Source organism: Nuphar pumila, chromosome 10 (genome assembly GCF_984573655.1).
Source record: "Nuphar pumila chromosome 10, dmNupPumi1.hap1.1, whole genome shotgun sequence".
In the NCBI taxonomy this organism is placed as follows: domain Eukaryota; kingdom Viridiplantae; phylum Streptophyta; class Magnoliopsida; order Nymphaeales; family Nymphaeaceae; genus Nuphar; species Nuphar pumila.
The window spans coordinates 117,170,763-117,314,941 of NC_143258.1; the positions used below are offsets into that span (position 1 = coordinate 117,170,763).

The 144,179-nt window shown below is 36.6% G+C and overlaps 2 protein-coding genes across 9 annotated transcripts in view; both read right to left on the reverse strand.

Annotated features, from left to right (window-relative positions):
* Positions 1 to 16,055: 16,055 nt before the first annotated feature.
* Positions 16,056 to 97,863, reverse strand: SDG25 (SET domain protein 25). 8 transcript variants are annotated; one of them, XM_090019834.1, is made up of 20 exons: positions 97,529 to 97,863; positions 88,059 to 88,294; positions 87,126 to 87,867; positions 86,819 to 86,935; positions 66,078 to 66,401; positions 65,628 to 65,972; positions 65,222 to 65,539; positions 64,593 to 64,913; positions 63,802 to 64,432; positions 63,281 to 63,699; positions 63,086 to 63,208; positions 62,843 to 62,923; positions 54,709 to 54,825; positions 53,639 to 53,790; positions 43,547 to 43,587; positions 43,404 to 43,461; positions 20,562 to 20,733; positions 19,762 to 19,866; positions 18,806 to 18,849; positions 16,056 to 18,588 (listed from the first exon to the last, which is right to left on the reverse strand). In XM_090019834.1, the coding sequence occupies exons 1-15, from the start codon at positions 97,577 to 97,579 to the stop codon at positions 43,566 to 43,568; spliced, it is 3,999 nt and encodes a 1,332-aa protein (XP_089875960.1). In that variant the 5' UTR covers positions 97,580 to 97,863; the 3' UTR covers positions 16,056 to 18,588; positions 18,806 to 18,849; positions 19,762 to 19,866; positions 20,562 to 20,733; positions 43,404 to 43,461; positions 43,547 to 43,565. The 8 variants fall into 8 exon arrangements, with proteins under 8 accessions (XP_089875960.1, XP_089875959.1, XP_089875958.1 ...); XM_090019833.1 differs by having other exon boundaries at positions 16,056 to 16,608; positions 18,069 to 18,849; XM_090019832.1 differs by having other exon boundaries at positions 16,056 to 18,849.
* Positions 97,864 to 134,969: 37,106 nt separating this feature from the next.
* Positions 134,970 to 144,179, reverse strand: part of LOC149828051 (secondary thiamine-phosphate synthase enzyme) — a 17,030-nt gene continuing 7,820 nt past the window's right edge. Inside the window, exons 5-7 of the mRNA XM_090019840.1 lie at positions 136,081 to 136,135; positions 135,737 to 135,779; positions 134,970 to 135,143 (exon numbers count right to left, since the gene is read on the reverse strand). Coding sequence (XP_089875966.1) covers positions 135,072 to 135,143; positions 135,737 to 135,779; positions 136,081 to 136,135 — 170 coding nt within the window. The 3' untranslated portion in view covers positions 134,970 to 135,071. The remainder of the gene's footprint in view (positions 135,144 to 135,736; positions 135,780 to 136,080; positions 136,136 to 144,179) is intronic.

Here is a 144,179-nt window from a genome sequence, read left to right on the forward strand (position 1 = left end):
CCGACTGGGACTCTGGGGACAGAGTCCTAATTTGACTAGAACTCTAGAATTTTGCTATTTTTGAAAAATGAATAAAGGAGTTTTTAAAAGGTTTTCTCATAATTTGATAAAACCAGCTGAAAAACGAAGTTAGGGTCAGAGTCTTAGTTCAACTGAAACTCTTGAAATAGAGTCCTAAGTTGACTGAAACTCTACAAAATTTGATTTTTTCGAAAAACAGGTGAAAAGATTTTAAAAACGAGTGAAAATGAGAGTTAAAACAAAAATCAGAACAAAGTCCTGATCTGATCAGGACTCAGACAGAATCTAATTCGACTAAAACTCTAAAAATTTTGATTTTTTTGAAAACAGACAAGAAGATTTTGAGTGTTTTTTACGAATATAAGTGAAAACAAGATGAAAAGTGAAATCAGAACTAGTGTCCTAATCCAACTGGAACTCTGGGATAGAGTCCTAATTCGACAAAAACTCTCAGAATTTTGAACAAAAAGGAGGTTTTAGAAGTTTTTTCATAAAAATAGATGAAAACAAGGTAAAGATTGAAATCAGAATTAGAGTTCTGATCCAACCGAGACTCTGGGGCATAGTCCTAATTCGACTAAAACTCTTAAGATTTAGGGTTTTCTAGAAAACAAATGAGAGGGTTTTAGAAGACAAGTGAAAATAAGATAGAAATTGAAGTCAGATTCAGAGTCCTGATTCGACTGGAACTCTGGAGAAGAGTCCTAATTCGACTAGAACTTTAAGAATTTTTGGTTTTCTGAGAAGCAAACGATGAGATTTAAAAAAAGACTTTTAAAAATATGTGAAAATAAAATAAAAAATGAAATCAGGATAGAGTCTTGATTCGATTAGGACTCTGAGGCAGAGTTCTTAATTGATTGAAACTCTAAAATTTTGGTTAAAATAAAAGGTTTTGAAAGATTTTCTCAAAATAATTTATAAAAATAGAGGTGAAAAGTAGAGTCCTGATCTGACTGAAACTCTAGAAAAGAGTCCTAATTCGACTGAAACTCTGAGATTTTGGCCAAAATGATAAGAATGGACAAGGGATAAGACTACCTCTGATTTAAAACTAAAATGGAATTTTGAAAAAGGTAAAAAGATAGAGTCCTGATCCGACTATGACTGAAAATTTGAGAAATTTGAAGAATGAAGGAATCCAGAAGCGACATCACCTAGATGGGTCTCATCTAAGAACTAAAATCAGTTAAAAATTGTTTTTGAAATGAATCTAGATTATCTTGTAAAAAAAATATTTTGAAATAAGATCCTGGGGATTAACAAATGACAAAATATTGATTTAAAACCCAGGTATTTTAGATTGATTTCGAATAAAAAGTTTTAAAACTCAAATCTGGACTGAAAGATTTTGAAAAATAGGAGTGCTGGATCTCGAAAATGAGATGCAATGACATGCAATGCCATGAAAAGATATGATATGGTATGAGATGATATGCCAAATGCAAACAGTAATATGCAATGACACATGAAATGTAAACCCTGGATGGGAAACTTGAAATCCCGAACCCCTGGCAGACACAAAAGATTGAAAATTCTCATATGAGGATGAGAACTGATAATTATGATTGAGCCAAAATGAGGATTGAATATTGATTGTAGGATAAAATATTGATTTTTTTGTAAAATTTGGGCTATTAACAACCTTAGCTCAGATATCGACCAACTGGTTCTCTGAAGGCTGCGGAGAGTGGGTCCCAGCGGCAAGAGGAAAGGGTTTATGAGCAAAGGTTGAAAATTCAGAGTGTTTACAGTATCGATGTTTCGTGAGCAACGAACAGAAAAACTGATGTTTCAGTTAACCACCGTCGTCGCAAAAACTGTATCGATGTCGAAGAAGGACGATGCGATTTAGTCGACCATCCATAAAAAAAGGTACCTTTGATTCCTTTAACTTGCTTCATTTTTTTTATGTCGTTTATAGTTCGCTTACTAAATATAATGCAGTAGTTTCTTTACTGAATATTTAGCTAATTTCAGTGCAACATCTACAAAACATGGTGCCAGGAAACTCAGCAAAGTGCTCAAAGACAACATCGACCGGATGCGAGATGAATTTATTGAAGGACACACTATCAATAATTTTGTATGTATGAAACCACTATCAGTTATACATTTACGTATGCCGTGGTCATGTTTATTAACAAATGCATATTCATTGTAAACAGACTATAGACGATTTCGTTATGTATATTCAAAGCAAGGGATTAACCATGCCGATCTGCATCGTCACCCTTTATTTTATGGTATATCAGTTATCTTATATGTTTATTTCCTTTTTTAATTTACTAATGTACCTGCGTATTTTAAACTTACTATTATTACTGTTTCGTTCAACAGAGTATCGTCCGCCGAATGCCACATACGACTAAATTTGTAGATGGACTACAATACTGGGGTGACGATGACCAAATGGCAGACTTTTCGTCAAGTGAAAAGGTTTGTGACCATATCAATTTGTAAGATGTTAAATCTATTTAAGATCTTGTTTTGATTTTTAATATCGATTTTTAAGCTATCAATAGGAATTTGCATATGGATTTAATATATTGTTTCGATTCTTAATATTGATTTCTATGCTGATTCTAAATATCGATTTAAGATGTTGTTTTGATTCTTAATATCGATTTAAGATATTGTTTTGATTCTAAATATCGATTTTTTAAGATATCAATACAAATTTCCAAATCAATTTAAGATATTGTTCTGAATCTTAATATCAATTTCTATGCTGATTCTTGATATCGATTTAAGATATTGCTTTGATTCTTAATATCGATTTCTATGTTGATTCTTAGTATCTATTTTAAGCTATCAATATGAATTTCAATATCGATTTAAGATATTGTTCTGATTCTTAATATCGATTTATATGTTGATCCCTAATATCGATTTAAGATATTGTTTTGATTCTTAATATCGATTTATATGCTGATTCTTAATATCAATTTTGAGATATTGATTCCTACATCGTGGAAATCAGAAAAGCATTGGGTCTTATACTTGTTGGATGTACAAAAACAAAAAATATGGTTATACAACTCCTTGGACCATAACATTGGTGTAGATCGTGACATTGTGCATTTGGTAATTTTCTATTTATAAGATTACCGTATCTTCTATCGTGGCCTGAAATTTACTTGCTTTTGCATAAACCACAGGTTAGATTTTTCAGAGACATGTTGGGTGTCGACATTGGTCCGAGGAGGCTTCACGTCGCAGAGGATACTCCTTACAAAATAATGTCGTCGATTGTGATATCTTTGTAATAAAGTATATTGAAGCAATATACTATGGACGAGTACCAGAATTCACCGTTGTATGCTGTACACTTAAACATGTGTTATTATTCTATATTTTTGCTGACTACATTTCTATATTGGTTTGACTTTCATTTTTTTTAGGATGATATTCTTGGATTCCGCACAGAACTATGCAAAAAATTAATAGATTTTCTAATTATGAAAGATACAAAACCCTAGACTGCAAGATTACCTAGAAAGCAACGAAGGGTGCGAGGCCCCCAGGAGTAAGAGGAAGCCGTTTTAAATATCTACCTGTTCTCAAGGATAACGTGAAGAGGGTTACGTTCTACCGCTGAGACAGAGAGAGATAGCAATTTTTGGTTCAACATTCAATTTCCCGAATATGACAAAATTTTTTGTGTACAAACATTTGTAACATATTTTGTAGACCGTGTATACAAATTTTGTAAGACTGTGTACAAAAATCGTATTGACCCATAAACCAAAATTACACACCAAGCCAAAGAGAAGTGAAAATTCTTACCAACTTTCTTAGAAATGGGAACTTCAGGGTCATTAATTGATGAAATAGGGAAAGGTCCATCAGCGGGTTCAATCTTTGGCTTCTTAATGTCAGTCTGATTACTGTTTTTGTCAGCACACCCTCTCTTTTCTCGAGCAAATGAATGAGGCGAAACCGCCTCTGTAACCCACTTTTTTGAGATTGAAGCTTCCCGATATGGCAAGCACAAAAGAGAGGGTTTGACCTCTTCTACTATTATGTTGAATTGTCGTATATCGATTTGTAACATATTATGTGTTTTCTAGTGACAATTTTTGAGATATTATTTTGGTTGTTAATATCGATTTGTAATATATTATGCTGAATTGCCGTATATCGATTTGTAAGATGTTATGTGTTTTCTAGTGTCAATTTGTGAGATATTGTTTTGTTTGTTAATATCAATTTGTAATATACTATGCTGAATTGTTGTATAACGATTTGTAAGATATTATGTGTTTTCTAGTGTCGATTTGTGAGATATTGTTTTGTTTATTAATATCGATTTGTAATATATAATGCTGAATTATCGTATATTGATTTGTAAGATGTTACGTGTTTTCTAGAGTCAATTTGTGAGGTATTGTTTTGTTTGTTAATATCGATTTGTAATATATTATGTTGAATTACCGTATCTCGATTTGTAAGATGTGTTTTCTAGTGTCAATTTGTGAGATATTGTTTTGTTTGCCATATATCGATTTGTAATATATTATGCTGAATTGTCGTATATCGATTTGTAAGATGTTATGCTGAATTGTCGTATATCGATTTATAAGATATTATGTATTTTCTAGTGTCAATTTGTGAGATATTGTAACTTCATAAATCATAAAAACACATGGTTACATGAAACTCACCGAGACGACAAATCATATATTACGTGTTTTCTCGGAACAAGCAGGTTTGTGAGATATTATTTTGTTTGTTAATATCGATTTGTAATATATTATGCTGAATTGTTATATATCCATTTGTAACATATTATGTGTTTTCTAGTATCGATTTATGAGATATTGTTTTGTTTGTTAATATTGATTTTTAATTTATTATGCTGAATTGCCGTATATAGATTTGTAAGATATTAAGTGTTTTCCAGTGTCAATTTTTGTGAAATATTGTTTTGTTTGTTAATATCAATTTGTAAGCTATTATGTTGAATTGCCGTATATCAATTTGTAATATATTATGCTCAATTGTTGTATATCGATTTGTAAGATATTATGTGTTTTATAATATCAAGTTTTATGATATTTGTAGTATAATTTCTATTGTAGAATTACAACAAAAAATTATAATATTACAACAAAGAATTATAGATTTACAACAAAGAATTATAGAATTACAACAAAAAATTATCGATTTACAACAAAGAATTTGTTATCATCGCAAAATTTTACTTTTGCAAGTCAAATTGACCTTTGATTTTTTTTTTGAAAATAACTCGCATCCGTTTTAAAATGCGGGATAATTCCAAAGAATGAAACTCGCCTATCGGTACGAGGTTCAACCGTTATTGGCGCCTTTACCAGAGGTAATTGAACCAAGGATCAAAAGTGTGCTTAACTTTGCACAACTTGTCTAGATCATGTTCTATTTTCTAAATGCACAAAGAATCAAGCATGTGCTATAAATTTTCTGAAAATGCAGATTTGAAAACATGATGTTTGCTTCTGAGATTTGAAATACTTAAAAAATTCTTGGAAAAGATGTCACTTGGAAAATCGTGAATCATGGTGAAAGAATATTTCTGAGGAAAATGAAAATCGATTTCTGAAGAATCCAAGTGTTTTGTGAAAATGGATTTCTGAGGAGTTTCAAGTAACTTTGAAAAACTGGTTTTTTTCTGAATTCAAACTTTGAAATTGAATATATAACTTAAAAAATTGAATTTTGAACTTTGAAAAATACTTAAAATACCATTTGAAAGCTCAGAGTTTTGAGAGAATCAATTTCTGAGTAAGACTTAAAAAATTTTGAGAAAATCGATTTCTCTGAATTGGAATTGGGATTTGCAAATTGAATGAAATGAATGAATATGGATTTGAAAGATATTTCTTTGAGGAATTGAGAAAATTCTTTTGAGTTTTAAGAAATGCAGTGTATTTTAAAGTTAGCCTAAGAGTGTAGGATGAATGTGGCTAATACGAAGATCACAAATCTGGGTCTCATTCATATTCTGACTATGGCCATAAATACGAATTCCGCCGAGTTTGTCAACTCCCTAAGAGCTAGTGCACATGCCACTCGTGTAGACCATGGTGGATTTGTAGAAATATGCACATGAATGACAAGCATAACAATTATATATCAAAGTTCAAACTATATGCAATGCAAATCCTAATCTAAGCAAGAATTGAAATTCTTATTCCAAATTTAACCATAATTTACATCACTAATTGAATTTAAATAACTGAAAATAAAGTCTTCAATATCTAGACAAAACTAGCAACTTGTTAGTGAAGAAATGTCAGTTTTTCTAGATTTATCCAGTAATATCTGGAAATTACTGGATTTTGCTAGCTATAAGCCTTTTTCTATGATTTCCTGAGATAAACATAATTAAATATGAAATAAAATTGAAAAAATATGAAAATGAGTTTTGAAAATTCGAAATTAGGTTCAAAGTGACCAAAATACCCCTGATAGCAAGACTATGGCCTTGAAATCAGGTTTTTTTCAAAAAGATATTTTGTAAAATGAGGTTTTAAAATTCAAATGAAAATAAATCAAACATAAGATAATGTGGTATGATTGTAAATAAGAAAATCCAAGTTAGGAATTTCGAAATAAGGTAAAATGACCAAAATGCCCCCGATAGCAAGACTATGGCCTTGAAATTAGGGTTTTCAAAAAATATTTTGGTAAAAACTTTGGGTTTAGGATTTAAATAAAATCAAATAATAAGCAAATAAACCATGAAGTGTCATAACATGATTTTAAACATGCAAAAACCGTAAAAACATAAACTTATATACAAAAATTCAGAAATATCATGAAAATCATGATTTTGGCAGGGTTTCGGCATCATGCGAGCACCTTGTTTTGCAATTTTGCTCATCCAAGCATCAAATAGGTTCCAAAATTGATAAAAATCGTCCTCTGCACTTGTTATTACACTAAAATTAAATTGGAATCAGAAAAATATATTTTTGAAATTATTTCAATTCGAAAATTGCATCAAAACCCTAAAATATGTTATTTTTACCCACGATCACGTACCATTTTCAGTGCCAAACCTGAATTATCGGTCAATTCACCATGTAAATTCCTGAAATTTTACAGAGACAAACTAGACAGAAAAACACAGAATTTCCCTTTTACATATCAGAAAAATCATCTTTGATTAGGGAAATATTGTTCCAACAGTCTGGACTTAAATTTAACGAATATAAAATTGATTAAATTGGGCCCTTCCGATTGCAAATACAGGTAAAAATAACATACTTCAGAAGTGAATAGTAGACAAAAAAATAATCAACTTCTCTTTTTACAGATCATGAATCGGATTTACGGTTAAGGATCTATGATCAACACAAGTTGAATTAGGGTTTTAGTAAATCATAACGAGTTTTAAAACATGGATCTAACTTTCTGACAAAGGAAAAATATCAAATAGTGACAAAAAATTATGAAAATTTTACATTAAATAGCTGACATTAACACAAACCCACTGCACTTTACAGATCTCAAATCGAATATCGGATGAAAGAAATAACGCATCTACAAGTTATGCTTGAATTTGAACAATGATTTTAATCAATAGAAATCCCGATTTGACTTTGTATTTTATTAGCAGAGTTTCTGAATCCCAAAACCTCTAATTTTTTTACAGAAGCTTACTTACATATTCGTGTATCACATATAAAAAAATCAGAAATTTATAATTAATATTTCAATACGAACCAACATACTTTCTATGGATCTAAAATTAAAATATACAGAAATCTAAGAAACACTAAAAAAACATGATTTAATCAATAAGAAACCATAAAAAATATCTAAACAGTAAAACAAAATTGATTTCAATGCTGGAACACATGTAATAAATATTAATATGCTAAAAAATAAAAATAAAACAGGGAATTCATGGCTGGAATTAATTTTTACCTTTGAAATCCTGGATTTAATCCATTTAACGGATAAATCTCATGTTTTCTTGGTTAAAAATATGAAAAACGACAATGTAAATGATTCCAATGGATTGGAATCTCAAAATACAACATTGAACAAGGTTAGATCATCTTCTTGGACTGATCTTGAGGTTCTTGATGGTGATTCCATGGTTTAAACCATGAAAGAGGGTTTCTTAGGTGAAATCTATAAAAAAATTCATAAAAAACTAATAAAAAATAATATTAAATAACTCACCTTGAGGCTACAGCTGCAATGGAGTAAGGTGGAGGTGCTGGAGAGGAGAGAGAGGCTACGAAATTGGGAGAGAAAAAGACCCCCCTTTAACCCTTCTAAAGACCCCTTTTTATAGATTTTTGAAAATCCATGTAATTAGGACTAATTAATACCTAACTTTGACTTTTTCAAACTCTATCTAAAACCACCAAGGGAGGATGATTTTTTTGTAGTTTTCTAACCATAAAGGGACCCTAACTAACCCCAATTAAACTTCTAAATGTTTTAGGGAACTTCCCAAATGTGGCGCCACTTGGCATTTTTCAAAAACCCTAATTTAAAACTTTAAAATCAAGGTTAAAATTTAAAGTAAAAAAATATGATTTTTAAAATCAAGTTTGGACTCTCATAGATTCCTAACCTCTAAACTAACTAGAACTATGACTAACTTTAGTCTAACCCTGACTTTTGCAAATGCGGCGCCACCCAGAGTGGGCCCCACTTGAATTTTCAAAAAACGATTTTAAAACTTGAAAATGAGAGTTTTTTTCAAAAGATATTCAAAGTAGATTTTGAGATTGAAAGTTTTGAAATGGTACAGTGTCTTGACTGAGTCAGAACTCCTCTAGATATGACGCCAACTAGGTGGGCCCCACATCGAAGTTTTGAAAATTTGAAATAAAAACTGAAAATAACTTTGAAAAGGGGTTAAAATCAATAAATAAAATTTAAAGGCTTGAAAATAGAGTTCTAAGCGAACTAAAACTCTAAGCTAGAGTCCTGAAACTTTAGGACTCTGAGATTTTGGGATTTTAAAAGCCAAATGAAGAAGTTTTTGAAAGATTTTATCGAAACTAAGTACTTCTAAATCAAATTTAGATCCAAATTTAAATATCAAATCTAAATCCACACTTAATTAAGTCCAAAATTCGAATCCATGCTTAATTAAATGCAAATTCTAATTTGCATGAAATTAAATTCAAATCTCAAATAGATTTAATTAAAATTGACATTCACTTTAGATTTATATTCAATTTAATGTATACATTAAATGCACACTAAAATATAATTAAATCCATAATTGAAATATAAAATTTATCTTTATTAATTTTAACAAATTCTGAAAATTTTTGCGGGTATTACATCCTTCCCCCTTAAAAATAAATTTGTTATTGAAATTCGATACAAATATTACTCAAACAGATGGGGGTATTTTTTTCATATACCAGTCTCTGGTTCTCAAGTACATTCTTCTATACCATGATGTTGACAATGTATTTTTACAAGAGGAATGGTCTTCGTTCTCAACGCCTATTTTTTTCAATATAAAATCTCTATTGGCCTCTCCACTACTGTCAAGTATTTTTCGAATATCTACATCCTCATATTGTATGACATGTGATATATCATAAATATACTTTTTCAACATGGATACATGAAAGACGTTATGGATTTAAGCATACTAAGAAGGTAGCGTTATGCTGCTTCGCCAATCCACTCAAGAATCTCGAAGGGACCAACGTATCTCAGGCTCAACTTCTCTTTCTTTCCAAATCGAAAGACACTCTTGGTAGAAAATACTCCAACAAAAACAAAATCTCTCACAACAAAAGTATCCACATAGCTCTTCTGCCGACTCTGAGCTATATGCAACCTATCTCAAATCATCTGCACCTTCTGTGTGTAGTGCTACAATACGATCAATAAATCTACAATTCTCTCATCAACCTCATCCCAATACACAGGTGATCGACAAGGTCTTTCGTAAATATCCTCGAAAGGTGTCATCCTGATGCTAGCATGGTAGCTATTGTTGTATGCAAACTTGACCAGTACCACGTGCATGTTCCAATCATCTTTCTAGTCCAAAACACATGCTCACAACATGTCATTAATGGGTAAGTTTCCTTACCATCTCTTCTAGATAACTTTCTAGTTTTATATTTATTATTTATCTTATTATTATTATTATTATTTTATTAAGTCTATTAAGATAAAGAAGGTGGGGACGCCCCACCTCCTTAAGAAACTCCTCTCATTATGATGTCCATTCCATATAGACTCCCATCTGCCTAGGTGGGGCCCACTTAGGGGCGTCCCACCATAGAGTCCAAATCTAGCAAAAAAAAGAAATTATAACTCCCAATTAATGAGCCTACCATTTAATTAGAAAACTAATGACTTTTAATCTAATATAGACTCCTCACTAATTTAGAACTTTAGAAGGTAGAATTCCAGACAAGTAGAATAGGCCCGCCTAGAGAGGGTGTCCACTCTCTTGGGTTTCCTAGTTGATTAATTATACTAATTAATTTACTAAATTAAATCCATCTCAATTTCTATTTTGGATTTCAAATCAAATTCTAAATACTTTTAAGTTTAGATCCAATATCCAATCCAAAACCAAAATACTTCTAATCAAATTTAAATGCCAAATACATACTTAATTAAATCCAAAATTTGAATCCATCCTTATTTAAATCCAAATTTTAATTTGGTGAAATTAAATTCAAATTTCAAACTAGATTCAATTAAAATTCATATTCACTTGAGACTTATATTCAATTTAATGTAGATATTAAATGCACATTCAAATATAATTAAATCCATAATTGAGACATAAAATTTATCTTTATTAATTTTAATAAATGCCAAAAAAATTATAGTTATTACTGTAATATCTCATAATTTTCCATAATTTTTAAGCTTAAAAATATAATTTTAAATTAAATATTTATATTTAACATGATAAAATCATAAAAATATTTAAATATGAGATGACGTCAACTTGGGTCCGGACTTGGTCCAAAGCCTATTAACAAGATCTAAATATGTTAAGAAAAATCTATGAATTTATTTGTTTTTAACCTTTAAATTCAAGCAAAATCGGAATCGATTACGATTGGTTTAAAAAATGCATTTTTCTAAATTGACCGGCCTCAATTTTTTAGTCTTTTTTTATTTGGACCGGACTCGACCTGCTTTATTTGACCAATGTTAATCTGGATCTGGATCCAATCTAGGATCCATATTAACTAAGAACCAGTCTAGGTTTTTATCCAATTGAATTGGATAAGGATTTGGATCATGGATCCAACATTGATCTATAATCTATCCATGCCATTTTAAAACCAAAATAAATTTAAAGTTTTAAAATCAGACACTTGATTTTAAAGACTAAGGATGAGGCACCCCATTTGGTTTTTAGAAGGAGCCCCCCCCCCCCCCCTAGAATATTCCATATGATATATAATATACAAAAAATATATAAAATTTAAAAGAGATAAGGTTGTTAGAGGTAGAACTCTACCCCTAAAGGGGTCTAGAAGGGGGTGTTACCCCCTCCAGAGGTTTTATTAAATTATAAAAAGGGTTGAGAACCCTCTCTCTAGAAATTATTTTCTAGAGAGAGAGAAAGAGAGAGAGGTGAGAAAGAAAGAAAGAATAGAAAAAGAGAAAATCATGAACTAAGTGGAGAGAAGAAAAGAGAGAAAAGAAAGAAAGAAGAGAGAAGAAGAAGAGCTTCATCAAATTTTTATCCTTCCTCTACCTTTTTGTAAACTAAAAAATCAAGGTGCGGGTTTTTCTATAAATCTGAATGGGAAGGGAGTTAGTGTAAATTGATTCGAGCATGGGTTTAGAGGAAAAACAAGAATTTGGTCATAAGTATATATATAGTTTTCTGTTTTCCAATTCTGCGCATGAATATGATCATATACATATTGATTTTTCTGTCAGCAGATTCATGTGCATAAATCTGATCAGATATCCATGTATTTTTCAATTTGTTGATTCTTGAATTTGATTAATATATATATTTCAGTTATGCCGATTCATGTACAAGAATTTGATATATATGAGTCTAACGATTCATGTATATGAATCTGATCAGATATGTTTATTATTCAGTCTACCGATTTTATGAATCTGATATATATATATATATATTATATTTTAGATCATGTGTTGGAATCTGATTATGTGTATCCTTGCACTTAGTTGATTATGTACCTGAATCTGATTCATAACATTTGTATTTTACTGTTTATCGATCATGTGTATGAATCTATTCATAACATTTGTATTTCGATGTTCAACGATTATGTGCATGAACTTAATGCATACATATGTATTTTTCTGTTCACTGATGCAAGCACCTGAGCATATAAATGTATTTTTAGTTAGCTTATCATGCACATGAATCTGAGCACATATATGTAGTTTTAGTTAGCTGATCGTGCGCATGAACCTGAGCTTGAATATGTATATTCTTTTTCTTCAGTTAGTTGAACATGTACCTGAATTTGACCTTGAGAAGCTGGCTTTCCTGTCAGCTGATCAGGTACATGAATCTGATCATGGATAACTGAATTTATGTCAGTCGATCATGTACATGGAGTTGATCATATGCATGTTTGTATTGTACATGAATCTGATGATAATATATATATTTCTGTCAGCTGATCATGTACATGAATCTGATTAGAATATGTATATATTTCAGTTGGCCGATCAAGTACATGAATTTGATCATGGGTAGCTGAAATTCTTTTAGTTGATCAAGTACATGAATTTGATCATAAACAGATCAGTTTATAGTTTAATATCATATGAATGAATTTGATTATAAATAGATGTTTGCATGACAGTTGATCATATGCATAAATCTGATATCGAGTAGATCGTTTGTGTGTTTGCTGATCATATGCATAAATTTGATCATATATTGATAGGTCTACAAGCCTTTTATATGTATATGTATGTGCTTGATGAAATGCACATTCTTTTTGTGTTGTGAATGTGCATTATAAACATAGATTTATGAAACTGCGTGTGTTTTATGTTCACTAAAATTTTGCAATGGTATGAATCACTTTTTGAGATTATGTTAGTGGTTGTGTTAACCATTGTGGGCCAACAACATGTGTTGCTCATGTGCTACTGAGTTGTTTATGCATAGCAAAATGATTTATAAAAATTATTGGTCTTTCAAAATTAATTATAGTGTTAAATTTTGAGAGCAAGGGCCCAGAATTGTTATTGCATGCATAAATATCCTTGTATAAAGATCTTGAAATTAATTTAAATGGTAAAAGACACCAAAACAATATAATAATACTCTTCCTTGATGTCCCTTCTATAGTGTGAGAATCTTGGATGACGATTATAGGAGATCGTGAGAATACTAAAACTCTGTGTGCAATTGAGTAACCAAGAACCCGATGCAAGGTTTATGTTGCTAGCCACGGTTTTAGGAAGCTTTCAGTCACTTTGTCTGGAGTGGTGGTGGTATTGACTCAGCTATAGTTATTGGTATACCAAGAAAGTGGCATCAATGGTTGAAATTTTTTATTAATGTCTTAGCATTAGGTGATTATTCCTAATGTTTCGATGGAAGGTGATGATTCCTGATATCAGTCGAGAAATAAGTGTGAAATCCAGTAATTAAATTACAAATTATATTTTAAGTTATAACTAAGAATTACCTTGAACATCGAGAATTTCGCCTGTTTTGAGTATCTGCGAGTTTTAAGATTTTTTTTTTAAATTTATGTGCATTTAATAGAGACATGAATGAAAAAATAACTACGATAAATAACTTAAGAAGTTATTCATGTATGTGCATTGAATCATGCATAATTTACTGTTCAACATTAGTTATATGCATTTCTAAATATTGAATTTGGCATGATATTGTTGAATGGTAAGTTAATTTTGGTAAACTATTGCTTGTGCTTTTCTCTTAAATTTATGCATGATTTAATTTATGCTATTTCTTTTACCGTTGGATTTTTAGAAGAATTCGTACTAGAACTTCGGTCTTTATTCATTTTCTAAAACTGTTTTATAGGCCCAGAGGCTCAATGATGTGTAGGACTGGCTGGCTGGAATACTCGAGTCTTGTGACTTGGTGGCTTGGCATCTGACCTGTATGCAGAATTTAGATGAAGTCAATTTTAGTTTGTTTGTTTTTTTACTTTTTGACTTATTTATTAATTATTTGAAGTTCAATTTATTATTTTCAATTGACTCTATGCACAAAATGGTTTGTAGAATTGATATATTAAGTTTGTGATGTAACCCGGGTCCTTGAGAAGTTTTCTGTAATTGTTTAAAAAAAAATTCACTGTTTTTTTAGGGTCAGTTTGGGTCATTATAATTACACATCCAAAAAACGAGTAGATGACTCATTCTCCACTTTGCAAATGCTAAACACTTCAATTTGTTTTTAGCCCCAAAATATCCCTTTCCGCCATATCTAGATTGGCAACCAGAAGCTCTTATTTTGAAAGTATTTATCTCTATAAACTCAGCCCACTAAGAGTCTCCAAAATAAATAACAAGAGCCAATTTAGCCAAGCAAGCAACATTTATCTTTTCTACTCTTCTAAGGCCTATGCCTTCCTCAATCTTGGGTTTGCACAACACCTACTTAGCAACCAAACGTGGCCTCTTCCCAGAATCATAATCTTGCCATAAGTTCCTGAATAACGTCTCCAATTAAGCAACTAACTTTTTTTTTCAGAATTTTGAACGACATCAACCAATAGGCAGGAATACTAGAAAGCATGCTCTGAATGAGAGTAATTCTCCCTTCATACGATAATAATTTGGCCTTCCAAGACTCAATTCGTTGCTGAACTTAGCAAAAAAAGGTTAGCGCATAGATGTGTTCAAATTTTCAGCACATAACGGCAACCCCAAATATTTAATGGGTAATTTTTCCAGCTGCCAGTCCACAAGGGCAGACAATCGACTAGTCTCATCATGGTCTAAATTTAAGGAAACCATAACAAATTTAGAGTTATTAATCTGATACCTTCAGCATCCTCAAATTCCTTTAAGTATTTTTTAGAATACAAATATGCCTTAGATCCGGCTTAGCAAAAAACAACACATCATCGGCAAAGAACAAGTGAGAAACTTGTAGACCGGTGAAGGGAATTTGGATAGATTCAAATTGATTTTGCCCGGGGAGATGGGATCTCCCTGCCGAATACCTCTTAAGCTAGAAAATTTCTTACTCGAGCTACCATTCACAAGTACCCGAAGGGAGGCCATCTTCACGCAAACCATAATTAAGTGCACCCACCAAGGATCAAAGCCAAAGCGTAAAGGGGAGTTCTCCAAAAAATCCCAGTATACACTCATACTTTAGATAAGAAATTTTCTTCTTATAGAGTCGATGATTTCGTGAGAAAGCAATAAACTCTCACGGATATCTTTCGCCCTTAAAGAACACCCCTTGGTTCCTTGAGATCAAACATGACAGTATACTTCTCAACCTATTGACCATCACCTTAGAAATAATTTTGAATATAAAATTGCAAAGAAATATTGGCGAAAACTCCTTGAGATGGACCGCACCTAAAGCTTTAGGAATGAGAGAGGAGTAAAATTAACATTCTTAACAATTTTCCCTTCCATAAAAAATCTCACCTCAAAACCAAGTTGGATCTTTTAATTATGTTTTTAAGATGAAAAAAAAATTCATATGCCTATGTGTCTGAATTTACCTTGTGTGTGCGAATGTGATCTTTTTTTTACGTGAAAATTTATACATTCTCACAAGTTATTGATGATAAAATACACAATTATTTGCTTACTTTTCATTTTATTATATAATTACATGTTTTCTTATCTTGTGCTTCTCATTGTTGTGATACTTGCTCTTCAACGCCTAGCTTCACTGAAGCTGTAACGCTTCACCTCACCTTGACACTTTTAACATTGCAATGTACATCTCTCTCTGTCTCAGTTGGAGAGGAAAGTGTAGATTTTTTTTATTTTTTACTAAGAGGCGACAAAGAAAAGGAAATAATAAAGAAAAAGCACAAGCAGAAATTTGTCACCCCATAAGTTGACATTCCCACTTATGACAGCCCTGAAATTAGCCTTAATTAATGAAATGATATTCTTCATTTACATTTAACATATTACAATGACAAAAAAGAAAGAAAAAAAGAAAACTAGATACACATCGAAATTTCATTTGATCTTTTTTTTTTTATAATCCAAGGGGAAACCCCCCATCACTGACCTTACATTGGCTGGCCTCCAGCTGGTAAAACCCTTGAAGTCTCTCCTGCCCAAAGCTTCCACCTTGTGGCAAGGAAGGTCACCCACGAGTTTCGAACTTGTGACATCCTGTCAACTTGGTGACATTCACAAGTTACCCATATCAGATGAGCGGAGCCCTTGTAGGCAAATTCCATTTCATCCTTGAGATGCCATGATGTAGGAAAACTACTCAACCTGAAATCTTGTATGGGATATATGCACATTTGCATGCATATGAAATCCAGTTTTTCTAACTCTCAGCACATAAATCCACACACGTGGAAATGTGCTGTGCTGCTGCCATTGCCATTCGGTACTGATTATAACCAGTACTATCGCCAAGCCCTCTCACAACCAACAAAACATACTCTACCTCCAAAAATGCCATTAGTAACAAAATAATCTACCAGAACAGTCAGTAATGGTAATACTAACAACAAAGATAAAGGTAAAAGGAAGGCTTAAAGCAGTTTCCATCTGTAGTTTTAAGAATCATTTTGATATGATAGAAGTTGGTACTTCAAATAAAAATACAACTACCACTACATATTTTATAAACATGACGCTTTTCAAATGTCACTTGAGCAGCTGTTTGTCCAAGTCCTGCAAGTTTCATAAGGCTTAGGGTCCACAATATTTGCAAGATCAGATGAGGCTAGGGATCTGATCAGACAAACTATCATTCAAATGGCTCTAGTGGTTTTAAAAATAGCATACAATATTTAGAAAATTAAATGTATTGAACAACCATGAATGGTTAAGCATCGGCTATGTCCAAGCTACGAGGACAGTGCTACTTCCTGAATCAGACGTCCAGAGGTCAGTCGGAGTGTGTATAGTATTTACCTTATAGAACAATATATGGATCGAGGGAGGAGCATGTAGCCAAATATGCTCTTTTATTTTTGGATTTTTTATTTTAAATTATATATTTTTTATTTTAAATTATAAAAGTTCATCCAACGCCTTCCAGACATCTTGATCTGATGAGAGTGAGATTTACAATCAATACATGTTTTATTTCAAAATAGATGGTATTTTTAGGAGATAAAAGACGAACTAAAAAGGCTAGATCACTTGGTGTTGTACACTGAAACATGGGGCTTCCCCGGCCAAAGGGGATCACAAACACACTCAACCCTAAGCATAACCAGATATAATCACAAACTGACTCGTTAGAAACTTACAGTAGATTGCAAGCTGATTGCAAGCCGTAACAGCCCACCCACCAAAGACGAGGAAGTGCTAAAGTTTTAGCTGACTACGTGAAGCTGTCAACATTAAGTAGCAAGCAAGGAACATGAACAGTAGAGACTGTCAGCTGCACCAGCCAGCCCTTGAACTCAAAAACTTTAGCATGTCTCGTGTCAAGAGTGACAAATGTACCATGATTTTCCCTCTTGTGAATATCGTTACCATTCGTCACATCGTCCTAGCATTCCTAAGCGCAGAGAAATATGATGGGATTGGCAGCCATTGCATCAGCTCCAAACAAGTCATAATCATATATCCTTCTCATATCCTTCTTACAGTATAGGGGGCAGATTTCAAAACCAATTGTTGTACATTGGAAAAAACCATTTGCTGAAAGCTATAATGAAAATTTACCAAGTTCCCTGTGGTGATTCCGTCTTATTGCAAGAGGAAAGCATATTCCCCGTAGAACATGTTTTTAACAAAACAAGTAAAAAGACTCAAGTCTGTGAGTGCGAGAAGAAATTTTAGAATCAGATTTCGTCAATAAGAAATGAGATTTGCAAACCTCATCTTAGTATGAAAACTTGGAGGTTAACCGTGAGACGAGATGCGCTTGAATAACTATGAAGTACCTGCTTTTGAAGTCATATCAGCAACACGGGCTTCTCACAAACGGGATCACGGCAGGTTGTGAGTCCCCATCACGCCCTCAAGACTTTTTGAATTCAGTGAAGAATGGATTTGATAGGAATACACCTCAACCAACATTGTAAAAAAGAAAATGCTTTTGTTCTGATGGAACAGGGGTAACAAACAATTCTTCATCAAATTCTCCAAGCTCCAAGATAGAACAGGGAATAGCGATACCAGTTGGTAAACTAATTCAGATTGCCCCAACACCACGAATCCAAAGATAACTATTCTGTGCATGGATCAAAACCCACAACCAGGCGCTACACCTTCAAAACCGATAACGGAAATGCAAGGAGCAATTCATTCTTTGTGAAAGAGTGGTTTATTTACTTCTTTTTTTTTTCATTTTTCCCTTTTCTAGGCACCAAGGCTTTAGCCGCCTCCGAACGGTTATCATCTCATCTTAAATGGGCCAGAATTATGATGTCATGAACTGGAATGCTGTGAATTTCAGAGGCACTGCAAGCCCGAATGGTTATTTTTAACATGATAACCCAATTCCCAACTGACGCTGATGGCAACTAGGTTGCACAGACGCTAGACGTCATTTGTCCTTATCCCCAATGTCATTTATGTTCAGTATATGCATGGGAACTACTCGATCGTGGTAAACAAGAAGAAAAATGAAGTAAACAAAAAGCAAGCACAAGATGAAGAGAAGCAATGAAGCACATACCCATACGCCCATGTATCTTGTACAAACTGAGCTTCCTATAGTTCCTGCATACAAGAAATCTAACATAAATACAAATTCTGGAGCACCGTACAATGCAATTTTTGGGCACTACGTTCATGAAATAAGAGACTGATGGCCATGTTGGAATTTCAAGTAATTTAGTAATTATGACAATTAAAAACAAATGCCAATACTGCTCCTTGATAATTCACTTCCTCTAACAACGTAACATAGGAAACATCTGTTCAGAGAACGGTAGTGAACCAACAAAATCTTACAAGACTTAAAAAGCGTGATACTTCAGTATGATCCAATATTATGGACAATTATTCCATATAACACACAAGATTCAAGTTCCTTAGAGAACGCAATTTGGTAAATGATTCACCACCTAACTAGTATATTCTTCCAGGCAGCTTTGGACTAGAGATACGGTACTGGTAAACAAATTAGTGTAAACATAAAAAAATGGTTTTAAAGGTCCAACTACGGGAAATCATGAGAAAAAATCCAATCAATCAACAGAGGTAAGCTGCTCATGATATGCATCACTGACTTTGGAATTTCTTTTCATATTAATGCCCAAAATTGATAACCAAGTTTACCGAGCTATAAATTATGTGTGTGACACTGAAATATATGATATCGAAACATTATAATAAGAGTTTTATGCAAAGTTTAATGCAATATTTTTTTATTGTAAAGATTAATACAATAGAGAACCATGTGATGGCTTTTGGACTACAAAGCAGAAGCCCTCCGCAGACAATAAAATGGGATTAGTTCCCTTTATTTTAGAATTGAAGGTTAACACGTTTCATACAAAGATTGTTTTTTCTCATTTTGCTTTACAAGCCAAATACTGTGGAGAAGCAGGAGTCGTTGACAAACATAGCCTTCCATGGTAATGAATGACTCCAAACTTCCGACCCACCAGGAAAGAACACTTAAATTACCATTCAAAATCTCCAAAGTGTAAGCAATGGATATGTCCAAACTTGATGTAGAGATTCAACAATCTCAATTAAGTAACCAACAATCTCCAACTCTGAACTTCATCCCTGGAAAAATATGATATGTTAACCTCCCATGCATAGACTGTACAAATGTTGGAAACCCAAACAAAATCTATTAGAGAGAAAAATATTGGTGAAGCTAGATCCAAGGGGATGACATAACTTGGAATAGATGCCTTCAGTCGGATGTGACCTTGCTAAACCAAGTTATCAAGTCACCAGATTTAAGCACGATTGGCCAGTTCAAAGGCTCTAATGGAGATACACTATTGCAAAAAAAGAAAAGAAAAAAAAACAGGAATTTAAGAGGATATAGTTCATGATAACGAATGTCATGTTATCTTTAGAAAGTGGTGACTCGATTATATACCAATTAAAGCAATTAAAGAAAGACAGCTAGTAGTCTAGGTTGCACTACATGGTGTTCGAACATATATTTATTGAAAATTTTCACACGTTAGTTTCAACCAAAATCTGAAAAAAAATATGGACACCATCATGTTTGATTTGAAATTCCTTCCATTAATATTTGGATGGTGGCTACCTATTTATGAAAAACTTTCTCGGCCTTATACAAGGTGAATGCCATGAAAGTTTTACAGGATTTTGAACTGATATCTTAAGAGAGGCCAATTCACCAAAATCGGTAAACATCTTTATGTTGATAATAGAAAACCCAAATTTCGGACTTCTTAATGTTACTTTACACTGAAATAATATTAAGTGACTAAGTTACATACAAAGAGGTCCATACAGCCATGATGAAGGAACAGATTGGGCTGAGGCTGTCTTTCTCCACAACAATGAAAATTGTCCATGAATAAACGTTGTATAGCATGCTAAAGAGAACCGCCTCGAAGGATATGGCACAGGCTACAAGTGTCCCCACACTTTCCTTGTTAGAGCAACCAGCTACAAAAATCATAACAATAAGAATGTTAGCCTTGTTTTGCCATGAATATAAAAAAGAGTCATGTCACTACATTTCCATTTTAATGTCTGTTTTCCATTTTTCTCCCACCCTTTACATTGATGTAATGCACCACTCTTAAATCAATAAATCAAGCTCCAGAGCACAATAATTGTCACTAAACATGTATAAAAAGTAAGCCACACAAACTTGCTAACTATTAATTGGTCACCAGTAATTGGTCATAACTTCTGCACACTGACGTCCAATTAATTTTGCATGTTTACGAAAGCAAAATAATTAAGCCACTTTTGGAGTCAGGCTGAATAAACTTGTGTAAGTTCTCTATTGACCTAATGTACACTTGTACTTTTAAGAAGCCATCTCTATCTTCACTAGGGTGTCAACTGGTCAGAGCCAGGTAGAACCAGACCTGGCCCCATTTTCGGGTATGGTATCAGGTCCAGACCCAAGTCTAATCGGACCCACCATAAGAAAAATCATACCTGGACCCGATAAGAATTACATGAACCAGACCGGGTCATACCCGGTAAAACAATATTTTTATCATTTTTACATTGAAAATTTGTGGATCTTAATTGGAAATCAGGTCGGGCCCGGGTCTGGTATAAAATTTCACAAACTATACCCGGATCCATGTATTAATCGGACCTTCGGGTCTGGACCCAAGTCTTAATCGGGTCTTCATATTTATCACCATACCCGGACCCTATATAGGGTTTGGTTCGGGTGGGTTCAGGTAAACCCGACCCGTTGAAAGCCCTAATCTTCACATTGATTCTATGACTGCCTCTCAACCGCACATATCATAATTCATTTTCATTTTTATGACAGCATAAAGTTGCTAATTAGTAATTAGTCATAAGCAGTTTCAGTACATTAGCACTCAATTAATCAGCATGTTTACAAAAGGAAAATGGAGTGATGCTCAAAAGCGTTACATAAATTCTCTATTGACTCATGTATAGTTGTACTTTCACAGAAGTCACCTCAAACATCACATTGATTCCATAACTGCCTCTTAACATTGTAAAGAAAGTATATATACAATACTTCAAAGCATTAAGGCACACAAGCACAAAGTATATATACAATACTTCAAAGAATCAAAACAAGACAAGAATATAAAAATATACTCTTTATTGAGTAGAATGGTTAGGAAAAGCATTGGAAACAAATGGGGTTTTTTACCCCTATTTATACACAACAGGTGGTCTCAATAGAGCTGTCCAACGGTTCCTCTTGAACTGTTCCAACAGCTTTATTGACTAGTCAACTCTATGTTGACTAGTCCAAAAAGAACCTAACTAAAGAGCTCCTCAAAACCAAGGCAATTACAAAAAAATATAAAAAACAAAAATAAATACAAAACTGTCCCTATAAGACAGACCTATATATAAAAAGTAAAAAGACTAAAAATGTCCCTGATGAACATTATTTATTACAATAATAATAATAAATATATATATATATATATATATATATATATATATATATATATATATATATATTAACACCCCCTCAAACTTACGGTGTAAACACCAAAAGTTTGAAAATACAAAAAGAAAATAATGATCCAAGTTTTCAATAATAATCTTTTTTAAATGCATGATTCATCAAAGATATATTTCTTTCTCAACCCATAACATCCTTAAAAACATGCAGAGAGAACAAAACAAAGGTTCTAACTCAGGAGCGGAGCCAAAAATCCACACACACACACACACACACACACACACACACACACATATATATATATATATATATATATATATAGAGAGAGAGAGAGAGAGAGAGAGAGAGGGAAGCGCACAACATTCGGGTCAGAGAAAGCACTATCCACCCTGACCCTAACCCCAATCCCTTTATTGGGGATTTCTAGGGTGGGCACTACCCCGGCCAGTATGTAGCTCTGCCCCTGTTCCAACTACACAAAGAAATATATTTTAAACCTATGTGGTCAAAAGCACTAGGCGGTGCCTAGTCTGTAGATCCCCAAAAAGACTAGTCGAGGACTAGTCGGTACCCCAATTAAAATATAAAAAAATACACAAAATATACATAAAAATATGTTTAATTCTTTCACTAATGAGATGTTTTCATTACACAACTACCAAATTACACATGATTTCACAAAATACATTAATATACATAACTAGAATATACATATATATATATATATATATAATTGTACACAAACAATATATATATATTCAATTATTCATAACATATTCAGTATAATCAACAAAATATAATTTCAACCTTTCATAGAAGCACAATAACACATACATATATAATTAACATGTTACATAATTCATAATACTAAACATGCTTTCAGGATTTTATAGAAAAATTCATCAGAAACAAAGCAACACACATAAAAAAACATAATCAATTAAAATTAACTGTGAATGCTTTCAATGTTTCACAAAAACTCTCAAAAGCAAAGTATCACACACACACACACACACACACACACACACACACACACACACACACACACACACACACACACATATATATAAAGCATGTTTTCATAATTTCACAGAACAAATCACACAAACATGCACAAAAATATATAATTATATATACAAAAAATAAAAATATATATAGGAATAATAAATGACTAAACTGCCATCTTGCCAAGGCGGAGGCAGCTTAGTCACCGACTAGGCACCTTAGTCAGTGCCTAGTCGGCAAAATTGGTACCTTTAAAGGTACTCACCTAGGAATTGCAAAGCCTTGGCATTTTACTTATGCCTAGACCAACTAGGCGGACTAGTCGGGGCTTTTGACTACATAGTTCTTACTAAATTGTTATTAAACGAAAAATATTTTTAACCCAACTGTTTAAAAACTAGATATAAAATGCATGTATTTAGATTCAAAACAAATATATATATTTTGAACAAGAATAACTCTTATTAATTCATATATATGAAACGAGGATGGTTAAGTTCCTCAACAAAACATAGAGATACTATAAACTTGAACAATTTTAAAAATGAATAAGATATGCACCTTCAGCAATAATTTTAAGATTTTAGAAACATTAATAACAATTCAAGCAAGGTGCAATAGCCATCAAGGAAAACACAAGGAAAAAACTTCAAAATCAATTTTTAAGAATTTCTTGTTTAGACCATTATAACCATAAAAACAACATATTTTTCACAAATTCTGATCATAGTAGAATTTTGATCACTAAAAATTAAAGAAACAAGTACATATTAGAAACACAAGAGAGTGTTTTAAAGGCTACAATGGGATACAAAAGCAAAGTGGTCACTTATGGAGCAAGAACACCCTCACGAAGATACACAACTCACTAAGAGTCACAACCACAAAATATAAAATGTTCTCCTTAACAAAATGCTTAGAAAAACGCATAAGATATAAACAATTTTGCAATAATGTTTCAAAGGCTTGGGTAAACATTTCAAATAAGATATCACTCATAAATTATACTAAGCAAAACACGACATGTATATCAAATGTAAGAACTCAAAGGAGTTTATAATAAACGAGAAATTAATTAAATTCATACAAAACATGAAATTAAAGCATATTCAATGCATATAATAATGCATGAAATTTTTTCAATGAATAACCATTTTCCATACAACAAAAAAATGAGCTGCAGATAGAATTAGAAAGTTCATGGAGAGATTTTCAAAAATCGCATTTTTAAAAATCTCACATAACAAAAGGAATGATATTTGCAAATCTCAACACCAATTTGCTCACCACAAGCAACCCTCTCTTTAACCTCAAACTCAAAATCCTCAAAATTCAAGTGTATCAGCGCATAGGACAAGAGATCAAACACAAATGTCAGCAATAACCATGTCAGTGACCATGCACCAATACTGGCTATTTGACAATACAAACCAGCTACAATCACAAGAGGTGCACATCTCTCACTTCATAAATGATTGTAAAGCTGAAAACAACACCAGTTTCAATGGGTAAAACTGTAAAAAACATCAAGTTTCAATGGGGTACACAACTCATCACACTGATAAAACAAAAACTCTTATAAAAAAAAATTACTCAAATAAGAAGAGAGTGGAGAAAGCTAGAAAGATAATAATACTGTAATGAAGGCAAACTGATGTTAATAAGCAAGAAGATTTGAAAAACAATATTTAAATCAAAGCAATAACTTTTGCAATCATATGAGATTTAATCCATAAGAACCAAAATGGTCATAAGCAAATAACAATAGTTATCACTAAAAAAAAATCGATACGAGCATCCAATAAACAACAAAGGCCAAAAAGACAAATGAGTGATACAACTCACTCATAGAACCAAAGGTCAATAAACTATTAGTCATAGCCAAAACATTGACAATCTACACTAATAAGAAGACAGATATGTACACATAACTCACATCAACAACTAATTTTAGCTTCACAACAACCGAGATGCACAAAACAGTCGAGTGATACAACTCACTCATAGAATCAGAGGTCAATCAACTATCAGTCGGAGCCAAAACATTGGCAATCTATACTAACAAGAAGATAGAGGTGACCATATAACTCACCTCAACAACTAACTTTGGCTCCACAACACAGAAGTGCATATAACACACCTCGATAAGTCCAAGCAAATGATAATGGATGTATTGAAAGAGTGATGGACCAAGCCATATACAGAAATAAAAAGGCAAACCTTGAAAGACACATTCCAAAGAACAAGAACCAATTTAAGTGAAACCCTCAAATAAATTTAGAAAAAAACATGCAAAAAATGCAATCATATGAAAAGATAAAATGTCCACCAATGAGTCTTTAGCATGAATGTCCATCAGTAGATACAAAATGAACAAGAACAAAAGTGAACTATGAAGGGTACAATTACAAAACCCACAAAGGGAAAACACAGGAAAAGTTCTTAAAAAATCACAAATTTTATTAATACAAGTAAAGAACAAAAAAGCCTTCAATCACGAACCAAAATGTCCAAGAAACACACTAACAAAAACCCAAAAAGGGGTATACACAAGAAAGCTCAATATATAAAAAATAATATTTTATTGAATATCACAAGCATGCAAGAAGCATAATACTTAAAACTCATGTGAGGTAACATGAAAAAACATGTAAGATAATGTTTATTAACGAGTCATGAGTAAGAAATATCACAATCACAAGGTACAAACCATTCAAGTGCAATAAAACTACCATCCAAATGGGCACAGTCACAAGGGCCAACAAGAGAACATACAATAACATACATATTTTTAATAATTTTAAAAGGCACACTTAAAAAGCATTCATAAACCTCATCGAGGAGTTCAACATAAATGAATGCATAATTCCCACAAAAGAACAAGTTTTGCATGAAGAAATCATGCTCAATTCCTTATGCACGAATAGACAAACTCATTCATCAATATGTATGTAAGACAATTACAAGTGCACAAGGATCATATATCAATATGAAAAAATCATTTATTCAAATTTCAAAATAATAAGATATCCATGACCACTAAGACCCTAACCATATATAATGTTTAATACTATATAAAAGTATTCTATGTTTCACATAAGAATAAATCAAAGAGAAAATAAACAAATTCAAACACAAGTTAAGCAAAATCTCATAAAATCATACTTGTGAATGACACAAAACCATTTTAAAATAAATATTTCAAATCATTTAAAAATATTTAACAATATTAAAAAAAATAAACAAAGTCCAACAAAAAACACAATAAATTTGAAGTCATACACAAAAACATGTTTTGGCATTTATAACCATGAAGTGCTCGAATAAAACATTTAAGTGCCAAAAAACACATGCTCAAGAATACTAGATAATATACATATATATTAAATAAAGAAAGTTAAAAAACCCTATCTCATAAAAGCATACACATATATAAATATCATTTCACAAAACCAAATAAATATTATAAACCTTACAAAATATTTAATAAAAATAAATCCAACAATAAATTTGGAAAGTATTTAAAGATATAGTTTTAACAAAAATAACAAATAATTTTCAAAAACTCCGCCTGTGTAGTTATACACTGCCGGTCCCAAGCCCGGATAAAGGAGGAGGGTTGCGGTAGGCCTGTGACAGCCAGCATAAAAACTTTGTCATATCCTATGAAAATGAACCAATATGAGAATTTCGTTGGGGCGTTCCCTACTGAGCGACGCGCTATACTCTCTAGGCCCGGAGGCAGTGATAAATGTGCAAGGGTTGCTAGGTCGTCGCCCAGAAGCGACGCGTCACACCGGCGCCCGGGTGTGGTGTCAAATAGGCAAGGGTTCCCTCACTTTGTTGGACGGGTGGGGGTAAAGAAGTTAGTCCAAGACCATAAAATTAGGTTAGCCACTTGGAACATAGGGTCTTTAACTAGTAAGTTGGTAGAGTTAGTAGATGTTATGTGTAGGAGAAAGATTGATATTTTATGTCTTCAAGAGACCAAATGGGTAGGTGAGAAAGCTAAAGTGATAGAACCTTGGGGATATAAGATTTGGTATACAGGAATAAATAGGAATAAGAATGGAGTAGGGATTGTTATGAGTCGTCAGTTTATAGATAATGTAGTTGAGGTCCGTAGGAAGGGTGATAGAATTTTACTTATTAAATTAGTATTAGGTACGGATATTATTAATATTATTAGTGTTTATGCACCTCAAGTAGGTTTAGATGATTCCATTAAGCATCAATTTTGGGAAGATTTAGATGGAGTAGTACAAGAGACATCCTATGGAGAAAAGCTTTTCATCGGCGGTGACCTTAATGGACATGTAGGCATTAGTAGGGATGGATTTGAGAATATCCATGGAGGCTATGGTATAGGAGAAAGAAATGAAAGTGGAGAAAGGATTTTAGATTTTTGTTTGTCCTATGATATGATCTTAGCAAACACTTGGTTTAGGAAGATGGAGTCTCACCTAGTAACATTTAAAAGTGGGGTTAATACGAGTCAGATAGATTTTTTCCTACTTAGAAAGAGAGATAGGGGTTGTTGCATCGATTGTAAGGTTATACCAGGAGAAAGTGTAGCTACACAACATAGAGTCTTAATTTTAGATCTTAGAATTAGACAATGCCGCAAAAGGGATAGACATAGGATAGATCCTAGAATTAAGTGGTGGGCACTGAAAGGAGCTAAACAAGGAATGTTTGTAGAGCAGGTAGTTAAGGAAGTTGATTGTTGTCTCGAGGAGGATTCAGAATCAATGTGGAATAAGATAGCGGGTGGTATGAGAAAAGTAGCTAAGGAGGTATTGGGTGAGTCTAAAGGCGGTGCACCACTAGGTAAGGATACATCATGGTGGAACGAGGATGTCAAATTAGCTATTAAGGTTAAAAGAGAGTGTTATAGAAATCTAAGTAAGAGTCGTGATAATGAGAATTTGGAGAAGTATATGATAGCAAAGAAGGAAGCTAAAAAAGTTGTTCGAAACGCGAGGGCTAAGGTATATAAGGAGGTTTATGACAAGTTGGATACCAAAGAAGGCGAGAAGGATATTTATAGGCTTGCAAAGATGAGAGATAGGAAATCGAAGGATTTGGGTATGGTTAGATGTATCAAAGATGAAACGCAAAGGGTTTTAGTCAAAGATGAGGAGATTAAGGAGAGATGGAAAGATTATTTTGATAAGCTATTTAATGATAGTCATGCTCAAGATCTTGGAGACTTCTCCATTCCTTTTCATGAGATAAATCGTGACTTCATGCGCAAGATTCAAAAGAAAGAAATTGCAGAGGCTTTGAAGAAAATGAAATCAAGAAGGGCAGTTGGCCCAGATGGTATACCTATCGAGGCTTGGAAATGCTTGGGAGAGAAAGGTTTAGAATGGTTGACAAATCTTTTTAACTTGATTTGACGAACAAATAAGATGCCTAATGAGTGGAGGAAGAGTACTTTGGTGCCTTTATATAAGAATAAGGGTGATATACAAGATTGCACAAACTATCGTGGTATAAAACTCATGAGTCATACTATGAAACTTTGGGAGAGGGTGATTGAGTCTAGGTTGAGGAAGGTTGTCATGATATCGGAGAATCAATTTGGTTTTATGCCTGGAAGATCAACTATGGAAGCTATACATCTTCTTAGACAACTTATTGAAAGATATAGAGAGAGAAACAAAGATTTGCATATGGTTTTTATTGATTTAGAGAAGGCATACGATAGAGTACCTAGGGACGTTCTCTGGTGGACAATGATGAAGAAAGGTGTTTCTCTCAAGTACATTAGTATAATTAAAGATATGTATGAAGGAGTAGTAACCAATGTCCGCACTTGTGGAGGGGTGACAACCAATTTTCCGATAACGGTTGGGTTACATCAAGGATCTGCTTTAAGCCCTTTCCTATTTGCGATAGTGATGGATGAGCTTACGAGATCAATTCAAGAAAATGTACCGTGGTGTATGTTGTTTGCTGATGACATTGTTTTGATTGATGAGTCTAGAGCTGGGGTTAATGCTAAGTTAGAATTATGGAGACAGACATTGGAAGCTAGAGGTTTTAAGTTGAGTAAGAGTAAGACTGAATATATGGAATGTCGGTTTAGTAAGCAACGAAGTAGGGATGGGAGTGTAGTGAAGCTTGGTGAGCAAGATATACCGGTGAATGATTATTTCAAATATTTGGGATCCATCATTCAAAAGTATGGAGAAATTGATGGAGATGTAAATCATAGGATAAAGGTTGGGTGGATGAAATGGAAAAGTGCTACTGGAGTGTTGTGCGATCGTAGAATGCCATTGCGGTTGAAGGGAAAGTTTTATAGGACGACTATTAGACCCGCTTTACTATATGGTACGGAATGTTGGGCTGCCAAGAGACATCATATTCAAAAAATGAGTGTAGCTGAGATGCGGATGCTTAGATGGATGTGTGGAAATACAATAAAAGATAAGATTCGGAACGAAGAGATACGTAAGAAGGTAGGTGTTGCACCCATTGAAAATAAGATGCGAGAGAATCGTTTACGGTGGTTTGGACATATTCGGCGAAGGCCTAATGATGCTCCAGTTAGAAGGTTGGAGAAATGGGAAAATATATTAGTTAAAAGAGGTCGGGGTAGGCCTAGGAAGACTTGGATGGAGATGATAGGAAAGGATATGAATGCTTTGAACCTCACCGAGGACATGGCGTTGGATAGAAATGATTGGAGGAAAAGGATTCATGTGGAAGACCCAAAATGAATTTCTTTTTTGGTTCATATCGCTGACCCCAATTGTTTTGGGATGAAGGTAGTTGTTGTTGTTGTTGTTGTAACAAATAATTTTCAAAGATAAGAGAAATGAATGTTTTCTCATGCAAAATGCATGAAATAGACAACTCAAGTAAAAATAAGATTTAAGATACATACCGGGTCAAGATCTCCCTTGAATCCAAATCATACATCGATCATGATTCCTTCATGAAGCACAAACTCGAACCAAAGAATCTCAAGACCCAAAAAGGCAAAATACCAAGAAAAAGTTCTTCGCTCCGATATCATGTAATAAAATATGCAAAAAAAAGGTACAAAGTGCACAAGCACTATTACAAGTCCAATAAAGAACGTTACAAAAGTACTAAGGTACTACACAAGCACAAAGTGCATATACAAGACTTCAAATAGTCAAAACAATAAGACGAACATAAAAAATATAATCTTCATTAAGTAGAACGCTTAGGAAAAGCATTGGAAACAAATGGGTTTTTTTACCCCAATTTATACACAAGAGGTAGTCTCAATAGAGTTGTTGGAACCAAGGTTGTCTATATCGTACGATACATATTGTAACTATGAAGGAAAACAATATGATACACACTTATATCACGATACGAGTGTGTATCGTACATATATCGTATGTATCGTACAATATAGGTTTGTATCATACCGTATTGTACAACATGGGGTGTATTATATGATACAGGCTCGATACACTTAAAAAGGGCCAAAAAGTAATTTTTCATTTTTTCATTTTAAAGACCTCTTGAGGGCCTACTCCCTCATTTGTTTAAATGCCATTAGAGAGGTATCAACACACCCTAAGACTCGTAAGAGTGATTTGGGGGGCGATCTGTGTGCAAGGGAAAGGGCTTTTGCAATTTCATCAAGAGTGCATTTCCACCATTTTTTTACTAAGGAATTGGGTTAAGGTAAAAAAAACCTTATTATTTCATTTTTTGAGAAAGATGGCATCAAATGATTCAGCATGGCAATGGGGCACTCGAATAATAAGTGAAAACCGGTTGAAAATGAGTGCAACTATTGCCATACTGTTATTTTGGGTGGTATCTCTCAGTTGAAGCATCATTTAGCTGGGACCAGTGTTATTAAAAATGCGCCTCAAGGCGCAAAAAGCATGCCTCGCCTCAAGGCAAGGGCCTTTGTGCCTTAAGGCGTAGGTATAAAGCGCAAAAGCCCCGAGGCGTGTGCCTCATACACCTTGAGGCGTACGCATCGAGGTGAGGCGTATACGCCTCTAAATTTTGGTCAAATGAGGGTCAAAGCCCCCATTTGACCAAAAATTAGGGTTTAAAAAACAGGGCCCCGACCCTAATTTAGGGTCGGGGGCCCTAATGTTTTATTTTCTCTCACACGCAATCTCTCTCTCTCTCTCGTCTCTCACTCATCACTCTCTTGTCTCTCACTCGCCCTTCAAAAGAAGAAGAAGAAGAACGATCTCACTGTTAAATTATGTAATCAACCATGTAATCTAATATCTATATTTTATGTATATAAGGTAATACATATACATATATTATATATATGTATATGTATCTACTTATTATATATATAATATATATTTTCCTATTGATTAGTCGTAGGGGTAGTTTAGTCTTTTTACAACATATTCTTTTTTAATATGTTTTATAATTATTTTTCTTTTTCTTTTTCATTTTATTTTATTCTTTTTTGTAAAAGGTAGTGTGTACCTTGGAGGGGTTCACCATCTAGTCGTTGGGCCCCTTCCAACTTTTAGTGCCTTTTAGTGCATTTGTGAGATTGATTTGTGCTTTTGTGCACAAGTGTTCTAAATGTTCTTATTGTACATGTGTGCACGCATTTGTTATCAAGAATATTAAGGTCTTGATCTTAGTATCTTGTTGAAGATACTTTCATATGGTATCAGAGAAGGGGAATCGTGCATCAAGCTATTGGAGTTTGAAGTAGATCATCTTCTTCGAGCAATATTTTAGAAGCCTCTTTTGTCAAAAAAGACTTTAAAATCTTTTGAGGTACGTATTATTTTTCAACTTCTATCCTCTCTAATGGGCAAAAAGGACTCCCACTTCTCCCTTGGGGTTTAAACTTAATGGTTTAAATTATCATGTTTGGGCCGGTATTATAGAAGCCCATATTAAAGAAAAGGGGCTTTGGGAGTATGTTTAAGGTTCGATACCGGAACCCGAACCAAAAATTACAATCGTTGAAAAGGGAGATATTAAGATCCTTGAAGGGAAAGAAAGACAAAGGGCTCTTGAAGAGTATTCAAGAAAGCATGACGAATGAGAAATGAAAAACTTCAAGATCTTGTCTTGGATTTTTTCATCCGTTGAAACCAAGATAAACGCCAACATCATTAAGTTCAAAAAAGCTTCCGAAGCTTGGTTATATCTTGAGAAAATGTATACTTCAAGAAATTTGTTACACAAATACTATTTCCAAGAAAAGGCATTGACCCTCTAACAAAATGAGATGACTATTCAGGAATACTTTGCCGAATTATCTTCTATTTGGTACGAGCTAGCTATGCTTGAACCAAATCGGAGTGGAGAAGCGATCGAATTAAGACACAAACAACTAGAGGAAGATCGGTTCTTCAATTTTCTAAATGGACTTAGACACGAATTTGAACAAATTCGGTCCTCCCTTCTCTCCACCTTCACATCTCCCTCAATTGAAGATGTAATCACTAAGTTAAGCGGTGAGAAAACCCGTATGGGGATTAGTAAGAATAATCCTAGCATTCTTGCTACCTCTTCTACTCAAGAAGATTGTGAAGGGGTAAATGTCATGTCAAGATCGGGGAATAATGTGAAGGCCTACAAACCTCCTCACTTCAAGAATCAAGGTCGAGGAAACGATCGATATGGCAAAAGAGACTATAGCAAATTAAATTGCCATTTTTGTAAAGAACCGGGACATATCAAACTCATTTTCCTTACAACAACAACAACAACTATGCCTTCATCCCAAAACAATTGGGGTCAGCGATATGAACCAACAAAGAAAATCATTCTGGGAAAACTCATTTTCCTTAAATGGAAAAAATAATTGCGATGGCTATGACATCCCAATCGGAGGAACGACCATCATCATCAAATGGGTCTCTTTCTCTTCAACAAATAGTGGAAGCTTTATAACCTCTTCTCAAGGGAGGCATTTCCGAAGCCGCTATGTCAACTTCTTCTCCTCCCGGTCAGACATCTTGGCTTTTGGATTTCGATGCATCTTTCCACATGACTCCAAGTGCTTGTTGTCTTTCCGATTTTTCTAAAAATACTCTTTCATCTTTTGTCTCAACGGCTAATAAAACACCTCTTGAAATTAAAGGAATAGGCAATTTTGAAAAACAAGATTTCTTTGTTCCAAAAATTAGTCTTATACCAAAAATTAAATTTAAATTTACTTTCAATCTCTCAACTCTCGAACCATGTATAAAATTCTCGTCTAATAAATGTTGGATACAGGATCGCCGGTCCGAGAGGTTGATTGGGGAAAACTCTAGGAGAGGAGACCTCTACTACATTGATTTTCTCCAAGTTTTCAAGAATCAATTTTGTAATGTTGTTCAAAACAAAGATATTCATGTATGGCATAAGAGATTGAGACGTCCCAACATTGTTAAAATCTCTTGCCTTTTATTAAACATCTTTGTAAAGGAGATTTTTTATGTAATGAATGTAATCTTGAGAAGATGAAAAGTCTACCTTTTACTCAAAGATCCATGTTTACGACAAAACCCTTTGAAATTGTTCATTCCGATGTATGGGGTCCGGCTCCTGTGATATCTAAAAGAGGATTATCATATTATGTGATTTTCGTGAACAATTACACTAGGTTTTGTTGGATATACTTTCTTAAACATAAACATGAAATTTTTTCAACATTTAAAATTTTTCATATGATGGTTTTAAATCAATTCAATGAAAGTTTAAAAATTCTTAGGTCTAACTCTGGAGGTGCCTTTCAAATGAATTCAAGAGTTATCTTGAAAGTTTTGGTATTCTCCATAAAAAAATCTTGTACAAAAACTCCTCAACAAAATGAGTTAGCTGAACGAAAGCATAGACATATTATTGAAACAACTAGAACCTTGCTCATTTCGCAAAATATTCCAAAGAAACTTTGGGCTGAGGTAGCTCTTACTTCAGTCTATCTCATAAATAGACTTCCATCAAAAAATTTAAATAAGATTTTCCCATTTGAAAAATTATATGAAAAAGAACCTGATTATAGCAGGTTAAGGGTTTTTGGATGTAAATGTTTGGTCCTTACTGATAAAAATGACAAACTTTCTCCAAAGGCCATTCCTTGTGCATTTCTTGGTTATTCTGAAACCCAAAAGAGTTTCCGTTGTTATGATGTTAAGAATGACAAATTGTATGTTTCCAGAAATGTGAGTTTTTTGAAAAATTTTAGTGGCTTCAAAAGTCTTGAATCTCATGATGAGAATGTAGATTATTCCTTTCTATTTGATCTACTAGATAAAGACGATGATACTAGTGATGATGAGTCAAATCAGAACGACTCAAGTGATATTGAAACCGAGGAAATCATTCCTTTGATCTCCCCATCTCATCAATATATTGATGAAGGACCACCTAGAGATCCCATCACCTATATTCATAGAGATAGAAACACCTTTAGAAGTGCTCTTGAAAGATATGATGATGCTAGTAGGATTATTCCTCAAAGTGAGGAGAACCTTCGTAGAACCGAAAGAAGTAGAAAAGCTCCCTCTAGGTTCATCTCATATAACTCTTTTTCACCTAAATATAAAGTTGTCTTAGTGTCATTTATTCTTATATAAAACCTAAAAACTTTGAGGAAGCACGTAAGTGCCCTGAATGGATAGTAGCAATGGAAAATGAACTCGGAGCTCTGAGAAGAGCCAAAACGTGAGAATTTCAAGACCTTCCTAAAGGTAAGAAAACAATAAGGTGTAGATGGGTATTTAAGGTTAAGACTAGGAGTGATGGATCTCGTGAGAGATATAAAGCTCGATTGGTTGCAAAAGGATATAGTCAAGAATATGGGATTGACTATGAGGAAACCTTTGCTCCTATAGCTCGAATGGTCATTGTTCGATGTCTTATAACTGTTGTCTCAATCAACAAGAAAAACATCTATCAAATGGATGTTAAAAATGTCTTTCTAAATGGAGATCTAAATGAAGAAGTTTATATGGATGCTCCACCAGGAATGGAGACTCCTAAAGGGAAAGTGCTTCGTCTTTGAAAAACACTTTATGGTTTAAAACAAGCCCCCAAGGCTTGGTATGATAGGTTTAATTCTATAATGATAGAAAATGGCTTTTCTTCCTGTTTTGCTGACGATGCTTTGTTTGTTAGAAAATCCAATATAGGGATTGTGATCTTACTATTGTATGTGGATGATATGCTCATCACTGGTAGTGATTCTAACGAGGTTAAGAGTATAAAATCAGTTTTGAAAAATAAATTTGAAATGTCTGATTTGGGTTTTCTAACTTATTTTTTGGGTATTGAAGTAGCATACTCTCATAGAGGATATTTCTTATCTCAAACTAAGCTTGCTTCTGAGATTATTGGCAGGTCAGGTATTACAAATGAAAAGGTTTGTGAAACTCCTGCTATAGTAGGAGCTAAAATGAAGATTGATGATGGTGTTCTTCTTTCAGAATCTACTTCCTACAGACAGCTTGTACGATCATTGATGTATCTGAGTATTACCAGACCAGATACCTCTCATGCAGTCCATACTACAAGCCAGTTTCAGCATGCACCAACATCAGTCTAGTGTCATCTTGCGAGTCGTAAGATACATAAAGGGTACTCTAAATAAGGGAGTTTTTCTGTCATCTTCTTCTGATTTAAAATTAATTGCTTATACTGACTCTGATTGTGGAGGTGACACAAATAACCGTCACTCCACCACTGGTTTTTGTGTATTCTTAAGAGACTCACTGATTTCGTGGAGATGTAAGAAGCAACAAAAAGTTTCTCTATCCTCGACTGAAATCGAATATCGTGCCATAACGACCACTATCATGAAAATTGTATGGATCCATCAATTGCTAGAAGACATGGGGATCACAATAGAAGGACCTACTAAGTTGTGCTGTGACAACAAAAGTGCAATTTATATTGCGAAAAATCACACTTTTCATGAGCGGACTAAACACATAGAAATGGACTTTCACTATGTTTGTGAGGCGTATCTCAAAGGAGTCATTGACCTTCCATATGTCACGTCAGAATATCAGTTGGCAGATTTCTTCACTAAAGTTGTGTGTTTCGCGCTTCAACTTCCTCCTTAGCAAACTCTCGGTCATCCTGCCCTAAGTTTGAGGGGGGGGGGGTGTTAAATTATGTAATCAACCATGTAATCTAATATATATATATATATATTTTTCTATTGATTAGCCATAGGGGTAGTTTAGTCTTTTTACAACATATTCTTTTTTTAATATGTTTTGTAATTATTTTTCTTTTTCTTTTTCATTTTATTTTATTCTTTTTTGTAAAAGGTAGTGTGTACCTTGGAGGGGGCCACCATCTAGTCGTTGGGCCCCTTCCAACGGTCACATTTGTGACCGTTGGAGGGGCTCCAACGACTAGAAGTAGAGCCCCTCCAAGGCCTCCACTTCCTCTATTTAAAGGGGCTCTCCCCTTGTGTATTTTTATGGCTTTGGGTCAAAGCCCAAGCATTCAATAAAGCCTTTTATTCTTTTAGTGCATTTGTGAGATTGATTTGTGCTTTTGTGCACAAAGTGTTCTTATTGTGCACGTGTGCACATATTTGTTATCAAGAATATTAAGGTCTTGATCTTAGTATCTTGTTGAAGATACTTTCACAAACAAAGTCTCTTGTTCCACTGTTCCCTTTTGTTGCGTTGACTTTTCCCATTATGCTCTTGTGTATCATCTTTATTGAACTTATCTGGTCCATCTTTTCATTGAGATGTATCTGTTTATTTTCTTTTGCTGATAGATTTTTCCCAGTGCTTTGTTTTCATGTGTTAATGTTTGTTAAACTGATTAGAATTATCATTCTGCTTTATATATCCTACTTCATTTGTTTGGACCATAATAATGAGTAGGCAAGTTTTAATTGTAATCCATCTTTAATATAATGATGAAAATGTCAATTATATGTTCTTATCCTTCATAATTTTCAATGTACTTGCTACCTAGATGTGGGCTATTATCCTTCCGTGACACTCATGGCTGCACTATGGTGCTGCCACAGGACACTAAACTGCAAAAGTCGTTATTAATTATCTCTAGCTAGTTTTGAGATTCAATATGATTATCTAAGGTATGCATTTTTTCTTTAAATTTTAAAGTAGCTAGTTGTAGCTTCATCAATAAAGCATTTTTTATTTATTTATAATTTTAGATATTTTTTATAGTTTTTTTTTAAAAATTGAGGCTTACGCTTTACGCCTTGCCTCAGATTTTGGTGGAGCACCTCGCTACGTATCAATGCTTTTCACAACACTGGCTGAGACACATCTCAATGTTGCGGCCTGCACATCAAGAAAATTGTCGAATGACATAAAATGACAATGCCAACAATTACCTACTGGTTTGAGAGAAAAAATGTTGAGTGAGACAAAAATGGGGTATGCGGAGCCTTGCGAGGACAAAGACGAACTCTTTACTTCTGATCCTAAAACCCCTATCGTAGCATTAGAAGTAGGAAGTTTTACAGCGAAAAAGAAAGGTATAGATGATGCTAGTAGTAGTTTCGCGGACACAAAAAGAAGAGCAGGAGAAAGAGGAGTAGAAGGGAGTTATTCGAAAGGAAGTAGAGCTAGAGGCTCTATTATGAGTTTTTTCCTTCGTAAGACTGCCTCAGGAGGCAACCCGACATTCGCACTGCTATGACTCCTCAACATTTAGTCGAGCAGGCTAATGTCGCGGTTAGGAGATGATTCTATAATGCATGTATTCCTTTTATTGCGGCAAATTTCTTACATTTCCAGATTATGGCAAATGTCATAACCAATATTGGACATGAATACAAGATGCCTTCATATCATGCTTTGAGAGGAAAAGTTTTAGATACTAATGTGTAAGAATGGCAGATAGGTGGAGAGACAGAAAGTCAAGAACCTTGATAAATTTTCTTGTTTATTGCCCCAAAAAAACTATGTTTTTAAAGTCATTTGAACTGTCCGATACGCCCAAGACAATAGATGTATTGCTCAGAGTTTTTGATCAGGTTGTACAGGAGGTTGAACCTCAAAATCTTGTGCAATTTATTATTGATAATGCAACAAATTATAAGGCAACAGGTAAATAATTGACAAAAAATTTTGGGTCATTATTTTAGACCCGTTGTGTTGCCCGTTGCACAGACCTCATGCTTGAGGACATCAACAACATGGATGAGGTCCAACGGACAGTTAAATGTTGCCAAAAAATTACTAAATTTATTTATAATTATGAATGAGTTTTGAGCCTAATGAGAAAGTACAATGGTGGTGCTGAGTTGATTTATAGTGCAGTTACTAAATTTGCTACGAATTTTTTAACCGTGCAAAGTCTAGTAAAGAATAGAGCTCCACTAAAAAATGTTTTCATCAGATGAGTGGAATGCATATCCCTATGCACAACAAATAAAGCTCAACAAAAATATAGATATTGTATTCAGAAGTGAATTCTGAGATTCATGCGTGAAGTTGTTGAGAATAAATATACCTTTGAAAGGTAATTCGATTAGTTAACAGTGAAAACATACCTGGATTATCTCTATGACGCCATGGATAAGACAAAAGATGTCATTATTGAAAGGGAAGAAAAAATTGTGCATACCTATATAGAACATCATTGATCATAGGTAGATTGAACAACTTCATCAATCTCTTCATACTGCAACATATTATTTAAATTCTGCATTTAGATACTCCCTTATATTTATTCAAAGGAAATTAAAACTTATGATAATGCATTGTCTGATATAGGGAGACCTGCAGCAATGTAAAACCGTGGCACAATGGGTCTTGGTAATTTATTTTTCCTATTTCGATTTTAATTTTATATTGTTATTTAGTTATGATGTTTTGTATGATTGTATATCTGTTATTGTCTTATTGATTTCTCGTTTTCTTGCTTTTTTATTTAGACATGTGGTGGGACAGGTTTGAAAGTAAAATTCCAAATTTGAGAGCGTTTGTCTTTCACATTCGTGCAAGTGAATACGAGAGAAACTAGAATGTCTTTGAGTAAATTCATACTAAAACAAGAAATAGATTGGAGCACAAAAAGCTCAATGGCCTCGTCTACGTTCTCTACAACTTACGATTGAGGTAGAGGTATATAAAATTATAAAGTTTATTTGTTTTTTTCATTCAAAATCCAACTAATTATAATTTTTTCATGTCATTTTTTTAGGCTAATCAAAAAATTATCAGCAAGGAGGCACAAAGAGCAATTTGATCCCATCAGATTAGAACATTATGATGAATTGGATGCATAAGTTGAAGAAGAAGCAAACTCTTTTGAACGAAGAAGACATTCAGTGGATTAACAATAGAAGGAGCATAAGAGGTAGAAGACGAAGACCCCACGTATCTTGGAGACGATGTGCATGTCGAAGCAGGAGAAGAGGATAATGATTATGATTATTGAGATTTTATGTAATATGTTTTAAAAAAACGGTTATTTAACACTTAATTGTTCATAAACTTGGTTATTTTGTTTTTCTTCATGTAATATGAAAGTATGAGTCATGTGCGATGTTCTTAATTGCAAGATATTTAATATTTTGTTCTTGTGAGATATGTATGCAATATTATCCATGATTCTATATTAGTTGATGTTTGATGATGTCCTATGCGACTCATAAAGACATAAATGTTTCGTATGTGATTTTACGGTTGCATTTGTGCAATTCATCATTGTTTTATGTGATATGATTTTTTTAAATTTTTTGCTATTTTTTTTGTTTTTGAAAAATTTACAATACGTTTACGATACAATATGGTGTAATTATGGGCCTGACCGATGCAAGTTACGATACAATACATTCAACCTTGGTTGGAACAGTCCAACAACTAGAAATAGAGTTGTTGGATTGTTCCAAAAGCACTAATGACTAGTCAACTCCATGTTGACTGGTCCAAAAATAACCTAACTAAAAGAGACCCTCAAAACCAAGGCAATTACAAAAAATATACAAAACAAAAATAAATACAAAACTGTCCCTATAGAACAGACCTATATACAAAAGTAAAAGACTAAAATGCCCCTGATGGACATTACTTATTATAACAAATATATATATATATATATACATATTTTAACACATCATAATTCTTTGCCTTGATTTTTACACATCTGTGAACTACTCCATGAAAAGTGTATCGTGGTCAGACCAGAAGACAACAGCTTGAAGTTCGCCAGGGTAACAAGACTGAAATGATATACAGGAGAACAAATATATTCTCAGATAGTATAAAGTTGGAAACAGAACATGTAATAATTGGATTAGAAGAGTCGCACTAGCTTCACAAAGAGGTTTCATGAGCTTGCCTATTAAAAGAAAAAGGCCATAAAATCTCTGATTTCTGTTTTTCATCAAGTTCTTGATCAACTTGCTTCAAGTAACTAATCGACAATGACTAAGGTATAGAGTGCAGATTGCCCATGCACAGCCCTGAAAAAAAAAGTCACAGTACATTGGTCGGAACTGACAGAAGGCTAGAAGCACAAAAACAGCCTGAGTAGGGTGGAAGCAAAACCTGGCAGATCTGCAGGAGGTTAATAGACATTAGCAGGTTTACAGAACATCAAGAATTCTGAATTTCACTATCCCTGGCACAAAAAGGCCACTAGCTTCCAAGTATCCCAATTGATGATACTGCTCAGTTTCTACTGATATGCTTAACAAAAACATCCATATGATTTTCGTCAGCTGGAATTCTTTCTTGCAGAGACAGCATGATAACATTCCATCAAAGGATAGCGGATAAACATTGTCATTGATACATATGCAATATCTAGAAGCCCACCTTTTCTGCATGAGTTTAGGAATTGATCTTGGGAAAGTTCCCTGTTAAGCCTTTGGAAAGGGTAGCCTTCAAAGGATTTCTTCAAGTCCGTCCTTTCTAATTCATAGATTGACAGAGATGAAGGCAGGACAGATGCCTTCCAATACCAACAATTGCATGGGATAGCAAAATGGGTAGTTAAACTCGCACTTTTTTTCTAAGGCAACTCATGGATAATAGGTAAATTTTCAAAATCTTAATGCTGCTAAAGTGTCATACATGAACTAGATTACTAAGGCTAGTAGTAAAATAGGCCCCAATCTTAAACTCCAAACCTTGAAAATATAACGCATGTATCACTCAGAACCAGCATGCAGTTGAAATGTAGGAAGGAAAAACTAGGATAGTCTCCAATTCTTGAATTCCAAAACTTTCAAACATAAAAGTGTGCAGGTATGATTCAGCATAAAAATGCAGCTGGGACATAGGCAGAAGGACAAGCCCATCCATGTATCCAAGGATAAGAGACATGATATAGATTTGCAGTCAACATCTGTACATCAATGACCTGAATAATATGCCCACCGAATTTATATCTCCAGTAGATCAACTTAGCCAAAAAGGCTGTGCTTCATGATTCCATGATAAAAAAAAATTGGAACATAAACTTTTCTACCCATTAAAAAATTTATAATAAGGAAATTAATTTACTTAAGTATAATAAATTTTCCAATATTCCATGTTACTGCAACATTTTTTATCATTGAATATAGGGTTGTTATCATATATTGATCAATGTGTTTTACATCTATGCCCTCAGCAATAGATATTCATAATATTGATTGCCAGATATTGAAGCTCTGATCATCTCAACAAAAGCATTTATCTTGGTCAAGGGATATCCACTAAAGGACACCAACAAACAAGCAGGTGAAGCTACAGTAGATAGCTTCTTGGAATGTCAATAGACTGGGAAGAATAGCACTCAATACAGATGGATTTGATCTTGTGATTTTCCATACTGGCTTCTTTAGCTTCTCTTAGAAGTCTTTGTTGTATAAATAAGCATTTCCTTGGTCAAGGACTTGATTTTCAATGGCAAAGACCATTCTCTATAAGCTCCAAGAGCAAGGCTAGAATGCTAGACTATTGACGTTTTAGTTTCACATATTAGAATTAAATTCTAGAGATCACAAAGTTTGTGATCAATAAAGGCTATGCTTTTCTCATGTCAGAATCTTATAAAAGGCCGCTGATTCCAAAATCTCTACTTAAAAAGCACAGGTAAGCTATCCTTCCAATATTTCTCTCCACACGTTCAAGTCTCCATCTCCATGAATAGTCAAAGCCACCATATTTTGTGAAAATAAAATGTTTTATGGACGTGTACACAAGGAGGCCAATCAAATCTACAAGTATAGGCGCCATATGCTAAAATAAGTGGATGTTTTACATGAGTTATGACTTGAATAAATTTGCAGCATTTAAACTAGAAACATTCCCATTACTTGCCAAGTAAACACATGGCTAAGCATATGCATAGCATGCATGATACATGTACACAAATCAATGATAATTGTGAAGTGCAGAAAACGTCTCAAGCAAACTTCATAAATCAGCATGACTGATACAAGCACGCTGTGCATGTACGGTTGTCAGCATGTGTCTGTGTGTGTGTGTGACTATGAACACAAGAACACACACATGCATATGAGAGAGAGAGAGAGATCCCATGCACTGCACAATAGAATGCAGCACACTCCATTCATGCACCTAAGCAGGTTGACAACATCAGTAACGAACAGGACAGATCCAGATGGTTCCTGATTCTTCTAGAACCAGAAGTACCACCAGGGACCAAACCACAACCTAAAACCCTACTCCCTCTTCGCTGTTACAGGTTTCTGACCAGGGTGATGGACCGTGCAAAGTTCTTAACATCTAATTGTAAAAACATTATTTGAGGTATTGCATGCTTAAAAATCAGTAGAACAAACATGATTTAGTAGATTAAGACCATGTAAATTATATATAAGAAGGTTCACGTGTACAGATTCTCCAGATTATATAACACATGAACATATTTAAATTTGACTAAGTAATATTTAATAACATAGAAAAGTGAAAAAGAACCCATCCCTTAAATATTATGTAAGAGAAACATGATCAGGATTTGTAAACGACTAGCATCATGGCTGTTTCAACATCAGACAAGCATATCGAAAACAAACCCAGAATATAAGGCTGCAGTTATTATGAACTGGATTATGAAGCTAAAGACCAAGTCTGACCACAACAGAAGGCGAAGAAAAGGTAAACCAAGATTCACATACTCCATTGCAATTAACAACTATAATTGCTACGTCAAGTATTTGCAGCAAATAGTCAGATGAGCTGTATACAATTGAGATTTACATGAATTCAACTGAAAGAATAGAAAAAAGCACTTATCATTAAGCACATACCACTGCAGTCAACAATTTGGCATGATAGTAGCCATGGGCAAGCATTGTCCTGGGACATCTGATAACAGTATGAGAGAACAAAATAAATGACTGATCCAAAGCAGTGAGAAACTATACCAGACATGAAAATACATGATTCATACCACATGATTTATTTGCATGTTAATTCAATGATCTGCGACACCTGTACCAAATGAACAATTAGAAAACAGATAAAAGTCACAGTGGAAAAGAAAAGGCAAAATATCATCAATACAATGTCTTAACAGAAAAACTACAAAGGGAAAACTTCATTACATAGCTTCAGCAGATAAGATGGGTATTGCAGTAATTTCAATCAAGAAGTTGACTGTGCCAATTAAAGCAAAGAAAATTACTGAAAACATGCTTCACAATCTAAAGTGAACATAAAACTGTGCCAAAGCTGTTAAAGTTAGGAACATACAAAGCTTAATACACGGTTGTACTAGTTGATTACTACCACATACTTGGTACTGTAATTGACAAGTATTTCCTATTCAACAGGTAAGCACAGTCACCAGTACTGTTCTTGGCAAATTTTCACTGAGGGTTTTCCCAGAGTTCTTTTTTTTTCAAGTGATTGTTCTAAAAAAAATCATGGGAAAAATCTAAAGATTCTAAAATTTAAAATATAAAGAATAATAAAAAAGAACAATTTACAAAAACACACCTATCTTTTCATTTATACATGCCTAACTTTTGTGAGATTATATTTAACCGACTAAGTTAAGAAAGTTCACTTCAAATTACTGCTTGGCTAAAATCAAGCAATGGAAAGCGGCTTACATTATGTAAAATTACATTTATAGCCTTCCATGACAAAAATGTCCAATGTTCCTTTTGTTTTGTGTTTTACTGAAACAAGAATTTCTTCTCCCTCAGTTTGTTATCATCGTTTTTGTTGCCATTCTCATTGTTCTTCAATTTGTTGTTTCATTGATGCTACGATTTGGGTTTTCTCTTTAAAGTCTAAATTTGATTTGTGGGCATCTTTTACTGGTGATATATAAATTATATTTTCTTTTCTTTGTGGGATTTTGTTTATTTTGGCATTGGGGTTAGGCAGACACCCACCAGTTATTATTCAATGTACCACTGGGGTTTGAACCTGCAACGTCCCACCACAAGAAGACATGCATTGACAGCTCCTACCAACCCGGCGGAGCCCCCATTGGTAAAAGATGAAGAACTTTGAGGGAATGATAAATGAGATGTTCAGCACCTTGTGCCCTTGTCATATGACCAAAATTTCTGCTGGAGAGACAAGAATAAGTTGTTTGGCACCATAGCCCATTCAATTGATTGTCAGATTCTTTCTTCTCAATGGCATATAATCAGCAAATGGGTTACCAGGAAGTTTGGTTTTTCCTACTGTGTAGTTTAACTCATCTGTATTTGTTGAGTCAGTCATCAGATTCTTCCTTTCCCCAGCAGTTGAAGAGGAGAGAGAGGGTCAAAGGAATAAGTTGGTTGAGAAGGGTAAAACTATGTTCTGATACAGTTAACTTTCATTTAACTACGGTTAAGTTGATGGAGTTGGTCTGACGGTTGAATGTAATTTAGCAAAGCTTAGGCATGTTTTTGGAAATTATTCTAAAAAAAATAAAAATAAAGATTTTGTATTAATTTTTCTTGTTAAAATATAAAGAAACAAATAGAAAAGTTCTTAAAATACAAAAGAAAGAAAAAAGAATATAAAATAAGAAAAATTTAAAAAATCTCATGAAAAAATTGCAATATATATTTTTGGGTGATATTTTAAAATTATCATAATATTTTACTGATATTATAGGCATACATAGAAAAACTGATAGTATTACTATGTTGTCAATATATCATAGATACCGGTCATTATGGTTGATAGCTATGGACTCCTGTTTGTCTTTGCTTTACAGTTGATAACTTACTGCTGATACTATTGAGTTTTTTTTTCCCGAATAGACCATTGATAAAAGGATACTCTATAAATGGTTGATGATGTTGATGGTTTGTGTGATTAAGACTTTTTATCTAATTTAATTTTCTTATTATCCTTTTCAAAAAATCCTAATACATGTTCTTACCATCTTAGTTACTGATAAAAAATGGAAAATTAGATAAATTAAAAATCCATAATCATTATTTTTCTCTGATAGTTGAAAAGAGAGAAACCTTATTAATGCAAAAAGGCGAGGGTGACAAGCTAAGCAACAGGGACACGGCTAACCACCACACGTACCCATGTCAGCACGCCTGGGTACGGGTACCAGACGTGGCATGGGTACGGGTGGGTCGAGTCTGAACTAACACAGACCCGATATATATATATATATATATATATATATATATATATGTGTGTGTGTGTGTGTGTGTGTGCGTGTGTGTGTGTGTGCTTATTTGACTTGGGTCAAAGGGCCTTGAACCGATAAACCCACTTGAGCCCTCCCTTGGAGAGAGAGAGAGAGAGAGAGAGGCCCAAAGAGAAAGAAAGAAAGAGAGAGACAGAGAGAGGTACCTCTTCTATATTCTCCTCAATTTCTCCTTCTTTGGTTTCAGACTTCTCTCTTTCTCCGTCTTCTTCAGTTTCAAACCCAGAGAGAGAGAGAGAGAGAGAGGTGGTGGGGCAAATGGTTTTGACCCCCGCCTCTCCCTCTTCCTTTTTTTCTACCCACCTTTTTTACCCCTTCTTTTATCAAAAATATCAGCTTACCGCTCACATTTATTAAAAACATCAATAAAATCAACTTTTTATATTTACAAACATGGATTTTGGACTGAAACCCATAAAACCATCTCTCTCTCTCTCTCTCTCTCTCTCTCTCTCTCTCTCACACACACACACACACACACACATATATATATATATATATATACACATCCCCGTACCCACATTTTTTTAAAGTGCCGCGTCGTATCCTTCATACCCATACCCATGTGACAAGGTGTTTGTTCATACAAGCAAAATAGCATAAAGAAATTAGGCGAGTTGATTAATGGGGGAAAACCATTCCCACATGGTAAGTTCCAAACCAAGAATAATACACTCCTAGTTATCGAATGCTGGTCCAAGCATGCTTCTAGTGTTGTGAAAAGTGTTGAGGCGTAGCGAGGCACTCCACCAAAATCTGAGGCGAGGCGTAAGCCTCAAAAAAAAATTTTAACTTAAAAAAACTATAAAAATTATTTAAAATTATAAATAAATAAGAAATGCTTTATTGATGAAGCAACAACCAACACGAAATAAAAAATCTCAAATAAATACGGAAAAAATATGAGATTAACATGTAAAAGTAACATTAATGCAACAACTTGATCTATGTAAGTATCTAAGAAATAAAATATGAACATTCATTCAATAAAAAACTAACATTAACAACAAAATGCATATTAGCACTAACAACATTACGTTGTTATCAAGCATCTTTTTTTATTTTTGTTTTTATTTTTTTATACGAAAACATGGTCCAGATTGATCATGGATTCACTTCCACCTGAATCAAACTCCAAAACCTCCATTTCATAAAAAAGGTTAGGCACAATTGAAAGAGGTTGGAAACAATCTTTATCGGACGCATGTATGGCTGCAGTGCACTTTCTTAAAGAGTAACTCAATAGTTTCTTTTTCTGTTTAATGGCCTACAACACCGTGCTACTGCTCGTAGCAAAACCTCAATATCTGGAATTTGGCTTGGCAGCTAAATCACTGAAACAGTAAGCCAACCGAAAAAATCTACACGTGAATGGCAATTGGACATAACAATTTTTGGGTTGAAAAACCATCCGCGCAGCTGGCTCAAATACTCACTGTCTATCCATGCACGTGAATCGCTTGGTCCATACATAGTTGCAAGCATCAAGAGGACCAAATCAGTGTTTTTGCATCAGTAATCATTCACACTACATTTCCAACTTTTAAACATTTAAGCTTGTTCTTTTTTTGTCTATGCTGTTGATCAGCACTATCCAAAAGAAAGGTCGTAGTAACAGCCAAGGATGAATGAAGGGGGTCAGGGTTACCTGGTGTCTGGCAAGGGTTGCCGGCATCACAGCTACTTCCGGTGAGAAGGAGAAGGCGGGGAAGCGAGAAAGTGTGAGAGACGAGAGAGAGAGAGAGAGAGAGAGAGAGAGAGAGACGATAGGGAGAGAGGGGCTGCGAGAGGGAGACAGGGGCTACGAGAGACGAGAGGGAGAGAGGGGTTGCGAGAGAGGAGATTAGGGAAATTAGGGCTCCCGACCCTTATTAGGGTCGGGGGTGAGATGTTATTGTTGGTCAAATGAAAGATTTGACCCTCATTTGACCAACAAAATAAGGTGTGTGCGCCTCACGCTGAGGCGCGCCTCGCCTCAAGGTGTACACCTCAAGGCGTACGCCTCAAGGTACAAGAGGTGTACGCCTACATGGGTTTACGCTTTTTAACTGCACCTCAAGGCACAAAGGTCCTCGTCTTGAGGTGAGGCACGCTTTTTGCGCCTTGAGGCGCGTTTTTAACAACACTGCATGCTTCTCTCACTAGATGTCTGTGTGAATAGAAATGCTGCCTTTAAATTATGCTCTACTTGTTCACCAAAATCTATCCTTACTCAAGCTTCTATTCGATATATTTTATTTTCAACAAGCAACAGAGTGGACTCCAATAAAACTTTGCTTAATTCATATCTCAAAGTTACTCTAATTTTCCAAGCTGGACTTGGACCTGGACAATATATATATATATATAGAGAGAGAGAGAGAGAGAGAGAAAGAGAGAGAGAATGAGAGAAATGGGTAGGTGCTAAATGATAATGCTAAATGGGTTTTTCTACTCTTCTGGTGTTTTTTTCGCAATTCTGACCCCATAAATGTGTTGGGCATGGTCGATTTACGAGGAATCCACACCTGGATCATGTGTTTTCAATAAAAAAATTATATTTGGAGCCTCGAAATTTTACAAAGATTTTAGCCCGTTGATTTTTCAAACCTTATAAAAACTCACCCATGTGTCAGAATCGAACAATTCAAGAGTTGATCCCTAAACAATCAAGTACATAGATCACATCCGTACGGTCAGAATTTAGAAATAAAATGAAAAAACCCTAAAAAACTCATTTATCACGTATCATTTAGCACCTACCCATTACTCTCTCTCTCTCTCTCTCTCTCTCTCTCTCTATATATATATATATATATATATATATATATATATATATGAAACATACAAATGTGAAGACAATGTTTTTGCTTAATTTGTCTAAAAAAGAGCAATTTACATGCGATAAGAAGCAAAGGACTAGAGTAAGCTAAACCAAAAATTCAAATATGAAATTTCTTGGAGAAAGAACAGAGCTCAGATATCCCAAAACACTTGAATCAAATAAATGAAAACATAAAGGTGTAACGACCCCAACCGACCCTCGAAAATAGTAGATTTTTTTTAAAGCATTTGCGAAAAACCTCCTAAGGACCCGGGGTACATCAAAGATTTAATATAACCAAACCACAAACCATTCCATGCATTGAATCAACTTTAAGTAATAAATGAACTTTATTAATTAAATAAAAAAGTTGAAAAGTCTAAGAATATCAAAATCGACTATATGAAAATCACGTCATTTGGTCATAACCCAAACACCATCACAAATCTCGTATTCTCCAACTAGTCAGTCCAAGACATCACCGAGCATCTGAGCATGTAAAACAATTTTAAGAAAACAAGTAAAAACCGAAGTCCTCGTACGAATTCTTTTAAAAATCCAAACAGTAAAAAAATAGCATAATTCAACTCAAGCATAAATTTTAGAGGAAATCACAAGCAATAACTCACCACAATCATCTTACCATTTAAACATTCAACCAAATATCATGTTGAATAAAATATGCAAAAATGTATGAACTAATGCTAAACAGTAAAATATGCATGATTCAATGTACATGCATGAACATCTTATTAAGTTATTTATCATAATTGCTTTTGCAAGAATGTCCCTATTAAATACACATAAATTTAATTTCCACGTTTTCTTGAACCCTCAGATAATCAAAACGGACACAATTTCTGAATTTCAAGTTAGCTTTTCATTCATAGCTTAACACACAATTTGTATTTTATTTACTGGGTTCCGCACTTGTTCTTCGACCGATATCAGGAATCATCACCTTTCATCGAAATATTAAGAATCCTCACCTAATGTCGGGACATCAAAGAAAATCATCAACCATTGATGCCACTTTCTTGGTATACCAATAACTACAGTTGAGTCAACACCGCCACCCTCAAGCAAAGTGGTTGAAAGCTTCCTAAAACCGTGGCCGGAAAGTGAACCACACATCGAGTTCAGAAAACACAATTTCACACGGAGTTTTAGTATCCTCATGGTCCTCCATAACCACCATCCAAGATTCTCACACTGTAGAAGGGACATCAAGGAAGAGATTAATTACATTGTTTGGTCTCTTTTACCATTTCAAATCAAATTTCAGGTTCTTTATGCAAGAACCGTTTTGCAAATCCACATGCAAAAAATAATTTCTGGCCTTGACACTCACAATTTAACAGTGTAATTAAATTTTGAAAATCAATAATTTTTCAGAAATTATTTTGCAATGCATAAACAATCAAATAACATTGGAGCAACACATACTCCTGGCCTATATAGACCCGTAGTGGTTCACGAATAACCACTAACATATCTCAAATGTGATTTATACCAATTGCAAAATTTTAATGAACATGAAACACACACATAGTTTCCAAACATGTTCCCATTGCATATTTAAAACACAAAAAGAATGCACATTTAGCCAAGCACATACACCATCATTCATGATTAATTTCATGCATATAATCAACCAAACATGCATATAATCACATTAATGCAAACATCTAATTACTTTTAGATTCATGCATATGATAAGCACAATTGCAAACTGATTGGTCTAGGATCATATTTATGTAACAAACCGAAAAATACAATTTCCGATCAGATTTATGTACATGACCATCTTCATGTACGAAAATCGGCTATGTAAAAAATTTTCAAGAGCCGATCAGATTTATGTACATGCTCAATTCATGTGCACAAATCGACAAAACAGAAAATATCAATATGTTGTGGTCAGGTTCATGATGAGATTCGTGTACATGTATCGACCATCAAAAAACCAGTCACAGATGATCTGATTCATGTACATGATCAGACTGGTCCTAAATATCATCACCTGGGCCGATTTCTATACATGAACAAGTCCATGTACATGGATCGGCCAGACATGAATATCACCATATCAGCTGGTCTGATTCATGTACATGGACGGATTCATGCACATGAATCGGCCAACAATAAATTGCATTAAGCTGAACAGAAAAAAATAAAATCTATAAACAGTTGGTCTGATCCATGTGCATGATCAGATTCATGTACATGGATCGTCCTGTCATACGTTAACCCATTCACGGCATGTACATGGGTCGGCCAGTCAAAAAAATAATCATATTAATCGCTGGCTGATCCATGTACCTTATCAGAATCATGCACATGGGTTGGCCAGTCTTATATAATTAACCCCTCGGATGGTCTGATGTGTATAGGTCGGCCAAACCTGATTAAACCTGTTAACAGCTGGAAAAAAAAAAACATATACATAACAGAAAATATCGGCAGGACTGAAATGCACATGCATATTTCATAAACAATAAAACTCAACAAATCAGAAATGCGTGTATATGCATGAGTATAAAATCAGCAAATCAGAAATACATGTATATTTATTTCAATTGCATGATCATATCATCAACAAAACTGAAAATATATATATATATATATATTTAGTATGCATGAACAAGAAAAATCGACCAAACAGAAATGCCTATCTAATTTCAAATGCATGCTTAACGAAATCAAGAGAACTGAACCACATATCTACTTTCAGATGCATGCTTTATAAATTCAACATGCATATTTTCAAATGCATAAGCATGAAAAATCAATAAATCTAAAACATATATATATATATATATATTCAGATGCATGAACAAGGAAAATCGACAAATCTGAAATATATTTACATATATATATTCAGATTGCATGAACAAAAAAAATCGACAATCATGAATAAATCTATATATATTTGAAATCAGATTTTCCTTCTTCTCCTCTAAACTCATGCTTAAATTGATTTATGTGATTCCCTTTCCCGAGCGAATTAAGAGAGAAACTCGTACCTTGATTTGAAGTATGAAAAACTAGAGGAAAATTTGGTAGATGCTATATTTTTTTTCTTCTTCTTCTCTTTTTCCTTTTCCTTCTTTTTTTCTTGCTCTCAAATGATTTTCCATTTTCTCAACTCTCTCTCTCTATCTATATCTCTCTCAATCTCTCCCTCTCTCTCTAGAACACGAGTTCTAGAGAGGGAGAGGCTCTAGGCCCCCTTTTTTATATTTTCTGAATTAGTCTAGAAAGGGGGTGACGTCCCCTCTAGATCTCTCCTATATGGGTAGAGTTCTACTAAGTGTAGAACTCTACTCCCTAACCTCCTTATCTTCTAGATTTTTATTAAATTTTATTTTTATTTTAATTAATATTCCAGGGGGGGACGTCCCCTTCTGGAAGGACCTCATGGGGTAGAGTTCTATCCCAGGTAGAACCCTACTTCATCATTAGTCTATTTTAAAACAACAACAACAACAACAACAACAACAACAACAACAACTACAACTATGCCTTCATCCCAAAAGAATTGGGGTCGGCGATCTTAGTCTATTTTAAAGTTGTTTTTAAAACTTTAAATTCATTCCAGTTTTAAAATTGACATGGATGGATCATGAATCAAAATTGGATCCAAGATCCAAATCCAATTGGAACCCAACCTGGACCAAGTCTTAGTCAATATGGATCTTGGACTGGGTCTAGATCCATATTGACTTTAATCAAATGAAGCGGATCTAGTCCGATCCAACCCAGAAAAGTTCAAAAATAGAGGTCGGTCATTTTTTAAAAATGCATTTTTCGGGCCAACCGTAATCCGATTTCGAAAAAACAGATCTCTTACGAGATCTACGTTTTGAGGTGGATCTAACGGTGGTTATACCTCAATTTTGCCTGAATTTAACCTGAATTTCACTTGAAATTCGCTCAAATTTAAAGGTTAAAAACTAAAAATTTCTCAAATTTTACTTATTTTCATTAGAGCTTGTCAGTGGGCTTTGGGCCACACCCAGACCTATCTGACGTCACCTCTATTTAATTATATTTTCCATGATTTTATCAATTAAATAAAAATATATAATTTAAATTATATATTTTTCAACTTTAAAAATCATTGAAAAATTCTGAGATATTACAAAAGGGCTGGCGGAACAACAGATACAAGTGATAATGGACTCATGAAACAGGGGAACAAGGATCCTATTATTTTTATTCCTTAAAAGCCAAAACGGGATATTCTTAGTGAAATATCAAATAAAGAGTGACGTGATGTACTCACAAACGCAAAGAAGTGCAATTGAAGGTTAAGAAAGCAATCAAGGCAGGCTATAAAACTAGGAATATGGGAAGAAGTCTTTCATCAACTGGCAAGAACATAGCCCCAGCCACATATTAAACCATGTACTGTTTCTGCATTGGATTAAGGCCAAAAATTGAGCTATAGGTGCATGAAAGAGACTTCAAAATATTTTCTTTTAAGCCCATAAATGTACAAAACAAATTAAAACCTAGAAATACTAAAAATACTCCACATAATATGTTCACAAAAAATACACAAGAAAAGGAAAAATAGCAAAAGAGAGCTGAAGAAGCAGAACATTAATAAATAACCGACTCTACAACGTTTTCCTGGAAAAAAAACAGACTCCTAGAGAAAATGAACTAAATGATCCACTGTTATGTTGAGAAGCATAAGACCAAAGTTTCATTTAGAACATGGCAGAATTTTCTCATAACTGAAAAAAGTTTATTATCCTGAATCTGTGGGAAATCACAGAAACTTCCGAAAAAAGGATAATGTGGAAAAAATACTTAATAAATGAAAAAAAAAGGTAACCTATTAACAAATATCAACAATATTTTATGACAAATTTCATAAAATAATACTTTATGAGATTTTAAAGATATGTTAACACGAAAATGATGAAAATTGTTTCATGCAATTAGAAAGTATAAACAAGCACAGGCAGTTGCATGGCTTTAAAATTCAACTAGATCTACACCTCATAAACACCAAAAGGGACTGTAAACTTCTAAAAGCTGTGATTGCCTACCTCCTAGAGCCACAATTGCAGGGAATCTTTTTCTCTTCAAGGGGGAATTTGTAATTATAGGTGATCTCCTCGCCAGCAGATATTAGCCTCTTTGCATAAATAAATATCTTCTTTTGTCCTTCCACAGTTATAACTTTTGTATAGCAGTTAGGCTGACAAACAAAAAGAAAAATTAGAAAAGAAAACATTGAAAAGATCTCGGTCACAAGTTAATATATCGGCAACTTATCATTTGCCACCCATATCGCATATCGGTTAGATATAGCCTATATATCGTTAATTTATTGAGAACTTATTTACTATTAAAAATACACGAAAATCTGTAAATTTGAGGTACTAAATTAATTCCATTAGTTGCAACCATCAGTTAATCTTAAGAAAAAAAATGTAAACAAAGAATGTTTATATACAAAACCCACATGAACTTAGATGAAGACAAAAAAACTGCAAAACATGCTTTTAGAAGGCAATTTTCACTGCAGCAAATGTTTAAGAAAATTACAAATGAAAAATGAAAAGTACCAAAATATTGGAACACAAACAAAACATAGATTATATCATGAATTAAAAGGAATTGGGCTTAAATAGAAAGGAATGTCATGAAAAAAAGGTGAATAGAGTGCAACATGCAAAGATTTGCACAGAATTAAGAAGACTAGACCTCCAACCACGACAAACCCACAAAGTGAAAGGAAAAATAAAGAACAAAAAAAAGAAAGATATTATAAGAAAAATAAAATATAATTACATTATATAAAAGTAGGTGATAAAATATCAATAAATTGTGTAATTATGAACTCTCCCAAATGATATCTTAAAAATTGATTTCTTCCTAATCCAACTTCATTTTGGAAGACAAAATCTGGAAAGAAAAACAAAAAGGAAAATCTGGTGGTTTTTATTCAAAACTTATCATGAAAAATCATGGTACCTATTTTTTGGCTGTTTTTTGGAAAACTTATAGGTTCTAAAGCAAATTGAGATATATCGCTATATATAGCCTATATTGTCACCATGAAAAAGATAGCATTGATGAAACAAAAAGCTAAAGTTGTCAATTGTATAATCACCTCACACGAGTGGTTTATGAACCTAGCTATTCCACCACACTTGGTAGCATCCACCTGAATGAGAAAGCAGTTGCATGAGAATGCCAAGAATAAATCATGAACACACCAACATATGGACTGCAAAACAGAAATTAGCCTAGGGATCAAACCGGTCCTTTGCAATACTCTGGATAAAATGCATTACATGTCAAAGTTAACAGAAGAATGTTCACATCCAAGAAATTTTGAGAATTCAAGATTATGTTCCACGATTTTTTATGCTAAAACGTATAAGGATGGAATGCACAATAACATCAAGCACATTAAGAACTTTTTTTTGGATAGGCAAGCTGGGGTTAGGCAAACCCCCACCAGTTATACAATCATACCATTGGGATTTGAACTTGCAACACCCCAACGCAAGGTGGCGTTCATGTTAAGAACTTGCCACAACAAAAAAACATCACACATTATGAAAGCAAGTTTGAACCTAAGCATAGACGATCCAAATGACAATACAGGATGCATGATAATTGAAACCACAAACAGAAGAAAAATAAAAAACTAGCGGTTCCGATATAATATGAAAGAAGAAGCTTAAGAAGCGAGAATGATTCCAAACACTTCAAAATGAGGTCAGGTTATATATAACATTATCAACTAAAACCACTTGATGACATATTCTTGATGCTAACAGCATCTGATCAGATTGTCGATGTGTTGCAAGGAGACTGCCTTACTTTGTTGTGCAATCTGATCAGATTGTCGATGCATGTGAGCATGAGCAATCTGATCTTATCAGCACTATGGGTGTAGGTGCAGATTAGACTGGCCCACATGTCGTGTTAGTGTAGGCTGATCAGACCTGTTGCAGGTGATTTTGTTATGTTGTTTAAGACCTGCACATATGGGTTGTTTTTATGACTGTCATCAGATTTGAATGTGTCACTTGATGACTAATATCGAATCTAATTATGGGTCATATCGACCACTGTCATCAGATTCGACTGTGTATTTTTCTGATGGCTGTTATCGAATCTAATTTTTTTTGTTATGCTATATTGTTGCATGTTATTAGATTTCAATAATATGTTGTATTTGATGACTATTAACAGACTTATATATGATAATTTGTGGACTGTTATCAAACCTGATTTTGGTTTATTATGTTGGCTGTTATCATATTTGATTTCATGTTATCAAATGTGATTCTATGTCGGTTGTCATCAGATTTAACTACAGGCTGATTTGATGACTATTATCAAATTTGATTATTTATTGTATTTGATAAATGTCATCAACCATATGGTGTTATGATGACTGCTATCAAATTTGATTACTTGTAATTAATAATTGTCATCAGATTTAACAATGAATATTTTTGATGACTGTCATCAAATCTGAGTTTATGCTATTATTTTGACTGTTACCAAGTTTTTTATATGTTAATTGAATTATTGTTATTAGATTTAACTGTATGTTATGCTGGTTGACTGTTATCAAACTCGACAACATGCTAATTTGATGCCTGGACCAGACTTGCATATATGTAGTATTGATGTTGTCCAGACATGTAGATACATGTGATGTTTGGTGGTGTTATTAAGCTTGCCGATTTAATAGCGTGTTAACTTATTGACTGCTATCAATCTTGAGTACATGTTATTCTTTGATGACAGTTATTTGAAGTTTCAGCATGATAGTTTCGAGGCCGTGATCAGATCGATCACTGCAAGTGTGTGCAGGGGCAATCTGTTCAGCTTTGCACCAGGTTGCTTGTGTGCAATTTGATTAAATCTGCCACCATGATATGTGTGTGCAAACTGATCAGATTTGCCACTCTTTGCTCATGTGCAATCTGATCAGCTTTGTCACTGTTTTTGCATGTGAAATTTGATCAGATTGGTCACGGTTTGAGCATGTACAATCTGATCAGACTGCCGATGGACTGAACATGTACAATCTGATCAGACAAACGATTATGTTGGATGTTTGCAATCTGATCAGATTGGCAGTGTGTTGGATTGATTCGGAATAGTGTTGTCATGCTCAGACTCGTATTCATGTGGATTGCAGTGTGATACATCTGATGTGATTTGATTGAGCATGCTTATGCATTCAAATCTATGTCACACGGACTCGGCTAGGGAGGTGCCGCACCCGAGTCGACACGCCCCGACACGGGTGCGGACACGGGTGCGGCTTCGGACTCGGCCTGGACTCGGTCAACGCCGAGTCGAGGCCGAGTCCGTCCACATTTTGGACTCGGTCAACTTTGACCGAGTCCAAAAATGTCTATTGAAAAAACTAAAAAAACGATTTTTTTATATAAGAAGAGACGGTGCACAGTGCACAGTGATGTGCACAGTGCTGTGCCTGTGCACAGTGCACAGTGTTGTGACTGTGCACTTTTTAAATAAAATAAAATAAAATAATATCTTTTAAAAAAAATAAAATAAAATAATATATATATATAGCCGAGTCCCCGTGTCCAAAAATTTTAAAATTGCGCCGCACCTGTGTCGCACCCGCACCCGCACCTGCACCTGCACCCGCACCCGCACCCGCACCCATGTGACATAGATTCAAATACTATGTTGCAAATGTGCATAACTTACACATGAATTTGAAGTTTATTTTAATATTTGCATAAATATGACATGATATGTGTGTTGCAAGCATCTCTTCGCATGTGTATGCAATTAGCTTTATGTGCATTCATGTTGTATGTTTGAATGTGCATTATCGACATGTTTTGAAACAAGATTTGTCTTGCATGTTCACTAAAATTTTGCAAAAAATGCATAAATCACTTTGAGATACTTTTGTGGTCAGATGTGGTCCACGAGCATGTGTTGCTCAAATGTTGTTGATTTTAGTTTATGCATTGCAAACTTTATTTCTGAAAATTATTGATTTTCCTAAATTAATTACACTATTAAGTTATGCGGGCTAGGGCCTGAAATTGGTTTTGCATATCGATTTGCAAAACAGTTCTTATTTAAAGAACCTGAATTTGTTTAAAAAGGTAAAAGAGACCAAACAATGTAATTAATTTCTTCCTTAATGTTTCTTCCACTGTTGAAATCTTGGACGGCGGTTTTGGAAAACCTGTGAGGATACTAAAACTCCTTGTGTGATTGTCTCCCTGAATCCGATATGGTTGTTCACCTTTCAGCCACAGTTTTAAGAAAATTCAGCCACTTTGCATGGAGGTAGTGATGTGACTCAACTGTAGTTATTGGTATGCCAATAAAGTCGCGTCAGTCGATGTTGATTTTCTTGATGTCTCGGCATTAGATGATGATTTCTAACGTTCCGTTGGATGGTGTTGATTCCTGATATCGATCGAGAAACAAGTGTGGAACCCAGTAATAAAATACAAATTGTGTGTTAAGCTACAACTGAGAACCTAACTTGGACTTCAAAAAATTGCACTCGTTTTGAGTATCTGTGTGTGATTGTGCCCCTGAACCTGATATGGTTGTTCACCTTTCAGCCACGGTTTTAGGGAGATTCAGACACTTTGCCTGGGGATGGTGTTGTGACTCAGCTGTAGTTATTGGTATACCAATAAAGTGGCATCAGGCGATGTTGTTTTCCCTGATGTCTCGGCATTAGGTGTTGATTCTTGATATCGATCGAGGAACAAGTGTGAAACCCAATAATAAAATACAAATTATGTGTTAAGCTACAACTGAGAACCTAACTTGGACTTCAAAAAATTGCACTCGCTTTGAGTATCTGCAGGTTTAAGAAGTGAAAACTAAATTTGTGCGTATTTAATAGGGATATGCATGCAAAAACAGCTCTAATAAATAACTTAATAAGTTATTCATGCATGTGCATTGAATATCTTTACTGTTTTGCATTAGTTTATGCATTCATGTTTATTTTGTTTCTTATGATATTTGTTATTGCATGATATTTTTTAAATACTTGAATGATAAGTTGATTATGGAAATTGTTATTGTGATATTTCTCTGAAATTTATGCATAAATTTGGTTTATGTTATTTTCTTACTGTTTGAATTTTTAAAGGAATTCGTATAAAGAACTTTGGTTCTTACCCGTTTTAGAAAAAAAAATTGGTTTACAGGTCCGGGTGCTTAGTGATGGATTGACTTGCTAATCGGAGACTGTGAGCCTTGTGTGACTAGTTTTGGGTTCCCTGACAGAGTGGCTCATTATGTCATAGACAATTTTACTGTTTCAGCTTATTTGATATTTATTTATTGATTAATAAAGTTTGATATATTCTTCGTTGATTCAATGCAGTCTTTTTGTGGTTTGGTATATTAAATTTGTGAGACCCTAGATCCTTGGGTTTGTTTTCGCAATTGTTGTAAAAAAAAATCCACTATTTTTACGAGGATTAGTTGAGGTCGTTACAATATAAATAAATCATGGTTAATAAGCACCTAAGAAAATTATCCGCAAAATTGATTTTAAATTCAATAAACTGTCGTAAATAAACCAAAAGTTGATTGCAGTTGATTTTTTTTCAGAAGGGTCGTTATGAACTGATGTTGATTTGGTCTGTATAGAGTACCAACTATGTTGAATGGAACCAAATAGCTAACCTCTGGTGGATATTGGTCTTTACTCTTTACTATTAAGTCATCAGGGTAGGTACTATCTTGCATCTGGTCCAACTCAACCAAACTAGAGAATCAAAATGAGTATTGTGCCTCCTAGGTTGCAAATGGATCACATCAGGGTCAGATATAGGTAAATCAGGGACTGCATTGGAATTAAACACATCTATACTAGAGTTGGATTCCCACTGACTGGGTTTGACATTCAAAGCTCATATCCGAACCATGTTGCTGACATGCAAAACTGAATCTGGTTCACATCAAAATGCACATTACAAAACCATATCCAACTTAATAAGGTCTGAAACCATTCCGACCTCAGCAAGAACTGATTGGGCAAGATATGGGTCAGGTCGGATCCGGATCAGATCTGAGTTAAGAAAGTGCTATTGACTTAATACTTGGCCTTTATTTATTTACTTTTTTTTCAATAAGCAGTGATAGAGACACTTAATGGGTCTAACAAATTGAAACTAACTAAAATCAAACCATTAGCACCAAGAACCAAGATTGTTAAATGTGATGAGGCCAAGCGAGGCGTTGAGCATGTTATGAAGTGAGGCGTTGAAGCGTAAGCTTCATGATCAGAATAATAAAATATATAATATTAATAAAATGTTTCTTTCTAAATTATTTATTATAACTAAATTAATCATATAACTATAACTTTTTTTTAAAGGCAAGCTGGGTTAGGCGGACCCCTATCAGATCCCATGTGGGGGATTTGATCCTGGGCCTTCGTCTTGACACTGAGCCCTCCATTGGTAATCGTATAACTATAATTGTTCTATATATTACAAATTATTATTTGAGTCCAATTCAATACAAAATTATAATATATAGTCTCTCTCTCATATGATTTGGAGCTTGACCCACCAAAGTGGTCAGATAGGTTTACTTGGTTTAGTCGTAGAACTTGGGTTCCATCCCATTGCGCCAAACCCTTTTGGGGCGGATCCTGGGTAGGTTGGGCCAGAGCAGATCAGGTGCAATGTGATTGCATACTTTTGTGTGTTGCTGCACCTGATCAGGTGAAACAGTATACTATAGCACTTGATCCTTCCTCTAAGTCGGGCATGGGGCCTAGTCTATCGGGCTCTAATGAGCATTGGTTCAAGTTCGGTCGGGTCAGTCAAATTTTCATCCCCAGAATAAGCCCATTGCATGGACTCACTGGTTGATACAGCGTGAAAAATCTTTTATCAGGAATTTCTCGTGGGGTGAAATTTTTTTGAGTAATTTAAAAACTTCTCAAAAAATATAAAAAGCTTATCAGCAAGCATAAATTTTAAAAAATATAAGTATATACAAATAACAATAAAATTGTATTTATATCGCCCTGCCGAATCGATCGAACACAGACGGCAGGGGGCGTCGCCCCTGCCGGCCTGCTGAAAAAGAAACGGAGACGAAGAAGACAAGGATGAAGAAGAAGAAGAGGACATCCATGGGGGAGAGGGGGGTTACGGATAGAGCAGAGGTGGCAAAAAGCGTTGCCCTTGCCAGCCGATCTTCCGAAAAAGCAGGGCGAACCAGAGAGAGACGGAGCAGAGAAGGGGGCAGCGCCCCTCCCCTGCGAGCCTAACACAGAGTGAGAGAGGGGGAGAGGTCACCTGAGAGGGATGGATGCGCAGGGTTCTTCGACGAGGGTCGTCGACGAGGTTGCCTGCGTCGATCCCGGCAAACAGAAGAAGGGGATGAAGGAGAGGAAGAACGAGAAGAAGAAGAAAAGACAACACAAGAAGAGGGGGTTACCTGCGAGGTGACCGGCGAGGGGGAGCCCAGGGACGGATGGGGTGTCGGGCGAGGGAGGTGGAAGCAGGGACCCGGGGAGATGCTCGTCGGATTGAGCCTACCGGCGAGACGGGGCTCCAACGAGGGCTCAAGGCAGGGTGGGCTCGAGAGTGAGGGGGTTCAGGCAAACAGGGAGAGAGAAAGGCAGCGGGGATTCGGAGGGTACCTAGGGGTTGCCCAGGGGTGTCCCCGGCGGCGGATTTTGGCAGGAAAGGGGTGGTCTACACAGATGCGTACGCTCTAAAGCGAAGAGTGTTTCGACTTGAGGCGTGCGCTTCACATGAGTGAAGCGTGCGTTTAAAGCCTGAAACGCCTCAATGCAACGCCTCAATACCTTGAGCGTGCGCTTCGCCTATGAGGCGTACGCTTCAGGTATTGAGACGTACGCCTCTCACAACACTGCCAAGAACCCTCCAATTTTTATCAATCCAAATATTCATGAATATGATGTGCTACAACAAGATAGAGAAGGGATTTCAAACTCTATTAGTGCTAAAATAGAGATAACCTAACAAAAGTCAAAAGCAAACAGTCCACAATAAGTCTTTGTGATAGGGTTGACTACTACAAATGGTTACCCATGGTTTGCAAAAATCAACTACTATCCATCTCAAAATAAAGAATACACAAGAGGGAGGAACAAAAGATCAAATTTTCTCTACATCAAAATAAAATTGGCAAAAGTGCTGACAAAACAACTTAGAATGACACACCCATCCAATATACCAATGAGAGAGAGAGAGAGAGAACTGGTGATAGTGTGACACTTCGGTAATTTTTAAGTTCCAGCCTCCATTTGTCCAACCCCAAACTGATATGCAAAGTTAGGGCCTTTATTGTGAGACGGAGAAGGGTATGCACGCTTTTGTAGAGAGATGGCGAAGGGCACAGGTAGTGTTTTAGGGTTGAGACTTAAGATGGCCCTGAGAAAAGGGAAGGGCACGTAATCTTTTGGCAAAAAGTTAAAATGGGCATTTCTAATAGCCATGTATACAAATCCACCTGCCGCTATTCCAAACCTTTTTATCAACAATCAGAGTTTAATACCCAATCAGGCTTCCACCCGATCATCGTTCCAGAAACCGTGCTAGAATTGTTTTGATACTAGTTCAGATCCAGTTGGACTTTACAGTATGACTGGTTTTTTCACTGGATCTGATAATTTTGATGGTTTTATTTCATATCTGACCAGTTTATGAATAATGTTCGTGAATTTATGGCCCATATCCACCCCAAACCTCATTGGTCGGGTTGGATATCCAAACCAGTTCCGGCCTCTTAAACCCTGAGCGCCTGCTAATTTTCTGAGATGTTATGGTCAACCTAGCTCAAAAGTAAGGTCGGTGGTGCTCCCATGTTTTAACTTTTTCCCTCTTGAAAAATTCATGAAAGCTTCAAAAGGTTTATATTTACAGTCAAAGCAGGTTCAAAGGCAGAAGGCAACCAGCAGCCAATGTTCATGCAGCTTAAGAGGCCTTTGTTTTGTAAGAAGCAACAACTTCCTACTGTCTCATGCACCCCTCCAATTAGTGCTTTAGAATAAAGCACTTGAACAAGCTTCCAATGTATATAAAATAATCTTCTGTTGGGAATGTAATATCTTGTTACTGCACATATTGGAATATTATAACCTATCTTTCAATTAATAGATTGGTCTGTTACCGATCATTATTAAGATAGGGAAACAATATTAAAAAAAACATATGGGACTGGGCGTCTCTAAGTAGAAGAAGTTTGGAGAGAATTGGAGGATATTTACTCACCACATAACCATCATCCAACCTAAAAAGATAACTGCTACCAATTCCCATTTTTTCATATAGTCGCTCACGTATGTCAGACACCTGCAAATTCCAAAATAATGCACACTTAAGCATTTGATGCAAAAAAGTACATGTAACGACTGTTTGAGAAGCAAAATACAAAACTACAAAGAAAAGAATCACAGAACTGGTTTAAAACATCCATAATCAAGAAGCAGAAAGATAATAGTTTGGTGGAGATACCCGAGGACGGATCAACTCTCCCACATACTCAATTACAAAATCCTCAGGCTCAATTGGCTCAAGAGCAAGCAATCCCCAATCATGAATCTTGCTTCTTTGAAAACGAAGTCGCTTTTTTCTAGCCTGAACACAAAGATTTAGCAAAAAACTCGAGAAAATGTTAAAGCAGCAAGCAAGGGCTTTAACAAGTGGTACCTTCAACTGTGTAATTCTGAGAAGTTCTGCACCCTCTGCAGCAGCAACCAGATTTCGAAGCTTAACCCTGTTAGTTCTTGCAGATAAGCCCTTGTTATTGGAGCACTGGTTTACATTAATTTCAAAACCAGATTTCTGAACTGGAGCAAAGTGCTTTGCCCCTCTTACACGGGCCCTTTCAGAAGGAGGGGCATTTCTTGACCATCTATGCCATTCCCAGCCATTGATGGAAGACCGTGCACAGCCATCAGACTGGGGGCATGAAATAGATTTTCTTACTTTATGTAATTTTGCCTTCTTTGCCAATAATTCTTGTTTCTTTTGACCAGGCAGGATAGGTAATTTTTTATCTTCTGATGAGAGAGAAGATGACACTTCTTTTACCAAACCCTTCTTTTGTGTGGATGATGATTTTATTGCTGAATTAAAGGCAAAAAGGTTTAAACAACATACGAGAATAGTTCAGTTTCACCAATAGACCAAATAAATATTAGGCAAAAGAAAATGTAATTAGGAATTACCACAAGTACCCTGCTGAGCAAGTTTTTTTCGTGATCTGATGCATTGATTGCCATGAACATCCTTTTTATTTGCAGCACTTTCTTCTAATGAAATCCCATTCACCTCTAAGCTCAATGATCTGGAACCCCTTGATTCCTCTTCAACAATAACACTGCATGGTTCATTATTCAAAGCGAGAGAACCAGAATTGGAAACAGCAACTTCTGAAATGGAGAGAGGTGTTGAAGAAACTGTCTTCTCCTGGAGATGAGTAGTCCTTTTCATTAAGCATGCATCATTCCTTCTCCTTTTCAGAGGAACAGTTACTGCAGAATTAACTTTATGTTTGACAACCTTCCTTTTTCGGACACCTAGACTCATACCATCCACTTCATTTAGCTCAGCACTTAGAACTTTTGGACTACAATCTCCCATTCTGTACATTGGTTCCAACTTCATTTTATCTGTAGGCATACCCTGCAATAGGGAACTCGGTTTTTTCTTTGCCAGTTTCTTCTTCCGAAAATATGTACTGGTTACTGCAGATGCTCCAGAAAAGCTCACCGCACTTTGAAATTGATGTGATTTTTGTATTTCTATAGGAGCAAAAGCATCAATACTTTCCCCTTTCTTATGAATGATAGATGGATCCTGGAACAAAAAGATATGCAGGCAGCATAAACAGAAATTTATTGAATGAGAAACCAGTTAAAAAACGCATACTTTCAAGCATTATATATATAGTTTCTCTGGAAGAATAAGCCAAGGTACACAGACATACGCTTCATGTTGAATATGGATAAAACCATACCTCAGTGTGTTCCCCAAAAATACCCTGTGACTTAAAGCCACTATTAGGAGTTTCATCATCAAGTATAGCTTTTTGTAGCTCTTTTACTGCATCATCATGCAATCTCTGACGGCACAACGCTAATGCAACATATATGTCCATCTTAGAGAAGTTCCCATATTGTTTCGTGGGGTGGAACTTAACTTTCTGAAGTGGAGTAACAGGTTTCAAGACCACCTCAAGTCCCGGGGGAGGAGGCTCATCAGCATCTCCATGTTCCAAATCATCAGCTACAGGCAGACTCATTTTTCCAAAGGCAGAAACAAAATGCGAACAGACACCCTGTTGGTTGAGAGCGGCAGATTTTAAGTTATCATTCAATGTTGGAAAAGTATTTGGTTGAACAACTAAAGGCAGATGTTTTCCATCAGACATGGCCCCAGTAGCAGAATAGTCCAGACAAGTACACAAAAAAACAGCCTTGGAAGAATTATCAACAATAGAATCCTAGAATGATAATATAATCCACCAATATTAATACTTATGATAGAGTAAGCACACCAACCTTCAAGCAACAAATACAAAGTTCAACTTTAATATCCAGTACTAGTGCAAAATGATGCTATATCAAAGTTCATAGAAGAGATTACCTCATTCACAGCCTTCAGGTTATCTGATAAGTTTATAGCGCTTGCCTTCACAAGACCAAGACAAATCTCATGAAAAGACTCCATAACAGATGAATGAAGTGCAGTTTCCAAATTTTCTTGAACATTTTTCATGCCCGTTTGGCATATGCCATGATCCAAGAAAGATTCTGTCATATAAGTTGGACAAACCAAGTGATGGGTAGGTCCAACTTCTGTGCTGAAATTTGAATGGCCTTGAAATGTTGCAGTGCCTGTACTTGGTTCAAGTCCTGGTGGACAGTCCAACGTACAGACAGAAGGCTGTGATTTATTGAAACCCTGTGAAACAAAGTAAAAAGAATAATCTGAACTCTGCAGTTAGATCAAATGAACAGCATAAACTTTCTCAAGACACAACAGAACATACAGGCAAAGTGGTAACCTTCATATCTATGCACTGTGACCTGCTACACATCAGACTGGATTGAAGAGAAGCCACAACAGTTGGCAAAACTGAGGGTCCTGACCAACGCTTTCTCTTCTGCCACCCACAAATATAATCATTAACAGGCTTAGAAAATACAGAATCCCAAAGCACTAGCTTGCATGCTTCAACATACACTTCTCGAGCTATTAGCAATATTCCAGGTAAATTATCCATACTCGTAGTGGATCTGATGGGCCCAGGAGATCCACTAGAGTGAGGAGTATTAGAAGTTACTTTGTCTGAATCTGCATATGTGGCAGCACTGGCTTTACCGACAAATTTGGGCTGCAAGCGATTTAATGAAATGGTTAGCACAGTATGATAAGCAACAAATGTTATGAAAAGCATAAAACACCAACAATTAGTGACACACTCTTGATTAGATTGTACCCTTTTGTTGCTAGTGCTAGAGATTTTAGCTTTCTGGTTTGAACTCTCTGGTCTTTTCTTTGTGAGATCCTTTTCAGAAAGAATAAATTCTTGGACAACAATATTGATTATCTCATCTAGCAACACACGCCGAGCAGCCTTCATAATTAATGCATGAAGTTGGGCAGAAATATCTTCAGAAACGGCAGCTAAGAAGTGCATAGATGAACTTGTCTCTTGAGAGAAGTCTTCTGGATCAAGATCACCGGCTGTTTTATCGGTACTCCATCTGCTAATTGCTGAAGCAAGACTCATTGGTCCAAACTGGCCACATATATGGTGGACCTTAAAAAGAAACAGAAAGAATTAAAAATTATTATGCAAATTCCACAGCTGCTGGACTTTAAAGGCTACAAACAAATATATAAATAAGGCCCACGGGCAAATTCTGTACAAGCAATTGTGTTTTGACCAAAACATAGTTCTAGCAAAGTCCAAACAAAAACAGATGGCAAGCCACCTTGACTGTGCACCCAATTTTTCTGTAAAGTCTAGTTCCAATATGCATGTTGCACAACCACAATTTACACCAAATCCCCTACATCCCATATGCAGGAACTCCGCTCCTTCCCCAAGACCAAGAAGTTCATGTTCCCATTTTCCCATGTTACATAATCACCACCAAGGATAATATTCAAATCAGGAACCATTGTTTCCAACAAATTTTAATAAATTTACATAAAGTGGAAGTGAATCTCTTTATTATTTGAGTCGTGTGAAGTTACTCATAGAATCTAAAATGAATCTGGTATGATCACATGTCATGGCCGACATGTACAATTCCAGGAGAGATTTGGATGCTAGCATAAAAGATGAAAAACTTCACACAAAAAAAATGTTTCAGCAGACCATTGTGCAGACTTGGATTTCGAAGAGAGACATGACCTAATTTATTGGAGTCTAATGATCTTCTCCCTCTTTCTTTCATTATTATTAACCAAGCAAAGAAGCTTGTCTTCTCATAATACCCACACTTAATGATTGTTGATCACCAGATCTGTTGGTCTGCTATATTCACCCCATGGTTGCCAGTTGAGGAAGCGGGAAGCGATACGGGAAGCGGGAGCGGGAAGCGAGGCACTTTCAAAATTTTAGGAAGCGGGGAAGCGTGGGACCACTTAGGAGCGATTCGGGAAGCGTCTCGGAAGCGACCTAGGAAGCGTCTCGGAAGCGACCTAGGAAGCGTCTCGGAAGCGAGGGGGAAGCGAAAAAAATAAAAATAAAAAATAAAAAATACAAAAAATTTGAAAAAACAGGGGAAGCGAGGGGGAAGCGTGGGGGAAGCGAGGGGGAAGCGTGGGGGGAAGCGTTGGGGAAGCGATGGGGAAGCGCGCTTCCCATTAAAGGGAAGCGCGTCCCCCATTAAAGGGAAACACGTCCCCCATTAAAGGGAAGCGCGCTTCCCAAAAAAGGGGGACGCTTCCCCCCACGCTTCGGAAGCGCGACGTTTCGCGCTTCCGAAGCGCGCTTCGGGGAAGCGCGCTTCCCCTTTTAGCTAGGCGCTTCCGGTAACTCTGATTCACCCAAGCTGATTATCTCCAGGATTTAGATTTTTGGATCTGACAGTACAATTCCCATACCACAAACTTCCAGAGATATTAGACTTACTGGAGTTGTTCAGATGTCATAAAAAATCATTTGTATTCAATTGGACCTTGCCAACTGTAATACCGGGAAGTACCTTAGCGAGCAATCCAGCAAGGCATCAGGAGGCGCTGTGCAAACTGCAAAGTCCCAGCACAAGCCCTACATATCAACCCTTCGGTTTGACCCTTCAACCCTCAAGTCTGCTGCCTAAGGAGGAGGAAAGACTGCTGAACCACACTTGGATGTAGGAAGTTCAGGCCGCAAGATGTCTTGTTGAGGTGAAAAAGAGAGGCCATATGACACCATCTATGAAAGCATGGTGCTTTCTAATTCCTTGTTACTTAAGAAATAGGTAACTACAGGAAATCCAGTTTTCACAGGAAACATGGGAAGCAAGACCGCATTTATGCTTTACATTGTAGAGCTATGTTGTAACTCGAGAAGAAATCTTGTCAACAAGTCATAATCTTTTTTGACACCAAGTCTGTTATTTTTCTTGTTGTTCAGTTTCACCCTTAAGCTCAAAAGAAAAATGAAACAAACAAAGAGGGAGCTTCCCTATGATTTCAGATGATAAATTCTTGTGTTAGTATATATTACTTCTTATCATCATACTCAACTCCCAAGGGAAATCAGATCCTAGAACACTCCAAAGAGTATAGATTTGTGAAACTCTCTAGATAGGAAAAAAAATAGAAAAACTTTATGTTAGTATCATACTCTTGTGGACATAAGCTTCGTAATCCTGCTGATAGCATACCAATAATTGTAAGCTACATAATGATAACACTGATCAGCTATGTTAATAGAGGAATCCTCAAGCACCGGCAACCTTCTTTTTCCCTCACTGCAGGACCCTTTGCAGATCTTAAAGGTATTTAAAATATTTTACTTGCCAGGTAAAATCAAGTCTATTTTTCTTCATCATTGGCAATGGTCTTGGTGAAATCATTGTTTTTACAACATTAAATAGAACATAAGCAAGGGATCCAAAATTCCAAGCTGCTGTAAAAAAAAGCATACCAAACAACATGAGGGTAGACCAGATATTTTCAAGAAAAGAAGGAAAAGGAACTTTCCTTAAAAAGCAGGATCTTCCCAGTACAAATTAGAAGCCCTCTAAAAGAATCAAAAGAATATGGCCAAATAACTCAAACCAGAAAAGATAAATATGTAAGGCACAGCCAATGCAATCATAGAAGGAAGGCATACGGAGAGATTCTAATGATTTGAGACCCGTTGAGCATGAAAATAGTCAACATTGTACAAACATTTAAAACTGGATCACCTCACAAAGGGTTCTATGATGGTTAGGAAAGATGACTTCTAAATGAACAGCACGAGAATGCTTTAGATAAAGTTCTTGTGCAGCTACCTAGGATTAGAAATGCCTCACAAATAATCAGTTGCAAGGAAAGTAATTCCTATACAAATATCTTGGCTAGCAGTTTTCAAAGGGCTTCTACATGCACCCCCTTGAGAGAATGTAGAAATGTGTGTGCAAAGAACTCTATTTTTGGAGGTCTAATACTTTTCTATGTCAGGTTGCTACACTCTTCTAAAGTGAAGTCCTAGTGACAAAGTGAGGAAATATTGAAAAGATGGGAAATATTTGGTGTGGAAGCTGAGCAAGTACGGAACTGATGGATGTAAATCTCAAAAGTAAATATTTTTCATTAAAGAGTGCGCACAAAAGTGGTGGATGAGCATCTCAAAAGAAGGAAGAAATATTTAGTAGGTATAGAATTAATGATTGGCCATGATTATGAAGAGAAAATTTAGAATGAAAAAACAACCTTAGTTATGAGACCGATCATGCAAAGCCAACATTTTCATGGAGTAGATTGCTGCAAAGGCAAGCCAAGCTCTAAAATCTGACTTTTTTAGACTAGTGGATTGATGAAGGAATACATCTACCAACTATGCCCTTTTCTTCTTTTCCTACCCTTGCCTCAGCCACCATCCTCTTCATGATTGGATTATCTATCGTTGTTGCCGTAGAATATTCCAAATCATGATCTAGCCTAATGCATACAATTAAGAACCCGTGCATCCACCAATGCCATAAAGTGTAGCAAAACAGGGATTAGCGTACAAGGAATGTTACAAATCAAAACTTGTTGTAGAGCGCTTCTTGAGTCATGGGCTGAGTGTACTCTCTATAAAAGCCATTTGGAACTGAAAGCTACTCCAACAGCATTAACTCCTTCCTTGGACCATCATGTGGTTGTGCAACATGTGTAAACTGTCCCAAGGAAATCAATACAGTTTCTCATCTTTTCAATCGAAGGGAATAAAACTTCTTCCTCTTAGTTTTTGGTCAGAATGCACTGATGACATGAATGAAGTTCTGGAAAATGCATGCCTAAGTTCTGTCAGATGCATGCCTGTGGGTCAAAAACAAGGAATAGGAGAAATGTTACCATGCAGCAAAAAATATAACTGGGTGTGGCAATGCAATCAGATAGGGCTGAGACTTAATTTTCCAAATCAAGGGAACAATTGAAAACAGAACGCCATTAGGGTTGTTCCCTTGTGACCTACTTTGTACAACTGTGCCTAGAGTCTGTTTTGCTTTGGTTGAGTCTTGATGACAAGTGTCGAGTCACTTGTAACTTTCTCGGACCACCCTTGCACTTTGGTTCGGGTTGATCAATACCCTTAAGGGTTAGCCCGTAGATCTGAATTGTAACAAGCCTGCGAGCAAAATTGTGAATGAATGCAAATGTGAAGAACTTTCTTTTGTTCACCCTCACTGTGACTGCTTCTGAGTGATTGCAATTTCTTTCCCCCTCTATTCTATCGTTTTTTGGCACTCTCAACTATCAAAGCTTTTGCAGCGACAAGTGAGCGACCGAAAGGCTTGCGGCGGTAAAGAAGGATCATCGGGCCGCACTGGCCTATTGAAGAAATAGGCCTGTAACAAGTGGTAGCAAAGCCCATTCTCGAGCTGGGAAAGGGACTCAGGAGTCGGTGTCGAGAGACGTGCCGACAAGTCGCGATTTGTGAGCAAGACATCGTGGCACCCCGATACAACTTGCGTAGCACCAAAGGAAAAGCAGTTGCCAAAGCCGAGGATATGGGTTCACCTTGGGGCCATGAGCAGATAGCCACGACCGTCAACAGACTGGTGGTTGATGTGACTTCACACGAAGAAACGATTTCACGCACAGTTGAGTCATTCAAAAGACTGGACGACGAGGTGACAAGCTTGCGATATCAGGTAAATTTGTTGATGAGACAGGTTACTTAGTTGATTACGACAGTGACCACCCTGCATACTGAAGTAGGAGAACTTCAGTTGAAAAATGGCACTCTGCAGCGAATAGTTATCCTCAATGGCGAAAATGGCGATGGGCCATCAAAGATAGATGTGCCGAGGCCAACTAAATCCAATGATTCCAGGGATAACAAGGCCATAGAAAACTTTCTGTTTCAGGTGATAGACTACTTGGATATTCGGAATGTATTGACCGAAGACCTCAAGGTAAAGGCAACAACAACTCTACTTAACGAAAATGTTATAGCTGTTAAAATGTACCTATTATATATATATATATACATATATATATATACTGTATATTACATCAATACCCGATAGGGGTATTTTTGTAATTTCATAGTTGTTTTAGAAAACAACTGTTTTTCTTTTTTTTTGAATAAATGTATTTTTTATTTTTTTAATTCTTTTTTGTTCTTTTTGAGGACCAAAAGGGGCTCCAGCCATAGAGTCGTTGGAGCCCCCAACGGTCACAAATGTGACCGTTGGGGGCTCCCAACGACTCTATGGGAGCCCCCTTTTGGCGCCCCTTTTGAGGCCCTTTGGGCCTCCCTTTTCCTCCTCTTCCTCTTGTATAAATAGGGGTGAACCCCTTGTGTATTTTTATCTTAGAGAGCTTCTCTCTCTTTTTAATAAGAGGCTTTGTATATTGTTGCCTTCTTAAAGGCTTGTGCTTGTATTGTCCCTTCGTGGACTTGTGATATTGTCTCTTTTATTCATTGTTGTATGTGCTTGTATGCACTCTTTATATTTCCGCAATATCTCATTACATGGTATCAGAGCCACTCGATTCTTGAAGGAAAGGTGTGGTTCGTGTATCTCATATTTAGTGGACATCTTCTCACTTCTTGGCAACATCATGGAGACAAAGATTGATCTTTCTTTCAAACTCAATGGAAAGAATTATATAATGTGGGCATCGGCAATGGAGAATAATCTCAAAGGAAAGAAGCTTTGGGGTTATGTCATGGGGACCGTTCCGGAACCTAAGCTTATGCTCACGAAGATGGAAGAAGATCAAGAAAAGGCTCTTGAGGGAGATGCTCGCCTCAAGGCCATTGAAAATCATCAAAAGGAAGTGGAAGATTGGGAAAGCAATCACGCAAAAATCCTTGCGTGGTTTATGAACAATGTGGAGCTTAAGGTATGTGGTAATATAGCTAAATTCCGTAGAGCCAATGAGGCTTGGTCCTTTATGAAGGGTATGTATACCCAAAAGGATCTTGCAAGAGCATATTTCTTGCAAGAAAAAATTAGAACTACCAAGCAAGGTGATTCTAGCATTCAAGACTACTATAGTGCCCTAAATCCACTATGGGATGAATTGGCTCTCCTGGAGCCAAAGTGGGTTTCTATGGAAGATATTGATTTAAGACAAAAACAAATGGAACAAGAGCGATTGTTTCAATTTCTTTTTGGGCAACGTCCCGAATTTGAGCAAGTGAGATCCTCACTTCTCCATAAATCTATTTTTCCTCCTATTGAGGATGCTATTGCCGAAATCACTCAAGAGGAGACAAGGCTTGGCATGAGTAAGCATGTTGATGAAGTTCTTGCTGTATCTAAACTGGGTAACAATGTTAGAACCTATAAGCCTCCTCATTTTGGGAAACAAGGGAACTACAATGGAGGAAGAAAAATGATTGTTTGTCATTATTGCAATGAGCCGGGTCACATTAGACCCGCTTGTCCAAAGCTTATTGGAACCTTCAAGCCTAAAGTGGCCTCTCTTGAAGAAACCACCAAAGAAGATGAAGACAAGAACAATGACATTAAAGAAACTCTTGGGCAAATATCTATGGCTCTCCAACAAATGCTAAAAGTTTCTTCCTCCACATCGGGTGTGGCTATTGCTTCAACATCATCACCCGGTACGTATTCTTGGATCCTTGATTCCGGAGCTTCTTTTCATATGACCCCTCATGAAAATGCACTTAGTGATGTTTGCACCAATTCAAAGGACTCTTGTGTCTCTACGGCCGATGGAACTTTTTTGAAAATTTCAAGTATTGGCTCTTTTAAAGATTCACAAAATTTTTGTGTTCCAAAAGTAAGAGTTGTTCCCAAATTAAATTTAAACCTATTTTCGGTTTCTCAAATTGCCGACCATGGATGTGAAATATCTTTCTCATCTAATGGTTGCTTTGTGCAGGATCTCCAGTCCGGGAAGCGGATTGAGCAAGGCCATAGAAAGGGAGACCTCTATTATATGGACCATCTTAATCTCCCTACAAACCTTTTTTATTCTTATGTCCAAGAAAAAAACATGGAAACTTGGCATAAAAGACTTGGTCATCCAAGTTATTCCAAAATGTATCTCTTTCCTTTCGGAAACAAATTTTGTAAGGAAAAAGAAATTAATTGCAAAGATTGCATTTTTGGAAAAATGAAGTCTATTCCATTTCCAACTAGAACTTTTCTCTCATCAAGGCCTTTTGAATTGGTGCATTCGGATGTTTGGGGGCCTTCTTCGGTTATGTCTAAAGGGGGCTATTCATATTATGTTACGTTTATTGATGACTTTACTCGGTATGTTTGGATTTATTTCCTTAGTCATAAGTCGGAAGTATTTACTTTCTTTAAAGATTTTCATAAAAAGGTTCAAAATCAATTTCAAAGTAACATATCTATTTTAAGATCTGATTCCGGTGGTGAATACTTATCTCACGAATTCCAAAACTATTTAAACCAAAATGGCATTTGCCATCAAAAATCATGTCCTAGGACTCCTCAACAAAATGGTCTAGCGGAAAGAAAACATAGGCACATTATAGAAACCGCTAGAACATTACTTGTGTCTAGAAATATTCCAAAGAAGTTTTGGGCCGAAGCCGTTCTTACCTCAACCTATCTAATCAATAGAATGCCCTCTTCTAAGTTAAAAAATGCTTCTCCCTATGAGAAACTCTTTAAATTTTCACCCGATTTTAATGTCTTCGTATTTTTGGTTGCAAATGTTTTGTCCTACTACATAAAAGGGATAAGTTATCTCCAAAAGCAATTGAATGTGTATTTTTCGGATATGGTGAAAATAAAAAAGGTATAGATGTTATGATTTTAAGAATGATAAACTATATGTTTCAAAAGATGTAACATTTCTAGAAGAAGAAAATGGTTTTGATAAAATAGAAGAGACAAATGAAATTGATTATATATTCTTATATGATCTTATTGATGACATACAAGAAGATTCTCTTGAAAACATAGATGATACTCATGAGGTATCCCCTCTTGACATAACACTCTCAAATGATAGTAATTCAAATACAAATGTTCATGATAGTGATGCCAATATAAATGTTTACTCAAGAAGAAATCAAGAAAAACCTATTAGTGCCCTCAAAAAATACTCTCAAATTTCTGAAACCACTGAGGAATCACAAGTTAGGCATTCTTCTAGAATAACAATACCCCCAAATAGGTTTGTATCCTATGATTCCTTAACTCCCAACTATCAAGCATGTTTGATAACTCTACATTCTTATTTTGAACCGGCTCACTATAATCAAGCTAAATCTATACCTCATTGGGTTGAAGCAATGCAAGTTGAACTAAATGCTTTAAAAAAGGCCAATACCTGGGAAATAGTTGATCTACCCTCACATAAAAAACCTATTGGTTGTCGCTGGGTCTTCAAAGTTAAAACTAAAAGTGATGGCTCTTTAGAACGATATAAAGCCAGATTAGTTGCTAAGGGATACTCCCAAGAATATGGCATTGATTACGAAGAAACATTCGCTCCCGTAGCTCGAATGACTAGTGTCAGAACCTTAATAGTTGTCGCATCAACCAAAAAATGGCCTATTTATCAACTTGACGTAAAAAATGTTTTTTTAAATGGAAGTTTAAGTGAAGAGGTTTATATGGATCCGCCACCCGGAATAAATATTAAGCAAGGTCAAACACTTCGGCTTTTAAAGGCATTATATGGTCTTAAACAAGCCCCTAAGGCTTGGTATGATCGTTTTAGTGATATCATGATAAAGTTAGGATTTCATTCTTGTTATACTGACAGTGCTCTTTTTGTTAAAAATGCAGGTTCTAGTATCATAATTTTGTTGCTTTATGTTGATGATATGATTATGACTGAGAATGATCAAAGTAGTATTATTAATGTTAAAAATATGTTGAAAGATAATTTTGATATGTCTGATTTAGGTTTTCTCAGATATTTTCTTGGAATTGAGGTTGCATATTCTCCTAGAGGATATATTTTGTCACAGATGAAGCTTGGTGCAGATATATGTTCTAAGTCTGGGATTTCTGATGATAAGAAGGTAGAGACTCCCGAGGTTATTAATGCCAAATTGCGGTTAGAGGATGGGGTTCTTTTGGAAGATCTCACACCTTACAGACAACTCATTGGGTCTCTTACCTATTTGACCATCACCAGACCAGATATCACTCATGTGGTTCACTCAGTGAGTCAATTTCAGCATGCTCCTACAACTGTGCATATGAGTGCGGTTCTCCGAATCATCTGCTACATTCGGAATACCATCAATAAAGGGCTATTTCTATCCTCCTCTTCTTCTTTGAATCTTCTTGCTTATACTGATGCAGATTGGGGAGGGAATCCCAATAATCGAGTCTCAACTACTGGTTTTTGTGTTTTCTTAGGGGACTCGTTGATTGTCTGGCGATGCAAGAAGCAGCAGAAAGTTTCACTATCATCCACTGAAGCTGAGTACCGGGCGATGACAACCACGACAATGGAACTTGTGTGGCTTCACAGTTTGCTTAAAGATATGGGAGTTGATATTACTGAAGCTTCAAAGCTATGTTGCGACAACAAGAGTGCCATCTATATTGCGAGCAATCATACTTTTCATGAACGTACAAAACATATCGAAATGGATTGCCACTATGGCCGTGACGAATTTTTACGAGGAACTATAGCTCTGCCATATGTCACTTCCGAATATCAGTTGGCGGACTTCTTCACTAAAGCTCTTCCAGCTCCTCGCTTCAAGTTTCTTCTTGGCAAACTTTCCGTCATTCCCCCATAAAGTTTGAGGGGGGTGTTAAAATGTACCTATTATATATATATATGATGTATATTACATCAATACCCGATAGGGGTATTTTTGTAATTTCACAGTTGTTTTAGAAAACAACTGTTTTTCTTTTTTTTTTTGAATAAATGTATTTTTTATTTTTTGTTTTTTTAATTCTTTTTTTTTTCTTTTTGAGGACCAAAAGGGGCTCCAGCCATAGAGTCGTTGGAGCCCCCAACGGTCACAAATGTGACCGTTGGGGGCTCCCAACGACTCTATGGGAGCCCCCTTTTGGCACCCCTTTTGAGGCCCTTTGGGCCTCCCTTTTCCTCCTCTTCCTCTTGTATAAATAGGGGTGAACCCCTTGTGTATTTTTATCTTAGAGAGATTCTCTCTCTTTTCAATAAGAGGCTTTGTATATTGTTGCCTTCTTAAAGGCTTGTGCTTGTATTGTCCCTTCGTGGACTTGTGATATTGTCTCTTTTATTCATTGTTGTATGTGCTTGTATGCACTCTTTATATTTCCGCAATATCTCATTACAATAGCATGGTGGAAACGAAAACGTAGCGACATGAAAATAAGACACTGCGTGATTGATACCTTTGAAGTCTTCAAAATTGAGCTATGAAACTACTTTATGCCAAAAAATGTACAATGTCAAGCTTATCGGATGGTGGCAGAACTCAAGCACACTAGAGCCTTGATAGATTACATTAGGACGTTCCAGAAGCTCATGTTAGACGTACCCAATATGCCGGATGAAGACAGACTCAGCTTGTTTATTATGAGACTACAACCTTGGGTACAATCCAAAGTGGGAAGAAGCAATCCTGAGACTTTGGAAGATGCGCATGTGACGGCTGAGCGACTAGTGAATACACAACGCAAGTCCTTCACTCCATCGACTAAGGCTGAGAAGAAGCCGGACCACAAAGGCAAGAAGGAAGATTGACGCAACAATAAAGGTGAGGCGTCGACCCAGCATCATTCTGACAAGAAGCAGAATTATAGAAAGCACAACAATAACGGCAACAAAGGATCGGTTGTAACTTATTGGTTCTATAGCGATTGACATATCGTCAGGCAATGTCCAAAGCGCTTCATGAGGGATGACAGGCAGGCCAATGCAGTGCAGGCAGAAAATAGTGACGCCAAGGTCATGCAACCAAGGATGAGAGCCATGCAGACAATAAATGCAGTTAGAAGCTGCATAGCCGAGAGCGTGTCGGTTAACAAAGAGCTCAGTATCTGGAAGTCATTGCAAATGAAAATTCTACTACGGCAATGGTAGACTCTGAGGCCACGCATAACTTCGTCTCGTGGGAAGAGGCGGAGTGATTGAGCTTGAAGCTTGAGCCAAAGCAAAGAACCATCAAGACGGTGAACTCTGAGGCCAAGTCAATCCTTGGTAAAGCAATGGATGTGGCTATACAAACGGGAACTTGGGCCAGCAAAGCCAACTTCTCAGTGGTGTCCCTAGACAACTACAAAATGATTTTGGGCATTGAGTTTCTTCGCAGCCAGAATGTGATGATGCGGTCGAAGTTCAACTCATTGACAATCATGGGGGCCAAACTTTTCATACATAGTGCAGTGCCTTACTCTTGAAAGCAAGTCTTCAATGTTATCTGCTATGCAACTGAAGAAAGATGTCAAGCGGGGAGATCAGACATCCCTAGTCGTCGTGTGCACCAAAGCAGGGAATGTGGAAAGAGCAGTGTCGTCGACCCTTGCCCCAAGATTGGCTGAGTTTCGGAGAGTGATATCCCTGGAACTGTCAAAGCGTCTACCGCCGAGACGCGAGGTCGACCACAAGTTAGAGTTGACCCCTAGAGCAAAGCCCCCTGCTATGGTCCCTTATCGCATGGGGTCGGCTGAATTGAAGGAGTTGCGCAGGCAGCTGGACAAGAAGATCAACTACTTGTGCGAAGTAAAAAAGTATTTGGTGCAGTGGGAGAAGACAGTCAAGCCGACGTAGGAGCCAACATTCCGGATGAAGAGCAACTATCAAACCGAAGTCAGGGCCTACCACGAAGCAGATGGCACCAAAGGCGACGCATGATTTGAAAGGGGGAGCATGTTCCCCTGTAACCTACTACTTTGTACAGTTGTGTTTAGAGTCTGTTTTGTTTTGGTTGAGTCTTGATGTCAAGTGTCGAGTCACTTGTAACTTTCTTCAGGCCACCCTTGCACTTTGGTTCATATTGATCAATATCCTGAAGGGTTAGCCCGTAGATCTGAACAGTAACGAGCCTGCAGGCAAAATTGTGAATGGATGCAAATGCAAAGAACTTTCTTTTAGTCACCCTGATTGCTTCTAAGTGATTGCAATTTCTCTCCCTCTCTATTCTATCGCTTTCTTGCACTCTCAACTATCAAAGTTTCCGTAGTGGAAAGTAAGCGATCGGAAGGCTTGCGGTGGTAAGGAAGGATTGTCGTGCCGCACTGGCCTATTGAAGAAATATGCCCATGACAAGGGCAGAGGCTCATATAAATATGTAATTGAGTGACAACAGAAAATCATGCTAATGAAAAGAAACTAAAGAGGTCTTCCCCCTCGAATTTGAGAAAGATCTCTCTCTCTCTCATACCATAGCCAGCACCTAGGGTGCAGGTCCCTTCACCCATCCATGCCCCCTTCCCCTACACATTTGGAGCTCAGTCATTGGTGCGGTGGGTTGCACAAATAGGTAGCCAGCCACCTGCAGCCATTGTTGACCCTTCACCATTGTCTTCCCCTCTCAGCCTTATCTCACCCCTTGTGACAGCAGCCCTTCTCATCCGATTATTGGCCGCCTCCTCCTCACATCACCACCTCCCACAATCACTGCATACATCCCCAGGCAGAGTATTGGCCAATCCACGGCCCTCTCCTCCCTGCCAATCTGCTGCAGCAGGTTAATTCCTGCACACACAGACCATTTGTGGCCTAACCGCACCACTTCATTCACCCGGCAGACCTCAGCACAAACAGGGCAGCACATAAGCCCCATCAAGTGCGTGAATCTCATTGCCGTCAGCATCCTGCATATTAGAATGTGAAATATGGATTGGATATGGATCCGATATCGGATCCATATCCATCCATGAGTTTTACTTCAGTTGTATTATATTGTAACTTGTGTTACTTATAAGGGGCAATTTTGTCCCTGTAAATTATAATTGTAACCCTATACTAATAAAGGCACGAGTGCAGCAACTGAAGAGAAACAGGCTGCCGACTTCTTAAGAAAGGTTCTCTCTCTCTCTCCCTCTCTCTCTCTCTCTCTCACGTGTTTTCACATGGTATCAGAGCACGCTGTATACCTGGGTGAAAAAGGATCTTCTTCCTCAGCAACGTGAACTACCAAATCTGTTCACGTGCACTAGCCAAGACTGCTGCAGCAAAAGCCGAGTTTTCAGAACTCGTGAATCTGCCTTCCTCAGCAACGTGAACCAGTTCACGTAAATCAGCAAAAGTCGAGTTTTCAGAACTCGTAAATCTGCCTTCCTCAGCAACGTAAATCAGGTTCCCATATTTTTTTTATTATTCCTTTCTGTAGGCATCCACTTCTTGATTTGTTTGTTCCCTTCACTCACAAAGAGGCTGAGTTCTTCTTATTTGTCGTGATTTCACCGTAATTCATTTTTTTTCTTATTCCTAATTCATTTTTCTTATTCCTCGTGGTTTCACCGTGATTTGGTTTCACCCTCTTTTCTTATTGTTCTCCTTAATCCTGTTATTTCACACAGCAACTGCTGTAGTTGTTTTTATTCCCCTTAATCCACACACAGCAACTGCTGTAATCTCTCTTATTTTTTTTTAAATTCACACACAGCATCTGCACTTCTTTTTCTTAATTCACACAGCCACTGCAGGTCCCTACTTCTTCTTCATTCATTCACAGCTGGTTACTTCTTCTTCTTCATTCATTCACAATTTACACAAGAAGGCTGAATTCGTTTCTTCTGGTACCTATTTCCGTCATAAGCTGCGTCACTCCATTCTTTGTTTTCAGCCACATCTCTGTCATAAGCCTACAAATGGATTCTTCAGGCAGTTCTAGTCTTTCCTCCAACTTCCTGGGGCAACTGGTTTCGGAAAAACTGAATACAAATAACTATCTGACTTGGAAAAGGCAGATTACCCCTTTTATTCGCAGTCAAGATCTTTCAGGCCACTTGGATGGCTCCACTCAAATACCTCCGGAATTTGTCACCACCGAAGAAAAGGGAGATGGAGCAATGTCAAGCACCACCCGCAATCCTATATTTACTGCTTGGATGAAACGTGATCAGGCTCTCGTCGCATATATCACTTCCACACTGTCGCAAGAAGTTTTGGTTTCTATCCCTGATGATTGCACATCTAAAGTATTGTGGGAAACTTTAGCTCAAACCTACTCTCAGATATCGGAGGCTAAGGTACTATTTCTCAAGCGTGAATTTCAGCTTTTAAAGAAGGGAGCAATGACCATTATGTATACCAGGAGATCTAGAGAGCAAACGAATGTACCTACTGAAGAACACATTGCGTTGTCTAATGACAGAGAAGCACCAAGAAGATCAGGCAGGATAAAGCATCCTATTGAAAAATGGGTTAGTTATGACAACTTTTCTATGGACTTTCAGATCTTTCTATCCCAGATTGAAAAACACGATGAACCACTTGGTTTTCATCAAGCTATCCAATCCAACAAATGGATTGAAGCGATGAATGAGGAGATCGAGGCACTCCATGAATGTCGAACATGGGAGATAGTTGGCCGTCCTCCAGATAAAAATGTTGTTGGTTCCAAATGGGTTTATAAAATTAAATATAAACCGGATGGTAGCATTGAACGGTACAAGGCGCGTCTTGTGGCCAAGGGTTTCACTCAAGAATATGGTCAGGATTATGATGAGACATTCAGCCCAGTGGTGAGAATGGGAACTATTCGCATTATACTTGGCCTGACAATTGAACATTTCCTCAGTCAGCTTGATGTTAAGAATGCATTCCTTCATGGGGACTTAAAAGAAGAAGTCTATATGGAGCAACCTCAAGGTTATGCAGAGGGAAGCCCAAAAGAATATGTATGCAAGTTAACCAGAGCTTTGTATGGATTGAAGCAAGCTTCTAGGTCATGGTTTGAAAGTTTTTCCTTAGAAATCCATAAACATGGTTTCTTTCGTTCCCAACTTGATCATTCTCTGTTCATATATAGGAACGGTACCACTGTGGTTTTCTTACTCATATATGTTGATGATATTGTTATCACTGGTAATGCTCCAGACCACATTCAGCGAATTAAAGTTCTATTGAGTATGCGGTTCAAAATGAAAGACCTTGGGGAGCTGAGATATTTTCTTGGAGTAGAGGTAGATAGACAAGGTGATAAAATGTCATTAACTCAACATAAATACACTCTTGATCTTCTGGCTAAAGCAGGAATGACAGATTGTAAACCTCTACCCACACCCAGTGTTGTTAACCAAAGGCTCAGTATTTGTGATGGTGAGTTATATCCTGATGCAGTCAAGTATCGGAGTTTAGTAGGTATGTTACAATACCTTACCTTCACTAGACCAGACATTGTGTATTCTGTCAATCAAGTATCTCAATTCATGCATGAACCAAAGACTGGTCACATGGATGCTGTCAAACGCATCCTTCGCTATCTCAAAGGAACGGTGGGTGATGGACTCGCATACACTCAGTCTTCATGGAAATCCCCAAAACGTGACATACTTGCTTATACAGATGCAGACTGGGCAGGGGATCTAGATGAGAGAAGGTCTGTTTCAGGATACTGTGTTTTCATTGGGAGAAATCTTGTCTCATGGAGTAGCAGAAAACAGAAGGCTGTGGCAAGATCTAGCACAGAGGCAGAGTATAGATCTATGGCAGCTACCACAGCAGAAGTGACCTGGATTAGGCATCTTCTTACAGAGATGGGAGAGGATATCTCAAATTCGACCCTTATGTGTGATAATAGAAGTGCTATACAAATTGCATTCAATCCTGTTCATTACAGTCGGACTAAACATATTGAAATCGATCAACATTTCATCAGACAAAAGATAGCCGACAAAGAGATTGAATCAGTTTATGTGCCTTCAGAAGATCAAGTTGCTGATATGTTTACAAAAGGTCTCACAAGTCATCGCTTCTGGTATCTGAAGAACAAGTTGCACATGGTTCAACCCCATGCACAACTTGAGGGAGGGTATTAGAATGTGAAATATGGATTGGATATGGATCCGATATCGGTTCCATATCCATCCACGAGTTTTACTTCAGCTGTATTATATTGTAACTTGTGTTACTTATAAGGGGCAATTTTGTCCCTGTAAATTATAATTGTAACCCTATACTAATAAAGGCACGAGTGCAGCAACTGAAGAGAAACAGGCTGCCGACTTCTTAAGAAAGGTTCTCTCTCTCTCTCTCACGTGTTTTCACACTGCAGTGCCCGTGTTCGTGGCATTCACCTTTGCCTAGGGATCACTGCAACCCCACGCACGCACTAGTAGTACCTTCACCAAGAGCACAAGCTGAAAGCACCCCACTGGCCTGCATTTTTGCTGGGTGCCGCAGCACCTGAACAGCCATTACCCTCGTGTATGCTAGCTACCAGAATTGTGAGTGGTAACAGGAATACAAGGTGGAAGGTTTGGCATTGGTTGGGCTACATGGCTGGACCAGAATGACTAGCACTTAAATGGCAAATCATCTAATTTCCTAGCTCCTAGATCTATGTTACATGAAGACTGATATGAGTCAATGATGGACATTGGCATGAAGTGTCAAATACATTCAAGTTTGAAAAACTAGATATGTGGACATAAGCATGTGTGTGTGAGCACATGCATGTGCGTGTGAACATCCGTACATGTGTCACATTTGTGTGTGTGTGCATGTGTAAAGGGTGTAAAAAAAGGACTAAGGATTATGCTTACTTTATGGTCAAAAGGAGAGGAAAGGGAGATAATAAAAGACGCAGCAAGAGAGAGTAGAAAGAGGTGATACCAAAGAGAAAGAAGGAAGTTTGCTAATTTTCAACGGAGAATTGAGCAAACCCTTGTCATGACATATAGAGATATTTGAAAGCAAGCAAATGAGAGAGAGAGAGAGAAAACAGTAGAAAATAAAAAAGTTTATATGATAAAAATTACAAAATATGCAATTTGAAAAATCCTTAGAAATCATTAAGTGCTCTTAGAAAAATAGAATTCAAAATGTTATTTGGTACTAGAGGCCACTACCATTCACGCTATAGCCAATACTTGAGAAAACAAAAGGCAGTTTATATTTATAAAATATTAAATACTTCTTTATTTTTGAAGTGTATTACACCATATATGGAGTGTGCAACACTTGATGTGCCATGTGCATGTATGGAGAGAAGCCAAATGTTTAAACTCAGGCTTTTTCCTCTTGTGTTTTCTCTACTTTTCTCAATGATTGTTCAACCGTCAACACCCCTCACTGATCCTAGTTCTTTTCTGTTGTTTTAGTGAGATTTCTTTAGCTTCAGTTAAGAAGAAAAAGTAAGTTTTAGTTGTCCACCACTTTGCAGTTGGGTGGAAAATATTTCAGTTTTACTTGCCTACTGCCTTGCAGTTGGGCAGAAAAATTGAAGTACCACTACAACCTCTTGTCAAAAACAACTTAAATATGATCCTCAGAAATGTTCCTCATTTGGAGATTTAAATTTCCATCAACTAAGAATGGAATCCAATATATCACTAGAATGCACCAACTCATAATCCATCTTTAACCAATGATTATATGATTCATCCTATGATGATTGTATCTAATGAGCAATGATACTCCACCGACCATGAAATAATAGTTGCTGGGGTAAAACTCAATGAGTAGATAAAGCAATGTGTTGGATGCCAATAAAAAAAGCAGGAAAGGAATACATACTAACTTAGTTGTCGAAGGCGCTAGGCGGAGCCTAGGCGGTGAGCCTCAAAAAAAGCTAAGCGAGGCCTATGTGGGGCCTAGGCGGTACCCCAAATAAAAAAATTAAAAAAAATAAACTATTAAAATTAATAACAAACATGTATACAACATAAAATCAATCAACAATAAGCAATACACAAATAATATGTTGTTGAACACTGTAAAGCAATTATATTACATAAAAATAGTCAAATAGATAACTCATACGCTTATAGATTATATATGAATTGAGTACACAGATATGTATATATATTATAAACACATAATATTGTAAATTTATAATATATGTTAATATATATAATTATATAAAATTATACAGAAAACATATATATGTGTGTGCAACTGCACATCAGACCGAGAGACTACCTCGGCTAGGCCACCTAGGAGGCGCCTAAGCTCCGCCCTTGACAACTAAGCGAAGGAGTGAAAGGAAGAGGAAGAAGAAAAAAAATGAAAAACAAAAAAAGAAAAAAAAAGAGAGAATAAAGAAAGAAAGCTTTTGGGGCGAGAGGAAGAAGAAAAAGGGAAAAAAAGAAGAAAAGAAACAAAAAATAAATAAAAAAACATGACAACTGTGTCCCTACGGCTTAGGCATGGACAGCCTAGGCAGCCTAAGTAAAAAAATAAGGCCCTACCACCTAGACCCATAAGCCTAGGCGCAGCTTTTGTCAACTAAGCATACTAACAGCTAGCAAACCTAATAATGCATGTGTATAGCAGAAAAATGACTCCACATTTACAAGTGAAGAACCAATACATGAGAACAGATGATGCTTCCAAGTTTGAAACTTCCTTTCCAAGGTCAGGAAGAAAAAAAAAACTTAGGTTTCAACCCAGATGAAATAAAACAAACCAAAACAACCACAAGAAGAAACCAAACCAAAAATAAGCATCTGAGAGTCTCTGGGTGTTTGGGGATAAACCAATTCTCGAATGCACAATTCGGTTCATATTCAGAAATTTATACATAAACCATGAACATAAACAGAGTTCATTGGCAATATCAAAGCTCAGTTGTTTCTCAACTCCCTATGGTCCACCATGTTGTGAAGAACTACCAATGCCATATCAATGACCATTTATTTTCCCTGCTCTAAATCCATGCTCCCAGCAAACATTTGTGGTTATTTGTAATGTTGAAAGATGCATCCTATCTGCCTGAACATTCTATGCAAACCAAGGTTGCCAAACTAGGAAGCGGAAGCAGGAAACGATACGGGAAGCGGAAGCAAGAAGCGAGGCATTTTGAAATTTATAGGAAGCAGAAAGTGAAGTATCAATTTGAAAGTGAAATATAAATAAAAAATAAAGCAATATGGTATCTGAATAGGAATCGTACAAGAATCAAATAAAACCTAAAATAAAATTGATTATTCTTATATTTTATGATTTTTCAGTAAAAGAGTTAAATTTTTGTTAAAATCTAACAATGATGGTTACCAATTTAGAGAAAGTACATGGGAAGTGAGTAAATGCATGAGAAAAAATACATGAAAAACATGAAAATAAACATGAGAAAAGCATATAGGAAACATATACCATGTGTGTGGGAATGCTAAAAGAAGAATGAGGGAATCGAGATTCCCATGAAGTTTCAGAAGCGAAGAGTATCGCGCTTCCGAAGCGAGTTTCCGGGAAGCGCACTTTCTACCTACCTAAGAAGCTTCCGGTAACTCTGATGCAAACAGTTCACAGAAAAAGGGACAACAGGAAAAAATGATTACATCACCTGAGTAATACTTGCTTATAATAATGAAAGCACTCTTCGAATATATGAGATGCTTTACAAGTGCATTATTTCTGCGAGTGAGTATTCCATAGCCAAATACTGTACCCAGACCAAATCAATATTTTTCTTCTTCTCACCTGTACACCAGTGAAGAGACATGGGCACAAGATATTTCTCATGCTTAATTACAGACTGTTAGTTGTCATAGACTCATAGGCGCTAGGCAGAGCCTAGGCGGTGAGCCCCTAAAAAGGCCTAGGCAGCCTAGGCGATACCCCAAATAAAAAAATAAAAAAAACATAAAAAATATAATAAGAAACATATATACAACATAAAATCAAACAACAATAAGCAATAGACAAATAATATGCCGTTGAACACTGTAAAGCAATTATATTACATAACCTTAACCAGCTCAAACAAATTAACAATAAATTAACAATTGAATAAACAAACCATACAACTAACAATATGAATGAACAATACAAAAAAGTTAAAATAATGTATACAAAAAAATTAACAACAACAATAGACATAATACAAGCAATAGACAAATAACATGTCTTCTCCTTCTCCTCCTCGAAGAAGAAAACAAATTATATGCCTTCAAAAAAAAAGCCTAGGCTCTGAAAAAGCCTAGGCAGTTGCAGCCTAGGCGGTAATATGGGGCCCCACCGCCCAAACCTTGTCGCCCAGGCGGTGGGGCTGCGCTTAGGCACCGTCTTTGACAACTAAGGTATGTTCCATCATGTGAATCAACCGAGAGGCTGAATATAGCTAATGATCACATTGCACCTTGAACATCAAGGTCTCCAACACCACAGCACTGGTTTTTCTTTTGGTGTCCGAGGATGTGTGTGTGTGTGTGTGTGTGTGTGCATGTAAGAAAATGTGCAAACACTAACCGTAACAGAATTCCCAAACAACCAGGCAAACCTTGCATTAAGGCCTGACATATCTGACTCCTAAAATATGATGCTAATGTAAACAGAGACAGAAGCACAATGCTTGTAAATGTCAAAAGGAGCCAGTCACCAAATCCATACATACTATTTCTCAGATCATACAGAAACATCACAACACCCGCAGCAGCAGCTACTTTCAAATATACATCTTCCTAAGTACCTAACAAACTGAAGGATAGTGGTTTCTGATCTCTAGCTTTAGAGGCTCACCATCAATGAATCCTGAAGATATCCTGTAGAGTGCCAATAATAAAGGTCAGTCAAAGAATACGGTCCATGTCTTCTGCCCTCCCCATCCTGAAGCATCCAACATGTCTCATCAACAGCCTGGAATAAATTTAAGAGGGAAAAGATATCTATAAGAAATATAATCTGGTAAACAGAAGTCATCAGTTAAAATTGATCGAAAAAGAAAAGCAAAAGATATGATCTTTTCCCAATTTTAGAGGAAGAAAATGTTTACACGTATCATATAACAAGGGACTTTGCCATGAAACAGAAGCATTCACAATCTTACCACTGATTGATCATTGATGGATGTTCTCATGACTTCGCTTTCCCTGGAAGCACAATTACTATGCATATGATGTGACTGATGTTCAACCTCAAGGGTTGATTTCACCGAAGAGGATGAATGGGTTTGCACAACAGCAACTTGACATCCTGAATTTGGTCTTGATTGCCCCAAAGAGGCAGAAGCACCATTCATGAGATGTGATTGAAATTCCGACTGTGGAGCTGATTCCACTGAAAAGGAAGCAGTAACAGCAGACCCATTCTGCATACAAGGTATAGGAGCCAGTATGGGAGAAGAAGACTCTCCAATGGGACCAATGCCTTCACCCTGAAATGCAGTTGGCACATTCCCAGCCAAATACTGAGAACCAGAATCCACATGAGTTGGGGGTTGAATAATTGATTTCAACAGTATTGGAGATGCAACACTTCCGCCTACAAGAGGATATATAGGTAGTTCTCCAGGCAAAAAGCCAGTTGACAAGCCTTCATATAGTTGTTCTTGACTGTATGGGCCACACATTTGCCCGCGATCATTAATATACATCCACCCACTTACAGAAACTGTGGGAGAATGTCCAAAGTAGCTCTTTTCCAGAGATCCATCTTCCCATGTAAAAGAAACTTGAGTATTGTTGATGCTATCAGTGGCAGACTTAGAGCTGCTCTCAGCTAAGACAGAGGTACCTACTCTTGTGAATGGGCCGCAGCCAGATGAAGGATCATGAATATCTGCTGGATGCCTGAGGTTGGAGGACCATAAGTTATGAAATGATCACAGATACATATAATTAGTGTACATCAGTTTAAAATGTCAATCCTATCTTGCCTTTCATGTTGAATAAACGAAAGAATTCCTTGTAGAGTGAGAAAAGGTAGAGAAAAAAATAGTCATTGTTTCGTGAGCCTTATACTTGATGTGTAAAAACCTTACCCATGAGGAGAGCACCCGTCTTCGTTCCTATGCACTGATGAATCAACATCATGGATGTCACCTAAGCACATAAATGCTTCTGAGGTTGACTCTTCACCGTCTGACAATAAAAGTCTCTTTTTCGAGCCAAGATGATTATCAATTTTGTATGAACAGCTAACAGCATCATTAGAGTTAGCCTCACAACACGAAAGAGTTGATGCAACCATTTCTCTGAATATCTCATCACATGAGGTCTGAAAGATAATCAGACATAAAAGGAGCATTCTTCAGAAGACTACATACTGAAACAAAGAAAGCCCAGAAAAGAAACTCATGCTGCAAGGAGCTACCAGGCTGAAGTTAGGCAATTATCCAAGAGTAAATGTTTGTTTCATTGAAGCAAAAGACAAGAAAAGGACGACAAAGAAGAAGCGGGTGCAAGAAGCCATGTGTGAAGCATCAAGTGGGTGATTAAGAAATTCTTGGATGTGTGAAATGTTTAAAAAGAATACAAGTAAAAACTATGTGCACATATAAACCCTAGATCTAGCATGCAACTTCAGGAAGAACCGAAAGAGGGCACAGCACAAAGGAGAGGAATATGCAAAGCTTCGTTAACTTCAAAAGAAAGAATAGTTACAGCATATAGGGGATGTCCCCTTTAGCTTGCACAAGAAGATAAAAAAAAATTACTATTGGCCCTATGACTATGTCACAAAAATGCCCCTCTATAATCTTAGTTGTCAAAAGCATTAGTCGGAACTTAGGCGGAAGACCCTTAAATGACTAGCCGAGGCCTAGGCGGGACCAAAAAAATAAAACATCAAGAAAAGCAAAAAATTTACAATAAATAGTTCAATTTAGTAACAAACATATGATTGTAACTGTGGGTGAAGTGCGTAATTCAGTGTAACATGTCGCAAAATTCATTAAATTGCATAATATTGAACATACAACAAAACTTGGGGTACACCATTCGCTTACTCTATATGCATACACATATATATAGATAGAAAGAGAGAGAGAATGAGAATTATTCTGCCACTGTTTCATTAGGTCACTGTTAAGACCCTCCAAAAATCATAGTTTTTAGATATCTTAACCGTTACATGTATTTATGATTATTGTTGAATGGAGGACATGTAATTGATTAAGCATCTTTATGCTCAGATGTGTAATTTAAAGCAATGTTGTTTGTATCATAGTGTATCGTACAATACGTATTGTATCGATGCAAGGGCATGATATGATACGGGTGTGTATCGTACGTGTGTCATATGATACAGGGCCATATCTTAAATTTGGTACCATCAAACTTTAAAAAGGGAAAAACCAGGGTTTTAGTTTTTTGGGTTTTAAAGGACTTTTGAGGGCCGAAACCCTCATTCGTATAGAACAAACTAGAGAGCTTTTCAAGCACCCTAGGAGTTGTAAGACCGTTTTGAGGGCCGGTTTTTGCACTAGAGAGAAGGCGTTTGTGATTTCGTCAAGAGTGCATTTTCACCATTTTATCACCCAACGAAGTGAGTTAAGGAAAAACAAACCTTATTTCTTGCTTTTATTGAATTATTTTGGAAGAAGATGGCTTCAAATGATCCTGCATGGCAATGAGGCACTCGTGAAATGAGTGAAATCAAATTAAAAATTGACTGCAACTACTGTCATACAATTTTTTGGGGTGGTATCTCTCAGTTGAAGCATCATTTAGCCGAGACACGACATAATGATGATGATGATTGATGGTATACTTCTTAAAAACTTGGTTATGTATTGTAATTTGTAATTGTTAAGTATTCATAAACTTGGTTTCTTTGCTTTTTGATGAACCTTCTGGCATGTTAATTGAAGATATTACTATTTTGCATCGTTCTTGTGAGATTTGATGATTGATGATGCGTTATGTAGCTTATAGAGATCTAAATGCTTCGCATGTGATTTTGCATGTGATTTTATGGTTGCATTTTGTGCATTTCATCATTGCTTTGTGTGTTATGATTTTTTAGAATTTTTGCTATTTTTTATTATTTTTATGATTTTTTTAGAATTTTTTATTTTTTTCAAAGTTTACAATTTTTTACAATACGTATCTTATTTTGAGCCTGATCGATACGGGTAAACATACGACACATGCAACCTTGTTTTAAAGAGGTAAAAAAATTATCGGTTAATATTGTACTAAAATTTTATGATAAAATGTTCACAATTTTTACATCAAATCAATTTAAAACAAAGCTTGTTTCTCAATAAATAAATATAGATAAACATATCTAGAGGTTCAAATTGAGCATAAAACACCTAAAACTTTGATATTTGAAGGGTCTTAAAAGTGACGCAAAGAAAAAGGAGATAGAATAAACCCCGTTCTCATATATATACATATATATATGGGTTAATCTAACATTAAACTAGTTGTATTTAACATTAGATGGATTCAACCTTATTAAAAAACTAAAAAATATTAAAAGAATGTATTTTTTTAAATACATGCTTACTTTTATGGTCATTAGGCCTTTTGAACTTGGAGAGAATTAAAAAGTCAAGCACCTTTTCCAAAAAAGTAACTTTATGAAGCTATCAAAGTCGCCTTTTTTTATCTCAAAAAGTAATCATTTATTTTTAAAATTGCCTTCCTTTAAGGGTATTTTAATCATTGTAATAAGGTTGAATTCATCTAATGTTAAAGTTTAAACACAAGTAGTTTAATGTTAGATTAACCCTATATATAGATAGAACATAGTTGCCAGAGACGGGTACAGAATACTGGAATTGGTACGCAAAACCCTAAAAAAATTTGAGTATGCTTTGAATAAAATGAGTTTCTAAAAAATGTTGGTACGAGTTTCTAATAAGCATTGGTACGAGGTTCTAGTACGTGATTTTCTTAACATTGATACGAGTTTCGAATGGAATGGATTAGACCTCATCATTTACCTTGTAAGAATAATAACATCTTATATATTGAGGTAAAAGAAAAGCTAAGAACAAGAGCAAAAGAACTCGCAAGAATCTCCACTATATACTTGGACTCTTGCATATCCAAAACATCATCTAAATGGCAGTTTTTAAAAGTATAAATTTGCCATATTTTTTCCTTTGTTTATCTTATCATCATACATAGCAATAATTTGCTCATCTTTGAAAAATAACTAAAACCTTATTATTAATCTCCCAAGTTTGTCATTGTAGAGAGAGAAAGAGAAAGAGAGAGAGAGAGAGATTTCATGATCAATTTTTTCGGCAAACTTGATTTGCTTCCTTGGCCTTAAAAAAGTAACTTGTTGTCTCTAACATCCATAACGGTGCGGACGGCGGACAATGCTAATTTGTGCATAACACTGCGGACGATGCTAATCTTTCATATACCAAGACATACACAAACTGAACCTCACATATTTTGAACCATTCTTTTTTTAATAAAAATATAATTTTTTGAATCTTGAGAATATAAAAAATTATGAATCATTGGTTTTTTAAGCTCTTCTAATCAGATTAATGATCCAAAAGCTGAATTTTACTAAAGAAACCATGTAGATCGTATCTGTAGGATCAGATTGACAACAAAACCCAAAAAAATGGAAGGATGTGATATTTCAGTTCATGAGACCTTAGTGCAAGGCAGAAAATGGTAACCAAGTATAGCTTCGAATAAGAAATGATTCATGGAACCAATCCATCAACGTCATCTTGATGAAATCAATTCAACACCACCCTTTACTTTCGGAATCATAACTCTCTTTAGCATTCAATACAAGATGGCCCTATGAGAACAACCTTGACCTTGTGCATATCAATATCTAACACTATAAGAGAGAGAGAGAGGTGATACTGCCCTAACCTTCATACAAATCCATATCTAACATTGAGAGAGAGAGAGAGTTTTGTACCTACACCAACAATCTGAGCTATCTTCTTCCTCCTTCCGTCAAGTGCATCATTGAAGGACTCTAAGCCTCCAATCCAACGTTCTTAAGCTTTCTTTTCCTTTCTTTCTTTTTGTGTAGTTGGTTCTAGGATTAGAATCTTAGATAAAAGAGGAAACACAACTTTTTGTTTATTATATTACTATAACATGACAATGATTGTCACCACCATACAAGGAAACTGCATAAGAAACTTGTTTCCCCTACATAAGAAACTTGTTTTCTATGCACTTAGAGATGAGTTTCTTATGCAAGAGAAACCAGTCTCATAGATTTATGGTACGGGAATTTATGGTTTCTGAAACAGATTTCGTACCAGTATCTGATACTGGTACCACTGAAATGTGAAATGCAAGGCCTAGGGGTGTTTCATTGCAACTATGAGATAGATAGATAGATAGATTGATAACTAAAAAAATAGATTTATATATATATATATATATATATATGCATGTGTGTGTGTGTGATCGTGTGTGTGTCAAAAACACAGGAATACATATAAACAAAAAAAAAAGATAAAAAGGGAGAAAAGGGAAGAAGAAAAAAAGAAGAGTGGAGGAGCGAGATGAGGAAGAAGAAGAAAAAAGAAAAAACAAGAAGGGAAAAAAAGAAACAGAAAAAGGGGAAAAGGAAGAGGAAGAAAAAGAAAAGTTGGAGGGGTGAAAGGAGGAAGAAGAAAAAAAAAGGTAAAAAAGAAAAGCAAAAAAAGAAGAAGAAAAGGAGAGAACAAAAAAAGGAAGCTTTTTTTTTTTTTTGGGGGGGGGGGGGGGGGGAGGAGGAGAAAGAAGAAAAATTTTAAAAAAAGAAGGGAGACAAAAAACTAAAAAAAATAACAACCATGTCCATGCAGCTTAGGCGGGGACAACTTAGGCAGCCTAGGTCAAAAAATAAGGCCCTACAGGAGAATATTGTGGGGTAATCCTTTATCTGATCCTTTATTTGCAGTGAGACAAATTTGCTAATTGTGTGAGGGCGACGTGGTTGTTGAACAAACCCAAACTGTCATTCGACTCTATTGGCTTATCAAACCAAACTCTTGGAGCTTGCTTTAAACCATACAAAGCTCTCTTCAACTTGCACACTTTGTCCTCCTTGTCAACCACTCTCTCAGACAACTCCATGTATACTTCTTCTAAATCCCCGTTCAGAAAACATTCTTGACATCTGATTGCCACAAGTCTCACCTAACTGCAGCCACCGCCAAATAAGGTTCAGCAACTAGTGCAAAAGTCTCAGCACAGTCTATCATAAATTGTTAACTATATCCCTTTGACACTAGGCGAGCCTTGTATCTTTCTATTGATTCGCCTGCCTTGGTTTTGATCTTGAATACTCATTTGCATCCGACCACGTTTTTCCCATTTGGTAGCTTTACCAACTCCCAAGCCTTCATTATTTCCCGTGCCTCTAACTCTTTACAAATAACTTCAGGATAGGACTTAGATTCATAATATGATTGAATCGTAGATAAGAATGTTGGTGAGTAGCAGAAAAGGACTCATAATAAACAAAGCGAGAAAGAGGAATCGAAGGACAAGAGCTTCTAAGCACCTGAGGAATAGAAAGAGGAACAAAAGAAGATTCGGGAACTTGCTTTCAAGATTGACCTGGAGAACATTGGGACTTGGCTCAGATAAGACATCGATTTTTCCATGATCACCCTATTCAAGAAAAGACTGGTTACAAACATCTATACACCTTCTACTATAGGTAATCCACTCTTTCTCCTTGCCTTTTTCAAGATTTTCTAGTAAAGGGACAAGAAAGTAGAAAACATACTCAAGACTTTCAGCTTGATGTTCACCTTTATAATATGGCATGTGCTCCAACAACTCTACATGCCTAGAAGTCCAAACTTTCTTTCCCCCACACGATCAAAACATTTATATCCTTTCTACCCCTTTGGATACCCAATAAAGCAACACTTAATTGTTTTTGGTAACTTATCTATACAATGAGGAGGGATAAGAACAAAGCAGGTACTACCAAATACCCTCAACATATCATAGTCAGGCTCTCTTCCAAACAATTTCTTATATGGAAACATCTTTCCAATAATTCATGACAGCATCCTATTTATTAAGTGTGTTGCAACTCCAACAACCTCAACCCAAAACTCCTTAGGCAGTTTACTATTAAACAACAAGGCTCTTGTAGTTTCAAGTATGTGTTTGTTCATCCTTTCAGCAACTCCATTTTGTTCCAATGTGTAGGGTCTTACAACCTCAACCCAAAACTCCTTAGGCAGTTTACTATTAAACAACAAGGCTCTTGTAGTTTCAAGTATGTGTTTGTTCATCCTTTCAGCAACTCCATTTTGTTCCGGTGTATAGGGGCATGACCTTTGATGCACCATTCATTTCTCCATCAAGAAATACTGCAAGTTATGTCTACATACTCCTGTCGAGAGAGCATAACCCTAGGACACAACCTACAACTCTCGCAACACTTGACTTCATTAGACACATCACGAGCACAACTTTCACCCAAAACACTAGAGGACAACATAAAATGCAACCTAGAACTAGACACATGATCAATCCATTGATGCCAAAAGACTGAGAGCTCCAATACTATAGCACTGGCACTATGTATAACTAAGCCTTCAGGATTCTGCTCCAACTGATCAAGAAAATAGAGATGGCATAGCCTGTGCTCAATCCCAATCTTCTTCCTTGACAATCGATCTTGCACAAAGCAACCATTAGGAGTGAACATTGTAAAGAATCAAGGAGTCTTCAATTACGAACCAAGTGTCCACCAATATTCAACTTGAGTGAATAACAAAAGTGTTCTCCAAGGAACACACTCACAAATGCCACAAAGGGAACCACACAAGTGTTCTAAAGAACACTCACAAATCCCACAAAGGGGATACACAACAAGGCACACAATATAAAAATATATATTTTATTCAATGAATAGAATATGACAAAAAGCATATCTATAAAGGGGAGAACACCCCTATTTATACACAAGAGGAGAGTAGAAAAGAGAGAGAGCATTACTAAGTGGGAGAGAATCTCCCAACGGCTAGAATTTCTAGCCGTTGGGGATAAAGTCAAAACAGTTTGACTCTCTCCCAAAATGAAAAAAAAAAAGTAACTTTCAGGCTTTTTAAAGTGCATTGAAGGTGCATTGTACAATACATCGTAAAAATTAAAGATTTATATCAAGGTAGAAATTAGGCTTCACACTCCAACAAAGATGGCATAAGATGATCTGGCATGGCAATGAAGCACTCAAGTAATGGGTGGAATCCTATTGAAAATCGAGTGCAACTATTGCCATAATATTTTTGTTTATGTAATATGAAATTATGAGTCTTGTGGCATGTTCTTAATTGCAAGATATTAAATATTTTGCATTGTTCTTGTGAGATAGTTGATGTTTGATGATGTCTTATGCAGCTCATAGAGACATAAATGCTTCATATGTTATTTTATGGTTGTATTTTGTGTAATTTATCATTGTTTCATGTGATATGATTTTTTTTAGATTTTTTGCTTTTTTTCTGATTTTTATTTATTTTTATGGATTTTTTATTAAAAAATTACAATACAATACAGTGTTACTTTGGGCCCGACCGATACGGGTAACGATACGATACTTACAACCTTGATCAAGACTTCAAAACAGAACAATAGAACACTAAAACAAGGCATTAAAAGTGTGCAAAGCTATCACAGCTACTCCCAAACAGCCTTGTACAGTAAGAAACAATATCAGATATGCCACACCAATAAACTAAGCCCCTACGGACCAGGTATTACATTTCCTGATATTCATAAACCCATGAGTAAACTCCTGTGTGTAACTCTTAACAAAGTCTTCACAACTCCAACAAAAAATCCCCAAATCAACCCAAATCACTTTCAGAAGGCTTCTTACACAAAAACGAATTCAAAAGACCAAAATTCAGTCCCAAACACCAGCCGGTGAGATCAGAGTGAACATATTTAAAGAATCTGGTCACTGTAGATGGAGGCAACCAAAAATCCTTGAAAATCTGAGATTCTTGATTCTTTGGCCTTTTAAAATCTCAATCTACCAAAACCCAACATCAAATCAATGAACCATCAAACTGTTGTGCCCTCTGCTGACATCAGCCAAGCTCTACTCATGATAAACTGATGAAGCTTCCACGGTTCCACCTCTCTAACAATCTGCCCAGCTTCTTCCTCTTGGTGCCTGTAAGGCTTTGATACCATATGTGCATATATAAACCCTAGATCCAACATGCAACTTAAGAAGAAATGAAAGAGGGCACAACACAAAGAAGAGAAATATGCACAGCTTCGTTAACTTCAAAAGAAAGAATTACAACATATAGGGAACGTCCCCTTTAGCTTGCACAAGACGACAAAAATTTCTGACTATGCCCCCCGCCCCCCCTTAAAAAAACAACAAAAACGACAGAACATGACAATTTTTCACATGAAATGAGTTTTTAAGTATTTCTATCAAACTTCTCCATTAAATAAGTAGAATTTATGAATAAAAACATTTCTTTTTACCATAAAGTACAATTCTTTTAACATGAGAATCAAGGAAGTTCATTTTTATATAGGGGCAGGTAAGCTTTCCAAATTTGAGAATCTAGTTTCTCATTAAGTTTTGAAAACGTGTAATTGCGTGCCTCCAAAGTGAGCTTCTTGTGGTAACTATATTTTGATCTCTGAACCCACTCCCTCTATCGATAAGATGGTTTTTCTTTCTCAAGTTTCTGAATGCTGGAGGTTGCGGTAAAAAATACATGCTAGCTACATGATTTACAAAAAGAACCAGATACGTGAATGAACCCGCTTATCCAGAAAAGCAGGATAATCTGGGACATCACATTGTACTTCACTACCGCCATATCTGAGCTCATCGCATTCAAACGGATAGCTGGGTTCATCTAAATAACACCAGACCTGTTCTAACATTTGAGATGGAAAAAGCAAAATAAGCTTCAAACATGTATTGCATCAAGGAACACTAGCCATAGAAACAAAACATGAAGAAACGGCCAGGTAACAGATACATCCCACCACGCACACCTAAAATCTAAGGCAGCAATAATAACGTTTAAGCAGAAAACAACCAAACGTAGCATCAAGACAACAGAATTAGGACACACAAGTATATTCAGAACAAGAGTTGCAAGTTGCCCCGCATTGATTCGTGCAAATCATGAGTTGCTTCATTTTGAAAACAATCAATCGGTTTTTGGAATACGTTCTACTACAGGTGCAGCAAAAGGATCTGTTTTTTCCCCTTTCTGGTATCCGATCGTTGATTCTTCAAGAGAAAAAACGATGGAAGGGAATATCAAAAAACTAGATTTTTATGTAATTAAAACGAGGACCAGATCGCCGATCACATACTATTCCGGGAAAATCTTGATCCATCTCGGCGAGTACAGGTAGGAATCCTCTCATCATCAACTCAAATTACATAACACCTTCCAAAATCCGGACCAAATCATGAGGGACGGAGGGTGGAAATCTCCACCAAGAGTGGTGAGACGAGGCTGCATAAGAATCGAATAGGATCGATCTGTCAAAACGGAAGAAGAAATATTACCGTGGAAGCAACGCCGCGGGAGATCCGTGAGGCGAGGGCGACGTGAGGCATACCGAGCTAAGGAAAGCACATGGATAGATAACTGAGAGATCTACCAGGGAAGGCACCCTCTCATCTTCCGGAAGGGGGAAAAAACAAGAGAAAGGATTGGGGGTCCATCGGGGTCGATTGACCGACCCAATACCCGATAGGGATGGAGCCAGCCAGGAGATGATCTTCAAGAGAGAGAGAACAAAACCAGGAGGAGCGAAGACAAAGGACAGGGTTACGAGGACGACGCTCCAGGCTTTGGTCTCGCGGAGAGAGAGGGCGGCGTGCGTGCGATAACAAGGCACGTTCCGTGGATAGAAGGAAAGCCTTTTTGTTTAGCTTGGGCAATTTCTTGACACAGACCTACTTTTATCTAAAATTTCATATAACGTCATACTTTTCTAAAAATTCCTTATAGTGATATATTTTTTTACAATACTCAAATAAGGACCTGCTTTATGTTTTAACCTACCTTTATTCTCACCTCAATAACCTCAGTTAATATTTAAAAATATCAAATATACCCTTCGACTTTTTCGTCAACTATTTTACTTGAGTTAAATATCTCTAACTACTGTAGTTAAATATACTTATCTTCGATATAACCCCAAATTGGATACATGTTGTTTGAAACCAAGATCTATTTCATAGACTTGGAGCTCTCATTCTTCGGTTATTTGTAAGTTTATAACATTCAAGGGTAAGGCAGTACACGAGCCTAACTTGGATGGGTTCGAACTAGGCTCGTAAAAAAACAGCATGTTCAAGCTCTCTTGAAAAGAAGTTGTACATGATCGGTTAAGCTCGATCCAAGCACCCTCTAGTAAAAGCCAAGTGACCTACCCCATTAGGGTGAAACATTCTTTTTATTAGTTTTATAAAAAAAATTTACATATATACTAAATATGAGACTCCATATACATACGGGACCGAGCTTAATCAGGCTAATCGAGCTTCACTGTTCAAGTTAGACTTGTTTATCTGTATCGAGACTGAATTCTTGTTCAAGCTCTCCTCATTTAACTTTATGAACGACTTTGAACCAAGGTTAAACGGGTCAAGCTCGAGCTAGCTAGACTTGTTGTGCAGCCCTATTGAAGGATAGGTGAATGCAAGTTCATAACAAGTAGAAAGGGCAATAACATTTATTTTGAATAAAGATAAAATAAGAATTTTAAAACATGAGTCCTTGGAATATGTTTACAGGGAACCCTATTTACCGATTAAACCATTGAGACCTATCTCATCAACTCGGATAGGATGGCCATCATTTTATTAGGGTACCCGACATTAGGGTTCCTCTCACGGTTTTGAGACTCTCTCTCTTTGCACTCCCAAACCCTCTCTCTCTCTCTCTCTCTCTCTCTCTCTCTCTCTCTCTCTCTATATATATATATATATATATATATATATATATATATATATATACCAAGCCCTTGCCCCCATCAGCTGACCCTCTCTCCGACCACCATCCAAGTCAACCCTCTCTCTCTCTAGCCACCTCCATCCCCAGCCCTCACTCTCTCAACTGAGCTCCCTTTCTCTCACTCACTCACCCTTTCATGATGAGTATCCGAATTTTGTCAAATGCATCAAAGGATGGCCCATAATTCTCAATTTGTGATGTTTACCTTTTTAAGGGACTGGGAAAGGATGAGCAATTCAATTGAAGTCATAGTATATGACAAAAAGGAAAAAAAGAAGAGTAAAAACCAAGAAAAAGTTAGGACCACCTTGATTCTTCCCTGGAGAAAACATAAATCCTGAAGTTATCACAGAGGACACTGCCAAATTTTTAGAAGAGACGGGGCTGGAAGGTCTTACTTTTTTTATTTTAGGATATCAGTCTTCAGGATGACATGATAGCCACAATCCTTCTAAATGAGCAGAGAAAATTAGACTCTCCTGCTACATAGTCCAATCCAAAAGATTCAAGCGCAATCCCAATATATTTAGAAGTAACTCTCTTCACAAAAAAGAGCAGGACTCGTTCAATAATGGCTAAACTCAGTTAGAGAAGATTTTGAGAAAGATGTCTCATTCAGCTTGGGAACATTATTATCAGAAGTGATTGCAGTTTTTCACCCTAGCAGAGTTTCGCAGAGAAACATCTCCACCACCTATCAGAGGATAATACTTCGAAGTAGCCATTAAAATCTACTGCCGCTAGAGAGGATGTTCAAAGTGGATGAACAATCCAGACAAAAGGCATTTGGCATAAATTGAATATTGGCACTAGGAAAGTAAATTAAAAGAAGAGTATTGGGCTAAACCTGTAGATAGTTGTTGGGAGTTTTGTCTATGGGAAAGGTTTTATCAATTATATGTTGAACATGAAAATCCCATTCCAAATCCCCCGCTCCCTCAGCAAACAACATAACATGTCATAGCCTTGATAAGATCCATAGTGAATTTCCCCAATCCAAAAGAAAATGATCGAGTTAGATGAAGAACCATATCCACTAGAGTATGTCTTAGCTTTACTTGCACCCGCGACGGAATTCCTCACCTCGAAGAAAGAGAACAAGGAACCATGTTCCATGAGTTTCATTATGACAATTTTGGGACCCCCTTGTGTAAAGGACATCCAAAATTTCGAACTATCCAATCCAGAAGAAACTCAGGAATCACGGCCAGATAAAGAATCTAATTTTGAAGATTAGTATGATGGCTCAAATTATTCCATTTCACTAACCCAAGTTGAGATCTTCTTAGTCAGATGTAAAAATTGGGCCAGACAATTCAATTTGAAAAATGAGGTAAAAGCCATATTCCACAGTTGGACCAAGTGGATATGAGAAGACTTCTGCCACGAGTCTCCCGAAACAACCTAGGAAGAATATTTCCAATAGTGCATCAACCAATTGGTTGGTCCAGGAACAAAATCCGCTAGTGGCTCCCAAGAAAAAAAAAATGAAATGCAACCCAAAGTCAAAAGATCCCAAGGGCATTGGGTTGCACTCATTGGACCAATCACCCAGGACACCAGGCCTTAATAGAAGTAGTATATACTCAATGGGAAAAACAAATTCGAAACCAATTTAACAATGATCTCAGAGCTATATAATGGTAATCATACCTAGATTGTGCACTTAAAGGTCTAGAACTGGCTGCATATGAAGAAATGAGGTGAAAATGTTAGAAACAACTCAACTTGTCACAAAAAATAGATCACTAGACTTGGAAAGCTCAAGCTTGATTTGGTAGCTCAGCAAATATCAAATGAAGTTGGACCTAGCATCAGATCAGAGATCGAAACTTTTGTTGTTAATCTTGGCTACACTCAGTGTAAGACGATCCAACTATGTGAGGCCCACTAAAGAGGTTGACCTTCCCTCTTAAAGAGGCCTACATGGACGTGGAAGGGTGATTATGAGGGGTTCTAGGTAAAGCTTTTATATCTCTCCCTTGAGCTTATATATAGAGGCTCCTTTGTAGTTCAAATCATATATGAAAACCAGATTAGAAGTTAAAGTTTCTCTCTCTCTCTCTCTCTCTCTCAGCCCCTAGGCCTTCATCACCTTTACCCCTAGCCCCTAGCCCCTCGTCTATTCTCAAGTAAGCTCCCTCCTTTAGCTTAGGCTTCTTGTACCTCAACCCGGTGGGACTTGGTGCAAGCCTAAGTCTAGACATTGCAACAACATCAAGCAATTCGGTGGAACCAACCCATGTTTGCCACTCGTGGACCCTTAGACGACCCTTAAAGCCAACCTCCCAAAAATCCTGGTAAGTCAGAAAAGCCCAAGTCATAACCCATAACTCGATCTTACCTTCCCTAGACCCATTAACTTAGCTACAAGTTCAACATTTTGTTATTGTGATTTGCGAATTATGAGCCACCTTTATCTGAACGTTTCTCTCAAACCTCACTTAGTCCAAGCCTGCACATTTAACCCTAAACTAACCTCATGCTTTTAGGCTACTCATAAAAAATCAGATCCAAACTCATTCATAGTGCAGAGAAATAAATCTGACACGTAATCTGCTTTTACAAAATCTCAATTGAAAACCAATCTAGATCCAAATCCATTTTTTGTGTTTCCATAATTTTATCTCATTGACCTTAAAGTCTTTAAATCCCAAATTTTAACACAACCTTAAAGTCTCTAAACCCCAATTTTTAACACAACCTTAAAGTCTTTGAACCCCAAAATCCCAAAACTTTCAATAATTTTATCTCCCAAACCACATATCCCAAATTCTCCAAATTTCTACCCAAATTATCTAATGTGTCTCAAAGGTCTTCCTAAATTTACAACATTTTATTTGTTGTAAATTGGAAGAACCAAATTTTTTACTAAACCATGTCAAAACCCAAACCGAACCTAAACATGCTTTAGCCTACCTGAACTAACCTAGACCTAAGTTCAAACCCAAACCTACTCGTGGGCCCAAAAACATATAAACTTCGTATTAGAGCGAATGATCCTCATTCCTTTGAAGTTCCAAAAATGAATCTCACTTTTGATAGCCAAACCACCAACCAGTTCACTAAGAAAAAGCTCAACACTAAGTGCAGTGTTGTTTAAAAGCGCTTGATGGAAAAGTGTGACTGTTGTGGCAAACATTTAACTCATATTGGACGTCCTGCAACAAATGCAAGCCAAATTTTCAACATGTGAACCAGCCTCGTTGCCACCACCCATGGACAAAATCGATGAGAAAAACATGGCCATCATTCTCTAGGTCAACATGGTTCCCAAAGAACTGCTAGAAGAGGTGCAAGTGGACTCGAGCACAACAAGGTGTTTCACTTCAGCAAGCAGAACAAACTCTTCTTTTCTCTCTCCCAAACTCTTTTGATAAAGTGTATGATGTAAAAAAGCAATGTATAAGCCTAATGAATTTTCATGAAAGTACTTTAGGGAGTGCCTTAGAATGACCCAATAGCGAAGAATTAAAGTGGGGCCAATGGCACGAGCATTGTCTTAGACACCAACTAGGGTCACCTTCGAAAAGGAACTCCTAAGGGAGTTTAGAACCTCGATGTGGGAAGACCCATGTGTAGTACCCTAAAAAAATTTGTGTTTCAGGCTGGACGAACCAGTGTTGAAATCAGAAAAAGGTCTCATTGGGAATATGGAGTTTGCAGTGGATGAATACTCTAATCAAAATCCGATAAAGTCTAATGGATCGAACATATAGTATTTTTCCTTGAAATTTGTGAGTTGGGTATCCTAGGGTTTGTACCCTAGTTGATATGGTGGGGGAGAGGTTGGAGGTTCTCCATTGTGATGAATGACGAGATACAGTTGAAAATGGGGCTAAACAGCTAATTCAGGTGATGTGGTTTAGGCTCGGTTGACAAATCAGAGGTGGTTCAAGGTCTAGAACTTATAGGACCTGTTCTAGGGGCTCTATGGGGGTCTAAGAACGAGGATAAAGGTTCGAGACATATGTTGGACAAAAGGGAGAAGCTGCAAGTGGTTAGGGGAGCTCAGTTTAAGTGAAACAGTCAAATCGGATACGCAGTAAAGTTTGATTTTGGTTTTCAGGTTTCAGAAATTAGAAAAAGTGATTCTAAGTCTATGGGTGGTTCTAGAAGTACCTGGGAAGTCTGTATCAAGCTGAGGTGGTGTCTCCCACATTCTATAACTTTGGCATGTTGATGTCAGTTTTTATAAAATGATTTTTGAAAAGATTTTTAATTGAAAGCACGTGAAAGCCAGACACCAAAAATGAAAATCGGCTCGCATGAGTGGTGGAGTCCGGGTCGATCTCAGGGAACGGGAATACGTGTATTCAAACACGCAACTAAACTATGCTTTATTGCCCGAAATGAAAAAGTACGAGAAAATAAAACTACTTAGCTATTACATCAAATGTTTACCCTACGCAGAGGGTTTAAAATGATTTTATTACAAACCAAGAATTAAATGAAATTCAAATTTTAATTCTAAAAGAAAAGTAAAAGTGTCTTCTGCGCTCGTGCCTTGTGTCTCGTGTTAGACGTGCACCATCATGTATATCGATCGCTTGCCTTCACTCTGTGCTTTCCTGCAAAACATGAACACACAAAGCAGAAAGACAAAACAAATAGTGCTATACTAAAAATACTGTAAAAAGGTACGAAATGAAAGAATGCAATACGTAAAAGTCAAAATGACTAAAATACCTAAAATTTCCTAAAATGTATAAAATGCTATGCCTAAAATAGAACTAAATGCAATACACCCGCGTGCAAATTAATTTTGCTCATGCATAGAACTAAATGCAATACGTAAAATAGAACTAAAATGCAATGCTTGAACTACGAAATGAACAGTATCGTAAAAAAAAACTAAAATTTTGCCATAAACACGCTTTAAAAACAAGTCGTGAAAATGAACTTTAAACACACTGTCATGAAAAAGTTCACGACGAATAGAAACTGTCGTGAAAATGCTCAAGTGAAGTGAATGGTGCTCAGTCGTGAAGATACTCAGGTAAATTGGATTTCAGTAGATGATTCCGACTGAAGATGATGACCGAAGAATGATCGGAGGATGCAGAGATGCCGACAAATGCAATGGAATTCAGTTGATGCAGAGATGTCGGCAAATGCAATGGAATTCGACTGATGCAGAGATGCCAGCAATTTCAATGGAATCCGGTTGATGCAAGAATCTGACCGACCTGCGTTCACAGCAGCAACAAGGGGATTCTGACAGGCTTGCTTCACAACTGATCTGATTTGCAGCTTTTGGTTGACAGAGAACTTCTAGCAGAGATCAATGAACCAGATTGGCCAGATCAAAATGACACGGTTGATTCACAGATTATGTTCTCATTGAGTCAGATCAGAATTCACTGTGAAATCGATGATGTCACAATGATTCCAATCTGATCTCACGGCAAAAATGAATTGTGGATGTTGGATGCTGCTAAATGATGAATGACGACTCATGGTAGATGCAAATGTATGTAGAAAAATCAAAACAGCAAATATGTAATGAGATGCACGATGAAGCAAAAATTCATGTTATGATATGCTTGATCTACAGAAAATCAAAAGAAAAAATGCATAAAATGAGAAGGGAAGATAAGAGAAAAGAAGAAGAAAGGGGAAGATCTTACTGATTTGGGTTGAGAAGAGAGGTGGACTCCATCCTTTGCGCCGCCACCGGTGTGCAATTTTCCACCGGAGAAGAGAGAAAAGAGAAGGAAAGAGAAGAATAGAGAAAGAGGGAAGAGGAAGAAGAAAGAAGGGATAAGAAATCAGTGGAGAGGAAGGGGAAGAAAAGAGGGCAGCTGCGTAGAGGAGGAGACCCTTTCTCCTATCCTTTATGTTGGTTTTTAAAGGCAAAATGGGAGTTGACTGTGGTAAAATTACCACCACTCTAAAAATTCTCAAAAAATTCTAAAACTACCCTACTAACAAGAACTTATTTACAAAATGCCACTATTTCTCTACACTTTTGTAAAACTACAACTAAATCTATTCTAAATGTATTATTTTTTTTGAACTTAACCTACTAAATTAATTACAATTAATAGCCTTTAGACTAAATTCCAAAATAAAACTAATTTTTTAAGCACTTTCTAAATTTTATCCTTTTTTGCACATTTTCTCGAAACTAACACAAACTTGGGTTTTTAATACATTTTTTTTATGAAATCATGCATAGTTTAATATGAATTAAACCCTAAAATATATGCATGATCAAATACCCTCATGCTTATCTTTTGCTAGTCCTCGAGCAAACTAGAAAAATGCAAAAAATACAAACTATCACTAACTCACTTTCGTAGGAATCACGGTTGCATTTAGCTCATGCAACAAACCCTTTTAGCCCCTCGGTTACCCCAGTGGATGAGTGAGGTCTCGTGAGGGTTTGCAGTGATGCTACCCACAAACATCTTTGTCATGTATGCATAATATCACATATCTCATAAGTAGTAGGTAATTAAAGACTTTGTTTTTACAAATATTTTCTGTTATTACATAATCAAAACATAATTAGAGTCTTTTATATACCACCACAGAATAAAAAGAATTTCTTTCACTTTTCTAAATATCATAATTATTTATGTTTTATTCTTGAAAAATCAAATAAAAACAAGTTATTATTTATTCATCCTCACTTCTATGTTTTCTGCACAGATTTTCTCAATCATACTTCTAAGCAGTGAACTCTTTCTTTTTAAGCTCTTTTCTATTTCTTGATTTTCATTTTTTCACACTTTTTGCACACTCTTTTTATTTTATGACTTGCGTATGGTATGCTTTTATGCTATGTGCAATGCCAACATCTTTTATACTTTCTATAAGAACAATATAGGTCAAAGATATTGACTAGGACACAAAAGTGACTTCCTTTGTTCACCTTTTCGATATGAGATTCAAATACTTCAACTTGTGTCTGCTCTCAACTATTAGGGATCATGAAGACTTACACTCTCTTTTTCGAAATGAAACTCAAACGCTTCAACTTGCGTCTGAGTCCAACTACTAAAGATTGTGAAATATATCCAAACAACCTAACACATGCTCTTTTACACTTATGAGCTCATTTTTGTACTTTTGTTCATTTGCTTAGTTTTTCAAAAATAAACTGTGTATATTCATATTTGTGATTCAAAATAAACTCTAACATGCATCTATCATCATTTCTTTGAAATCCACATAAACAACCACGATTTCTAGATTCATGTCAGAAAAAAAAATTGTGGGGCTTAAAAATCCTCTAAAAACATTAGATTTTGAATAACATTCATATAAGTTAAAACTCTTTCTTTAAAGACCTACTTTTCATGAAAAATGTGTAAACATGTGCAAGTATGTAGACACAAATATAAGGGTGTGCAAACTACACCCTCCCTCATACTTGAATCATACTGTTCCAATGGCACTCCCCCATGCTTATATGAAGCTAAGTAAATGCATATGAGACACAATAAATGAGGGGGAAAAGTAAAAACAACTTGACATGAAATATGAATTCACGTCCTACGACTACACAGAATGCAATGCGTACATAACATGACATAAAACTCATGAATGAGAATAAAAATACAACCTAAGAAAATCTACAATTCCTAAAGGCAAATCTAATAATATAAAAATATATAGACTGCCTCCCATAAAGCGCTAAGTTTCACATCCCCAGCCAAACGGATCTTTAGAAAATCCCTCATCGTCCATGAGATAAATGGACATGATGTCATGCTTAATCGGGCTCTCTGAGAAAAAGAGTATCATATGTGACATTGCGCACTATGTTTTCGCCCACTCTACCCCTAAAAGTAATATCATGACTCTCAATACTGGATGACAGGAGGTTAGTCTCCTCTTGGAGACTACTCTCAAAAGGAGAGTCAATGATCGATCGACTATCAATGTATGAAACATCAAGCAAGGGATGGATGTGATCCTACTTGACTAGGTCAAACATCTTTTGCATGCGCGCCTTTTGCTTGCTAAAAGCAATCGGTTGTCTTAAGGCCTGGGAAATAAATGATGACGATACAAGTTGCGGGCCTTGCCCCTTCTCCTGGGGCCTAATGGAGGAGATTGACTGGTCAATAGGTATGAAAATGTGCTCATCAGTCGAGTCCTGAATGGGGTGAGAAGCCTTCCCACTTCGAAGGGATGTAACAGAGTTGACCTGCTCATGGTGTGAATCTGTGGGGTGTAAGCCAAATGACATGGGATCCTTTCCCTTTGGATTGACAATAGGCTGACTAGGTAGGCTCTCTTTATTGCGCCTGCTTAAGGCCTCAACCAACTGTCTCATTTGAGTCTCTAGCTTGGTTATCGACTATGTGTTGGAATAAAGAGTGACCTTAATATCAGAAAAGGCCTCTAACATCTTCTCCTGAAATAATGTGCTCGATGTGGGCTCTTGAGGAGAAGGCAAACTAAACTGGGGGTGGACCTGTGGAAATATGGGATGCGAGTAACCTTGTGAAAAGTTACTTTGTTTATGCTGTGTTTAGGAGGGTTGATGGAGTGGGTCAAAATTGGGGAGGTTTTGTCATCCTAGGTTATATATAGGTGAAAAAAGATCATGCACGGGTCTAGCGAAACCTTGAACAACCTTCATCTGCTCCTGAATGAATTCAGGATATAGCAGTGCTACCGGACACTCGAAAACAAAGTGTGCACTGCTAGCGCATAGCTCGCAAACTTTTCCTACTGGAATTCTCGAAGATAAATTGGCTAGGAATTGATCTAACTTCCTAGTCAACAGGCCAACTTTGGTTTGCAATTCGCGCTCGGACCATGCTTCAGAAATCTCAACTTTCTTAGGACCACTAGGCAGAGATGTGGTCCTTTCGAGCCATGAAGACAAGGCATGATGCATGGCGTTCTCACTCAAGGTCTCAAATAAAGACCACGCCTCATCCTCACTCTTGAGCATGAAAGTACCCCCACATGATGAATCAATCATTTGCATGTCCTTCTTGGTTAGGCCATCATAAAAATACTGCACCAGTTGCCAACGAAGCACCTGGTGGTGGGGGCACTTGCGAAGAAGATCTTTCATCTTCTCCCAAATTTCGTAAAATTGTTCTCCCTTAATATGAGAAAAACTAGTTATGGCTTTATGAAAATGATTTGTCTTACCAATTGGGAAGTACTTTTTAATGAACTCGCACTACATTCTTTTCCAAGTGGTAATCTGAATCGTATCGAGGCCCTCTAGCCAATGCTTGGCTTTATCTTTGAGGGAGAACGAAAACAATGTCAACCTCAATGCATCATCTCCAAAATTGTTGATACGCACTGTGGAGTAGATCTCAATGAATTCGTCGAGATGATGGTATGGGTCTTCGTTGCTAAGGCCATAAAACGATGGTAACATTTGAATGTTGTTGGCCTTTATCTCAAACTAGTTCGCTCTCATATCAGGTCTTGTGATACAGAAGACAAGAGTGTATTGATTGGGCATGAAATACTCTCTAAGAGAATGAATCAAAGGTTGATCGTCAACCATGGTGATGGGACGAGGGGATCTCCTAATGAGAGACTTAGGATCCTCAATAGGCTCAACTAGCTCAGGGTCGAGCGATCGTCACCCTTGCATGCACCAAACGAGTAGACCGATGTGGCAATCATCTTAAATTTGAGTTTTCTACCTAACTAACATGCTAAGCGGCCAAACCGCGCAAACCACAAAGCGAGTAAAATAAAATAAAAACAAAAGTAGAAAGCGAAAAACAGACAAACACCACGCACTTGCACTCAGCAAAGAATTTGCGAAAAAGCAAACTAAAAGCACGATACTAATCGTGCACACTCACCTCTAAGGGTATCCTAATAAGTGGGATGTGTAGAAAAAGTAAACTGGTCTCTACATTGTGCAAATACGTGGTTCTAATCCTAAATACGAAAAACAAACTAAACAATCCGAATTAATTAACAAGAATGTAAACTAAACAATCCCAATTAATAAACTGAAAGTAAACTAACAACCTAAAATACAATAAAGTGAATACTCGTATTTCACCGTTCCCCGACAACGGCGCCAAAATTTGATGTCAGTTTTTATAAAATGATTTTTTAAAAGATTTTTAATTGAAAGCACGTGAAAGCCAGACACCAAAAATAAAAATTGGCTCGCACAAGTGGTGGAGTTCGGGTCGATCTCAGGGAACGTGAATACTTGTATTCAAACACGCAACTAAACTATGCTTTATTGCCCAAAATAGAAAAGTAGAAGAAAATAAAACTACTTAGCTATTACATCAAATGTTTACCCTACGCAAAGGGTTTAAAATGATTTTATTACAAACCAAGAATTAAATGAAATTCAAATAATAATTCTAAAAGAAAACTAAAAGTGTCTTCTATGCTTGCGCCTCGTGTCGCATGTCAGACGCACGCCACCACGTATCTCGCTCGCTTGCCTTCACTTTGCGCTTTCCTGCAAAACACGAACACACAAAGCGGAAAGACAAAACAAATAGTGCTATACTAAAAATATTGTAAAACGGTACAAAATGAAAGAATGCAATACATAAAAGTCAAAATGACTAAAATACCTAAAATTTCTTAAAATGTATAAATGCTATGCCTAAAATAGAACTGAATGCAATACATGTGTGTGCAAATTAATTTTGATCATGCATAGAACTAAATGCAATACGTAAAATAGAACTAGAATGCAATGCTTGAACTACGAAATGAACAATATCGTAAAAAAAATTTAAAAAAACTAAAAGTTTGTCATGAACACGCTTTAAAAACAAGCCATGAAAATGAACTTTAAACACACTGCCGTGAAGAAGTTCACAGCGAATAGAAACTGCCGTGAAAATGCTCACGTGAAGTGAATGGTGCTCAACCGTGAAGATACTCAGGTAAATTGGATTTCAGTAGATGATTTCGACTGAGAATGATGACCGAAGGATGATCGGAGGATGCAGAGATGCCGGCAAATGCAATGGAATCCGGCTAATGCAGAGATGCCAATAATTGCAATGGAATTCGATTAATGCAAGAATCCGGTAGACTTGCGTGCAGAGTTGTTCTCGACAACAAGGGGATTCTGACAGGCTTGCTTCACAACGAATCTGATTTGCAGCTTCCGGCTGACAGAACTTCCAGCAGAGATCAATGAACCAGATTGGCCAGATCAAAATGACACGGTTGATTCGCGGATTCTGGTCTCACTGAGTTAGATCAAAATTCACTATGAAATCGATGACATCATAGTGATTCCAATCTGATCTCACAACGAAAATGAATTGCGGATGCCAGATGCTGCTAAATAATGAATGACGACTCAGAGCAGATTCAAATGTATGCAAAAAAATCAAAACAACAAATATGCAATGAGATGCACGATGAAGCAAAAATTCATGTTATGATATGCTTGATCTACAGAAAATCAAAAGAAAAATCACATAAAATGAGAATGGAAGATAAGAGAAAAGAAGAAGAAGAAGAAGAAAGGGGAAGATTTTACCGATTTGGGTTGAGAAGAGAGGTGGACTCCATCCTTTGCGCCGCCGCCGGTGTGCAATTCTCCACCGGATAAGAGAGAAAAAAGAAGGAAGGAGAAGAATAGAGAAAGAGGGAATAGGAAGAAAGGATAAGAAATCAATGGAGAGGAAGGGAAAGAAAAGAGGGTAGCTACGTAGAGGAGGAAACCCTTTCTCCTATCCTCTACGTTGGTTTTTAAAGGCAAAATGGCAGTTGGCTGTGGTAAAATTACCACCACTCCAAAAATTCTCAGAAAATTCTAAAACTACCCTACTAACAAGAACTTATTTATAAAATGCCTCTATTTCTCTACACTTTTGTAAAACTACAACTAAAGTTATTTTAAATATGTTATTTTTTTTGAACTTAACCTACTAAATTAATTACAATTAATAGACTTTATACTAAATTACAAAATAGAACTAATTTTTCAAGCATTTTTCAATTTTTATCCTTTTTGCATATTTTCTCAAAACTAACACAAACTTGAGCTTTTAATACGTTTTTCTATGAAATCTTGCATAGCTTAATATGAATTAAACCCTAAAATATGCACCAGTTGCCAACGGGGCATCTGGTGGTGGGGGCACTTTCGGAGATCTTTCATCCTCTCTCAGGTCTCATAGAATTGTTCTCCCTCAATATGAGAGAAACTAGTAATGGCTTTATGAAACTTGTTCGTCTTACCAATTAAAAATACTTCTTAAGAAACTCATACTGCATGTGTTCTCAAGTGGTAATTTGAACAGTATCGAGGACCTTTGGCCAGTGCTTGGATTTATCCTTGAGAAAGAACATGAACAATGTCAACCTCAATGTGTCATCTTTAAAATTATTGATCTGCACCATAGAGCAGATCTCGAGGAATTCATCGAGATGACGGTAGGGGTCTTTGTTGTTCAGGTCATAGAAAGATGGAAGCATCTGGATTATGCTGACCTTAATCTCAAACTGCGGTGCTCCTACAGTGGGTCTCGCGATGCAGAAGGCCAGAGTGTAAGTATTGAGAGTAAAGTACTCCCTAAGAGGATGGGTCAACGATTGATCTTGGGCCATGGAGTCGGATCGACAGGCTCTCCTAAAAAGGAACTCAGGGTCCTCAACAAACTTAGCAAGCTCGGGGTCAAGCAAGCATCACCCTTGCATGCACCAAAGAGTAGACCGGTGCAACAACCATCCTAGACATTGGTTTTCTACCTACCTAACGTGCTAAATAGCCAAACCACAACAAACCACAAAGTGAGTAAAAAGAAAAATAACAGGAAAGCATGAAATAAACAAGCACCACGCAATTGTACTCAACAGGGATTTTGCAGAAAATGAAATCTATGAGCACGGTACTGATCATGCGCAGTCACCTCTAAGGGTATCCTAGTAGGTGGGTTGTGTAGGAAGAGTAAGCTGGTCTCTATGATGTGCAAACACGTGGTTCTAAACCTTAATGCATAAAGCAAACTAAGCAATCCTAAGTAATTAACTAGGAAAGTAAACTAAATAGTCCTAATTAAAGAACAGAAAGTAAACTAGTAACCCAAATAACGTGAACAAACACTGCAATAAAGTGAATACTTGTATTACTTGTCGTTCTCCGGCAACGATGCAAAATTTTGGTGTGAGTTTTATGAAAGTGATTTTAAAATAATATTTTTAATTAAAATCAAGTGAAAGCCAGACACCAAAAATATAAAAATTGGCTCGCACGAGTGGTAGAGTCTGGGTCGATCTCAAAGAACGGGAGATACTTGTATTTAATCACACAATGTACACTACTCTTTATTGCCAAAAATAAAAGAATTAATTAAATACAATAACTAAGAGAGTGTTGTCCTACGCAGAGGGCTTAAACAAAAGAATAATAAATGGTTTTATTACAGACCCAATTAATAAATAAAAGAATTAAAATCCTAATCTAAAACTAAAAGGAGGGTCTTCAGTACTTCGAGTCCTTGTGTTCCCTTTTTGATTGATTTGCTTCCCTTTATCCTTCCCTCTGTGTACCCTTTAAGTACTCAGGTTGAATACTTTTGTATGGTTTGATTAAGGGCTCTCTGAGAGCACTTTTAAGGGCTTAAGGGGACTTCAGAGGGTACTTCGAGGACACAAAAAGAGCTCTACCGCACGTTCCAATACTTCCCTGCAAGAATCAAAAACATAAAGCGCAGCAAAACGAAGAAAACTAAACTAATTAGAAATTCAGCAAAACAAGATCTAACTAACTAGACACACTACTAAAAGACGAAATAATGAAACTACTTAACAACTAAACAATAAAGGGCTAACTAATAAAAACAATTTATGAGATTTCTTCACAACTATGTAACTAAGAACAAGAAAATCGTATATCAAGAGTTAAAACTATCTAACCTAACTAAATGACAAAAGGAAATACCAAACTAATTAATTATTAACAAATATTAACAAGAACTACTGCTATCAATAAAGAATGAGTTAATCGGCTATGCAAGAAATCAATTAACACTAGCTATGAAACTAAATGTAATATTGATAACCAACTTACTATTTACCAAATAAAGATCTAACCGGTATAACAAACTAATTACCTGAACCAAACTACGTAAACTTAAAGCCACTAAAACAAAGTAACTGAATTAAAACCAGAGAGAAACTATCTAATCATTAAAGTCGTGAATGTATGATGATAAAAAAATAATTTTACTTGACTCATTAACCACATGAAACTTAGCTAAACCTAAGTTAATTAATTGATTGAACTAATTATAACCAGCAACCTAATGTAAGGAAGAAACAATGACTAACAAACAAAACAATAAAAGAAACAAATTAGTAGATGACGCTATACTCGATTCACTTGTAAAAAAATTAAACCATTAAGACTAAAAGAAAATGTTAAATCTGAAGTCAACCCTATGACATAAATACTAATGAAATACCCAGCTATTGGGTTGCAGACCTATTGAAAACATTAATTGAACTATTAAAGATGTTAATTAAATATTCACTAACGTTAATTGAATATGTACTAGAATGACTAATAACTAAACTAGAAGACGCTGAAACACTGTTTACAAAAGCTAAATCGATTAAAAAAAACTCCTAATGAAAACAAAGAAACTAAAACATTATATGTTGAAAACGTCTAATGAAAAACTTTAAAACTAAAGATGTTGTATGCTGATGAAGAACAACAACAACAACAACAACAACTACGCCTTCATCCCAAAACAATTGGGGTCAGCGATATGAACCAAAAAAGAAATTCATTTTGGGTCTTCCACATGAATCCTTTTCCTCCAATCATTTCTATCCAACGCCATGTCCTCGGTGAGGTTCAAAGCATTCATATCCTTTCCTATCATCTCCATCCAAGTCTTCCTAGGCCTACCCCGACCTCTTTTAACTAATATATTTTCCCATTTCTCCAACCTTCTAACTGGAGCATCATTAGGCCTTCGCCGAATATGTCCAAACCACCGTAAACGATTCTCTCGCATCTTATTTTCAATGGGTGCAACACCTACCTTCTTACGTATCTCTTCGTTCCGAATCTTATCTTTTATTGTATTTCCACACATCCATCTAAGCATCCGCATCTCAGCTACACTCATTTTTTGAATATGATGTCTCTTGGCAGCCCAACATTCCGTACCATATAGTAAAGCGGGTCTAATAGTCGTCCTATAAAACTTTCTCTTCAACCGCAATGGCATTCTACGATCGCACAGCACTCCAGTAGCACTTTTCCATTTCATCCACCCAACCTTTATCCTATGATTAACATCTCCATCAATTTCTCCATACTTTTGAATGATGGATCCCAAATATTTGAAATAATCATTCACCGGTATATCTTGCTCACCAAGCTTCACTACACTCTCATCACTACTTCGTTGCTTACTAAACCGACATTCCATATATTCAGTCTTACTCTTACTCAACTTAAAACCTCTAGCTTCCAATGTCTGTCTCCATAATTCTAACTTAGCATTAACCCCAGCTCTAGACTCATCAATCAAAACAATATCATCAGCAAACAACATACACCACGGTACATTTTCTTGAATTGATCTCGTAAGCTCATCCATCACTATCGCAAATAGGAAAGGGCTTAAAGCAGATCCTTGATGTAACCCAACCGTTATCGGAAAATTGGTTGTCACCCCTCCACAAGTGCGGACATTGGTTACTACTCCTTCATACATATCTTTAATTATACTAATGTACTTGAGAGAAACACCTTTCTTCATCATTGCCCACCAGAGAACGTCCCTAGGTACTTTATTGTATGCCTTCTCTAAATCAATAAAAACCATATGCAAATCTTTGTTCCTCTCTCTATATCTTTCAATAAGTTGTCTAAGAAGATGTATAGCTTCCATAGTTGATCTTCCAGGCATAAAACCAAATTGATTCTCCGATATCATGACAACCTTCCTCAACCTAGACTCAATCACCCTCTCCCAAAGTTTCATAGTATGACTCATGAGTTTTATACCACGATAGTTTGTGCAATCTTGTATATCACCCTTATTCTTATATAAAGGCACCAAAGTACTCTTCCTCCACTCATTAGGCATCTTATTTGTTCGCCAAATCAAGTTAAAAAGATTTGTCAACCATTCTAAACCTTTCTCTCCCAAGCATTTCCAAGCCTCGATAGGTATACCATCTGGGCCAACTGCCCTTCTTGATTTCATTTTCTTCAAAGCCTCTGCAATTTCTTTCTTTTGAATCTTGCGCATGAAGTCACGATTTATCTCATGAAAAAGAATGGAGAAGTCTCCAAGATTTTGAGCATGACTATCATTAAATAGCTTATCAAAATAATCTTTCCATCTCTCCTTAATCTCCTCATCTTTGACTAAAACCCTTTGCGTTTCATCTTTGATACATCTAACCATACCCAAATCCTTCGATTTCCTATCTCTCATCTTTGCAAGCCTATAAATATCCTTCTCGCCTTCTTTGGTATCCAACTTGTCATAAACCTCCTTATATACCTTAGCCCTCGCGTTTCGAACAACTTTTTTAGCTTCCTTCTTTGCTATCATATACTTCTCCAAATTCTCATTATCACGACTCTTACTTAGATTTCTATAACACTCTCTTTTAACCTTAATAGCTAATTTGACATCCTCGTTCCACCATGATGTATCCTTACCTAGTGGTGCACCGCCTTTAGACTCACCCAATACCTCCTTAACTACTTTTCTCATACCACCCGCTATCTTATTCCACATTGATTCTGAATCCTCCTCGAGACACCAATCAACTTCCTTAACTACCTGCTCTACAAACATTCCTTGTTTAGCTCCTTTCAGTGCCCACCACTTAATTCTAGGATCTATCCTATGTCTATCCCTTTTGCGGCATTGTCTAATTCTAAGATCTAAAATTAAGACTCTATGTTGTGTAGCTACACTTTCTCCTGGTATAACCTTACAATCGATGCAACAACCCCTATCTCTCTTTCTAAGTAGGAAAAAATCTATTTGACTCGTATTAACCCCACTTTTAAATGTTACTAGGTGAGACTCCCTCTTCCTAAACCAAGTGTTTGCTAAGATCATATCATAGGACAAACAAAAATCTAAAATCCTTTCTCCACTTTCATTTCTTTCTCCTATACCATAGCCTCCATGGATATTCTCAAATCCATCCCTACTAATGCCTACATGTCCATTAAGGTCACCGCCGATGAAAAGCTTTTCTCCATAAGATGTCTCTTGTACTACTCCATCTAAATCTTCCCAAAATTGATGCTTAATGGAATCATCTAAACCTACTTGAGGTGCATAAACACTAATAATATTAATAATATCCGTACCTAATACTAATTTAATAAGTAAAATTCTATCACCCTTCCTACGGACCTCAACTACATTATCTATAAACTGACGACTCATAGCAATCCCTACTCCATTCCTATTCCTATTTATTCCTGTATACCAAATCTTATATCCCCAAGGTTCTATCACTTTAGCTTTCTCACCTACCCATTTGGTCTCTTGAAGACATAAAATATCAATCTTTCTCCTACACATAACATCTACTAACTCTACCAACTTACCAGTTAAAGACCCTATGTTCCAAGTGGCTAACCTAATTTTATGGTCTTGGACTAACTTCTTTGCCCCCACCCGTCCAACAAAGTGAGGGAACCCTTGCCTATTTGACACCACACCCGAGCGCCGGTGTGAGGCGTCGCTTCTGGGCGACGACCTAGCAACCCTTGCACATTTATCACTGCCTCCGGGCCTAGAGAGTACAGCGCGTCGCTCAGTAGGGAACGCCCCAACGAAATTCTCATATTGGTTCATTTTCATAGGATATGACAAAGTTTTTATGCTGGCTGTCACAGGCCTACCGCAACCCTCCTCCTTTATCCGGGCTTGGGACCGGCAGTGTATAACTACACATGCTGATGAAGAACAACTGATTAAAAAATAACAAAAGACTAAAACGTTGCTGAAAACAACTAACATTAACCTGCTAAAAACAAATAGCATATTGCTTTGGCGTCAAAACCTATTTCACAAAAACAAAACGATAAACACAATACTCGGCTAAAAAAAATATATTCTGCTTATATGATCTAAAACAATAATGAAGAATAATAAAAAAAATTTGTTGCAGAGTATTTTAAACTACATCTAATCCTAAGCTAATCAAGATTCAAGAATACAAAACCTAAATCCTATAATAAAAATAACGATCGACCATAAAAACATGATTCTTCTATGCTTAAGTCAATAACGATTAAACTATCAAAACGAAATAATTTTTTTTTCTTTTTATTTTCCAGATGCAATACATAAACTAACCTAGATGAATATTCAAATGATGCGATGATCTACGGAACTATATGTGATGCAATGTGTTATGCTATGCAAAACCTAAATCTATAGTGAAAAAAGAGAGAAAGAAACGACCTGTCACGGAGGCCTCCGACAGACTGGTTGAGAGGAGAAAGTGGTTGATCCCAGCTGCATTCACGCCTCCCTGATGAAGAAGGTAAGAAAAGCCGATGAAGACGGGGTTTAGAGGATCGATGAAATAAAAAATAAGAGGTTGAAGGAGAAAAGAAATCGGCCAAGAATGAAGAAGAAGAAGGGAGAAGGGAAGATGAAGGCAAGAGGGCTGCTAAAAAAAATATTTTTTCAGCCCTCAAAACTACTATTTATGAGCCTAATTAGGTTAAAAACAAAGTTTTCAAAAGGAGTCCAAAATATTTTTCAATTTTCAAAACAGGTCCCCTCTTTAAAATGTGTTTTTCAAAGGAGTATTTTCTAAAACTAATTCAAAGTAATAAAGTAAGTCCTAATCTAACTAAATTATGAATTAGAAAAAATCTATATAATAAAAATATCAAAAAACACAAGACCGAATCAAAAAATATGATTTTTTCTGAAATTGGGTTTCGAAGCAATTTCTCAAAAACAACAATAAAGATGGGTTTTTAATGCGATTTTACACTGGATCATGCATAGAATAAGATGAATAAACATGTAAAATGTATGCATGATCAACGCCAAAAGAGGGGCAAAATGGGAAGGAAAAGGAGAGAAAATCTCTCCTAGATCCCCCAAATGTGCTTTCTTTTCTATTTAAGGTCTTATAAATTGTTATTGCTTTGGATCTGAATAAAATTCTATTTTTAAAAGTTTCATCTTTTCTTGGTCTACTATCTTGGTAGGATTGATCACCTTCTCTAGAAGGAGAAGGCTCTTGAGTGATTAAAAGAGTCCACACCAACTATCTCTCTCCCTCTCCCTCTCATGCCTCTCTCTCTCTATCTCCCTTTGTCTCATGCCCCTCCTTTCCGACAATCCTCCCTAACTTGCCTACCTATCCACCTTCATGTCATCGTCTCTACTTGCAAACCCAATACCTCTAGTTCGAGTAAGCAATACATATCGAGTGTCTATCATTTGGTATCAGAGCAGGTTTGCCTTAAGACCCCAGACAATATTTGTCAACTTCTGCAACAAGGGCCCAAGCCCTTCACGTCTCCATACATTGGATTCAAGCACATTCAACAGTGATCTTAATCAACCATAGTGATATGCAACCAAATCTCTCTTTTGATTGTTCTATAAAGATCAAATCTGTATTTTCACACAGGTATCAAGTTCTTCGATTCTTGTACTTCAAGTTTGAATTTAAAATCATTAGAATCTGACCTTCGATGACCTTGATTTGACTTTAGGAAGACAAGACTCATTTTGTCTATTCTTAGAAATGATCGACACAGGCCTGCATCCTAGTCTAAAGTTCCAAAATAGATCTTGGTCCTTTGTCAGTCCCAAAGAATTCCAAAAAATCGTCATAGATAGCCCTACCTATCTTAGACCAAACTCAATTTACAGATCAAAAAATCAAATCCTGATCTATAGATATCTTCATTTTACCGAAACCTGTCAAATCTAGCATCTAGATTTTGACGACCTAACATTTTTAAAATTCAAAATTTTTCCAGGCCTGATCCTAAGCCCTAAAATTTGATTTTTTTTACTTTCATTAGCTTTCAAACTCAAATTATAGATCTCAAAATTTATCCGAATTACTGAGATCTGGTCTGATCTTTAAACCCTGTCTGAACCTAGAAAAGCAAATTGAATCTGTAATGACCTAACCTATCATAAAAAACATTATTTTCAACCTTTAAAAAACCTTAAAAATCCTAGAAATTTAGTTTTACATACCTCATACCCTTGATAAAAAATCCAAACCTAGAGTCAGCTTAAACCTCAGTACCAACCCAAACCCTCGATCAACAAAATTTTATCCAGCAAATGGACAACTCATTATATTGAGTCATGGTGACTCATGGAGCTCATAGATGTGCTATGGACTGAGATGAGTGATAAAATTAAAGCACTATCCATAACGATGCATGAGTTCATGACCAACCAAGAGGATGGTACATCCGAGGGGTCCAACCAACATAGACCCGAGTTCCCTGACCATCAGTCTGGTTATACCAATAGAGGAAACCATCTAAAGCAACCCCATATCAAGTTTCCTACCTTCTCTGATAAGGATCTAACTAGTTGGATCTTCAAGGCTGAGCATTACTTTCGGGTGATGCATACATCAGAAGTGGAGAAAGCCTTCATTGCTTCCATCCACTGGAGGAAGATGTGGTACACTGTTATCATTGGTTCGAAAGGAACCTTGGCATATTGAGTTGGGAAGCATTCACTTGTGTACTAGTGTCGTGATTTGGTCTGTCATCATATATGAACCACAATATAATGTTGTCCAAGCCCCGACAAATTGGCAGCTTGATGGAGTACTAGACCAAGTGTGAAAGGCTCAACAATCTAGTGGTCGATTTTTCCCATGAAGCTCTTATTGAGACTTTTATCACGAGCCTTCATTATGAGATCCAGATCAAGGTGCAAGCCAGCCAACCCACCAACATCCTCGAGTGCTTTTAGCAAGCACGACCGACGAAAGAGAAGATACAGAAACAAAGCTCCAAAAGCTTTCGAGCAGGATTCTAACCCGAATCCAAGAACGACCAAAATCAACCTCATTTCAAAAGCAGATAAGGCAGATCTAATGTAGCAACTAATTTGAGTGAACCCAAACTTGTTTTTAAGTCTTCTTTAGTTCTCCTAATATAAAAGTAAATGTAAAAAGACTCTAATGACGCAATGATTGAAAGGCGAAAGAAGTGGCTACATTATCTCTGTGATGAAACATGGTGCCCTCACCACAAATGTAAGAACTTGCACATGTATTACATGTCAGATAGTGAAAATGAAAATGAGGAGGAGGTAGAGGAGGAAGAAGAGGAGAATAAGGAACCTCCACCAGTAGAAGTCATGGAAATCTCATTCTATGCACTTGCTGGAGTGGATGTGCCACAAACTATGAGTTCCTGAATCTCTCAAAGGTGCTCAGATTGTGGTACTCATTAATATGGACAACACATACAATTTCTTATGCGCCCAAACATGTAGGAAAATCAAGTGCACCATCACCCACACACCCCATTTGATGTGATAGTGGACAATGAGAGAAAACTCTGATGCTAGGCCAAGCGTTCTTAGTTGACCATTGGCATCTAAGGCACCAATCTTCAGTTGGATGCCTTTGTCTTGCCCATGAAAAGAGCAGATTTAGTCTTGGGAAGGCAGTGGCTCCAAAACATTGGATAAATTATATGGGACTTCAAGTCCATGAGCATGAAGTTTGACCAAGAGGGATGATAGGTTGAGATCACTACACCTCGACCTAACCAAGAGATCGTGGGATCTGAGTCCATGATCAGAACCATGCGACAAGGGGGGACAAGTCTTCTTGCTACATGCCTTAGAGAGGGGTTCCCAAGGACCCTTCTCATACCACTTGAAACATATCCGCTATCACTTTAGGGATGTTTTTGCTGAGCCATTAGAGCTTCCACCTGAGAGGTTGCATGACTATCTCATCCCTATTATTTCGGGGGCACAATAGGCCAATGTTAGGCCTTATTGATTTGCTCACGTCCAAAAGGATGAGATAGAAAAGCAAGTTAAGGAGATGTTATAGTTTGGAGTCATCCAACAGAGCCAGAGTCCTTTCTCCTCTTCAGTACTATTGGTAAAGAAGAAAGACATGACTTGGAGGTTCTGTGTGGATTATAAAGTCCTGAACCAAATCACCATCAAAGATAAATATCCAATTCCAGTGATAAATGAGTTACTGGATGAACTCCATGGGGCAACCTATTTTACCAAACTGGATCTCTTGTCTAGAAATTATCATATTTGAATGGCCCCAAAAAACATTCAAAAAACTGTCTTCCAGACTCATAATGGACATTACAAGTTCTTGCTAATGCCATTTGGACTCACCAACACCCCAACTACTTTTCAGAGTTTGATTAATGTGATCTTCAGATCCTATTTGAGAGACTTCATTCTGGTATTTTTTGATGATATTCTAATGTACAACAAAACCTTGGAAAACCACCTCGAGCACCTCTTAATGGTCCTTAAGTACCTCCAAAAGCATGAGCTCTTTATCAAACAGTACAAGTGCTTGTTTGGATAGCAAAAAATTCAATATCTGGGCCACATTATCAGCCAACAGGGTGTGGAGATCGACCCTGAGAAAATTGAGGCTATAAACACTTGGACTCTTCCCCAGAATCCCAAAGCCTTAAGAGGATTCCTTGGACTGATTGAATACTATCCAAAATCTGTGAAAATTTATGCCCATATCAGCCAACCTCTGATCAGGCTCCTAAAAAAAGACACTTCATTTTGACGAGCACTCTACTATAGCCATTGAAGCTCTAAAAAATGCTATAAGTTCCACCTCAGTGTTGGCCCTTCCCAACTTCCACAAAATCTTCATTGTGAACACTGATACTTTTGGAGGAGGTGTTGGGGTAGTTCTGTCCCAAGATGGTCACCCGTTAGCATATTTTAGCAAGGTCTTGATGGAATGTAAGAAAGGTCGATCAATATATGACAAAGAGTTTTTGGCCATCATAATGACCATTAATAAATGAAGGCCTTATCTCTTGGGCCAACACTTTGTGGTCCATACTGACCACAAGAATTTAAAGTTCGTGTTGGAATAACAAATCTCTATACCCACACAATACAAATGCTTTTCTAAATTGCTGAAAAACGACATCGAGATCCAGTACCGGAAGTACACTAAAAATCAGATCGTTGATGCCTTGTCTCGTACAGACAAACTCATACTGGAAATGCGCATGGTTACCCATGTCGGATTTTTCTTTTTGGAGGACTTGATACAAGAGTACTCTGGGGACAAGGAATTGTCGACACTCTGAGACCAGCTCCAAGTCCAGTCCAATGCCAATTATGAGGTCAAAGGAGGAATGATATTATATAAAGGCTGAATATTCTTGTTCAACACGTCCAAACTGGTTCTCCAACTCAAGGAGCATTTTCATGGCTCCTTAGTTGTTGGACACGAAGGGTTAAAAAAGACATTACCAAATCAATAGAGAGTTTTATTAGTGAGGCATTAAGAAAGCAGTGAGGGAGTTTGTTCACCAATGTGACACTTGCTAAGGTGCCAAATATGAGATGACCTCACCAGTAGGGTTATTCCATCCCCTTATGATTCCCATACAGGTATGAGAAGAAATATCCATGGCCTTATTGAGAGACTTCCTCCAGCCAATGAGCACTCTACTATTCTTGTGGTAGTAGACTGGCGTACTAAGTATGATCAGATTATTGCCTTGGCTCATCCATACATGACCCAAATTATGGTAGACACCTTCGTGAAGCAGGAGTTCAAGCTCCACGGAATGCCCCAGGCTATTGTTAGCGATCAAGACTAAGTGTTCTTGAGAACCTTCTAGATGAAGTTTTTTAAACTCTAAGGCACCTAGATGGCCATGAGCGCATCCTACCATCCCCAGATAGATAGACAAATGGAGGTCCTAGATAGATGTTTGGAAATGTACCTGCGAGCCTTTGTTGGTGACAGACCCAGACAGTGGATCTAACTTCTACCCTGGGCAGAATGGTCTTACAACATAGGCCTATATTCTTCAATCCAAATGACTCCTTTTGAAGCTCTGCATGGATGTCAACCCCCATCCATATTTCAGCATGCATATGGGTCTTCTAGAATGAAGTCAGTCAACTATGTCTTGGAACGAGACCAGCTCCTAAGCAAACTGAGTCTGTAGCTGCAAACTGCTCAGCACCGTATGAAACTATAACAGGACAAAAGAAGGTGGGACAAGGAGTTCCAAAAAATAAGGTGGGACAAGGAGTTCCAAGTAGGGAACTGGGTTTTACTCAACCCCCTCCTCATAAACAGATCTCTCTATGAAAGGCAAGGGATTGCAAGCTTGCCCCAAGATTCTATGGACTGTATCCAATTCTGGAGCAGATCTGAAAAGTGGCTTACAAACTCCATGATGCAGAGCATCCAGATCACCAGTGCATTGAAGAAGAGTTGGATGCAAATCCAACTCTATAGACCCAATCTGGGATAAGATATCCTAGAAGATCCAATTTCATTAGGGTCCGAATGGATCTCAGGGGTAGATATATCATCTAACATATCTTATTTTCTGAGAATTATTGTTTTTATCTTCTAATAAAATACTTTTTGTTGAGATTTCATTTTGTGAATGTTGGAATCATTTGTGTATTTTTTCTTTTTTTTACTTTATGTTTTTTAGGTGTTGGATCTTACTGATCCAGATAGTTCTGGTGTTCATTAGGATTATTTTAGGGCACTAGAGGGTGTATGGGGTTATCACCATAGATTTTTATTTTTTTTTGGCAATTTTATTTTTGCTCTAACATCTTTCAAAGGTTCAAGATCTATTTGTAAGAATTGGATCTTGTACAAGATCCAATCCTTCTCAAATGAATCCATATTGGCATCCTTATGGCTGGACCAATATGGACCCCATTTGATTTTGGTTGACCAATGTCAAGAGGTGGAAGGCATGTTTAAGAAGGCTCCATAAAAGTCGTGTAAGGGTTTAGACTTTAGAGTCTTTGAAAAAATCACGAAAGGTATGTGAGAAAACGTGTAGTCCATTATTTTTTTTTACTGTTGTAAAGAGAGGCAAAAGCTAATTTCAAATGTTGCATTTCCATTGGCCACATGAGAGGTGGTCATGGAAACACCTCTCTCACTTTAACTCAGCTGGGCTGAGTTCTTAAGGGAACTAAAAATCCGTTCAAGGCATAATCTTTTGGCTAAAAAAAAATTAGAAAAGGAAGAAGAGAAAATGGAAAGGTTGGTCATACTTCACCATTGACGATTTGGAGAAGGAAGGAATCTGTCCCCTGTTTGAAGTTCAATTGCTGCCACTCTATGAAGATTCCAGTAGCTGTGAAGACACCTCCTGGACCGTGTGGAACTCTTGGCTAAAGTAGGAAGTTGCTGCAAAATTTGTGAGCTTGTTATTGTTGCAGAAATTCATTGCTATTTTTGTGGTAGTGCAACTTTGTCACTGGAAATTGCTCTTGTGTTGCTGAAGAATCCATTGGAGACCCTATAACCGTGGTTGTTGTTGCTGAAAACCATCTTGTCCAAGTTTCTCGTGATTTCCTTGTCGCTCTGCTATCATTTGCACCCTTCTTTCCATTTTGGGTGTGTCATCCTTGCACGCTACTCATGGATGTTGCTGTGAATCTTGAACTGATTAAGAACTTTTCCTTCTTGCTGCAAATCTGGTTTGAATATACTTACCTTAATTTTACATTAGTTCTTGCCTCTGGTATGATCAAAATTAGCATCCTTGAGATTTGAATCTTGAGTAAAGAAATTCTTGCTAGTTAGATTTTATGCTTGAGATTTCTTTCTTAGTCTTTGCTAGTATAACTAGAGTTGAGATAAGGAGGAAGGGACATTTTTCATTGAAGAAAATACGTCAAAAGTGTTTGTGTGTGCAGATTAAAAAATACACTTAAAACTAAAACTTGGTTAATCTAAAAAGGACTGTTTGAATCGTGTATGACATTAACTCGGATTTGTGACAGTCTGTTTGTGAGACATAGTCACACTAGTTGCAACATATCTTCTAATATACATCAACAACAACAACAACTACGCCTTCATCCCAAAACAATTAGGGTCGGCGATATGAACCAACAAAGAAAATCATTCTGGGTCTTCCACATGAATCCTTCTCCTCCATTCATTTCTATATATTAGAAGATATTTTTGTTCTATATATCTTCTAATATATAGAACAAAAATTCATGCGTAATGACTCATTGAAAAGCTAACACACGTAGATACAACTTTCATGTTTGTCACATTTGATGAATCGATCATCTTGACTATCAAAAGTGTCCTACAATAGAGAGAATAGTCACATGAGTGATTGTTCAGGATTGTATCAATCTATCCTCTTGTTCGAATCGTATTGGAGTCATACGACATCCGATTTGTGTGATTTTTATTTCTCTAGATCTGAAATTAAAATATCTATAACTTTTGTATTTGGGTTGGTATGAGTTTTGAAAAACCTTTTTTTTAAACAATATTTTTAATGAAAATCAAGTGAAAGCCAGACACCAAAAATATTAAAACTGGCTCACACGAGTGGTGGAGTCTGAGTCGATATCAGGGAATGGAAAATACTTTATATTAAACACACAGTCTAAACTATTCTTTATTGCCAAAAATAAAAGAATTAATTAATTAAAATAAATAAGAGAGTATTGCCCTACGCAGAGGGCTTAAACAAATAATTAAATGGCCTTATTACAAACCCAATTGAATTGAATTGAATTAAAAAAAAATCTAAAAATAAAAGCAAGAGTCTTTAGTGCTTGAGTCCTTGTGTCCCTTTCTTATATGGTTTGATAAATTAGTGGGAGAGTTCTGTCTTGAGGGGCTGGAAGAGCCTGAAGGGCCTTTTGAGGGGATCTTAAGGGGCTCTTTAGGGTTACAAAAAGAGCTCTACCGCACGTTCCAACACTTCCCTACAAAACACAAAAAAAAAACACACAGCAGACAAAGAAATCTACAAAAAAATCAAAGGTAAATATGAAGAAAAATCATAAAAACATGAACTAAACTAATAACATGAACTAACCATGAACTACTAATAACAACCTAAAGCACTAAATGACAAAATAGCATAACAACTAACTAATTAATCAAGAAACTAACATCTATCGAACTAATGACTAACATCTAACTAAATCAAGAATTCAAGTAAACAAAAGAAAATCAAGAAAGAACTCGGCTGAACTAAGAATTTAAACTAATTAATCCATTAATATAATATCAACAAGATAATAAAAGTAAACAAGAACTAAGCAAGAAAATTTATGAGTAAACTATGTTAATCGGCTAGCAAGAATTAATTAACACAAACTACTAAACTATATGCAAGACTAATGGCTAACAATCAACAAAATAAAACATGTGGTTCGGATGTCAAATCTGAAATGACAACTAACTATGTAATATTATTAATTACTAACTACTTGAATGAAAACAAGAATCGGCTACCTTAAATTAGTTTAAGCTAATTACTCTAATTAAACTAAGCTAATGGCATTCAAATAGAAATACCACTAAACTGATTGTTGGAAAGTAAAAACATAGCTCATGTGACAGTTTAGAAAACAAAGATTAACTAATATTAAACTATAATGGAATCACGGCTGAAAAAAATAAATAAAAGACATTAGATTATAATATACTATGTAACATGAAAATGATAGCTAGAAAATCGACTTCTATCATGATTATTTAATGCTTAAATCAAGAAGCGTCTAAACTATAAAAAATGAACTATGTATTTTTTCCTTTTTTATTTATTTTTAGATGCAAAACATAAACTAAACTATATAAATATGCAGATACTATAATAATCTACTAAAACTATATGCTATGCAATGCTTTATGCGATGCAAACCTAAACTATAGTGAAAAAGAGGGAGAAAAAAATGACCTGTCGTGGATTGCCTCCGATGGAGGGGTTGAGAAGAGAAGGTGGTTGTTCTAGCTGCACACACGCTGCCCCGACAAAGAGAAAGAAGTTGTCGATGATGAAAGGGGTTTGAAGCAAGAAGAAAATGAGGAAAGAGAAGAAGAAGAAGAAGAGGAGAAGGGGTTGAGAGAGAGAAATCGGCAAACGGGAAAGAGAGAGAGAGCAAGGGAGAGAGAGAAGAGAGAAAGGCAAGGAGAGGGAGCTTGAGACTGCTGGAAAAAATGTTTTTCAGCTCTCAATGACTATTATTTATAATATAAAATTAGGTTTGTACATTTTCTATGGAAGTCTAAATAGTTTTCAAAAATTCCAAAAGAGGTCGCCTATAGAAAACAAGTTTTTCAAAAAGTAAATTTTTTAAACTAATTACAATTCCTACTTGAACTCTTCAAAACTAACTAAAACACTAATTAAAATTTTCTAAATTAAATAAAACACTAAAAAATGCAGGGCAAGCTTTGAAATACTTGATTTTCTGATAATTTCTATTTCAACGCGGTTTCTCAAAACTAACGATAAAAATAAATTTTTAAAATGATTTTAACATGGATCATGCATAAATAAGATGAATAAAATGTGAATATGTATGCATGATCATGGGTCTTATCTAAATTCCTACAAAACATCCCCATTCAGGTATATCTCTACTGGACAGTTCCAGAAATCCCAACCTGTGAACACAAATCCTCTGCTTTGGTGCCAGTATTGTATATCGACCATCTGTGGTTAGAAATTCATGAATTTGGATTCGTTAGAAAGGTGAACCTGTCACTTACAAATCTCATCTTGGCATTGTCTGTTAGTTTGATACGCGTCTGAGTCAAAATGACCCTGGACTAAAACTTGTCGGATCCAAACAGTCTTGTTTTTAGCTTATGTGCATCATGATCCATTTGGATATTGGATCATGGATTGACCCCTTTTCCAGATCCATATCACTCTAGCTCCCACCTGAGGCCTAGGTGTATCTAGTGTTCCATATTTCCTGCCTCAAGCCTGTCAACAAATGTTAAAAATGTTCCTTCCTTAGTTAGCTACATCAATTACGCGTGGAATTGCCTGACATGAATCTCATTCAAACTCTCCTCCTTGTTGTCTTTAATTCTAAAATAATTATAGAACTTGAAGATGCTCCCAAATTAAGCTTGATAGCATCAAGATTCTCATTGAGGGTGCATTCATCATCAAGATCAACCTGCAGTTTGGTATTGTTCAGCATAGCGTATGGAGTGGATGTATTATTTCTGCCATAGTCATTGGCCTATGGGTGTGAAGTAGCCAACATTGGGTCTGCTACGTCCCCTGGCAATCATGGGGATCAGGTACTTGTCCTAACCGTGATTTGATTAAAAGCCTTGTAATCAATGCAAAACTGCTAAGATTTGTCCTTTTTTATCAACAAAATTAGAGAAGAATACAACCTCTTGTTGGTCTGGATGATTCCATCGTTAAGCATCTTCCTCACTAGACGCTCGATCTCCAACTTCTCAACATGTGCATACTGATATGACCAGACATTTGCTACTTTGGCTCTCAGCATGACAAAAATAGTATGGTCATGTGAGGGAGACCTTTTGGCTCTCCAAACACAACACTGAACCCCTAGAGTAGGGTTTCTGAGTCCACTCAGGTTTTCTCAAGAGCCATGGGTGTCCCATCCACTGCCATCAACATGTATATTTGGGACACACAGTCTCGTACTACCTTGGCAAGTTGCTTAGACTTGACCATAGCGGGAGGCACACATATATCCATAGGTCATCCATCATACTCGAACTCCATGATCATGTCTTTAATGTTTAACTGGACAAACCCAAGGGTTGTAATCACTGCATCCCCAACACAACATTTATGCATTTCATGGGAAGCAAGTACATATTCATAGTCAAAACCGTTCCCTAGATCTCAAACTAGATTCCAGGGCAGTGGGTGGTGCATCTTGGCTTGCTTCCATTCTCAACTACCACCTCGAAGGGATATTGGGATGTCATCTCATACTTGACCCTCTTGGTAATCTATTTGCACAATAAGTGGTGTATTGACCTGGTGTCTATCAAAACCGAGATACTCAGCTAGAGGATTCTCTTAAGCATTCACATCATTATGATACCTTGACGTCAGCTAGGGCATGATATAAATTCTCTGAAACCTCTTTTAGAATGACCTCACCCACTTCCTCTAACTAGGGATGGCAGTGGGGCAAGGGACAAGGTTTCCACCCCCGCCCCGCCTCAAAATTTTATCCTCCACCCTCGCCCCGCCTCCGCGGCGGGGATGGATTTTATCCTCCACCCCCGCCTCCATCCCCGTTTCATACCCTTCATCCCCGGTCCAAACGGGGATGAGGCGGGGCGGGGATATTGCGGGGAAAAGTGGTCGGGGCGGGGATCGTGGCGGGAATGGGGCGGGGCAGGGAAAACTGCACGTCCACCCCCGCCCCATCTCCGCGGCGGGGATGGATTTTATCCTCCACCCCCGCCTCCATCCCCGTTTCATACCCTTCATCCCCGGTCCAAACGGGGCGAGGCGGGGGCCCGCTTTCCCCCGGTCCACTGCCATCCCTACCTCTAACTCGACATCATTATCCTCGATATTCTCAGGCGCATTGTTGCACAAGTACAAGTTGAGGGTCTTGCACTAACGATCATTCACCCACACGTCATCACAGTTATAGAAAAGGCCCTTCTAGCGATGCTCCTTCATTTGTTCACGTGTGAGCTGCTTCACTTGCATCGCGGGGTGCTCTTCTAACTTATGCCCTGATAGAGGGTTTCGGTCGTTGGCCCGCTCGGTCGGTTGTTCACGCTCGCTCTCTTCTGCAAGCCAGAGGCTAGCTTGATAGGGGTCTAATTCCCTTGGGATGTGTACCTCTAACTGGACATCCCCCTATCCTTGACCCAATACGAGCTCAATCGGGATAACTTCTACTCAGCGATGCATGCCAACTCGAACCCTTGCATCAAGGATGTGGGTCTCGCAGCTTGGTCCTCGATTTGAAGGTCTGGCATGAGCTTGGCTATGAACATACCAATCAATGATTTCTAGGACCACCCCATCATTGGGTTGCTTAGCCACTCAAACTCAACTTGGTATCATGCTACCCTATTAGTGGATCTTGGACAACGTAACATGGTGGTTGGCATAGGTAGATGAGACAAATTGTATCACCATGGAATGAGAGAAGGTCTCGCAAGGAAGCATGTCCATCTGAGTCTCTAGCCAGTGGCACCAGTGAATGGCCTCATCTTTCAAATGGATCAATGCAAAGGCAACCTCATCTTACTCTAGCATTTTGGCGATTTTGAAATATTGTTCACCATGAAAACCCAACTAGTGGGATCATCACCGATGAACTTTGGAAAATCCAATCGCGGTTGGCGGATATAGTAGGGTCCCTGGGTGTATACTGTCTCTGAACTGCTTGTGTCTATATGTTTGTTCACCTTATTGATCCCTCAAAGTGATTGTCGCAAGCGACAATCTTGAATCTCCATGCAGAGCTCGCTAATATGATCTTGAGCCTGTGTCATCCTTGGAGTTTCTATGGTAGATACAAATTCAAGAAACATATATCAGGGACTTGCAACCAAAGAATAACACCTTACACGTACAACCCACTAGATGCAGGGATTATGCATGCAAGATTGATCGTCATTGCTACAAGCTGAATTCAGCCACACATCTGGGTTGCTTAGACCCTTCCAAAAGTGTTGACTATTCCACTGGTGATCCTAAGAATCTGATCTTGGTGCAGGTTGTGAAAAATCAGCCTCATGCCTAGTATGCTGCCAAGAAAACATTGTTCGATACCCAAAAAGAATCCTATGTGACGCCCAAGGACTAGGCCCAATAAGAATCATAAGAAAAGAATTAGATCTCATCTGGTCAGAACAGAGAAGGGTGTGATCCTTCTTGACATGAAAAAAAATCTGATCTAACTCAGAACACAGATTTGGTCAGTCTTGATCCTGGGAAAATCCATGATCTGATACTAATTGTCAAAACTCGACCTCAGGGAGGGACAGTTCTGCAGATCCAGTTGTAGGAGAGGTCTGGGCATGAAACCCAGAAGAGGCATTAGCAGAGAGGAAGGAGAAAATTATTCCCTCATAGGCCGACGTCCTACGCTAAGAAAGTGGTAGGGGCGTGTGGAGGGAGAATATCAATCCCTCGAGGTTAGAAATCATAATCAAGAACGAAGAATAATGATTTACTCAATAAACTTTATTAAAGAATAAATCAAGGACAAACACCTATATATAGTCTACCTCATAATAAAAAAAGAATTAAGAGTCCAAAGAAAATAAAGAGTCCAAGAGAGAGAATCCAAAAGGAGTAAGAATCGAGAAATGGAGAGGCATCCTCCAGTCCTTGTCTAGTTGGGACTCTTGGGTGTATCTAGATCCAGACCATGGAAATCAAGTCCGCCCTGGATGGATCTAGGGTGTTCCATAACAAATCTTAATGTGTATTTAGGTTGGATTTAGATCTATTCAATCAGATCACTTTCAGACTCAAGATTACATTTCAAGTCAGATATGGGTTTAATCCAAATCAATATCCGACCCAAATACATTTCTTTTACATGTACATAGCTTCTTTTATTCTCATTTTTTCTGGATCCAATATTACAACCTCCTCAAATCTTATTTGGATATCACTCTGAATTCGAATCTATTGTTTGAATTTCGGGTTCACATTCAGATTAAAATGAAAGTTTCATTTTGAGAGCTAATCTATTAAATATTGTCACATTTGAGACTAATAGATGCAAATCTCCTCAAGTATGATGTAAAAACAATCACATTTGAGATTAATAGATGCATCTCCTCAACTACGTGTTTAATAGCTGCTAACCTCCTATGAAGGAGTGAGTGGATTCAAAATGATCCAATGATTATGCTAACCTCCTATTAAATACCATTACATTCAAGAATAATAGATGCAAATTTCATAATATATACGTTTATTAGTTTCCAACCTCCTATTCAAACATATCACTTTCGGATTCAGAACGAAAACACTTTCTTGAAATTTTATTTTCATAAAGATAATCTTTGACTTTGCAGAACAACAATTAAAACTTTACAAAACACATTCAATCACATAAAAAAAACAAAAACTAAAACACCTAAAAAACACAAACTTTACAAATTAAAAACTTATGCACCTAGGAAACATAAAATGATACTTTACAAATTATTTTTAATTTTTTTTACTAGAGGGGGTCGGTTACTATTGACTAGTGTCAGGTGGGGCGACGAAGACTGCTCATCTACATCCATACAATAACCTTTGTCCTTCTCCTCCTTCTCTGCCTCCTCCTTCTCATCCTCCTCTTCCTCATTCATATCTTCCTCCCCATGACCCCCTGGTCAGGCTAGTTGTTGCCTCTTGAATTGCGGTTGGAGAGCGGAGGAGGACGATTTCTGTGCGTGGGGCTCCGTAAAATGGCAACTAAGTCTCCCTATGTTGCCCATATTGGAACGTTGATGAAACTTTCACAACTCTCACACAATTCGCAATTGGAGAAATAGAGAGATGGCTCAAGTTTGAAATATACGCTAACACCATTCTTCTTGTCAATGTAGTCATCGTCGAGAATAAAGTATTTTTCATCAATGACATGTCCAAGATGCTTTAAAATGTCATCTTTTAAACAAATTCTCTCAAGACTAACCCACACCCACATAGGATGAGAAAAGGCGAAGACAAATTTCTTCACTTGGTCCTTGAATAGGAACACTATATCATTAATCGTGCACACTAAGTCCTTCACTTTCTCCATGTCATCCATGTACTCAAACGAGGCTTGGAAATATTGGGTTGTCCTCCTGCAGATCAAAGTTCACCAGCCCCTAGCAGTTGAATCCTTTTTCTCAGTCCTTTAAGGACCTATCCCAAGAATGTGAACGACAATTGAAATTCCTCTCACACTCGAAACAACACCGAGATGAGATGTTGATCACTGCACAGGTGGTGACATCTTTACGAAGAGTTGTCGGATCATGACCTTGAATCAAAGAGGGTTGGAATGAAATTCATTGTTTAGGGAACACAAACTGATGGAGGAGAGTCGATGAGAGCAATGAAGAAAGGATAACCAGGGAGGGCTTGAACGAATGGAGCAATCCATACTCGATTCTACCTCTTGATAAATCGCCTCATTGAAACACGAAGTGGCATGCCTTTCACCAAAATGCAAAACGGTGTGTCTTTTATTGAAACACAAAGAGACATGGGATGAGACATGCGGCTCTAACACTGCACCACTTCTTGACATTGCAGAATACTCAAGAAACTCAGTTGACGATGAGCAATTCATACAAATAGAATAGAGGGAGAAAGCGGAGATGATAGGAGTTGAAATAAAATCTTCAACAGATTTGCAGAGAAACCTAGACATTCGCTCAAATATCACTCGAATGACTAATATACTTGAATTAAAGAATGAGATCCACAAAAAAAAAGATTTACAGTTATTTTGCAGATATATACTATCATTCACACTATAAAGAAGAGGCTTGCAAGTACTAAAACATTATATATGCAACATCTAACATCAGCCGAAACAAGCTTTGAATATCTTTGGAGAGATATGCACTAAATATACACTTAGCAACATACTCGAATTAAAGAATGAGATCCAGCCAAAAAAGAGATTCGCAATTATTTTGGGTGTACCTACCGACATTCACACTAAAACCTTACAAAGAAGAGTCGTGTAAGTACTAAAATATTATTTGTGTAACATTTAACATCAGCTAAAACAAGCTGTGAATGTCGCAAAAGTTTGAATTCAAACATTATCTGCACAACAACTGACATCACAAGGGAGATGCACACTAAATATATGCCGACCTCTAGACATCCATTGGTATTCCTCATAAAAATAAATCTACTTTGAGTAGGAGATTCACATCATCCTGGTGCAAATATCGCAGGTCCATGCAAAAACACCAACAAAGGGTAAAATGGTTCAAGAAAAACCAAGAATCGACATTTTTGGATAAACAGAGAATTTTAGCAAATTAGAAGGTATTTGCATTAATGCGCCAAATTTCATAGATAATACTTATGCAGTTATATAAATTCACATTTTACTTCAAGGGCTCCGCTTGCCTGGTAGGAGGTAGTGCATGTCACATTGTGGTAGGACATTGCAAGCTCAAATCCCAATGGTATGGTTGAACTGATGGGGATTGGGCTAACCCCAGCCTCCCTATAGAAAAAAAAAACTTCATACGTACATGCCACCCATCCTAGGAAGAAGATGGCAGATCTCATCTTTCTCAGGCCTCAATAGAAATACGAGTTCTATCACTGTCGTCAATCATCGTGTTCGCATGAAGATGGGGCTCCTCCTTTCGGTGCGGCTGTTGGTATGTCTTTGTTGAATGTTAAATAAGAAATAAATTCTGTTGGTGTACGTTTCCTTCTTGTATTCTTTGCATACGGTGAGCAATAAAGGGAAGGGGGACCTCTTCCCCAATATCATTCATTAAAAAAAACATAAAAAATAAATTCATACTACATACCCAACTCACACCTACTTGAAGTGCATAAACACTAATAATATTAAAAATATTTGTACCTAATACTAATTTAATAAGCAAAATCCTATCACCCTTCCTACGGACCTCAACTACATTATCTATAAACTCACGACTCATAACAATCCCTACTCCATTCCTATTCGTATTTAGTCCTGTATACCAAATCTTATATCCCGAAGGTTCTATCACTTTTGCTTTCTCACCTACTCACGAATCATCTAAAGCTTTTGTGCGTTCAAACGTCGACAAAATTAACTAAAAATTGCCACATATTTTCTCAATCTCCACGTCGTAAAAATGTAACCAAGAAACTTTTCCATCCTCCAAATGCTTATGCTCTCTCTCTCTCTCTCTCTCTCTCTCTCTCTTATGGAAAGAATTCCATTCGCAACTTCGGTAAGACAAGCATGAAAAGAAAAAAACACAAGTGACCATAAACTAACCAAAGGTAAACTAAAATGCCAGCCATGGAAGGCCCTGCAGAATCCTCTTTAGTTTTTGGCATCATTTAAGCATGACTTAACTCTTTAAATATTAGACCAATCATCCGCCTTTGATTTAAAATGCAGTCCACATTATACCATGTCCAGTAAATTACTACATACATATTCACACACCATTCATGGTAACCACGATCTTGCGAGGAGTAGCATGGTCTCTGTGCTCACACAGCCATATCCCCTGCACCAAATAGCCAATTACAAGCTTCAGCATTTTGTTACAAAGTTAAGCTGCTCAAACACCAGATGGACAACTTTAGACTCTGCCTAATAGTTTATCCCAATTGCCTGGAATCTTAGACTATAATTAAGGCGAGTGCCCACTTGTCATCTAGGGTGGCACACATGTTGAAACAATAATTTAGGCAATGAACACTCGCAAATCCCCCCCTCTGCAAGGGATGCCCATTCTATCCAAAACGCTGTTGCACTCGTTATTGCCTACTCCAGATGCTACAAACTTTAGGGCCTTTGTCCATGCAGGCAGTAAGGCCAGCTTGAACAAAGTCCAGCAGAATGCTAAAGTGTAACCCCCAACCCAAACTTGGCAAAAGGTCACTCGTCCATGTAGTAGGTTGGATTCTTGGATTCTCATAATTTGGGTTGGCAACTCGGTGGCAATCTCTGAAACCAACATAAGAAACGGCCACCTTAGGTACTAATGTCAATAACATAAATGAAGGCTGCTCAGGTATCTTTAGAAAATCATAAAGACGCCCTTGCCATATGAGAGAATCATATACCAGTCCAGATGGTCTAGTGTAGACAGATTACCTGCCAAGTTCCCATATTAAGGCGGCCATTGGTTATTGGGATCCTGCATGTGAGTGGCAATCACACTAATAAGTAGAAAAAGAAACAAAAGGAAAAGAGAAGTGAAGCCCAAGTAACCAGGGAGTTTTCAAGGATTACCAGAAGACCGAATGAACATCATAAAAGGTAAAACAATATTTTATAGGCTTATAAAAAGTTAGTTGCAAAACTAGAAGAGCGATTTGCATGTAAATCATTGGGCAGTGCTCATCTAAATAGAGTAATCATGAATTCTTAAGGGTAGCTGATATCAAGCCCAAATATCTTAATGTTTTAAAGAGGATTCTTCAAGGAAAAATTCATACGTCAGGGAACAGCCAAACATTGAAGATTTGATGTGAGCAGGCATGTCATCTGGACCTGCAAGAAAATATATAGATGCACCGTTATCTGCTGACATATTATCAATGCAAAATAAATTGGCTATAATAAATTCTACAACTGCATATATCAAAAGGCATACAGATAAGCACAATACACTCGGATTTGTAATTGGAATTGATTTGGCAAGGTCTCAATATCCTTAGAATGTGTTGGATGCCACCGGCCAAGTTGATGCAAAGTTGTATGCTTTCACTCACAATTTAGTGTAGCTCCTCTTGGAGAGTCGCCTTAGACTGTGTGCTCATTCAGGCTTCGCCATTAGTATTCTTCACCATCTTTCTATGTAACCAAACCTACGCTGCATAGCTGTGCCAAAATCCAGAGCTTATTTTGTTTTTTGCACCAACTATGCTTTGTATAGCTTTGTACAATACTACATAATCATCCTCACTATTGTCATGATAGTTTTCCGGAGCAAATTATGAAACCTAGTATCAATGAGGAGAAGTTTCGAAAACATAAAAACTAATATACGGTGATCAGGGTCGACAGTACCATCTTGGTGTCACCAGGAGCAAAACATTTTCATACACTAAAGGCAAGATCATTTACATTTAGACCATGGCATCTAGGTAACATTAGATTGCAGGTAGTGGGTTCTCACCTTCGGTAAAGAATCTGCAACTAATTCCTGAGTAGGCTGACTAGAGTCGTGTCAGTTTGATTGAACTTTGAGCTTAAGATCATTACACACTGAATAAGTGATCCAAATGGTTTCACATAGCTATATCTTTAGAACATTGTCTGATATCAGTTTTGAGGGTTCTAAAAAAACACACACACATGGCCTATGTACATAAACATGGACACTAAGTACCAGATATGACATTGACAAGCTTGGTATGACATGTGGAACTAGGTTTCGTGTGTGTGTGCGTGCGTGCACACCGTATGGTGCACACGTGCATGTGATGTTTATCTTGAAATTCATATTCTACAACAATAAAGATCGTACAAGTGTAAATTTTTGAAAAAAAAATATTAATGTTAATAAACATTGAAAAATAAGTCCAGGTTGAAAATTAAAATATATAAAATCAATGACAAAGTAAAACAATAACTATAGTAAATGATAAAAAAACACGTACAAAGAAAAAACACATCAAGACAGGAACAACAAACATGTGATAACAAAAGGTGCTTTTGATGTGTCTGGTATTTGTCAATGTATTGTGTAGTCAAAACCACCGACTAAGTGTTGACTAGTCCTAGTCAGCCTACACGTAAGTAAAACGCCTAGACTTTGTAATTCCTAGGTGGGTACCTTAAAAGGTAACAATTCTGCTGACTAGGTGATAGAACCCAACTTGATCGGGCTAGCTAGTGTGTTTGGTTGGAAACCTTGAGCCCCTACTTTCATGTATTTTCTTGTGTTTTTCTCATTCATTTTAGAATAAATGGGTATAATGCGGGTCAATTGGGGTTAGGAGTATGCATGGATTGGGTCAGATCCACTATCCACCCAAATGGCTATAAAAGGGCCACGTTGGCGCAAACTCATTTATGAATTGATGAAATAAAGAATTGAACTTTGGCTCTCTCTAAGTCTCTTCTCTAGTTCTTCTACTTCTAATCCTCCTAATTCCTCTAAACTCTTCTTTCACAGATCATTCTTGATCTTCCTCACTTCTCACACTCATCCTTGAGTGTTCAGATCAAGCTAATCCATCGAGCTCTTTCTTGTGAGTGCTCTGGTGCCGGATCTCCATTTCCGGTGGCTCATTTCACGGCAAGAGTTGATCTACCCTTGGTTGATCCTCTTGAGTTTGAATTTGATGTCGTTGAGCTCTGCTCCAGTTAGATCCAGCAATCAACATGCAACCTAAAGCATCTGCGAGCTCAGAAGCACAATCGAGTTGCTGTGGACATCGATCTAAGCCCATCTGCACCTACCGATCATGATTGCAGCAGGTCCACCAGCCAATCGTGACATCAAATCAGAATTCCGGTGAGTATAAGGTTAGATCGGCCCTCCTTTTGTGGGATTCACTAGATCTCACCTAGATTTCTCTGATCTGAGGTCAATTCCTGGTAATTTGCCTGTGATTGAGTAGATCGAGTGCTCAATTGAGCATTCTCCACAAGATCCAGTCATACAGGCTACTTCAGTATGCCGATCCTCTTTTCCAGCGATAATTCCGACAATCCATTGAACTTCCACCGTCGCACTTTTGTGCATTGTGATCCTCAGACACTCTAGAGTTTAACTGAGTGTGCATGATCAGACATTGGTTGAGTAGCCCGAAATCCAGTGACTCCCTGTGGTCTGCATCCTGTGCACAATGAGCACAGTCGGCACACTTTGGAGCACGCATTCTGGCAATCCGTTCATGTGTTGCTCCTCAAATTTGGCCAGTAGCTCACAAATTAGTAGTAGTTTGATCTGGTACGGGGGTTGTGCGAGAGATTTCACCATTTTCCGGCGAGCAGAGTAGCCAGTTGCAGAACAGAGCAGTCTGTGATCCTGCTGTAACTTTGCACTGTTAAATTGTACATATGTATATAATACATATAATATATAGATGATATTTATTTATTTATTTTTTCATTTTACCTTTTTTAGTTTTTCTTTTTTGTATCTAGTTCAAAATGAACTGGAAGGCTGATTAGTCAACTACTAAAAGTTGACTAGTCTTGGAGAAGTTGGAGCTAGTCCAACGGCTATAAATAGAGCCGTTGGACTAGCTCCAACGACTCTATTGAGTCTCCTCTCCCCTCTCATCTCTTGTGTATAAATAAGGGCCACCCCTCTTCAAATGTAATGCTTCTTGCATTTTGATGATTAATAAAATATTTATTTTTTAAGTCTTCTTATGAATACCCCTTGTGTGGGTTTTGGTAGTGTGCCCTTGTGTGGACACTTTGTGCTTGTTCTCTTGAATCCTTCGAAGACATTGTGTGTGATTGAAAAACTCTTGTTTCTTGACATGGTATCAGACCAAGGTTGCTCTCAACTCTTGAGGATTGTTTGTTGCCCCGTTTTCTGTGCTTGTGAGAGCAAAAAAGATTTTCTTGGCGATTCAAGTGTTCGTGTAATTGTGCAAGCGTGGTTCGTTGGCTTGTGTGATTGTAGTGGTGTGCTCATGCTAGTTCTCTCTTTTTTCCTATCTATTCTCTTATCTCATCTCTCTCGTCTCTTTCTCTTTTTGTAAGGAATGAATGACAACGAAAAAGTCATCATCGTACCCATGAAACTCAATGATACTAATTTTGTAACGTGGTCTTCAATAATGAAGCACCACATATGGGAAAAGAGATTGTTGGTAATTGATGGTTATGATCCAGAGCCTAAACTAGTCCTCATAAAGATAGAGAACAAAAAAAAAGTACCTCTTACGGATGGTGAGAAGGCGAAAACACTAGCTACTTGTAAGAAAAAATGGAAAGAATGGAGAATGGGGCATGTCACGATTATGTCTTGGCTAATCAATAGCGTAGATATTAAAAAGTGTTATAGTCTCGCAAAATTTAAGCATGCTGACAAAGCTTGGGAATACCTTAAGACTATGTATTCCTTTAAAGATATTGCACATGTGCGCAATTTGCAAAACAAAGTTCAAACAATGACTCAAAAAGACAAAAATATTAGAGAATACTAAAATGAATTGGCCGAACTTTAGGAAGAATTATCTATTCTTGAACTTAAGTGGCATTGCTCGAAAGATATAGAACTCTGGCAAAAACAACTTGATGCGGAGCATTTCTATCAATTTATAAATGGTTTGAGACCAGAGTTGCTAAGTGTATATTTAAGAGTTGAGTATCAAAGAAAATAGGCTAAGAGGCTATTCTTAGAAAAATGAAGACTCCATTTTAGCCACCTCTAGACACAAAAACAATATGCACCTTTACCAGCCACCTTATTGAAAAAAAAATGAGTAAGATAACAAGCCTTATTAGAAACAAGGCAATGAATATGACAAGAACAAGATTATTTGTTATAATTGTCATGAGTAAGAACACACTAAACCTCAATGTCCAGATTTAAAAAGAGGAAAGAAAAGAAGGTGGCTTTGGTTTATTCATCTCAAGACTCAAATGAAACCAACAATTCTCATGATACACCATATCTATGTCACAACTTATGGAGATTCTTCAACCTATTCTTAAAGGAATATGTCCCCAAATCACAACATTTTATTCGAATGTCATATTAACTCGAGCGTATCAAATGTTTTCATGGCCAATGGTACATCTCTTGAAATAAAAGGAATTGAAAATTTTGAAAATACTTTGCAAGATTTTAAAAGGTTTATTATTCCAAAAGTAAGATATATTCCTAAATTGAACTTAAATCCTTGGTCAGTTTCTCAAATATTTGACCATGGATTTAATGTTTTTTTCTATTCTGATGGTTGTTGGGTACAAGATCACCATTTAGGGAAGTTGATTGGAGAAGGCCATAGAGGAGGAGCCCTCTACTGCATGGATTTTTTGGAAATACCTAAGGATACCTTTTGTTGCAATGTTCACAAAATTGACTTGAATTTATAGCACAAACATCTTGGACATCCTAATGTATTCAAAATTCAATACTTTCCAAATCTGAAAAAAAAAATTAACTCCAAAAATTTTAAGTGTAAAGACTGTATCCTTGGTAAAATGAAGAGATTACCATTCCATGAAAAAACTTTAATTTCCTCTAGACCGCTTGAGTTAATACATCCGAATACTATGTGATTTTTGTTGATGACTTCTCTAGGCATACTTGGATCTATTTTCTTAAGCAAAAGTCCAAAGTCTTTATATTTTTACACTGATTAAGGAAAAAAAATTTTACCAAAACAATTTAAACATTATTTAAATCTACGTGACATCACACATAAAAAATATTGTCCTCACACACCATAGCAAAATGGTTTGACCGAACGAAAACATGTACACATTATAGAAACAACTAGAACTTTACTAAATAGTAAACCAAGTACCAAAGAATTTTTGGGCTAAAGCAGCTCTAACTACCATATACCTTATTAATAGAATGTCATCTTCTCCGAAAACATAACACCACTTGAAAAACTTTTTAAATTAGCTCCTGATTACTCTAGATTGAGAGTTTTTTTATGCAAATGTTTTATTTTTACTAACAAAAACGATAAACTCTCCTCTTGGGCTATTCCTTGTACTTTTTTAGGTTACGTAGATAACCAAAAAGGCTATCGATGCTCTGATCTCAAAAGTAAAAAAAATATACTTTTCAATAAATGAGTCTTTTTTAGAAAAGGAAAGTTTCTTTGACTTTGAAAAGGTTGAGGAAGTAGCTGAATATTCCTTTTTATTTGATTTGATTCCAAATTATGACCATGAATGTAATCTTAATAACGATATTGATATAATAGATGAGTGTAATCTTGATAATGGTTCTATAATTAATGAAAAGCATTCTCATAGAAACCAAAACTATTTGCAGTATTTTAGGCGTAAGGATTCAAATCACCCATGTGCAATAGAAAAATATGCTAAACAATATGAAGTTCAAACCAGAAGGTCATTTAGGATCTCTAAACTACCCGGGAAGATCGTATCCTATGACTCCTTTTTCCCAAAATACAAAGCATTCATTGCATTCATATGTAAAACCTTCAACGTATGCTCAAGCTAAAGAACACGTAGTGGGGTCAAAGCCATGAGGATAGAGTTGGAAGCTTTATAAAATGTTAATATTTGGATCATTCAAGATATCCCACAAAGGAATAAACCTATAGGTTGCAAGTGGGTATATAAGATCAAAACCAAGAGTGATGAAACTCTTGAGAGATATAAAGACAGATTGGTTGACAAAGGCTATTCCTAGGAATATGGTACAAATTACAAAGAAACCTTTGCCCCAGTTGCCAGAATGACCACTGCTAGGACTCTAGTAGCTTTAGTTCAGTTAGAAAATGACATTATTTCAAACGGATGTCAAAAATGTTTTTCTTAATGAGAACTTACTTGAAGAAGTCTATAGGGAGGCACCTCTTGGTATAAATGTTCTGAAGGGTAAAACTCTTCATCCAAAAAAGACTCTTTATTCTCTTAAAGAAGACCCAAAAGCTTGATATGATAGGTTTAGTCATGTTATGATTGATATTGGATTCAGATCTTGTTTGACTGACATTGCCTTGTTTGTTAAGATTTCTGATGCAGGTATTATTATCTTACTTCTTTATATGGACGACATGATCATCACCGGAGAAGACAAACAGGGAGTTGAAAATATTAAAAAACTTCTCCAAAAACATTTTGAAATGACTGATTTAGGATTTTAAAATATTTTTTAGGAATTGAAGTTGCTTAATCTCTTAAAGAGTATTTATTATCTCAGTCTAAGTTTGCTTTTGATATTGTTTACAGGTCTAGAATCACGGATGATAAGAAAGTTGATACTCCCGAAATTGCCAACACCAAAATGCAAATTGATGATGGAGAACCTCTTGAAGACCTTACACCTTACAAACAACTCATTGGAGCACTCTCTTATCTTTCGATTATTAGGCCTGATATAACACACGTTGTACACAGAATTAGTTAATTTCAGCACGCTTCCACTTTTACTCACATGAGAGTGGTCCAGTGTATTATTAGATATATTAAAAATCTACTTTCTTGATGACTTTTTATGTCGGATTCATCTTCATTAGATTTAATTGCTTACATTGATGTTGACTGGGAAGGTGATCCCAATAACAAGCACTCAACCACAGGTTTTTTTTTGTGTTTTTAGGTGAATCTCTTATTTTGTGGCGATGCAAGAAGCAACAAAAGGTTTCACTTTAAACAACCGAAGTTGAATATCGAACAATGACAACTACAACCATGGAGGTGGTCTGCCTGAGAAGGTTGTTGGCCGATACGGGAGTTCAAATAACTAGTGACTCACGCATGTGTTGTGACAACAAAAGTGCGATCTATATTGCCAGCAATCGTACTTTCATGAACATACTAAACATATTGAAATAGGTTGTCATTATGTTTGAGAGGAGTATCTTCATGAGATTATAAATCAGACTTATGCGACATCAAAATATCAGTTAGCAAATTTCTTCACCAAACCTCTTGTCGCTCCCAGATATCACTTTCTTTTAAAATTGCTTAAATTCATTAAATATGGCTGACATTAATGGGGATCTGGACCTGGTCCAAGGCCCATTGAAGATATTTAAATATGATATGTAAAACATGTGAAATTTATTTATTTTAACCTTTAAATTCAGGCGAAATTCAGAAGTGAAATGGATCTACGACCGTAGTTAGATATGTTATGGAACACAGATCTCGTAGGACATCCGTTTTATCGAATTCAGATATGGGTTGGTTCAAAAAATGCGTCTTTCAAATTTGATTGGCCTCTATTTTGGGTCTTTTTCGTTTTAGATCGGAGTCGACCTGTTCCATTTACATTTGGGTTGACATCAATATGGATCTGAACCTAGTCCAGGATCCATATTGACTAGTGCTATATATGGGCTAAGATCTATATGGATATGGATATGGATATGGATATGGATCATGGGTCCAACCCGAACCCACAATCCATTTATAACTTATTTAAAATACAAGAATGAATTTAAACCTCTACCCCAAGCAATATCTATCTAGAAGAGGGCACCCCCTAATCTAGAAACTTCCTCCACAAGATAAGATAAAAAAATAATAATATAAATAAAATAAAATAACATGAGAAAAGAAGGTAGAGTCTAGAAGGGGGGCGTAACCCCCCTTATGAGAGGGAGTCGCTCATTATAAAAAGAGAGGGATTAGACCCCTCTCTAAAATCATGTGCTGAAGAGAGAGAGAGAGAGAGAAGGTGCAGCGTGTACCTCCTCAACGTCACCACCATCGACTTCTTCTTCTTCTTCTTTGTCTTCTAACTCCTCTTTCGCGAATCTTAAAGTTAAGGTACAAGATTCTCTTTCTATTCCGATGAGTGGGAAGATTTACGTGGATTGAATCAAGTGTGGTTTTGAAGAGAAATCAAATTGGTATATTTTCATATGGATTTATCAATTTTATCAAATCTGGAACCATGTTGTTTGAG

What these genes read in the sequence shown, in the direction of transcription:
- SDG25 (XM_090019834.1), bottom strand. Translation starts at nt 97,579, where the DNA reads ATGCCTCACGTCGCCCTCGCCTCACGGATCTCCCGCGGCGTTGCTTCC. An exon ending in CCCGCGGCGTTGCTTCCACG is followed by an intron (nt 88,295 to 97,528) that starts GTAATATTTCTT and finishes ATTATCTTTCAG; the next exon opens with ACCTCATGTGATGAGATATT. An exon ending in ATCTTCAGGATTCATTGATG is followed by an intron (nt 66,402 to 86,818) that starts GTGAGCCTCTAA and finishes TTTCTTTTTAAG; the next exon opens with GTCCACCATATATGTGGCCA.